Source organism: Mustelus asterias, chromosome 2 (genome assembly GCF_964213995.1).
Source record: "Mustelus asterias chromosome 2, sMusAst1.hap1.1, whole genome shotgun sequence".
Lineage (NCBI taxonomy): Eukaryota > Metazoa > Chordata > Chondrichthyes > Carcharhiniformes > Triakidae > Mustelus > Mustelus asterias.
In genome coordinates, this window is record NC_135802.1 from 79,377,477 (window position 1) to 79,521,655 (window position 144,179).

The window sequence follows — 144,179 nt, forward strand, 5'->3', positions numbered from 1 at the left end:
ACCTGTATGAAAATTATGACAACTTGACAACATTTGTCATTCTGTTTGGGATTTTCCATTACTTCATGGGTTAATGTATTGCTTGTTGTAGTACTGAGTCACACAAACCAGAATAGTTCAATCCCTGGTGCTTGGCTTATTTGAATGGTGTAATTTGTAATACCACATTTAACCTTGGATCCCTGAGCTAATGAGGGAAAAATCGACCCTGATAGAAACTTGAAAAGAAAAAGCTGAAAATACTAAAAACCTTTATTAAAAAATAAAACTAAACACAAAAATGCACACAGACCCATTAGCTCCTGAAGAGAATAGACAGGTTTAACATTTAATTTGTGAAGAGCAGGGAAGAATAGTTGATCTGGAGCAGAGAGCAGAAACGATAGTGAAATATTGTGTATGTGAGTTTACGAAAGTGAGGGATTGTTAAGATTTGTTTTCATTATTGCCAATCGCCTCTGCTTACAAAGGGATTTTTTAATATTGAAGTTGTCCCCAAATGCTGATTAATGGCTGCTGTTTGTTAACTTTGACAACGTGCTGGAAACTAATCTTTGATTTATCAATTATATTTTACAGATATTATTTCGTCTGAATTTCTTGGTGGTGGTGCTGTGCCTCGTGATGGATCGACCATATCAATTCTACTACTTTGTTCCATTAGTAACTTTCTGGTTCATGGTTATCTATGTGACACTAGGCATTTGGCCTCAAACTGGCAAGAAAGATGAAAATGGTATACAAATAGTTTATGTTGAAATAAAAAAATGCAATGCTTTTCTTTCCACACATTGTATGAAAAAAAAACATTGTTGAAACCATTAAGTGGGAAGGGCATAGCAGATACATCACATTGCCTTATTTTTATCGCAGGAAGATTGTGTTATAGAAGCAAGTTCCAAAAATGTATAATGTCAACTAACATAAACACTTCCTGGTTCTCTAGCGATGAAACAGTGATCTAAAGGCCAATTATGCTAACTGGCAGATTTGAATAACTGGGAGGCAAGAATCTAGAATGCTCTACCTCTGAGGGATACATAATGTCCCTGCCAGATGACCAAATAGCCCCCAAATAATAGCTACACATTCTGATTGAAAATGAATGTTCTTGAGTTCTGAAACAGGACAGATCCTTCGGGTTGCTACAATAAAAGTGGTTATGGATTATGCAAGCGATGGTGGGTGGGGGGGTGGGGGGGGGGGGGGGGGGAGAGAGAGATCTATTGAATGGCCTTTATTCTTTCACAAAATAGCTATAGTGTAATGCAAGGTAAATGCTCAGATTTATTTTAAAGTTAGCTAATTGCACCAAATCTTATTAAGAGCACCACATGGAATCTGCATGGAATAATTTTAGCATTCAGCATATGCTTTCACAGTCTTTTATAGTTCTACAATGACCTAATAATCTAAATCTATTAGTGCACTGATCTAATGTAAAATTTCTATTTTTTTATTTCAGTTTCGTGTTCCCCCTATTGGGAGGTAGTTGTCAAACTGCTTGGTTTGTTTTTAAGTATATGCCTACTTGCAACTTCTCAGGTTAGTGCTTATATTTTTAAGCGAAAATTAGGAAAAGGAAGAGCTTGCTGTTTCTCTTTTCTTGTAGAGTAGAAAGAATTAGGTGTATTATTTTTATTATTAGAGGCGTGTTCTTTCTTGATCTATTGCCCATCCACATATACTATTTTGCACTTTCTAGTTTTGAAAAACATTGTTGTCCGTCAAACTTCACAGTGATTCATTCTAAATGGCCAAATTACTTTTTAAAGCTACCAGACAGGCAATCTAACTTTGAGAATATATATTCCATGGTTCTATTGGCCCAGATGCAGGAAGGTGGAATTAGAAAGGGCACCTGGGTGTCCTTGGGCTGCCATGGAAAAGATGGGCCAAATAGTCTCCTTTTTGTGCTGTAACTTTTCTATGGTTTTATGTATTTGAGATTAGCATTCAACTTTTAATAGTGTTCAGGTTGGAAGAATAGCAAATCCTTAAAGAACTAGAGTCATAGAATCCCTACAGTGAGGAAGGAGGCCATTTGGCCCATCGCGTTTGCACCAACTCTCTGATGGAGTATCTAACCCAGGCCTTCTCCCTTGCCCTATCCCTGTAACCCCATATATTTACCCAGCTAATCCTCTTAACCAATCCCCCTACCCTACACAGCTTCTGACACTAAGGGGCAATTTAGTATGGTCGATAAACCTAACCTCCATGTCTTTGGAATGTGGGAGGAAACCGCAGCACCCAGAGGAAATCCACGGAGACATGGGGAGAATGTGCAGGCAGTCACCCAAGGCTGGAATGAACCTGGGTCCCTGGTGCTGTGAGGAAGCAGTGCTAACCACTGTGCCATCGTGCTGACTTTTCTGTCACTGTGCTGCCCTTGGCTTGTCAAATGTAATATTTAAGATTTTTCAGTCGAAGTGGATTCCAATTTTGTGATTTTTTTTTTCACAATGTCAAATTTGATTTAATGTTTGAAGTTGTACTTTACAATCATGCAAAATCTTTCAGTACAAAATATCACATTTAGCCATGTTTGCAAATTATTTTAGATTCTCTGTTAACAGTGGAGATCCTGGTGGTTAAATTGGATAATTCCTGAAAATGGAGGTAGTGATATACAATTAACCCACGCCCATTCGTTGTGTTGCAGGCAACGTGTTAAATTCCTGCTGGCTGCTGCTTTATGAGATTGCTAAGGGCAGCAATGCAACCTGCATGATTCATTGGCTACATGTAACAGTAGGAAGCTCTGTCATGAGTGGCTAGCGCTCGTGAAGGAGCCTGCACCTCTTAAATTGGAGGCACTGTACAGTTGGAGTGTTTGCAAGATGTGGTGAGAGTTATTTTAACACTTGTAACCCTTTGAGGAATGGCTGACCATGTGAGATCCAGCAAGATTTTCTGACAATGCAATGGATGTCTTAGTGTGAGATGTAAGGAGGAGGAGAGACATCCTGTATCTATGGTGGAATGAGGGGCATTGGGGGGATTGATTTTTCAGACATAAGTTTAAAAGGAACTCGCAGTGGAAGTAATGCTAGGAATACAACTCCAAGATAATGAAAGCAGTGGACCAGGTTACAGAAGATGGGTGTTCTCAAACAAATACTTGGTATACTCAAAAACCACGGTGGCACATTTGGTTAGCAATGCTGCCTCACAACGTCTGGGACCCAGGTTCAATTCCCAGCTTGGGTCATATTGGAGAGTCAGCACGTTCTCCCCATGTCTGCGTGGGTTTCCTCCAAGTGCTCGTTTTCCTCCCACAGTCCGAAAAACATGCTGGTTAGGTGCATTGGCCATGCTAAATTCTCCTTCAGTGTATCCGAACAGGTGCCAGAGTGTGGTGACTAGGGGATTTTTGCAGTAAATTTCATTGCTGTGTTAATGTAAGCCTACTTGTGAAACTAATCCATAAACTTTAGACTTTAACTTTAAAAACTTTAAACTTTAACCTACCAGGTAGTTTGTGTACAATGTCAAAGGGGCATGGAGGAGTCCTGTCCCACCCTCAACAGGCAGTCCTTAGGAAATTAAACAGAGCGGTTGTTTGGGGAAAGTGATGTTCCTTAATATGAGTGAAACCATTTCATTCTCTGTAATGCCCAGTTCTGAGTCGTCCAGTAGACCAATTAAGCTTTAGCCAAGTATAAGAAAACTCTGAAAACACATGAAATTACACCAGCAGAAATAATCTAGTTAGTGATTCCTTTAGCACTGGTAAGGAGTCTTTAATTTCATTCAACCTTATGAGGCATCAATTCCAGCTTCGATTGTTTATCAGAGATTGAAAGGACGGCAATTCAACTTGATGTCATCCATTTCTCAGGCACAGAATCATCACTCGTCCTTCAAATTTCAAGTAGTGACTTTCTATGGCCCATCTAACCTGAAAGTAAGCTGGTCGCTATATTGGAGCTGGTGCCTTTATAGATGTTCAGAATGCCTGCTAGAAGCTGATGTCAAGTAATTTACACACCTAAATTGGGGTTCCAGTGCCTGCAAAACACCAATAGTAAATTTAGTTATAGATGAGCAGAGCTGCATCATGTAGGTTTCCACCAAATTTCCACCAAAAGGTGAGAGTAGCTTAACCAGCAATTGTGTAGATTGCTCAAAGTATGGCCATATGGGCTCCTGGCTCCAGAAAAATGTTCTGCAGCTATTGTTCTGGGCTTCCCCCCATTGATCAAATTGTGGCTTTGTAGCTGGAAAGGTTTCATCAGAGTCTGCTTGATGAGATGCATGAGGCTTCCAGACTGGTGGTGGCAACTCATTGGTTTCACTTTGAGGCACAGTTTGGCTTAGACCTCCGATCCAGTTCATCAGGCTCACGCTCCGATTGTGCCAGAAGCTGGTGCAAGTTGATCTTCATCCGAGGAATAAGAGCGCAGGCTGGTTTTCTTTCCTTCCCTTGCCTCTTACTCCAAGAGTATAGAAGTCAATTGTACCATTCTTGTTGTCCAGACTGATGAGAGATTGTATAACTCTGCATAAATCTGGGATCTTTTCTGGTCCATGCAGTCCAACTCCTCACTGCTTTAAATGGCTGAGTCATTCCTCTTTTTTTTTCTCTGAATTTATTTTGCATTTGTAATTAAATTGCAAACATTTCACATTCATTGCTTCAGGACCATTAGTTTAAATGCAAAATTAAGATGTTCCAAAAGCACTGTGTTTGCCATTAGAACATATTACTAGATTTGCTTTACTCCCAAAAAAGCTTAAATTAAGAGAGATGTAAAAAGGGTTTTCTATGTCAATGTCTATTCCTTCATCTGAACACCAGTTTATTACCTTAGTGGCATTAAACCGGAGCCAAATTACTATCTTGTCATAAACATACATGCTGTGAACCACTGTTGCTTTAGACCATGAAGGTAGAATGTTGTGTACTTAAGTGCTAGTTTACTGTCCCAAGTCTTTGAAATCCAATAAAGTTATTCATGTGATCATTATTTTATCGACTACGACGCAAGCTGGAAACCATACTTTCAAACCTTAGTGTGAACTGATCCATGACCCAGAGTTGGTCGAAATGGGGACGGGACGATTAATAATTTCAAAAAGAAATTCGATGGGTGCTTGAGGAAATTAAATTTTCAGGGCTACAGTGATAGAGTATGAGCAAGGGACTGACTGGATTGCTCTACAGAGAGTCAACATGGACTCTGTGGGTCAAATGGCCTCCTTCTGTGCTGTAATGACTCTGACTTTGTTAATTTGCATTAAATTTCAACCAAATTTAGAAACACAGGATTTGTTCAGAGCATGCAGGAATGTTTATATTTATTCCACATGTGATTTCTAAGCTTAATCATTTAATACTGTGCTCAGTCTTTAATTATTGTTTGTTTTGTTTATTTTTAGAGTTCTTTTGAAAATGCGTTTTCAGTGTGGCCAATTTCAAAGCTATTTGAATGGCAGGGATTCCTTCATGAATGGTGGTTTAGATGGAAGTTGGATCGCTTTGTATGTAACCTTATATCAGTTGTCATATAATAAACCTCATGTTATTTACTGCAGTGTTGATATGAAAGTTTATTTCAGCAATAAATTGTTTGCGTCAGATGTTTTTGTTTTCTCAACCAGGGTTATTAATGACTGCTTGTTTTTTTTTTAAAAGTTGGAAAGGTCAAATTCAGTGCCCTAAGTTATGGATCACAGGGTTTTTGTGTCTTATTTTAGTTACATCTATGAATTTAAATTTAGTTATACTGCTAATACAGATTAGTATTGTCCTATCAGTTGGGTTACTATAAAATTAAGACTTTAATTGAAAAGAAAAGGTCTATATCTTCAAAATAAATGGAAAAAAAACTTGCAATGAATATTTCAGCAGTAATTGGTAACATATTTGTACTCTATGGTTACTTTAAATACACAAGAGTTATAAAATGTACTTTATAATGTACATCCTATGGAAAGAAAAAAGATTAGACTGTTGTTAAGATGAATGTGCACTTTGTCCTCTTCTGAAAGGATCAGATATACCTGAGGGGAATTGTCATTTTAAATAAATTTGATGATTAATAAGCATCAGGAGGGTTTATGAATGTGAGATCACTCACTGCAAGAGTTAAGAGCTAGATACAAAGATCAATTTTCATCCAAAATGTGTGTTTAGCCAGATCATTCTAAAATCATTTTTGCTATGCTCCTTATTTCGATTCAAATCATTTGTAATATTGTGAAAATACAACTTCTAAAACTTAAGTTTAGTGTTCTCCTGTTTTCATACAGGCAGTTCTACATGGTATGGTCTTTGCTTTACTTTATGGTGTATTAAAGAAGGGTCATCTACTGTCTGAAGGCAAAGGAGAGACGTTGTTCGCACCTAGATTGTCATCTTTCTTACTTTTTACGTCAGTAGTTGTATTTTTGGTGAGTCTAACAAATTATAATTTGGATAAATTAGTTTGTTTAGAAATGTTTTGCAGATAATTGGACAATATTAAACTGAACTGTGCAGGTTACCATCTTGTGCAGAAGAAACAAAAGGTATTAATGACCATTTTAATTATAATAAATAGAACTTGCATTTATACACTATCTTTAGAGCCAGGACTTATATTCCATTACACAGACACACACTGAAGCAACAGAACAAATTATATTAAAACTTCTCTCATTATACAATTTTTAAAATAGCCTCTTTTCCGTATATCATGAATCATAAGCAACACTCAAATGTTCAGTCCAGGGGTTACCAATAAGACTCTGACTGTACCTCCACTCTCCTACAATCTCCCCCACCCTTCCAATTCTTCTATGTTGTTTTACTTTTTTCATGGGATATGGGTGTTGCTGGCAAGACCATCATTTGTTGCCCATCTCTAATTGCCCTTGAACTGAATGGCTTGCCTAGACCATTTCAGAAGGCAGTCAACCACATTGCTGTGAACCTGGAGTCACATGTAGGCCAGACCAGGAAAGGAGGGTAGATTTCCTTCTCTCCAAGGAGACTAGTGAACCAGATGGATTTGTCCAATAATCAATGATAGTTATCATGGTCACCACTGCTGAGACAACTTTTAGCTCCAGATTTTAACTTTAGAACTGGGGCTTTGACTATCATCTGTAAGCAATCTGGGCAGTTGTTTTGTGCCATTTGTCACCCATAACCATCAAATAACTGTAATTCTCATAAACCTCAGACTTGCCCAGCATTCCGAGATCTGAAAACGGTCTCTGATGCACCACGGCCGGATTCTGCTGAATTTGCACTCATTCTCCTGACTACAAGATGTGCTTATCACTCCCAACTGGATGCCTCCCAAAATTGGAAATTCCAGCCTGTTCATAGCAATAACAGACACAGGGGGACAGGAGCCAGGCTTTGGTGGGGATGGGGGTAACCCACTAAAACTAAAATTGGCTCTTAACACACACAATACTTGTTTGTCATAGGAGCTGGGATGAGGGCTTTTGGCCTATGAATAGCTCCTCTGCCTGCTGTGTTGGTCAGGAAATGTAGACCGCTGAGGAAACATAGTGTGGGTGAGAAGGGGACACGTTAAGATTTGAACCAAATACATAAGTGACTTTTTCTCATTTAGCTGGTGCTGTATTTGTTCTAATAAGTAGCAACTTGTGAACTTATTTTCTGAATGTATTGCCATAGAGTAGCAAATCAATAGCCAAATGCAGACTGATGTACGTCAATTGAGTAGGTTATCAAAATATGTACTTAACAATTTGTCCCTTTTTCAGTGTATGTGTGTGTGCATTGGCAACAAATAACCACCTAATCTTGTTTACACAGACCTATTCAATATGGTGTGCCAGCTGTAAAAACAAAACCGAGTGCAATGAGTTTCATCCTTACTTTTCTGTGTTGCAGGTATTTTCCTTTATCTCTGATTCACGATTAAATTATGCTATAAATGTATATCTGCTATCTTACCAATTGCTTTAAACATTTTTTTTCCCAGATCTTGTCCTTCATTCTTATTAGGAACATTCCTGGTTACGTCCGTTCTGTGTACAGCTCCTTTTTCGCCTGGTTTGGCAAGATTTCCTTGGAAGTAAGTGGTTCATGCAATGTGCAAATTCACATAAAATCACTTAAAAATCAATGAGTTGGGTTTCTGTGAAATTCCCCATTCAATGACGAGTGGAGTTAGGGTAAAAAAAAAAACTTGGATTTATATAGTGCCTTTCACAAACACCGGACATCTCAAAGTGCTTTATAATCAATTAAATATTTTTGAATGTAGTTGCTGCTGTAATGCAGGAAACATCTCCCACAAATAGCAACGTGATCATGAAGAAATAATCTGTTCTAATTGCACTTATCGAGGGATAATGTCCCTACTCTTCAAAATAGTGGCTTCAAAATCATCATGGCTTCAAAATAGTGCCATGGGATAGTTTACATCCACCTAATAAGGCAGAAGCACCCCCCAACAGTGTAGCACTCTCTCAGTTCTGTACTGGGGTTCAACCTTGGTTTTTGTATCTCCTGGAGTGCAGCTTGAACCCAGACTTCTGATTCAGAGGCAGGGGTACTACCAACTATACTATTGCTGATGTAGGTGAACTATAATGGGCAAGGTGAGAGGAGGCAGTGAGAGATGAGTAGAGACACAACTGGGGATATGCAGAGCAGATCCAGTGAACAGAAGAACATGGGGTGAAGCAAAACACATGAGGCAGGAAGATGATGGGGTTGCAGAGGAAGAAAATGAAATGATAAAAGCAAATTACTGCAGATGCTGAAATCTGAAACTAAAAGAGAAAATGCTGGAAAATCTCAGCAGATCTGGCAGCATCTGTAAGGAGAGAAAAGAGCTGACGTTTCGAGTCCAGATGATCTTTTGTCAAAGCTAATAGGTAATAGGTTAGCTTTGACAAAGGGTCATCTGGATTTCAAACGTCAGCTCTTTTCTCTCCTTACAGATGCTGCCAGACCTGCTGAGATTTTCCAGTGCTTTCTCTTTTGGGAAGAAAATGAAATGAGCTGAGGAGTGGAGGAATGGAGAGGTAAGGCATGTGTTGTGGGAAAAGTACCACTAGGTCAGGCTTGAAGGTTTCAAGAATACAGTTTTATTTTAGCGAAGCTTCGTGGAGAAAAGGCACTAACAAGCAGCAAAACCTTCTCTCAATGAGACAATAGGAGCAGTCCATCTTTATACCCTTTACACAATAGATGGACCGGCATCTAGCCATTATCACATCGTTGTAATCAAGTAGGTGATCGATCGTTATAGACAAATACAGACTATAAGCATGTTAACATCGCATTGTTCTATGAATGGATACATTTCCTACGTCAGTGACTATCAATGACTTTAATTTAGGTCTATTCATACAGTAGTACCAAGGAGAGGGGCCATGTTTTTGAGGAAGAGAAGGTGTTACAGGCTAATAGGCTGGAGGAAATAGATGTTCGGAGGGAGGATGTACTGGCAGTTTTGAATAAACTGAAGGTCGATAAGTCCCCTGGACCTGATGAAATATATCCTAGGATTCTTTGGGAGGCAAGGGATGAGATTGCAGAGCCTTTGGCTTTGATCTTTGGGTCCTCACTGTCCACGGGGATGGTGCCAAAGGACTGGAGAGTGGCGAATGTTGTTCCTCGGTTTAAGAAATGGAATAGAAATTACCCCGGTAATTATAGACCGGTTAGTCTTACTTCGGTGGTTGGTAAATTGATGGAAAAGGTCCTTAGGGATGGGATTTATGACGATTTAGAAAGATGCGGATTAATCCAGGATAGTCAGCACGGATTCGTGAAGGGCAAGTCGTGCCTCACAAATTTGATTGAATTTTTTGAGGAGGTAACTAAGTGTGTTGATGAAGGTAGGATAGTTGATGTCATATACATGGATTTTAGTAAGGTGTTTGATAAGGTCCCCCATGGTCGGCTTATGATGAAAGTAAGGAGGTGTGGGATAGAGGGAAAGTTGACAGATTGGATAGGTAACTGGCTATCTGATCGAAGACAGAGGGTGGTGGTGGATGGAAAATTTTCGGACTGGAGGCAGGTTGCTAGCGGAGTGCCAAAGGGATCAGTGCTTGGTCCTCTGCTCTTTGTGATTTTTATTAATGACTTAGAGGAGGGGGCTGAAGGGTGGATCAGTAAATTTGCTGATGACACCAAGATTGGTGGAGTAGTGGATGAGGTGGAGGGCTGTTGTAGGCTGCAAAGAGACATAGATAGGATGCAAAGCTGGGCTGAAAAATGGCAAATGGAGTTTAACCCTGATAAATGTGAGGTGATTCATTTTGGTAGGACTAATTTAAATGTGGATTACAGGGTCAAAGGTCGGGTTCTGAAAACTGTGGAGGAACAGAGAGATCTTGGGGTCCATATCCACAGATCTCTAAAGGTTGCCACTCAAGTGGATAGAGCTGTGAAGAAGGCCTATAGTGTGTTAGCTTTTATTAACGGGGGTTGGAGTTTAAGAGCCGTGGGGTTATGCTGCAACTGTACAGGACCTTGGTGAGACCACATTTGGAATATTGTGTGCAGTTCTGGTCACCTCACTATAAGAATGATGTGGAAGCGCTGGAAAGAGTGCAGAGGAGATTTACCAGGATGCTGCCTGGTTTGGAGGGTAGGTCTTATGAGGAAAGGTTGAGGGAGCTAGGGCTGTTCTCTCTGGAGCAGAGGAGGCTGAGGGGAGACTTAATAGAGGTTTATAAAATGATGAAGGGGATAGATAGAGTGAACGTTCAAAGACTATTTCCTCGGGTGGATGGAGCTATTACAAGGGGGCATAACTATAGGGTTCATGGTGGGAGATATAGGAAGGATATTAGAGGTAGGCTCTTTACGCAGAGAATGGTTGGGGTGTGGAATGGACTGCCTGCAGTGATAGTGGAGTCGGACACTGTAGAACATTTAAGCGGTTATTGGATAGGCACATGGAGCACACCAGGATGATAGGGAGTGGGATAGCTTGATCTTGGTTTCAGATAAAGCTCGGCACAATACCGTGGGCCGAAGGGCCGGTTCTGTGCTGTACTGTTCTATGTTCTATGTTCTAGTTTACAGTAATTGGTTTTCCTGCATTTTCTATTCCCAATCCCACCTGTAGCTTTACCAGACTTTTTTGTCCCTATTTCCACTGGCTTCCTGCAGTATCTAATTCCTGCATATTTTAATTTACAAGTAGTTGTCTGAGTGTCTTTAATCCTAAGTAATTGTCTGGGCTAAGAGTCAGTGCCTGTTTGTGGTCTTAACTCTTTATGTGCCAGGTAGTCATTTTTAAAGTGTACTCTTCTGTATATTTTTCCCACTTCAGCATGTATGGCTAGGAAGGTAAAGAGATGGAATGGAGTAATGAATGGCAGTGGAAGAGATGGGTGAGATACGGATGAATTTACCTGAGTGGGTTGGATACCAGAGAGCTACTTGAGCAAGATGACTGATTTGTGATGTGATCTTCATTTTATTTTGTTCTCTCCCATGCCCAACAGCCCTTATTGTTTTTTTCCTTCAGGTGGCCTGTCATTTGACATTACATCAATTGACAAGCTCACAGCACTGGCTATTGTTGTTGTACTTTGCAAATGTTGAGGCCACTTTACATTTTTATTACAGGTTATTGGTAATTCCATCACATGAAGTTCTTTAAGCACATTCCTTAAGTTTGGAAAAGGAGATTTTCTGTGCAGATACTTGTAGGTGACAAGGGCTGAGGCATTGTTGTAGGGTACGTTTGGAGAGTGGCAATCTTCTCAATTTGAGAAACCAGCAGAAATCACCAAATGAGGCAAGACTGAGGATCACTCTTTTTATTCTGTTGAGAACTGATTGGCCCTTGCTAACCATGGTTCATCGTAATGTGTTTAGCAATCAGAAAGCCAGAAGAATACCTCCCTGTGTCCCTTCTCTTTTTCTACCCTCTTTTCCTCCTCTCTTTGTAGAAATGCAAGTTATCTCATTGTAACAGTCGTGCACAAGTCATTCACATCATTAGCAGAAACTCAGCACCGTTTCCGATCCCAATACTATTGCGTAACTAACCAAGCTGGTGTAGTTTTCCATATGTAGCTAACCATTTAAAGCTCACTGGTAAGAAAACAGATTGAACAAAAACCAGTGCCACTGCATAAATCTAAGCCCCTTTCCTAACTAATTTCAGCATTTATCACAGTAACACAGTCCTATCTTTAAAAAAAAAACCTTGGCAACACTGCTTTAAAGCCAGAGCTGAATACATTATTCAGTTTAGATATTGGGTTTCATAATCACAAATTAAGTTATTTTGATGGCAATATTAAAATATACAGTATTCTGGTAAACTGATTTTTAAATAACAGGATGCACTGTTACACAATTGATTATTTTTGCCACTAAATTGCAAGGACAGAACCACTAGAACAGCGTTAAAATTTTGATCTTTAACACCATTTTTTGGTTGCTATGAGTGCCCTTAGGTGTATGCACGCATACTTCTGGTTCAAATCGATTCGATTGCCATATTAGTGACGACATCAGCAAGCACATGAGTCCATGCCAAAATAATGCAAATTATGCAGATTGTGACATTTGACGCTGATTTGATAAAGTTGATAAAGTTTACAGAGACTGGTGTGGCACATTTCTACAAGAACCAATTGCTTCCAAACATTGGTGCACCATGAATTAGAGAATGGCTAAGAGACATACTGAGCCTGAGATTTGTCTCTGACCAGAAACTGAACTGGACCAGCCATGTAAATGCAGTACGTAATTCGCCTCCCGACTCTCCAAAGTCTGTTCACCATCTGTAAGGCAAAGGTTAGCAGTGTGATGCAATACTCTTCACGTGCTTGTGTGACCTGTTTCTGGTTCTTCTTACCACCTGTCCTTAAGCAGAACGTGTTTTTTAAAAATTACTTTCGAAGTATGTTGTGGCCTGATTTCCCAATCCTTTGGTTTACGTGGTCCAATTTACTCTGACCACAGCAATTTAGCGTTATGATTAACTCAGAAGGTTGGTTTATTTCATATTAAAAAACTCAGGGGAAGATTCTGCACAATTCCTCATTTCAAACACACAGGCATGTGTGTGCATCAAAGTCCAGAGGGTGTTTCCTTTTTGGCAGGGTTCAGTTCTGATAAGTTTCTGGTTTTAGATAACAATACATAGCTCCTCAAAATTAACAATGTTGTAGCACGATGGACTTTTGTGTTTAGACTGTTTGGCAGGCACTGATCAGTAATTTTTAAATGAAGCAGGTTTTGTGGAATTGAGAGGTGGTAACCGACTGCTTACTCAGCCAGGTTGTTGAAGTCCTGTACAGTTTATGTTAAAACAGCAGCCTGTTCTTGGTTCTCAAAGGCATTTAGGGATTTCAAAATTGTCACTCAAGTCATGTGACCACCTTTATCCACAATTACTTAAAAGGGGATATTTATCCAGTGTTTGGAGCTGACTTTGACTTCAGGACTGATGTACCAGACATTAGTTATTGAAAGATTTACCATCCATGTTGAGGGATGGAAAGCCATTGTCCAGGCAGAGCCACTGACTCAGCTAGCAAGGTGAGCTCATCAGATGCAAAATATGTCTCTTTGGTTCCCCTTTGAAATTGGCTTGGCCAGCCCTAGGTGTAATATGAACTTATTAGCAGCTCTGTAGGTTTCATGAGTTCTGATATGTGAATCACCTGGTCTTCTCCAATTACAAGGGGTCTGCACAATGAGGTGTGAGATTCCAGAAGTTGAGAAAATAATTCCATTGTTCCTGCAACTTCTAGGGGTAACTTCGAGATAAAGGGCTAACCCTATGATCATGTGGCTTGTGGCAGACATCTTTTTTGGGTTTAGCAGATTCATTTTTTTTTTAAATAGCAAAAGAATCTGGATTTCCTTTCACATTGAATAGAAACCAAAAGCCCTTTTGCCCTCTGGGGGTGGGGGGGGGCGGGGGGGGGGATCTATTTCATTTTCTTTAAATGGCAAATCATCGAAAGTTGGTCTTGTTAAAATTTTGAACTGACTGTATATTGTACCAGACTGTATTACCTCTCTCAAAACCTGTATTTTTTTTTCAGCTCTTCATATGCCAATACCACATCTGGCTTGCGGCAGATACCAAAGGAATCCTCGTACTCATTCCTGGAAACCCAGTGCTCAACATTATTGTCAGCACTTTTATTTTTGTGCTAGTTGCTCATGAAATCTCACAGATCACAAATGAGCTCGTACAAATAGCCATTCCCAAAGATAACTACATTGCACTGAAAAGACTGCTATGTGTAGCTATTTTTTTAGTGGGGATTCTTGCATTGTCAACTGTTGAACAATTGAACAAGTAACTGAAATAATGACTGAGCAGGTTCAAGTACCTACTTTTTGACCTTCATATTTAATAAAAAAGATAACCTCGAAGAATTGTGTACTGGGGAAAAAAGAAGCATAAATCTGTGGGACACTGATTATTATGATATTATTCATCATAATATCAAATCTGAAAAAAAAGATACTGCTTAAGTAAATAGAAGTGATAAAAGTGTTTGGTCATCTAATTGATTTGAAAGCCACCTTTGTAAGTATTGGCATGATTGATGGAATAACTCCATGGCGTATTTTGAAATGGTATTTCATGTGATTTTCTTTTTGGATGTATAACATTTGGGTGGTTATAGTGATGTTACTTTAGTTCCACTTCACGTTTTCCATATTTCCACTGCCCTTTTTTTAAATTGGCAATTATACCAGTTTTATGAAGGAAACATTTTAGGGTTACCTGCTGAAGTTAAGTTTGGTCCTAAGTACATGCAGATACATATTCATTCTGATTCAGTATAGCCCTATTTATTGAATATTGTATCCCCAATGCTGAGGACTTTGTGTTTCTTTTCCTTTGCTGCGTTGATGTTGGGTGGTGGTGTTGGAAAAGAAGTGGCTCTTTCTTTTCCTCATACTTCATGTATAGCTGCAGTTTAAAGAATGAATATTAGTATGGAGCACTGGCAAAATGACAAGGCTTAGAGTTTGTTCACTGATATATTCCTCACTTGAAAAGGCTTGTTGGTTGTTACTTTTGACTGTGTTGTTGTATTAGTGGCAAAATAGGGCTGTCAAAAAGTTTCAGCCACTGCTCGTACTAGGTTAGTGTCATGTTGTTCTTTTTAAAAAAATGACTATTGTGGAATAAATGGTTAATTGTTGCAAAAGTAAGTTCATCCGTTTAAAACTTCTAATCTGAAATATTGTCAATGGACTGAACACTGGTCTAATTAGGGGCCCTGGCTTTGTGTACAAGTGAAGTGGCCAATGATTTGTAATTAAGCGAGCATGGTTGAATCACCAGCTCCACTATTAATTTGAAACCATTTCAAATTATATGATCAATTCTGTTTTAGGATCATTGACTTATAATGGAACTTACTAACAATGTGCTAAAATTTGTGTATTAGTAAAATTAAAAGATTAGATGAATACATTTGCTGCTACTTTTTAGGTTTTTTTAAAGTTTGATAGCGGGGGTTGGGGGAGCTAATAATTTATATTAAACATTTATGGGTTCACCATAGTTTCTAAATCAAACTTGAACTGCATTTCATAAGTCACCTCTTATCAAAATCTGGATTCTTTTTTGTAAAAAGGCCTTATACATACCTTGTTTATACATTTTTAAACATTGATATGTTGCCGCACTAACCTTAGCAGATTTTAGCCATTCTTAACAAGTGATTTGTATTATTTTAAAAATAATATAATGGAAACCATCAGGTGACTTGTAAATGCCAAATTCTTCATTCACCTGTTTTATTTTTTCAGTAACTTTATAAATCAAATAACTAAATTTTTGAAGTCTTTCTGGTATACACGGTGCCATAAATCATTGTTAACTGCTATCTTTGAAATCATGGTGACATCTTTAAATATGTATCTGTCCTGATTTAAGTCACATTTATAGACCCTGCAGTACATTATTTTTCACTTAATTCTTCTGCACCCAATTCCTTTGAATTTCAGTATATCTGCATTTTTCACAGCAAATAATCTTAAGTTTGGGGAGTCGATTAGCTCAGTTGGCTGGATGGCTGGTTTGTGATGCAGAATGATGCCAGCAGCGCAGGTTCAATTCCTGTACCTGCTGAAGGCCCTCACACATATGTTTCAAACTAGACATGCTGAAAATTGAATGGGTTTTTGCAGTGTGATTGTGAAAAGTTGATTCTCAAGGAATTCAGTGTTTAGGTGTCATTTTTTTGGCCCAAATTTGATACAAGATCAGAATCAGCAGCACTCTGAAGTAGTATCCCAAATTCTAATTTATCAGGATTAAAAATTTGATATGGTCTTGTATTTAAAGAGATTTAATATAAAGTTCCCTCCCTTCATTCCAATGAACAAGTGGGTAGAAGTGCTGTAGCATAGAGAGAGAGCCAGATCTGAAGATCCCAGGTTCGATTTTCTCTATACTTTTTTAGCTGATCTCATTGGGGACACTATACTTGACCTTAGCAGCATTGGGCTAAATGCTAATACGTGTTTCCTGTTAGAAAATGTACATATGTGTGTGCTCTGCTGCAGAGCACTCCACAGTTGAATACTCTTACCAGTGGTCAGTTCAAAAACCATGTGAAGCATGGCCTTCTGGGAAAGGGACAATGCCCAGCATCCTCGGGAAGGCAATTGTATATTCACAGGTATTTAAATTTTCTAGGTTGGGGTGGGGGGAAGGGGGGGAGAAATTCTCACAGTGCAATGCGATTTCTAACACAGTCGTTAAGTTCACACTTGTTTTTGGTTGCCACGATTGCCCAAGTCTGTCTTATTTTCTTAGATTGTTAATTCTGAAAATCTAAAATGTCAATGCTCTGAATAAATTTTTTGCACTAAGAATTTCAATTTATAATTAGTCTCTACTTGCATGTCCTTTTCTTTCCAACCTACTTTGCTTGTGAACGATTTACATAACCTTCTATATCCATAGTCACCAAAAGTGGAGTGATTTCTATGATCTGGCCCTTTTTCTCTTTTTTTAAACCTAGCTTTGAAATGATGGCTTGGCTGGAGAACTTACTGAACTTAATCAGATTTCTGCCTCAAGTAAATCCTGCAATTACAGAAATTAATATATAAGTACAGTATAATGTAATACCAAATGTTAATATCTTTTAATGACAGTTTATATTGCACTTGGGGGCACAAGTTTTTGGTATCGCCGTTTATATTTTGGAGCTCTTGCAGTATTGCAGGTCAAGCATGTTTTGTGTATAAATAAATTTTGTTCTGTTTTTGAGATTTTGCACTTGTGGAGCTATGTGACTGTGGTAAGTTTATAAATGTTCCAACATTTTCCTGAAACAGCTTAGTGCTTTTTTTTTAATTTAATGTTTGCATTTCATTTATAACTTGGTTTTGTGATGATGGATTTCCAGGTAGTATGATTTGTGAAAATTAATGTTGCTGCATTAAAGACAAAATTATATTTTCTTGTACACTTTTTAATCATGTGAATTCTTTAAGGTTGTTTCACAGCTTTCTGGAATCATTTGTGATTTTTAAGTATTTTTTTGCCGTTGTAAAATTAAGAGTTTGTGTTGTAGATTGCAGTGTTGTTCAGTGGTGTTTACATTTGAATTGTATGGAAGGAGAATTTCATCTGGATTAAAGGTTGAAGTCAGTTTTTCTTCTTCATGTTTTTATTTAGCCTGTGGGCCATGTGTAAATTAATTGATCAGTTATGTGAATCATAAATAAATTTATTTCTGACTTAATCAGATTGAGGAATGCATGATGTTTAAACTTTCTTTTCCAAGATGTTTGTAGTTTTCATATTTCAGTTTTTCTTTTATATTTGAATCATTTATTGGATTTAGTGGTTTGCTAGGCCAACACATTTGCTGTAACTGGTATTGAATGCACCAAAGTTAAAATAAACTTGCCAGGTTTTTTAAGGTCAAATATTGGAGAGAGAGTTATTTCTAGCAAGCTGGTATTGGTGAATCAGCAAGTTACCACTAGCTGTATGGAAACCTGCAGGACAATGAAAGTATTAAACTAATATAAACTAGTTTATAACCAGCTGCTGCCCTCTAAACATCATGAAATCGTCTGTTTCTCTATTAAATTTGTCAATCCTTAGTTTATCATTATAAGTTGTCTTTCTGTCTGGGTAGTTTGTCAATTACATAGTGGTTTGCTTAGTTAGAGTTATTGTATAGGTGTGTACAAAAATTAGACTCTTAATTTATGCAGTACATGTCCAATAGGGAATGAAGCCAGAAAACTAGCATTGACTAGTGTAACTTAGCAGAAAATTCCAAATTCCTTTTTTGGGCTTCCTTAGTGACTCCTAATTTAGGGTGATATTTAATATTGGTGGAATAGCAAAGAAATGCTTCCTGTTATTTGCTTGTATTGCAGTGAAACCAGGGCAAATCTTTAGTTCATTAGGTGATCCAGTGTAACATTCTTCTTCAGTCCCATTTAGACTTGTTCCAAGCGCAATCCCAAACACATTCGTTAAATGTCTGCATAACCATACAATGTTCACTATTGCCAGAATGTTGTATTCTACCTTTTGGTTATATTTCTTAAAGATGAGGTTAATAATGTCATTCAGCACCATAAGTGCATTTGCTGTATGCTCTGCTACACAAAATGTCAATAAAACAGTGTTCCATTCCATTCAGAGTATATATTTACCCTTCTATGAATATATAAAGAACCTATGAATATATAAAGAACAGTGATGGTCACTTTTAAAGCTTGCCTACACAGAATAGACAAATTCTATAATTTTATGGTTTAACTGAAATAGTCTAGTGAAATGCATAGATGATTGTGCAGTAAAGCCAAATTAAGTTAAGCAATGGAAGGAATCTGTGGTTAACCTGACAAGTTACTGCATTAGGAGTCAGTAGGAATTGAGAAAAGGCATAGAGCAAAAAGAAAACTTTTTTTGAAGAAATTAAATGTTGTTCCTAGTCATGTATAGCTGATCATTTCAAAACAAGCTCTATGTTCCATTGAGAGGGATATAGCCTGAGTGAATTCATCAAACCAGCAACAGGGAGTTTTTTCATTAATTATATCCTCAGGTCAGAAACCACCTTTTTGCCATCTTATCGGGATACCCAATGTATATTTAAATGGCAGTGTTAATTAAAGCCCAAATGAAAGTAGGAAATATAAGATTTGTTTGTGCATACTACTTTAAAACTTACGAAATGGGTGATATGTTTTAAAATGTTTTCCTATTTTGCATAAATACAGCCATATAGGTATTAAAGCATTTCAGTAGGAATAACTGGCTATACCTTTCTCACTGTATGGATTCCACCAATTATAGCAAGTCATGGGCATTTTCATAATCATTTTTAGTTATTTGAAATTTCACTCTGGAAATGGCAAGGCCAAATAGTATCTTGTAATTTAGATCTGTTGTTGTCTGTTTGAAGTTGCTTTTTTAGCAAATTAAGGGACAAATAGTTTGTCCCCTGTGATGTTTTTTACCTACAAACACTGATCTAAAACCAACACCTGAGACTCTCATAGTTTCTACATAAGTTAAAATACATTGATTTCACCAAATCCTTTGCTGCTTAGAACCTATTTTGATTCTACATTTATTACATTCCATTTGCATTCTTGCTGCATTTGTTACAGTTAGGCTAAAGACAATGTAGAAATTGTAATGAAATAGATTCTCAAGTAAACACATCACTTTATTTTAAGGAAAAGTCTATCAATTAGGGACAGTCTTTGAAATGTAGTTATGAAATATAATTACAAAACCAGTAAATCTGGTGAGGGGGGTGGGGGGATCTTGAAACTAGTCAAGGTTTTTTTTTTGTCCCAGGTTGATTTTTTTGTCATATAAAGACTATTATGAATTAGGGTCAGTAATAAAAAATATTGAACTGGAATTTATTTTGTTCCTTTAAAGGGAACTGTTGGTGCTGCATTGTCTTCGTATGGTATCAGGTTGCATAATATTGGGTGTCATTGAAGTTTCTGATAAGTTTTAAAATGGTAGCTTTGTGAGTTCCCATTCATTTTTAAAACAATGTGGCATTTATAAACAATTTACATAACTGAATAACATTCTTCGCGTGAAAATTTTAGCATCCCTTCTCATGATTGCTATCTTGTTCAACAAAATTTTACCTGAGCCAGGGTATTTATTAAAATAGGTACCATTTTTTTTAAAAAAACAGAATTATGACCAATGCCAGATAGAGTACGAGAGTCTCTGACGTAGGAGCTCCAGTGTGCTGGCAAAATCCCTGGTTGAATGTGTGTAGTAAATGACGATTCCAATAAAATTCTGCATCACTGAATTTGGGCATGAGATTGCTGTGTTGGCTGCACTGTAAAAGGCTTTGTCTTCATAATTGTGTACCTCTTTGTTCCTCTGACAATATGCTAACACTATACTCTGCACTACTGTTCTTTTGTGCTGAAGTTGAGGAATTGTAAAAAGAAATTGTTTCGTGTTGAATCTACTCATTGAACTTCTAGATGTTTACTGTTATTTAATTGTAATAGTGAACAATCATATCAGAAAAATTATTGAATCCACACCTTACACTCAAATGTATATTTCAGCTATAATTATGCCACTGAAGACTTTGGGTTGTCTAGATGTATATACATTTATTAGATTTGTGTACATTGTTTCTTGTCATTTGCTGTTTACTCTTTACCTGAAATGTAAGTTTATTTTTGCTTTATTTTTCAACTGGATAAAAAAAAGTTCAAATCTAACCTGTCTCAATTATGGGTGATCTGTGAAATATTTGCGATTTGACCCGATTCCTTCATAATTTGAACCTGATTTTGCATGCAAAGTAAAAGATGTTCCTAAATATATTGTGCACCCAAAATATTTCATTGCAGTTATTTGCTGTTTTGCACTTCATGTTCTGTAATATAATTTGGGCAAATGCAGTGTAAAATACTTTGTCATTTTTAGTATGTTGTAAAAACTGAAGCATAAAGCTCCTATGTAATTAGTAATTTTAGGACTTGCTTTTTAAAATAAAATTGAATACTTTTACAACATGTGATCTTTATACTTTTACTAATGCTTTTATTTAAATATTTTAGTACAGCTTCTGACGTGTGGGTTTTTAAAATACAGAGGGCATTTCAGTCGTGTCATAGACTACAAGAGCAGGGAGGTTATGTGGAGCTTGGTTTGGACACAGCTGAAGGTACTGTGTGCGGTTCTGGTTGCCTAGAGAGGGTGCAAAAGAGATTCACCAAGGTGTTGTCTGAGATGAAGCATTTGAGCTATGGAGGGAGGCTGGATAGGCTTGTGTTGTTTTCTTAGAACAGGGAAGGCTGAAGGGGGACCTAATTGAGGTGCATGGTCAGGATGGATCGGAAGCAGCAGTTCCCCTTAATTGAAGGGTCAGTAATGGGGACATAATTTTAAGAAGACGGGCGGAGCGGTGGGAATCTGGAATGCACTGCCTGAGCGAGAGGTGAGAAACACTCAACCTTTAAGAAGTATGGGAATGAGCACTTGAAATGCCATAACATTCAAGACTATGGGCCAAGTGCTTTAATGTGGGATTCGTATAGATTTAGTGTAGTTTTGTTGGTGTAGACTCAGTGGGACAAAGGGCCTCTTCTGTACTGTGAATTTCTCATAGTAGACTCTCTAATATGAGAGAGTCCAGTTCTGGCTTAGAATTACAGATAATACTACCACACTGGGAGATCTTGTTCACAGTTCAATAAACCTATTCACCACTGTCCCTATTCCTTCTCAAGTTCTACGAAACCCCAGGTTCTTAGAATCATAGAATCCCTGCAGCACAGAAGGAGGCCATTCAACCCATCAAGTCTATACTGACCACAATCCCACTCAGGCCATGTTCCCGTAACCCAACACATTTGCTAATATCAGCATAGCCAATCAACCTAACCCACACATCTTGGACTGTGGGAGGAAACCAGAGCACCCGGAGGAAACCCATACAGACACGGGGAGAAAATGCAACCTCCACACAGACAGTGACCAAGGCCAGAATCGAACCTGGGTCCTTGGCACTGAGGCTGCAGTGCTGACGACTGTGCCACCATGCTGCCCACAGTTCTTCTGAGGTTCTTCCTCCGAAGTGCTGCTAGAACCCTAGCCTCAAAACCATGCCTCAATACTATGAAAACCAGGATTCTATTCCAATACTTAATATATCTTCCCCTGTCCCACCCTCTCCCCTAGCTGTGCTGCCAACCTCTAGACCACAACTCTCTGCTACAAAATCCCACAATCTCTCTCTGCAATGTCTCGCAAAGCTGAGGCCCTTCATGAGTGCTGCTAATTGCAAGGGTGAATGAGGTGAGTTAGTCCAGTGGAGGGGGGATATTGGTGGTTGGTGATTGCAAAATCAGATTTGCAATATCAATCAGACTGTAAATTTATCTAAAACATGAAACCAGAAAGGTGGGTTGCTTTGGGTAAATATACCCGACTGCTAGGCTCTAAGACCCAGTAACTAATACCAAGTAAAGGAAACTAGATGAGCATTGGTAGCATGTGGCTAGAGGCCAGCAATGCTTTAAACTAGCAGCATGAAAGGCAAATATTGACATATTTAACACTGAGAAATGTTTACAGCTTTGTAAATAGCAATATACACTCAGTTTGATAGGTGGAATACAGATAAGTTAATGGTTTGGTATTGTACTAGCAACTCGAAAGTCAAGAGTTCAAATTGTAACATGGCAAGTAATTGAATTCAATAAATTTGGAAATTTGTGTGGCACTAAAAGGAGGGTGGCTATGGTGCTAAAGTTTGGAACAAACTTGCACATCCCTCAAAAATCTCATCATTTCCCATTTTGAAGTGAGAATGGGGAACCGGTTACGGCTTATACCCTGGCAGCCGTGGGCAGTATTTGTCTTTGACCCACTGTGTGTCCTAGATAGGCCACTTTAGACTTAGCAAATTCACACTTGGCAAGATTGACCAATATCCTCTGGAAAAGGACTTCCAGTTCCTCTGCGTGTTTCCCAGATGTCGCTGTACACTCTGAGGTTACAAAGGACAAGAAAACTACAGCACAGGAACAGGCCCTTCAGCCCTCCAAGCCTGCGCCGATCATGATGCCTGCCTAAACTAAAACCGTATGCACTTGCAGAGTCCATACCCTTCCATTCGCATCCTATTCATGCATTCATCTAGTTGCCCCTTAAATGCCGCTATCGTACCTGTTCCCACCACCTCCCCGGGCAGTGCGTTCCAGACATTCACCACTCTGTGTAAAAAAAAAAAAACTTGCCTCGCACATCTCCTCTAAACCTTTCCCCGCACACTTTAAACCAATATCCCCTAGTTACTTGGCTTTTCTACCCAAGGAAAGAGCATCTGACTATCCACGCCACTCATAATTTTGTAAACCTCTATCAGGTCATCCCTTAACCTTCGTTGTTCCAGTGAGAACAAACCGAGTTTATCCAACCTCTCCTCATAGCTAATACCCTCCAGACCAGGCAATATCCTGGTAAATCTCTTCTAGCTATCACAGTGTGGGCTAAACGTTGCTGGCTTCAATGATGAGTGGGGAGCCGTGATCAATATGATGGTACTCAAGAAGCACTGTGCCACAGCAATGAATTTGAAATGATGGCAAGTTGAGTAATATAACCAAATTTATAGTTAGCCAAGGCATCTCTGATTTATTTATTTCCATTTAAACTGAGACCTACAGCCCATCATAGAATCATAGAAACCCTACAGTACAGAAAGAGGCCATTTGGCCCATCGAGTCTGCACCGACCACAATCCCACCCAGGCCCTATCCCCATATCCCTACATATTTTACCCACTAATCCCTCTAACCTACACATCTCAGGACACTAAGGGGCAATTTTTTAGCATGGCCAATCAACCTAACCCGCACATCTTTGGACATCAACCTAACCCACACATCATTGAATATACAATCATAGAATCTCTCCAGTGCAGAAGGAAGCCATTCAGGTCATCAAGCCTGCACCGACAACAATCTCACCTGGGCCCAAACTCCATAACCCCATGTATTTACCCTGCTGGTCCCCCTGACACTAAGGGGCAATTTAGCATAGCCCAATCCACCTAACCCGCGCATCTTTGGAGTGTGCAATGGGAAGCCAACTGTTTTATTTTTTTTACAATTTTTATAACATTTTGCACAATGTATTTGTACTAACATTTTCTCACGGGATAAATCACGCTGAGGTTTCAGGTTTTACTTGTGCTGGGGCATGTTACAATGTTACAACATGCGGGGATGTGCTGCTTATACTCTCAGCACTGTGATTGGCAGAGATCACTTACTCATGGGCAGTGCATGATCAGAGGTCAGAATCAATTAGTGTCAGCCACCTCTGCAAATGTGTTTAGTTAACCAATGAATGTAAATGGGAATTCTCTAGAGTAAAGTTTAATAGTGATTGTGTAAGAGAGTACAGAAGAAGATTGGTAACATCATGTAAGACAGAAAACTCCTAATAAACTCGTACACTTGTACCAGACCACGAGGTACCGGCGAATTCTTGAACCTAACAATTCGTTAGGTGCAAATATGGCAAAAGAAATTGACTATTTCAGAGCTGCATACAGTTGTCCAGGTACACTACACATTTGGACAAGCCAGAGTCGGACTCCAATGTAACCTGTCTAGAGTTACGAAGGCCAAGATTTCCTTTGTGTGGGCCGTTCTAACTTGCCAGTATCCCTTGAGCAAACCTACCTTTTTGATATTGGCTGCTTTACCTACCCTATCTATACAGTCTTCCAGCCAGGATATCTGGTAGGAGTCAGCTCAGGTCACTGCATTAATTCTTCGATAATCAGTGTAGACTTGTGGTGCCATCAGGCTTGGCCACAAGTATAACTGGAGAGCTTCAGCTACTGTTGCTAGGCTCTATTATTTGGTGCTCCAGCGTGTAGTTAATCTCCTCCCAGAAGTTGGCCAGCTTTTCTGGGCCTAGAGGATAGGGGTATTGCTTTGTGGAAGAGGCATCTCCGACGACATGTACTGCTAGGGTGGTGCAGCCTGACTTGTCTCGACATAAGCCTTTAAATAAAGTGAGCAGCTTCGGCAGGTCTGCTCACTGTTCTGCACCTAGGTGGGAGAACAGGAGTCTAAGTTGGCTAGTATTTCTGTATTAGTTAACCAGGTAGACTCTGGTTCAATATGGGCCTCACCCACATCTCCCTCCAATTCATCCCCCCTGCTACCCTCTTCCTCCCAGTCAGTGTCAATGGGGTAGACCATTACTTGCTTGTCCCCTTCTCGGCTGTGATATTACGTTATCATGTTGACATGACACGGCCTTTCCTTTCTCCCCGCAATCTGGGGTCTCGATTGGATAGTTCACTTCCCAAGTTTCTGTGCTACTCTGTATAGGCCACTGAAGTGGGCTTATCAGGATTCACCTCGTATTTGTAGGAGCATTAACACAGTCTCCTGGCTGAAAGTTTGGGCCTTGGTATATTTGTCTGCCTGCTTTATCAGAGCTGCCTGGGAGATTTAAGTGTTCTCAGGCTCTTGTGAGCCTCTCCCAGAACACAGCTATATAGTTGTAACATGGAGAGTTCCATTTTCTGTTCTAAAACCCTCTCCTTGATTAATTTCAGAGGCCCTCACATGATGCCTGTAAACTAAATTTAATCACAGTAAAACTGGTGGACTCACTGAGCGAGTCCTTGGTTGCAAACTGAAGAAACCTTAGCCCTTTATCCCAGTTCTGGGGGTACCCGTGACAGTATGCCCTGATCATTGTTTTAGATCTTTCTAACACCCCCTAAGGCTGTGGGTGGTGGTATGCTAAAAACTTCAACTGACTAACTTCAGCTGGTTACCCTTGAATATCTTGGAGATGAAATTCAAGCTGTGATCTGACTGGATCTCATTGGGCAAACCCAGGCCTGTTAAAGAATTGGGTCAATTTCCTCACCACTGTTTGGTACCTATGGTTCTGAGGGAAATTGGCTCTGGAAAGTGGGTAGACATGTCCATGATGGTAAGAATATAGCTGCAGATCCCTTTGTTTTGGGTAGGGCCCCTACAAAGACAACCAGCACCTTGCTGAATGATTCCCAAAAGCTAGCATGGGAATCAGAGATGCAGCTCGTATTGCAGACTTTCCCACAACTTGGCAGGTTCAGTAAAACCTTACTACCACCCTGTGGAGATGTGCCCAGTAGAAATGCTGGCTGATGCAGCCTTGGGTTTTGTTTATACTGACATGCCCAGCCCATTGGCATTTTGTGGACTAGCTGTAAGATTTTACACAGTCCTCATCAAAACTAGCTGGTGGATCTTTGGCCACTCATTAGCAGCTCTGTGAGGCAGTCTCCATTTAAGGACTGCTCCTGCCTCAGCTTCAGTGTGAGCAGTTTGAGCTAATGTTTTTAACTGTGGGTCAGCTTGTTGGTCTCGCCAGCAAGGAAGATTTATTTATTATCTCAGGGTCTTCTAGACTCCCTCAAAAGGTTTCAGATAACCAGACCGGAGGGTCTTCTGTCTGCAACACCATTTCAGCTTTCTCTGATGGAAATTGTCTGACCATAGACCGGGTTACCCCACAGTCTGGGAAAATGCCAGGCACCTTCCTTGCAACTTTTCAGTCTCCTTCACCTCAATGATTTGATTTATTATTGTCACATGTATTAGTATACAGTGAAAAGTATTGTTTCTTGCATGCTATACAAAGCATACCATACATGGAGAAGGAAACGAGAGAGTGCAGGACCTTGCTGAATATATAGTGTTTATAGTCATAGCTAGGGTATAAAGCAAGATCAGCTTAATGAAAGGTAGGTCCATTCAAAAGTCTGATGGCAGCAGGGAAGAATCTGTTCTTGAGTTGGTTGGTACGTGACCTCAGACCTTTGCATCTTTTTCCTGATGGAAGAAGGTGTAAGAGAGAATGTCTGGGGTGCATGGGGTCCTTAATTATGCTGGCTGCTTTTCCGAGGCAGCAGGACATGCAGACAGAGTCAATGGATGGGAGGCTTCACTCAATGGGCTTCTTTCAAGTCCATTGTTGGTTCTCTTTCCTTTGATCCTGCCAGGTCATTGCTGAGGACAGGATGACTCTCGTGTCACTGGGGAAATGCGGTCACCCTTCCTTTGGATACAAAATTCCAGCAACTCTCAGATTCATTTTGCCTCTCTGCTCTGAGTGCCGCTATGTTCTTTGCACAGCGTGTTTATGGCCCTGATAAATCCCATTGATTTTTGCCATTGGCTTGGATATATCGACCTTTCGGCAATGAAAACTCTCAGGGTTCTCAGCCTCACTTTTCATTTCAACATCACCCTTTCTGACCAGCGCAGGGCCCCCAGAATTGCCCCCCAGTTTGCTATCACTCTTCCCCCAGCCCATCCTTCCCAGTTGTTTGGGGGGTGACAGGAGGAGGATCTCTCTGGAACAAGGCATTTGTGGATCAGCTCATAATTGTCAGCCAGCGTGGCTGCCTGCCTGGCCCCTGTGACCCTCTGCTCCTGGTGTGTTCTTGTTGGGACAAGTATGGAGTTTTTAAATTCCTTGAGAACTATTTCAGAGCTTTTCATAAGTGCGCTCACACACTTGTCAAAAGCAAGTTACTTCCAAATTGCAGATATGCCTGGTCAGGCCATTTTCTGAGGGTATGGAATTCCTGACAGTTAGTGCCTCTGGCACTAACTGGCACATACACAAAATCACCCTTTTCACTGCCTCATACCAGTGGCACATTCCTCAGGCAGGAAGGAGCAAACCTCGTGAGCTCTCTGAAAGCTTACTCTGCAGTAATAAAAACCACATCTGGACTAGCCGCTACTGTGCTAGCTACTCGATAGACACAAAGGCTTTCACCTCTGCATCAAACTTGGAGACTAAATGAGCAAACTGAGTTGCTTTACTTAACCCTCAAGTCTGAGCCAATGGTGTCTTCCAGGGACACCACAAGATTCCTGCTCCTCAGCTCCAGCTGTTTAATTGAAATTCACCTTCCTTTTCTCGCTCCTGAAATTCTCTCTTCCCTTTGTGCTCTTTCCTCTTCCTCTCTTTGAAATTCCAATTTCCTCTGCTTCAATTTTAATCTCTCCAACACGATGCATTACAGAGATATGAACTGGCTGCCTTTCTTTTTTCAACCCCCTCTGCTGGTTGCAACATGATTAATCTAAAAGGGATCCTTCGCAATCCCTTTTCCAAGTCCCAAGATTTATGTTTTAGAATGAGCCAATTTAACCAGACTTTCTTGAGTTCAAGGTAGAGTGAATTTATAAACTACTGAAGGCAAGAAATGGTAAAACACTTGTACATACATTCAGACAAATTAGGAGTGAGAATTAAGTCCAAAGTAAGGTATACAAAACAGTCCTTGGCTCATGAGGAGTAGATGGATTGAGCTTTCGGGGCTGCTGCCACTGCTGAGGACATCCTGGATGATGATAAGTTGCTATAAACGCACGCACACACACTGGTTCTCTGCTAGTGCTTTGCTGCATCTGCCGCTTGTGGGCAAGATAGGGCAGAATGTAATTGACTGTATATCAATGTGGTTGGGTCTTACGTCTATCATAGATGAATATATGTAGGTTTGAGGAGGTGTGTAAGGTTGTGTGTGCAGCTGACACGGTTGGAAAGTGTGGCTGAGGTATAAGGATGTTAGGGCAAGACCTGACTCTCCAGGTGTATTGAGCAGTGGGCTTATGATGTGCAAATCCATTCATCCATTAAATTTTCCCACTCTTTGTACTGCTTACATTTTCTCTTTGTTGTTTCTATCTTGATTCTATTTCAATCTCCTGTCCTTGTTCTCTTCTGCCTTAGGGTTTAGTTCTAATGAGAGGTTTACACCTGAAACATCAAAGCCAACATCTTGGGAGTTTTGTTTTCATTTCAGATTTTCTTACCGTTTTAGCAGAAACATCTTAAGTTTCAGGATATAGAACAGGGAACAGAAGATTGGACAAAATGATTCAGGATCCTGAGATTGACTTTCTGCTCAGTTTTATCAAACTTTCTAAAGTTGGATGAGTTCTTGGACATGCCTAATATTGCTACATAAAAAGGTATGTGGGTAAATTTAGTGATGTGCCTCCTGGGCACCTACCTTGTGGAACTTGTTTGACTGCTAATCAAACAGGAATTAACCAGAATTCTTTCCATTCCTGAATTGGCCTTGGTCTCTCCTGGGAGATCACATGGCTGCTGATGGGTGAGGAGCTAAGGATGCTTAGTTTGCAAGTCAGATGACCAGCAGGAAGAAGTATTGTTTCATCAATTGCTTGGTGTGGGGGTTGGAGTGGAAATGGGGATTGGAGGAAGGAAAGGAGAGTAGGGAGTGGGACGGTAGTTGATCAGTAGATTTCCTGGACTTTTAAATCTGGAACCGCATTAGTTCTGGCCCCCATGACCACACAGAGTGGCTGTGTTCATACCAAGAGCTATTATACAATAAGTAAAAAGGTGAACAATTTAGTGAAACTGCTGGTAAAATGTCAGGTTTTTATTAATGCACAATATGACCGTTGCTTTGAACAACATTAGGCAAATCATGACAAAATCCCATCTACCTATAATACAAAGTTAAGGACTATCTTTTTCTAGCAAAATTAAAGGCTTATATAATTAAAAATGTGCAAAAAGCAAATATTGCATTTGTTACGCTGGAACAGTGTAAAACACTAATCAAATTCTTGACACGCTCACACTGTAGCTACTTTGTCATGCACATGAGCACACAGTGAAAACAAACCATGCATTTGGTCAGTATACAGAAGAAGAATAACCTTCCGAAGTGGAATCAAATATCAGGTAAAGGCTTCATTCAGTTTTCCTTCCTCAGCTTTGCCATTTACCTAAACATGGATGAATAAATTCATTAATTGAACATAACTGAAATTGTCAAAGATTGCCTTAATAATGTAAACTACCTCGGAACAGGCAATAACTGATCTAACTTATTTCTCGTAATAGCAATACTGTTGCCAAACTCGCCAAAATAAATTTTAATCCCATAAGAGTTCCAATGTAGCGATACTAATATGACCGCTGACAGATCTAGCCTTAATTTTCTCGTGCTAACCAATTATTTTGCTGCTCATAGAAAGAAAGTTTTGTGGCCAAATTACAAGCAAAAGATCCCAAATATGATTTGATTTATTACTGTCACATGTATTGGGATACAGTGAAAAGTATTGTTTCTTGAGCGCTGTACAGACAAAACATACCGTTCATAGAGTACATAGGGAATGTCATATTCCACAACAGTATCAACTAAGGTTATCAACGAACAACCCCTTGCACATTGCTTCTGCAACCTAAAAACAGTGGCTAGGAATTCTTATGGTGATGTCTTACTTGAGATAAATCAGTCATGATTATACCAAATGGTGGCAAAGGCTCAAAGATCCAAATGGCACATCCCTAGCAGTCATGGTCAGAGTTACTGTATCACTGAAGAAATTCTTGGCCACTAATTATTGAGATTTAACATAGTGTGATGAGATTATAAAATAGATATGTCTCGGTACCTGTTGTAAGCTCTCCCAAAAACATAGACATGTAAGAAAACTGGTATCCTCGTGAAGCAGTCACTCCAGACTACACGTTCACATATTTACTAGCTCTGCTGCAGAGATAAGAGTTCCACCACTGAGCCACAGTTAGTAAACTGCTAACCAAAAGTAAATATTTTTTCTTCACGAAGTGGAATATCACTAGCCCAGTTGAAAGCTTATAAAACGATACCCTAAATGCCACTGCGCTTGATTTTCTGCTAATTTAAAATTAATGGAAACTCGAAAACCGTGGCTAGTTAAAACCACAAGATATGGGGAGCAAAAGTAGTCCAGTCTATTGAGTCTGCTCCACCATTCAATGAGGTCATCTATGATAATCCTCAACTCCACTTTCCTGCCTTATCCCCATCTGTCTATCTCAGCCTTGAACATACTTAACAACACAATCTCAACGGCCCTCTCTGGTAAAGAATTCCACAGAATTCTGTGGCATTGAGGGCAAGGGTGGAGTGGTAACATTCTGCTTGGCACAGTTGAGCTGAAATTGTCCTTGTAAATTGATGCTTGAGGGCATTTATTATGTGATTGATCATAGTTTGTTATGGATAAGTTTTTGGATAGAACTGAAGAATCTATCCTCTGAAGAAATTCCTCTTCATCTCTGTCTTAAGTGGGTGATCCCTTACCCTGAGATCATGTCCTCTGGTCCTAGACTCTCCCAAAAGGAGCATGCACCCTGTCAAACCCCCCCCCCCCCCCCCAAGTCTCAATAAGCCTCTCATTCTAAACTCCAATGAATACAGGCCCAACCTACACGACTACTCATAAGAAAATCCCCCCATACCTGGGATGAATCTTGTCACCTTCTTTAGACTCCCCTAATGCCCGCATATCTTTCCTTGAATAAGGGGACCCAAACGGTTTACAATATTTCAGGTGTGATCTAACCAGTGCCCTGTGTAGTTTTAGCAAGACTTCCCTTTTTTGGTATTCCATTCCCTTTGAAATAAAGGCCAATATTCCATTTGTCTCCCCAGTTACCTGCTGAACTTGCATGCTAGCTCGTGATTTATGCACAAGGACCCCCAAATCCCTCTGTGCTGCAGCTTTGATACAAAACCACGTGGAGAAATTAGGACAGGTGAACCAAAAACTGAGTCAAGCATGCAGGTTTTAAGCAATAGCTTAAATGAGGAAAGGGGTGGTGGGGTGGGAGTGGCTTTAGGGAGAGAATACCAGTGCCTGAGGTACAATGTTGAAGTGAAGGAAATCAGGGATGTGCAAGTGGCCAGAATTGGAGACGCATAGAATTGTCAATGTCACTGGTGTGCCATGAAACCCCACTCCAACCCGCAAGTGTGCAGCAAAATAAGATTCAAAATTCATGCATCCATCAGGCCGGATCCTTCTGTCTGCCCTTGTGTTCAGTCTGCAAGAATTTCCATTGCAGCAATCCTTTTATGTAGTTTTCTTTAGGAGGTAGCCTGCCTTAAAGAAAGAATAGGATGCCCATACAACATGATTTTATTCGGCGCACAGCTGATGTTAAATGCTTGGGTATTCCAAATCCAGAGAAGAAAGTTGGAACGCCTGCTCACAATTTGGTATAATGTGAGGAAAGATCCGAAGACCAGTGAAAGATGTCCCAGATGTTTTTGTGATGATTTAAATGTTTATTAAACAGTAAAACGCACAAGAGTCAACTACAAATACATTGAACTACATTAATGGCTCGACACAAGTATCTTAAAATTTACCCAGTTCCAAACCCCTCTATTTCCTAATCTCAGAGCTAACCCTCCCCAAACAACATTCCATAGGTTTTAAAACTGTAAGCAGAATCCAGCAACACCAGGCACCGATGTATATCGGGGTTGTTCCCAATTTAAAATACAAACAACTGGATTCCTCCAGGCACAGCTTGTTGGGAGTGGACACAGCTGGATACAGCTTTCTGCTGTGGGCTGAGGTCTCAAAACAACTCCCTTGCGTAGGGCGAACCTGCCTTTGAGATGCTGTTTTTCTTTTGATCTTCCCTTGTCTGAACTAACCTTCTCAGAAATCACTCTTAAATCACTTTTATTACGAGTTCGCTTGTTAGAATGCAAGTGTGAAATTCATCTCCATCTTCCCTCTTGAACTTTTACCATCTTTAACTTTTGACTCTATTCTCCATTGTTACCACATTGGAACATGTCTTTTTTAAAGTTTTAAAGTTTATTTATTAGTCTCACAAGTGTTGCGAAGTTGGGTAGAGTAATTGTAAATTGGGAGGTAGGAAGTTAGAATTAGGTGTAAGAATGGTAAAATTGTAAAATGCTAGGGGAGAAAGCATTGCATGGTCCCTTTAAAATGTGGTATTTTTTCTATGCTTCGAGAGTTTAAAAAACACAGGTACATAGCGAACCCAAACTGAAACATTTGTATCGGAAGGCCAAGTTGCAGTTTTTACCAAGACAACAGACTTTTGAATTTAGCCAATCAATTTGAATCAGGCATTTAGATATCAAGAATCTATTAAATTTAAATCTGATGGTTTTGACAACCCGGGACATAAGAACTAGGAGCAGGAGTAGGCCATCTGGCCCCTTGAGCCTGCTCCACCATTCAATAAGATCATGGCTGATCTTTTTATGGACTCAGCTCCACTTACCCACCCGCTCACCAGAGCCCTTAATTCCTTTACTGTTCAAAGATTTATTTCTCCTTGCCTTAAAAACATTCAATGAGGTAGTCTCAACTGCTTCACTGGGCAGGGAATGCCACAGATTCACAACTCTTTGTGTGAAGAAGTTCCTCCTCAACTCAGTCCTAAATCTGCTCTCCCTTATTTTGAGGCCATGCCACCTAGTTCCAGTTTCACCTGCCAGTGGAAACAACTTCCCTGCTTCTATCTTATCTATTCCCTTCATAATCTTATAGAAACATATAAGATCTCCCCTCATTCTTCTGAATTCCAATGAGTATAGCCCCAGTCTACTCAGTCTCTCCTCATAAGCCAACCCTCTCAACTCCGGAATCAACCTCGTGAATCTCCTCTGCACCCCCTCCAGTGCCAGTATATCCTTTCTCAAGTAAGGACCAATCCAATTGTGGGATATATTGATATCTCATCACGGGTATAAAAGAAGGGACAGTGGGACAAAAAGCGAGAGCAACTGCCACCTGTCAGAGATTACAGCTCAACCCGAGAGAGAGAGAGAATCGCTGGCTCTCATGGCTTCATCTATGTCTTAAGAGAAAGCACCATCTAGGTAGCAAAGGTATCGAAGAAGAAAGAAATTCCAGACAGAAGAATCAACAGAGAAGGCCCAGAATATTCCGGAAGACACAAAACCTGACTGTGATTTAGAGAGTAACTAAATTCTATTTTTGTTATTGAATGGGAATTGTATTTATTGGAACAGCACACCATTAGAATCTTGTTTTATTCATGAATAATTAATGGAAAGGATTTATTCGGTTTGTTAATAGTTTAGTTAATTTGTTCATTGTTCATTGGATAAATAAATTGTTATGTGTTGATTTTAGAGTGAGTGTCAGGGATTTATTTTGTATTTAACCACTAGAAGTTGCTGAAGAGCAGGTCACACCACTTCTCACACTTTTTACAGATTATAAGGCGAGGTATTCCTCTTTGGGCACTTCGGTGTTAGTTCTTAGATGGGGGATTAACCTTAAGGACAACCATAGGCTTACATTAACACTGCAATGAAGTTACTGTGAAAATCCCCTGGTCGCCACACTCTGGTGCCTGTTCGGGTACACTGAGGGAGAATTTAGTATAGCAAATGCACCTAACCAGCACATCTTTCGGACTGTGGGAGGAAACCCATGAAGAGACGGGGAGAACGTGCAGACTCCGCACAGACACTCACCCAAGTCAGGAATTGAACCCGGGTCCCGGGCGCTGTGAGACAGTGAGTAAAAACACTCCCTGGGCTTCTTGCTGTGTGTAAAGTTTACAGATAGGAGGAGGAGGAGAGAGCAGCACTGCTCATGGAGGAAGAAGCATATAAAATCATTCTGATGAAGTTGAGGTAAATTTAGTCCCCACCTCAATGTGAACCAGTACAGGCACACCGTGAATCACAGCCCCAACATCCAAAAGTCAAGGCACATGAATTTCACATCCATTCTGTTTGTGCCTTACAATAACTAGGAAGAGGAATGGAATTGGTGAATAGAGGTTGTGATTGGGACCAAAGGCAATGGTTTTCTAATATTCAACGGAAGAAAAATTTCACATTGTCCAATACTGGCTGTTTGATAAACAGCATGGCATATCAGAGACAAGGAAAGGACCAAGAGTGATGGTGTTTAGGTAGAGCTGTCGTCATCATACATTTGGAATCTGACGTTGTACTGTTGGATGATGTTGCCAAGGGTTGGCATAGCGAGGAGAAAGAGGAGGAAAGGTTTATTTACAAAGTGAATAAGTAAATGCTATTGTATCTTTCCTGAAACAAAAAAAATCAAAACGCAACAAAACCTAAACCTGCGGCATGTTGGCAATTCAATAGGAGTATATACATGCCATGAAGCTTTTAATCACCTTTGTTCCAATCAACTGTTTACCCCGTGGCTGGTACTTGGCTTTAATGGCGAGCAATTAAAAATAAAAATAACTCAAATGTCTTTCTAAATAAAATCTTTGCAGTGGTTTGTACTTGCCTCAAATTGCAGAAATGTCGTCATATAAAATTCTCCTCCAATCAGGAAAGCAAGAATGAAGAAGTAAAAGATTTGATTATGAATTAAGAATTACCCATGTTAAGCTTTTTTCCTTCTGATAAGACTGGACTCACTTTGACAAGAAAAACATCTGCTGCAAATTAGCGATGGATTTGTTCTGGTTATATTAACATGCACAATAATGGAATGGGCCTTTATGACAGCACTGGATGAAACGTATTTTCCAAGAGTCTTACTCCCCTGTATACTGACATAACAGTACTATCGCTTGTCCAACATGCAATATTTGAGCCAAAGTATTTTGATTGTAATGTAATACCAAGTGTTACACAGACATTTATTAAATAAAAAATACACTTTCAGCAGAAGGCTTTCTTCTACAGTTATCCTTAAATCATGTTGCATGATAGTCAATGTGATAGTGGTTTGAGCAAGGGATGGCTGGCGAGAGAGATGGTGGATACTGACCTGCATCTTGCTGCTGGGGCAGCTGGGTCTGTAATGGGTGATTCCTGCAAAGACAAGACACAACAGTAAGACAAAACTGAATTGGAATCCAATTCTGCATTTGCTCTGAAGGATGACCTTTTTGTCTTTAAGTCAGTTTCTATTCCTCCAATCTTTGTTTTTACTTCTGAATGTATCATTATATTGTTATTAACGGGACAGAGACCATATAAATACAAAGCACTCTCTACTAACAGTCAATTATTTCAGCCAATGTTATTAAAATTACATTGTTCACTTGACTGGATTTCAAAGGTTTTTTCTTTATTAATGATGTAGTTAATGGAAAACTTGAAATAAATCTTAGTTACAGTAATTAAATCATAGTTTGGTCTTTTTTTTTGAGACAATAACAATGTTGGCCAGAATTCTCCAATGCCGTATGAACGTCCCTGCTGCCAGTAAGAACGTTGAATTTAACACTCAGCCAAAACTTCATTCACTGCAGCGGGACCGGAGAATCCTAGCCGTGTGCGAGGTCAAAGAAATCTGACCATAATTTGTTTCCCCTTTCTGTTTGTTTCCCATGAGAATCTACTATATCTGAAAGGGGAAGATGATTGTCACACATCTGCTCCCCACTGTCAACACTGCTCTGGCCTATCTGGGTGGTCAGAGACCGAGTCCTACTGGTGTATTCCCTCCGATTTTGCTTCCTTACCTTAACTTGCTGCAGATAAAAGTAAGAAAAGTCAAAGATCAGAAATGGCCAATTTGATCACTAACACTCTTCCCTCTCATCTCTAATTCTTCCATTACAACATCCAAACACATTTGGAATTATCTTAATGCTTTTGTCACTGCATTCCAGACCAGCAACTCATTTCAAAAGTTCTCTCTCTTTCAATAAAGGAGTTATATACTATAACCATTTAAATTTACTTGGTTTACTTTGAAGAAATATTGTGCATTTACTTTATCTGCACGGTTTAATAGTCCTTGTACATGAATAAGATCCTCTCATTTGTCTTTAGGCAAAGTACAGCTTCAGCTTCTTTAATGTTTCCTCATGATCTAAAATGGGATTGTGCTAGTTTTTCTGTGTCCTTTCCAATTTATATACCTCTTTTTCAGAGTGACATGATCAGACTTAAACAATGCTCCAAACATGTAAATCCATAGCACAACTTCTCTAAGGCCTATATTTTACTGTCCTTGCAATATCCCAGCCTTCATTAATGGCTTCTCCATTTTGCCTAGATACTGAGGGCAAGGAGTTTACAATTACTCCCAGTCCTCTGCATTAGTTCCACTTCAACCATTCTATATATTTTTCTCAAGTCAAATGCAATAGTTGACTTTCCTCAGTTATCTGACCTCAGCTCAACCCATCCCCATATAGTACAAATGGGGATAGTTTGAGCTGTGTTCTGATCTGCGGCTCTGCAAAGTGATGCTTCAACATGCAATGTCATCATGCTGTCAGTACCGTATCTGCGTTCTGTAGTTTTGTGCCATCATAAAACAAAGGTACATAATCTAATAGAAAATTTGAATGTCAGTGTTTAGCTCTAGTATGCCAAAGGTAATCATTTTCAATGCCAAAACATTGAATATATTCAAGAGGTGGCTGGATACAGCACTTGGGACAAATGGGATCAAAGGTTATGGGGAAAAAGCAGGATTAGGCTACTGAGTTGGATGATCAGCTATGATCGTAATGAATGGCGGAGCAGGCTTAAAGGGCCAAATGGCCTCCTCCTGCTCCGATCTTCTATGTTTCTATGTAATGCCACATATTTACACATTGATTGCAAAGAGGGTAAATAAATCAAGAAGTAATAACTAGCTAATTACAAGAGCATGACAGGAGGAGAGGCAGCAATAACCAAGAATCTGCTAAAAACAGTCTGCTACTACCTCAGCAATTCAGAAAATTATTTTCACAGTCCACAAAACCCAGGCACACGTGAATGTGAAACAATGCTCTGCAATGCATCGCCTATCCCTAAACACCAACATGTTATAAGTTTTTAATGTGCAGCCTACTCTCCAGCAGCAAGAAATACAAATTTAATCACTGTTGGTATTAGAGGAAAAAATTACATATTCTAATAATGTATCAAATAAAGGAACACTCACTGTTGCGTCTGCATGAGAGGCATGTTAGAAGTGTCACAGTTATCTGAATGGTGAAGGGGTGGCACAATCTCACCAGTTACTGGGTTAAACACAGGCAGCGTGGAGAGGGGCCAAGCTGCTTCCCGGTTCTTTGACATGTTCCGCAGCTCCTTAGTCGACTTCTGAATGGAGCTGTGATGAACCAACTGGATGCTGAGGAAAAACATGAAATTAGAAATGTAAACTTTGAACGGTGCATCTGGTCACGTTATCTTGCTTTTGTAAACAAAGCTTATATTCTGACTCTGGAAATCAGCTAAGTTCTAAATTTCTGGAGTAATAGTATTCACTCTGCAAGAACGTTTCTGTTTGTGCATGTCGTACTGATAAAGGTAATCATTTTTAAATTATATTTATATAAACTGGAGCTGCATACAGACTGGAAATGACAGTCAACAATAGTAATTCATTGATTTTTAATGTATTTGACATTTTAACAGAGAAATCAAATCAGCCAACTAAAATAAGCAGGTTCTGTTCTGTTTAAAAATGGATAGATATACCATAAGAAAGTTTGTTCTGTTATCATTTCTAGCCTTATACACAAGATCATTAGAGTCAATTAAATACTTATATAATTTGGATTTGAAAGTCACAAAAAAATACAATAAAATTGTAATAGAATGCTAATAAGAATGGACAACTTTCAATTTATCTAATGGTCGGAAATTACTTCTATAAAAACACTGCACAGGGCAATTTCCAAAACATCACTGATTCAAGCAGATCATTTACACTGAATGTCCAGCTTATTTGGAGTTTAGACTAATATCAACTACATACCAATGTATAAAATACCAAGCCACATTAGAAATTTCTGGGGTCAGGTTTTAGAGTCATTTATTTAGCCCATCAGGTTCATGCCAGAGTATTCCACAAAGTCCTATTCCCCCACTCAATCCTTATTTCCCTCAAGTGCCCATCCAATTTCCTTTCGAAAATATTGATTGTTTTTGCTTCCACATAAGCAGCGAGTTCCGGGTCATTTCCACTAAGCGTACAGATGTTCTGCCTCACATTCCTCTTGTATCTGTTGCCAAAATCTGAAATCTGTATCCCCTCATTATCATACCATCAGCTAATGGAAGAGTCATTGTCATTGTCTATGTTATCCTAGTATGTTATAGAAGGTGTCATCATCTTGTACACCTCTATCAGATTTCCCCTCAATCTCCTTTGTTCCAAAAGGAGTGACTCCAGCCTTTCCAACTCATTTTGATTGCGCTTTGAATTGGTTATCATTAACAGAAGCTGAAGGGTATGCAAGTAACATTTTGAACTATTCAATGTACATTTGTTACATTTCACCACAGTCCTTTATGTGGGGCTGTCATCACCCATTTTTCCTATTGGGTATTATATGGCAATGGACTGATCCATTATTAGTGTCAGCAAAAAAAGAGAGTTTTGGGTGAGTTAATTGTGTAGCTTCCAAATTAAAACCAGCAAAATTAATTGTACATCAGTTTGAGACGGTTGTTATGATGGCTGCCACTTGTATTGAGGGGGTAAAATTGTAAATATTGCCGCATACAAGTTATTTCATGTAACTACACTGAACTTGAAGATGAGCATTAGCACCAAGTGTAAGCTGTATCTCCACTGACTGTGGCTGCACATACTTACCAATCACCTGCTCATTGATGCTCATTTCGGGTTCTGTTAGGAACGGGCAGTTTGAGACCTCATTACAGCTTTAGTCCAAGGATAGAGAAAAGAGCTGAATTCCAGAGATGAGGTGAGGTGAGGTGAGGGTAAGTGCGCTTGACATCAAGGCAGAATTTGATAGAGTGTGGCTTCGAGGAGCCCTAGTAAAATTGAAGTCAGTGGGAGTCGAGGAGAAAACCCTCCAGTGGTTGAAGTCATATTTAGGAAGATGGTTGTTGGAGGCCAATCATCTCAATCCCAAGACATCACTGCCAGGCTTTCCTCAAGTTAGTGTCCCAGGCCCAACCATTTTTAGTCAGTTCACCAATGACTATTATGAGGTCAAAAACGGGGATGCTCACTGACAATTCCACAGTATTGAGTCCCATTTTCAACTCTTCAGACAATTTAAGGTCAGAGTATGGACAGACCTTGGATTTGAGCCGGGAAGCGGGGCGGGGCTGGGAAGTGGAGTAGGAAAAAACGAGAGGATAACAGGGAAAGAGTCACAAATCACATGGTCATTTTTAAATTTCCTTTTCAATGATGTAATGCACTACCTGATTCAATCTGTCCACATGAAGATCTTTTAAAAGTGAATATCAATCCCTTCACTCATTGATGCTATCAAAGAAGCAAAACATATTCTACTGCTGGTAGCACACTTGAAATAGTAACTTCTACAGTAAGTAACAGCCATTCACTACCAAGCAGAGAATGAGAGAGTTCTGTGCGGGGTTTTAAACAACTCCAGGTAGTCCAGATTATAACTTACACTTGAGCTGTTTGTGTTGAAAAGTCCCAAATCTCTGCAAGAGCAGCACCTGCTGATGAGACAGTGGTTCAAAATAGACCAGTGGTATTGCCTTATATAAACTAAAGGCCTGATTAGCATTCAAACCGCAGCAAGCATTCAGACACTCAGCCAGCTGTCACTGCTGCAACAGCTGGGTGCTAAAATGAAAGCGGCACACACACTGGTAAAAATTTGATTCAGGAAGCAGATAAGGAATGCACGAAAAAGAGGTGCTGCAGGATGAGAAATTTTGGCTCGCAGCCCTGTGCAGGCAGGCCAGTTTCCTGTATTAGTTAAAACTTGCAACAGCATAGCTCCAGGCAAGGAAAGCTGAAGTGCAGTCCAGTAGCACAACTTGTTTTCAAATAGAAATAGAACTGCACCTCTAGAGCAAAGGAGGTTGAGTTCAAGTCAAAGATTTTTTGTCAGTTTTTTCAGATCTCCAGTATTTTACGTCGTACATTATTCCAGTAGGTTTAGCTCAGTTGGCTGGACAAGCTGGTTAGTGATGCAGCGTGAAGCCAGCAGTATGGGTTCAATTCCTGACCAGCTGAGGTTATTCATGAGGTCTTCTCAACCTTATCCCTCGCCTGAGGTGTAGTGATCCTCAGGTTAAATCACCACCGGTCAGCTCTCCTCTTCAAATGGAAGAGCAGCCTGTGGTCATCTGGGACTATGTCGACTTTACCTTGTTGCCTGGTAAGTTTCAGTAGTTCTCAGTGTACAAGTGAAAAAAACCAATTCACTCTCTGTAACAGTGGCTTGGATAAAAGGTCATTGACCTGAAACATTTTCCTTCTCCAAAGATGCTGCCTGACCTGCCAAGTGTTTTCCAACATTTTCTCTTTTTACAAGAGTTGCCTGGGTGTGACAGTGTGTATTACAAGTGCTGCCTGCTGCAGACCGGTGGACATGCCCAGCAGAAACTCTCATTTGCTCAGATAGACTATGGAGAAAGATCCAGTTTTTTTTATACCACGTCTTCCATTGGCAGCCATCGGCACTTGTACAGCACAAGCTGTGGAAATGGAAATGATTGTCACAACCTGTTCCTTCCACTCTTGGAGTCACACCTATTGTCAGCTGTTCCCGGAGTTACAACAAGGACATGGCTCAGTTGGCCATAGTATTCCAGTTAAAGGACCCACCTGAGCAAAAATGAGAAGTTGAAATATATTCTAATTGTAATGTTACTTTGTTCTATTCAGTAAGGAATATAGTTTTAAAAGAAAGCAGTAATCATAGAATCTCTACTGTGCAGAAGGAGGCCATTCAGCCCATTGAACCTGCATTGACAACAATCCTACCAGGCCCTATCCCTGTAACCCCAAGTATTTACCTTGCTAGTCCCTCTGACACTAAGGTGCAACTCAGTGTGGCCAATTAACCTAACCTGCACATCTTTGGAGTGTGGGAGGAAACCGGAGCACCCAGAGGAAATCCAAGCAGACACTGGAAGAACATGCAAACTCCACACAGACAGTGACCCAATGCCGAATTTGAACCCGGGTCCCTGGCGCTGTGAGGCAGCAGTGCTAACCATGTGCCACCGTGCCACCCCTATTGCAGAATACAATCCTACTGCAGCAGTCAAAGGGAGGTGGATATTTCTTTACAATTCCTCAAGAGAAATACACACTTTTCACTGAAAATAAATGAGTGTTGAGGTATCTAAGCTAGTCGTTAAGGCAAAGAGTGCTCGCTCTATTTTTGCAAATGACTGCGCTTTCCTGCATGAAAAAGAAGCCACTACATACGACTTTAGGAGTAACTGAACACTCAAGAGCTCACTTGCTAAGCTATCAAGAGATCTAACTGCAACAACTCCTCAGTATGGGTCAACAGTATGAAATGAACCATGAGACGTACAACTTAAATGGACACATAAGCATGGAACAGACTCTGAAGCCTACAGTGGCAGATTATGATCTGATAAAACAAAAAATAAAATTAACAGAAAATGTTCAATTTAAAACATAACAGGAAAGAAGACACTTACTCTGGTGTTTGCATGTCTCTCTTTTGCCTAGGAACAAAACAAAATTAATGAATTAAATAATAGGCATTGATACTTGAAACATCAAAAGATATTTGCTTATGGTGGACCCACTTTTGGCAGATGTTGAGAAGATGATTATTGAATGCACTTGTCAGTATCTGCCTACAAGTATAGGGCCAGAGTGACTGCACACACAAACACATGACAACCAAACGGAATGAACACACAGAATGAAAGAGACTGATGAAAAGGCTTGAGGGAAAATAAATTCACATGGATGGAGCTGAAATATGAATTCATGCAATGGTATGGACAGAGTCTGTGCTCTCTACCTGCTTTACTAACCTGAAATATTACTGTCAGTAGGAACTGCAACAGAATAAACAGAAACCTTTCCCCAGTATTATTTTAAGATACGATCACAAAATAGAAGTGTCTAGGTATTCTTTTTCTTTAAAAAGATGTGCTGATGTTTTGAGTCCCTGTGTATATAAACATTTGGCAGCAGTGTGATTCACTTACACTCCCTCACGACGGCAAAACATGACGTAACCAAGGATAACAAACAGCACCAAGGCAACGGCTATTGGTATCGCCAGCGTAATCACAAAGTCTGTGTAATAGTCCTTGCTTTTCAGATTAGTAGAGGGTGGTTTGTACTCTCCATCGTCCGGCAGAACACCATCTCCCCGAATCACATCACTGTTGATGGAAGGCATTTTCGATTTGTCGACCTGTGCCAAATTGTAAGAAGAAAAATGGTTACATATCTTTGTTTTAAACATGTTCGATGTACCGCATCTCAGTACTCATACAACTGGGAGTGACAAATTGTTCCTTCCACAGCTTTAACATCCCTCATTTTGGTCAGTACAATGGGTTCAGGACTATGACTACCTTCTTCATATAAATACCTGAATGTATTAGCGCCACTGTTCATTTTACAATGTATAAAATACAGAATTAATCCATCCCCTGTACAACCATCAAAATTGTTTTATTTTTTGGGGGGGAAAGATCAGCCTTGGCTCTCAGTTCTGGCAGCTGCAAAAAAAATTTATTACAGGTAATTGAAAAAACACCTATTTCCATTTAAAAGCTCCCCAAAAACCTTGGGTTATTTTCCAAATGTTCCTCTGCTCCATTGCCAGATCCAGTTTCTTACTAGTAGCAAAAATATCCGCTTATATATGTCTACATATGTCATCAATGACAGCCTCACAACGTTGCTAATTGCATAGATCAAGGTTTAATTCTGGTCTTTATAGCTCAGAACCATCCCAAACACTGCATTTAGCCACAGTGAAAGGTATGGTTTCAGTTTAACAGATTTCAATGGAATGGCAATGCAGTTCTTATAATGAGCGTCAGTGTCCTTATGCAAAGGGGGAAAATTAATAGCATTCTCAATCCAGACTGAGGACACCATGTATTTAGATGAATATGTTACCCCACTAGCACTTAGAGTATCAGTTTTGTTTCCATGGTAGCATCTCATCCATGAGTAGTAAGATTGTGGGTTCAAATCCCATCTCTCCAGCATAACTGACATTCCAATGCAGCAACAGAGGGAGTGTCAGACGCACCATCTTTAGGCTGAGGCATTAAACCAAGGCTTTGTCTGCCTTCTTCGATGAACATAAATAATTCCAGGAGACAAACTGAAGAACAGCAGGAGAGCTCTCCCAGTGACGTGGTCAATCTTTCTGTCTCATTCAAAATCACTAAAACATTATCTGGTCATTCATCTCATTGCTGTTAGTGGGGGCCTGTAATGAGCAAAGTGATTCATTCTTGGTCTAGATTATGGCACAGTGGTTAGCACTGCTGCCTCACAGCGCCAAGGACCCAGGTTCAGTTCCGCCCTCGGGTCACCGTCTGAGTGGAGTTTTCACATTCTCCCCGTGTCTGATTGTGTTTCCTCCGGGTGCTCCGGTTTCCTCCCACACTCCAAAGACATGTGGGTTAGGTTGACTGGTCGTGTCACTGTTGTCAGGGGGACTAGCAGGGTAAATATATGGGGTTACAGGGATAGTGCCTGGGTGGGATTGTTGTCAGTGTAGGCTCAATAGGCTGAATGGATTCTACGATTATGTGTTCTGCTGTCTGCAGTGAGACCAGAATCCATGGCCTCCTGCCTCAGAGGCAAAAGCAGTATTAACGAGTTAAGACAACACACCCATTTGAACAACTAGCCCAATGGGCTAAGTGGATTCTTTCGGTACCTCAGGAATTTGATGATTCTATGGATTAGAGGTTTAATCTTTTCCCGAATCTAGTTAATTTTTGAACAATATTGAAATTGTACAAGGAAAACAACCATAAAAGTTTGTTTTTCCAGTCTTTCACTTGACAGCTTAAACCATACACTTGACTATGTAGACGAAGTGAGGCTAAAGGATCTATTTTCATTCAGTGAAAGACTAATAACTTAATTTTGTTTTATAAAAGTAAAATATTGCAGATGCTGGACTCTGAAACAAAAACAGAAAATGCTGGAAAATCTCAGCAGGTCTGACAGCATCTGTGGAGAGAGAATAGAGCCAACGTTTTGAAAGTTACAATAATGATTAATTGCTGTTTTGGTTTTGCTAGCGTCTGCGGTCATGTTAACTTCCAAGTGTTAAAATGGGGTCATATTGGAAAATAGTTCAGGAGGCATTTGCTTTAGCATGTCCTCTTGCCAATTGGAGGCAAAGGTGCAATTGATCTACAATCAAACTTTGGACAATTAGTTAATGGAAACAAATATTGACAATCTAAATCTACCTCAACATGCTCATTAATAACTGCATTTCCTCTTGGAAATTGTCTTCTCATCCAAGTTTGATATTTTTGTTAAAGCGGACTGTTCTTATGGATTGGAGTGAGCAAATCTCAAACACGTACTGTTGAAATTATGATCCCTGACAAACATTACGCAATAGGTGGGAAACAGCTGACAAATTATAGGAAATAGTGTTTGACAAGGAATAGTGCTGGACCCACTTTTGTTCATCACCTATATATACAATTTAGACTTGGGAATTGGAAGTACATTTGCAAAATATTCCAATGACATCAAACTCGATCATATTGTTAATAGACAGAAGAGCTGTGACAAAACACAGGAATATAACAATAGTTTTGCCAAATGGGCGCACAAATGTCATCTAGTAACTGTGTGGCATTGCATTTTAGTAGGAAGAAAATGGAGGCTGTATACTCCTTGTAAGATAGGTATTAAAAAACAAGATCGATAAACAGAGCGATCTGGGATAACAGATACACAAATTATTATAAGTAGTGACACAGGTAATAAGGCCATAAAAATAAGCAAACAGAGTTCCGGGGTTTCTTTCAAGAGGAATAGAATGGAAAATAAGAAAATGTTTATTAAACTTGGACAGAACCTTGGTTTGAACACATCTGGTGAACTGTAAACAGTTCTGCTCTCCATTGGAGAAAACAAATATAAAGGCACTGGAAAAGTGCAAAAAGATTTATTTTGGATTAGATAAGAAACAAGTAGTAATACCTCAGGAAAGATTGGATAAAAATGACTTGGGGTTTCTGACAGATAAATAGGTATTTTTCGATGTAGCAGGCACTGACTAGTAGGGTCCCACAGGGATCAGTGCTTGGCCGAGCTACTCAAAATATACGTCATTGATTTGGATGAGGGGGGGAAGAAAAGGTAATATTTCCAATCTTCCAAGACAACACCAAACTTGGTGGGAATGTAGTGGTAAGGAGGATGTTAAGAGGCTTCAAAATGACTTAGTCAAATTGAGTCAGTGAGCAAATATGTGGCAGATACAGTATAACATGAATAAATCTGAAGTTATCCACTTTGGATGAAGAAACAGAATAGCAGACTATTATTTAAATGGGAATGTTGACCTACAAAGGGACTTGGGTGTCCACGTACACCAGTCACTGAATGCAAGCATGTGAGTACAGTAAGCAGTCAGGAAGGCAAATGGTATGTTGGAATTAATTATAAGAGGACTTGAGTACAGGTGCACAAGTGTCTTACTGCAGCTGTACAGGACTTGGTGCGACCACACCTGGAGTAGTGTGCAGTTTTGGTCCGTTATCTGAGAAAGGATATACTTGTCTTAGAGGGAGTGCAGCAAATGTTCACCAGACTGATTTGTGGGATGACAGTATTGTCACATGAGGAGAGATTGGGTCAACTGAGCCTGTATTCACTGGAAGTTAGAAGAATGAGAGGGAATCTAACTGAAACACAAGATTCTGAGAGGGCTGGACAGATGCAGGGATGTTGTTTCCTCTGGCAGGGGGTGTCTCAGGATACAGACCATATAGAACTGAAATTTGGAGAAGCTTCTTCACTTAGAGGGTGGTGAACCCGTGGGATTCTCTATCGCAGAAGGCTGTGGAGGCCAAGTCACTGAATATACTTAAGGTGGAAACAGATATATTTTTAGACTCTAAAGGTGTCAAGGGGTATGGGGAGAATGCAGGAGTATGGTGTTGAGGGGATCAGCCATGATCATACTGAATGGTGGAGCAGGTTCTAAGGGCTAAATGGCTTACTCCTGCTCCAATTTTCTATGTTTCTATGTCTTCAAGATTATGAAAGGGTTTTATAGGGTAGACACGGAGAAAACATTTACACTCATAATACAGACCAAAACTATAGGGCCCCTAAATATAAGGTATCGAATTTATAATGAATAGGGAATTCAGGAGAAATGTCTTTACTGAACTCTCTAACGCAAGGAGCAGTTGCAGTGGATAGCATAGATACATTTAAGGGGAAGCTAGAGAAACACATGAAAGAATAAGGAAGAAAGGATATGTTGATGGGGTTAGATGAAGAAGGGTGGCAGAGGCTCGTGTGGAACATAAGCATTGGCACGGATCGGTTGATCCGAACGGCTTGTTTATATGAATCATAGAATCCCTACAGTGCAGAAGGAGGCTATTCAGCCCATCAAGTCTGCACCACCCACAATCCCCCACCCAGGTCCTATTATCTAACCCCATATATTTACCCTGCTAAACCCCTGACACTAAGGTCAATTTAGCATGGCCAATCAACCTAACCTGCACGTCTTTGGACTGTGGGAGGAAACCGGAGCACCCCAAGGAAACTTCCGCAGACACGGGGAGAACGTGCAGACTCCACACAGATAGTGACCCGAGGCCGGAATTGAACCCGGGTCCCTGGCACTGTGAGGCAGCAGTGCTGGCCACTGTGCCACCCCAAAAGTTTATTTATTAGTGTCACAAGTCGGCTTACATTAATGCTGCAATGAAGTTACTGTGAAAATCCCCGAGTTGCCACACTCCGGCGCCTGTTCGGGTACACTGAGGGAGAATTTAGCATGGCCAATGCACCTAACCAGCACATCTTTCGGACTGTGGGAAGAAACCGGAGCACCTGGAGGAAACCCACGCAGACATGGGGACAAACTCCGCACAGAGTGACCCAAGCCGGGAATCAAACCACTGTGCTGGAAATATTATGTAATAATCCAAACATATAGCGTGAATGGCTAGAACATCAAAATATATGTGATCCATTCCAAAAGAGAAATGCAGAAAGGCTTATAAACCACAAGTGGATAGTGTCTGACTTACCAAAGACAGTTTACACCAGTCAATATCAAACTGGGCCCTGAATTTCTTGTCACAGCTTATGCTTGGTTCCATCTCCTGACTGCACTTCAACTGATTCTGTGGAGTTTCCACCTCTCTGAGGCATGATGAGAAAGTCACATCCGTACCCACCATAACATAAACTCTGCAGAGGAAGAATTCCAACAGAATGTAATGTTTTCCAACAACCTGAAAATCCACGTGCTGAACCATCATGCAGGGATAGGTATCACCAAGTGCATTTACACCTTGGATTTCCGATTTCATTTCAATTTCAGATAACATTTGGATTTTATGAAAATAACAAACAGGAAAAGATTTACTAGTTCAGCCAGAGATGTGATGCCTTATGCATAACAACATATGCCCTCCCCACTCGTCTGACATATTTTGGACAAGAAATTGGGATTGTTTGTGTCCTTTTCTAGGGAGCTACAAGGGCCTACAGGCCTCTAAAATGGTACAGTAAATGCACTGATTTGTAGCGAATTGTGATGTGATGCCTTGCTGATGCGGGCTTTAGTGGAAAAATATTGAATAGTTAGCGGAAGTATGGAATACAACAGGACAGAGAACGAATAGAGGACTATAGGTCAGGACCTGCTGCTGAAAGAGCGAGGAAGTGAAAGAGGGGTGCGGGGGGAAGAGGGTCTGAAAGCAGGAAGCCATATCTGCCACAGAGTTCAGTGGTAATTTTCCAAACTGAAGCTCAGCGAGAAACCATGCAAGATCCCGGAGCTTCATTGAAGGACGTCCTCACTGAAATCTGCATCCAGCAGCTCTAACTGCAACATCAGAGCTGGAAAGGATGACTTGCAAACATTGGCCGTGATTTAACAGCCCTGTTAATTGCAGGTGCAAATCCCGTAATGGCCTCTAAATCTCACAAGCAGCCAAAAACAGGATTTGTGCAGGCGAGATCTCAGTTTGAGATTCCCCCCCCCACTCCATGATTAGATTTACAGCGAGAAAGGGCATGAACCTGATTTCAATAACTTACACCTACTTATCGGCCTTGATGGTGTAACATCCACCAACACCTTATCCCTCAGTCGGTGTGACGTCACGCTGGCGCAAATCACTACTAGCTTCCAAAATCAAAAACCAGTCGTGGCATGGAGTTAACAATAGACCCCCGGTGGTGAGGGACATGGCCGGGCTGTGCCAGGGTGGCAGTGCCAGCAGTGGGCACTCTCACAAGACCCACTGGAGAGCCCCGAGGGGGTGGAAGGAAGATGGGAGAGCCCCGATGCCTGCAAAGGGATGGTGAGATGATTCAATGTTGGCATCATTGTGGGGGGCTGCCTCGATAGGGAAGGGGGGTTTTCATTTAAGTTGGCGATCGAGGCGCTCTTTAAAAACAGCTCACAGTTTGTCTCTCACTGTTGTGTAAGATTCTATGAGGTTCTCTAGTCAAGAGCAGAGTTAACTACATTTCATTGTTGCTTATCTGAGAGAAACAGGTAGTGCAAGCATGTGGATTTCCGGTTTCCCATGGTGCAGACACACAGCTTTGCGGGGACCACATGTCAACTCCGTTTGTTAGCGTCTATCCTGTGAGGACAAGTGCAAGAGGTGCAACATCACAAAAACAAGGAAGAGGGAGAGGTGTGACAATCTAGATAGCCCTGTCAATGAAGAACTCATCCAAATGTGATGCCAGTAACCAAAAGCCAATTTCTCATTCACCAATTGTTCCACACTTACTTTCCCTCTGTCACCAACCACCAGAGTCCACTTAATCTCAATGCAAAAATAAAAGTCAAATCAAAATAAATGATCAAAGCAAATTTATAAATAAAATCATGCCATACTGCATAAAAATTCAACTAATCACTTGACTATACCACTGCAGCATGGGTGACCGACACAGACTGACTGGCTGACCAGCCAAAACAACAAGGGTAAGTGGCTGAGTGGAAGGGGTTGAAGGACACATACTTTCTTCCTGAGGCAGGACAATACATTGTGCAGGAATCAGTGTAAAAGAAACCCGGCCATAATGAGGGGCTATAAGGTTTTTAAAAAAAGTTATGAAAGTTTTTTAAAAACTCCAAAGAGTCATTTATTTTTAAAGTTTAAATCCAGATCATACTGCCTGAACACAGGTGTCCACATGAAAAGACTTGCTTCTCTTTGCAGCAATAAGCGAGATCCACACCCAGGGGTGTCCCTTTCCTTTGTGAACAGACAGATCAGCCTTTCGATTCATTTAGCATCTTTAAAATTTGTCTTTCACAATCTAAAGTTGAGAGGAATCATCTGAGAGGTACAACTGATCTGGGATTGCATCAAAAAGGAGTTAGGATTCTAATCCCCATAATATGGAGCCATTGCCACTCCCCTGGGATGGCATCCCAACGAGTCTAATGGAGGACAGATTGCTGGGTTGTCGTCACATCCAGGAAGGCGTTTTGCGCACAGTAATCCACAGCCACAGTGGCAGCAGTCTGAGATTCCTCTGCAGCACTCACATCGTGGATGGCTGCTGCTTGTTCAGCAATGAAAGATGTGACATTGCCCATCAGCCACTGCATCGTGATTGAGATCACAAATGTGCAAATAGTGTTGACCACTCCTTCCATACCAGAAAGGACAGACTCCAAGCATTTCACAAATGCCTGTGCCAGACTTTTCCATGCACCTTGACAATGACCACCTGCTTTCTGGCAGGTGTGCCAATGCACCTAAGCATTATCTCACTGTGCACATCAATCAGTGTTCTTCTGAAAGCTGCCCCACCAAAGTCTTCATCAAAATTAGTGCGCAACCTCATTCTCTGGTGAGTTTGGTGCCTGCGTTATCCTTTCCCCCAACCTATCCTGGCAGTAGCCCACTTGTGCTCAGTGCAGACCCCGTCTCTAAGCTCTCATCTAAATCATACGCGGTGTATCTTAGCTGGTGGCTGCAAAAGTTAAATTGATTGAAATTGAGTATCTTCATTGTCACGATCTTCGTGCTGTTTCTTCACTGCCTGACATTTCGTTATCTGAAAGTCGAGAGGAAACAAGGATAAGGTCGTGATGTAGGAACAATGGGTGAGGGGTGGGGAAGAAAGAGGTGCACACTTACACCGAATCAGAAGAGAATGAGAGGGATATAGGGTTGTGAGAAGATGATTTAGGTGTACTGTTATCTTTGATGGTTTCAGCTTCGCTGGCCAACACTGCAGCAATGGCCCTTCCTAGTAATGGCCATCAGGGTCTCCTCCAAAAGGGTTTTGGGCATGCAGGCATGCCTGTCTCGCCAGTTAGCTCTTGCTCTCACCGATCTTGCGCCACCTTTTCTGCAACAGAGAGGGAATTGTATTTGTCAATGTAGTGAAGTCTGTTTGGTGATGTGGTATTATGATGGAACAGCCTTTGCAAGGTGGGTGTGAGGTGTGCAGCAATGCCAAGTGTGTGAGGATACAGTGGAATGAGTACAAATGTCAAATATGAGTCCTCATGAACGTGATTGCTCCCAGATGAATGATTGGGTTGCGGTGAATTAAGCAGTGCTGCAGCTGGTCGGATATAGTATTGGAAGATGCATTCATGACCACTTCTGAGATGTCACTAACCTTCTTGCAGCACTGCATCCGGATCCTTGGGCTCAACTTTTGACTCTGGTTCAACTTCTGGCTCTGATCTCCAAGGTTACCGGTGCCCACTGCCTTCTGAGCAGGAGCCTGGAGGGTCTTCCGGTTCTCTGCGGATACTGGACATCGCTCTGTCTTTCCACCTCCTCCATCAACACCTCCAGAGCAGAGTCTAAAATCCTTTGGTGCCTGTGTTCTCCCATCCTGTGCCATTCTTCAATGTTTCACAGATCAGAGTCACTTCCTACACAACTGCCAACACCACTCCTGTTCAACCACAAACCCTCCCTTTAAGTAACTAGCAGGCTAGCTTTCAGTAGCACGTAATAACATCAAATCCGAGGAGCTAATCCTGATATTTAGCCCCTACTACTGCATCCATCCAATTAAAGGCACTAACATTGGCTGGATGATGAAATAAGTGAAATGAACAATCAGCATGAAACCACATGCTACCTGTATCACAAGCAATGGGTGAGGATTGACTGTGCATCATGATTCCCCCATCAATTTTCAAGTGCGATTTAATCCATTGTCTCATGACAGGAGAAAATCTTGGTTGAGGTGGGGATGGTTTGATTTGATTTATTATTGTCACATCTATTGGCATACAGTGAAAAGTATTGTTTCTTGCACACTATACAGACAGAACATACTGTTCGTAGAGAAGGAAACAAGAGAGTGCAGAATGTAGTGTTACAGTCATAGCTAGGGTGCAGAGAAAGATCAACTTAATGCAAGGTAAGTCCATTCAAATGTCTGACAGCAGCAGGGAAGAAGCTGTTCTTGAATCGGTTGGTACGTGAACTCAGACTTTTGTATCTTTTTCCCCGACGGAAGAAGGTGGGAGAGAGAATGTCCAGTGTGCGTGGGGTCCTTAATTATGCTGGCTGCTTTGCCGAGGCAGCGGAAAGTGTAGACAGAGTCAATGGATGGGAGGCTGGTTTGCGTGATGGATTGGGCTACATTCATGACCTTTTATAATTTCTTGCGGTCTTGGGCCAGGAGCCATACCAAGCGGTGATACAACCAGAAAGAATGCTTTCTATGGTGCATCTGTATAAGTTGGTGAGAGTCGTAGCTGACATGCCAAATGTCTTTAGTCTTCTGTAAAAGTAGAGGTGTTGGTGGACTTTCATAACTATAGTGTCGGGGTGGGGAAGAGAGAGAGAGAGAGAGAGAGAGAGAGAGAGAGAAGAAGAAGAAGAAGAAGAAGAAGAAGGGAGGGAAGACCAGGACAGGATGTTGAAGCTCTCGACCCTTTCTACTTCGTCCCCGTTGATGTAGACAAGGGCATGTTCTCCTCTATGCTTCCTGAAGTCGATGACAATCTCCTTCGTTTTGTTGACATTGAGGGAGAGATTATTGTAGCTGCACCAGTTCACCAGATTCTCTATCTCATTCCTGTACTCTGTTTCATCATTGTTCAAGATCTACCCTACTACGGTGATGTCGTCAGCAAACCTGAAAATCGAATTGGAGGGGAATTTGGCCATACAGTCATAGGTGTATAAGGAGTACAGTAGGGGGCTGAGAACACAGTCTTGAGGGGCACCAGTGTTGAGGATGATCGTGGAGGTGATGTTGTTACCTATCCTTACTGATTGTGGTCTGTGGGTTAGGAAGTTCAGGATCCAGTTGCAGAGGGATGAGACAAGGCCCAGGCCACTGAGCTTGGAGATGAGTTTCGTAGGAATAATGGTGTATGGAATATGGGCAGCACGCTGACATAGTGGTTAGCACTGCTACCTCACAGCGCCAGGGGTCTGGGTTCAATTCCCGGCTTGGGTCACTGTCTGTGTGAAGTTTGTATGTTCTCCCCATGTTTGCGTGGGTTTCCTCCGGGTGCTCTGGTTTCCTCCTACAGTCTGAAAGACGTGCTGGTTAGGTGCTTTGACGCGAACAGGTGCCGGAGTGTGGCGACTAGGGGAATTTCACAGTAACTTCATTGCAGTGTTAATGTAAACCTTACTTGTCTCTAATTAATAAACTTTAGCTTTACTTTTGTTGAAGGCTGAGCTGTAGTCAATAAATAGGAGTCTAAGGGAAGGGAGTAAATGGAAACATCACCTCCATTTCTCTTACACAATCTAAACTGATCCTGATCACATTGCGTTTGATTTGCGTTGTAGGTATCACTTCATTCCAAGTGATTTTTCCATAATTTCCTGATAAAAATACCACAAATCCACAGCCCTTGGGGTTTGGCAGGCATGTGGTGGAAGAGACGAGAATTAAGCTGGACACGTGACACCGCAGACACCAGACATATTCTCAGAGACTTTGCTTGGGGTGGAGCCTTCACCCATCCCAAAACTGAACTCTGCATCTGAGGAGATGTGACTGGGGCAGAAAACACCCAAAGAGTTTCCTCATCCCATGCCTGGAAAAGAATAGCCAAGTGTACTGTTCAACCAGGACCTCGAGAAAAGGATGCAAACACAAATCCACTCATGCCATTTTTGTTCCTGTCAAACCTGGCAGTAATTGAGCTCTTTAGGAGGAAAGCTACCTGCAGCCTTTAGGTGCAGAGATCTGGACAGGTGAAAGAAACAACTTAAACAGAAAGAATCTGGTGCAAATCTAAAATAATTGCTTTTTGTTTCTGAAAAATTAAACTCACCCTTCTTTCATATTATTGATGGGAAGAGGCACTCTCCCACCCCGGTCAAGTGCTGAGGTGATGTTGATGGCATTGAGACGATCAGGCTGCCAAACATTCTTCACTGCTCCCAGGAAATCACCAATAACCTCACTTGCCAACATCTCTTCCACATTCATGTTCTTCACAAAGAACTCCGCTTGGTAGGGCAAAGGGTAATCTTTGTACAACGAGAATGCAAAGGTTGAAAATAGTGGGTGCATAGATTACAATACTATGAACCATAAAAATATTTGGCACATGGTGTTGCAGTTGTAGTCACCTTTATAAAGTTCCCTTATCTTATGACATTTTGAAGGTTCATTCACTTTATCCCTGGAACCAAACAAAAGGTCCGAACTTCACTGATTTCTCCTGTAATATTTAGCTATTTGTCAAGGTACAAGATTTTATGGGGGTCCTTCCTTAGCTTTTGGCTAAGTGACCTTCGATTTCTTTATTGACCTCATGACTCTGGATTCCCCAACTGTGCAGTGGCTTTAAACATCAGAAAACATCCCTGGTTTCCAACAGCCCACTGCTATGGTTTCAAACTGCAACCAAGCCAATTCCTTCCAGAATTCCAAATGCAAGGTTAACAGCCTTATTATTGAGGATTACTGTAGATTGTTTCCTTTAGCTTCTAGCTAAGTGAATCATCCAGTCCTTTTTCCCCTTTCCAATTCTATCTTATACTGAATACCAGTTCCTAATGGTAGGCTGCATCATGCAAAATTAGCTACCTTTTAATTCCAAAGCTTTCATTAATTCTGGACAACCACAAATTTATCCTTCACTGGAATCATTGCAAACATCACGGCCAGGATTTTGCGCTTCCTTTCATATTGGGGATGAATGGCAAATAAAGCGCAAAATCTCACAAGAGGCCCAAATCATGTTAAATGTCAGCGAGATGTCCTGTCGCAATCGTCCGTCCGTCCCCCCCCCCCCCCCCCCGTGTCCCCCCCCCCCCCCCCCCCGTGTCCCCCCCCCCCCCCCCCCCGTGTCCCCCCCGTGTCCCCCCCCGTGTCCCCCCCCCGTGTCCCCCCCCCCCCCCCCCCCCCCCCCGTCCCCCCCCCCCCAATTAACCTCATTACATTATCCATTCACATTGCGTGCCCAATTACAAGTGGCCTCCCACAGCGTGTACCTGGTGGGCAGGCCTGGTGGAGGAGCTCAGGTGAGTACATTGCGCAGAGGGGAAGAGAGTCATGCCTGGACAGTACACTGGCACTACCCGAGTACTGCCCCGGCACTCTGTGGGTGGGGGAGGGGTTGTTCTAGTTTTACATTTTGTATCAGGGCAGCCTTTAAAAAATGCACACCTATCTTTAAAAAACAAAGTTGTTCGTGGGGTGGGCTCTGACTTCCAGCATGAGGTCATGGGTCATGCCCCTTCCATTTTTTTCCCCCGGTTGCAAGCATTACATTGCAGAGAAATCCATCTGTGGAACCAGTGGCTTCAACATCAATTTTCCCTCCTGCTGCGACACTCTGTAGATAAATGGAAAAGTTCCATCCCATGTCACCAGTTCTTTAGCTAAGCAAGCCCACCTTCTGCCTGCTAACCTCTTAAGTCAACATGGCCCCAATTTAAAATGCAATAAACTCTAATCTTGCATTTACTTCAGGATTGTTTATCAGTTTCTTAAACAAATGTCCCCATTTTCTACAGTTAAAGCTTTAATTTCTAAAACTAAAAGTTTTATTCTAAAACATATGAAATATGAACCAGATTTTTGCTGATCCTGATTTCCATCCCCAAACTAAGCTAGATTAATCTCTCCCAAGAGGCACCATCGAACGCTCCCCAAGATCATTGGTCCCAACTCTGTTTTGTTTGCATTTTATTATTCATAAACTTCAAAGAGAGAAATATTTGATTTTTGTTACACGTTACACACTGAGTAAATATGCCACAAAATACTTGTTATTGGTCTATATTTGCCCTTTGTTTCTCTCTGTTCCTCTCAATTTCTTGAGTTCCTGATGCAACTAATTTTTCACTTTCTCAGACAAAGATGCAAGTTCATTTTTTAAGCCGATTTCCTTCAATAAGGATGTTTTGAAAATGGCCTTGTGAGCAGTCGGCCATTTTGAAAGATTTATCTGTAATGACTCCACAATGAAATTTGGCCGGAAACAACTTTCAGAACAGATATACTCAAAGCTGGTTCTTACAGTTGCTGTGAACGCACATGGAGAAAACTGTATGAAATTTCTACACCCAAAACTTTAACTTGTCTCTTTTTAAAAACGCTGATGTTTACCGAGTACTTGCACCATTTTTGTTTCTATTCCAAAGACACATCCACACTATGTAAAACAGCAAACAGGTAAAAAAAAGATACAGCTCCTCACCATCTGAAGCCATAATGTTGACAACCAACGTATGCCTTGCAGTTTCATATGTTCGTCTATTATACGCAGTGATCTGACAAAGGAGAAAAGAAACAGCAAATCAACAATTCAAAAATATATCTGTCAATGAAAAGTTAATATACCTATGGCAATATGTAAAATGCTACACTATTACTGTGTAAATTCTATAATTATCTGCTATACTGCCTACAGTAAATGGAAATTTTTTAAAATGCAGTTATTGAATCATCAAATCAGACAGTGCAGAAGAGCTCCTTCGGCCTATCGCATCTGAACTGACACGTGAGAAATATCTGAACTCCCACCTAATCCCATTTACCAGCACTTGGCCCATAGCTTTGAATGTTATGATGTGCCAAGTGCTCATCCAGGTACATTTTGAAGGATGTGAGGCAACTCGCCTCTACCACCCTCCCAGGCAGTGCATTCCAGACCACCCGCTGGGTAAAACAGTTATTCCTCACATCCTCCCTAAACCTCCTGCCCCTCATCTTGATCCTATGTCCTCTCATGACTGACCCTTCAACTAAGGGGAACAGCTGTACCTTATCAACTCTGTCAATGTTCTTCATTATCTTGTACACCTCGATCAGGTCGCCCCTCAGTCTTCTTTGCTCCAACAAAAACAACCCAAGCTTATCCAACCTCTTCATAACTTAAATGTTCCATCCCAGGCAGCATCCTAGTGAATCTCCTCTGCACCCCCATCCAGTGCAATCACATCCTTCCTATACTGCAATCACATCTTTCCTCGAACAGAAATGCAAAATGTAATTCAAGAAAATATAATGAGCACCTAAACATACATTTCCTTCTGTAATCAAAGCTACAGATAAGAATGGATGAAGTCACGTTCAAATATCATGCAGTAATTTCACCACCAGTAAAATTATTATTTTACTTGGAACAGCTTCCCCTTGCAGTGGGCATATGTAATACTAGTCATGGGCAAGAAACATTTCCAAAGAAGTGTTATCTTCAATAGAAAACTTGGTGCTTTGCTTTCTTTGCTGTACGATAAGCTCACTAATACAGTTTAGTCTTCGTAATTTAAGGTGTACATGTATCTTTTCCAACAAGGGAGATGATTTCTGTGGGGGAATTTTATTACTTTAAATAGGTTGATATTTAACAGGCTTGGCACACTTATAGTCTATAACTGTGATGCAACTATAGAAACATAGAAACTAGAAGCAGGAGTAGGCCTGCTCCACCATTCATTTTGATTATCGAATTCAATATTCTTATCCCCCTTCCCCCCCCGATATCCCTTGATCACTTTAGCCCCAAGACCTATATCTAATTTCTTCTTAAAATCAGACAATGTTTTGGCCTCAACTACATTTGGTGGTAGTGCATTCCACAGATTCACCACTCTCTGGGTGAAGAAGTTTCTCCTCACCTCAGTTCTAAAAGGTTTACCCTTTATCCTCAAACTATGACCCCTAGTTCTAGACTCCCCACCATTGGGAACATTCTTTCTGAATCTACCTGTCTAACCCTGTTAGAATTTTTATAAGTTTCTATGAACCTGCTCATAAACCTGCACATAGCCCATAGCTTTGAATGCTCATCCAGGTACATTTTGAAGGATGTGAGGCAACTCACCTCTACCACCCTCCCAGGCAGCGCATTCCAGACCACCCGCTGGGTGAATAAAATCTTAACTGACTTAGTCTCTCCTCATATGACAGACCTGCCATCCCAGGAATCAGCCTGGTAAATCTTCGCTGTACTCCCGCTATAGCAAGCACATCCTTCCTCAGATAAGGGCACCAAAACTGCACACAATACTCCAGGTGTGGCCTTACCAACGCCCTAAACAATTGCAGCAAAATATCTCTATCCCTATACTCAAATCCTCTCGCTATGAAGGCTGACATACTATTTGCCTTTACTGTCTGCCGTACCTGCATGCTTACTTTCAGTGACTGATGCATGAGGACTCCAAGGTCTCGTTGAGTATCCACCTCTCTCAATTTCCACCCATTCATGTAATAATCTGTCTTCCGATTATTGCTACCAAAGTGGATAATCTCACATTTATCCACATTATACTGCACCTGCCAAGCACCTGCCCACACACTCAGCCTGTCCAAATCATGCTGGAGTATCTCTGCATCCTCCTCACAGCTCACCCTCCCACCCAACTTTGTATCATCTGCGAATTTGGAGATAATACATTCAGTTCCCTCTTCCAAATCATTAATATATAATGTGAACAGTTGGGGCCCTAGCACAGATCCTTACGGAACCCCACTAGTCACTGACTGCCAATCAGAAAAAGACCCATTTATGCCAACTCTTTGCTTCCTATCTGCCAACCAGCTTTCTATCCGTCTCAAGATATTACCTGCAATCTCTTGTGCTTTAATTTTATGTAGTAGTCTGTTAAGTGCGACCTTGTCGAATGCCTTCTGAAAGTCTAAATAAGCCAGATCCACTGGTTCTCCTTGGTCAACTCTACTAGTTACATCCTCAAAGAATTCCAATAGATTCATCAAGCATGATTTCCCTTCTGTAAATCTATGCCGACTTCGTCTCATTATACCACTGCCTTTCAAATGCTGAGTTATGAAAACCTTGATAATGGACTCTAGCAACTTCCCCTGTACCGACGTTAGGCTCACTGTTCTATAGTTCCCTGTTTTCTGCCGATCTCCCTTTTTGAGCGGCTTACATTAGCTACCCTCCAATGTGTAAGAACTATTCCAGAGTCCAAAGAATTTTGGAAAATAACCACCAATGGGTCTACTATTTCCAGGGCCACTTCATTAAGTACTCTGGGATGAAGATTATCAGGACCTGGGGATTTATCCACCTTCAATCCCATCAATTTCCCAAAACCATTTCTCTACTAATGCTGATTTCCTTCAGCTCCTCACTAAAACATGTTTCTCCCAGCACTTCTGGTACACTATTCATGTCTTCCTTTGTGAAGACTGAAGCAAAGTACAAATTTAATTCCTCAGCCATTTCTTTATTCCCAGTTATGAATTCTCCCGTTTCTGACTATAAGGGGCCTACATTCGTTTTGTCAATCTTTTTCTCTTTACATATCTATAGAAACTTTTACAGTCAGTTTTTATGTTCCCTGCTAGCTTACTTTCACACTCCATTTTTCCCTTCTTAATCAATCCCTTGGTCCTCTTTTGCTGAATTTTAAACTGCTCCCAATCCTCAGGCCTATTGCTTTTTCTTGCCAATTGGTTTGCTTCTTCCTTCAATCTGATACTATCTCTAATTTCCCTTGTAAGCCATGGTTTGGCCACAATTCCCTTACCACTCTTGCGCCAAACAGGAACAAACAACTTCTGGAGTTCACCTATTTGTTCTTTAAATGGCTGCCATTGCCTGTCCATTGTCTTTCCTTTCAATAATGTTTCCCAGTCCATCATGGCCAATTCCTGCCTCATACCATCATAGTTACCTTTATTGAGATTCAGGACCTGGGTCTCAAAATCAACCACATCACTATCCACCTTGACAAAGAATTCTACCATATTATGGTCACTAGTCCCCATGGGTCCTCTCTCAACTAAATTGCCAACTAATCCTTCCTCATTGCACAACACCCAGTCTAAGATGACCTGCTCCCTTGTTGATTTCTCAATGTATTGCTCCAGAAAACCATCCCATGTGCACTCCAGAAATTCCTCCTCTATTGTACTGTTACTAATTTGACTCGCCCAATTTATATGCAGATTAAAATCACTCAGTCACAGATTTTCCTTTAACACATGCATCTCTGATTTCCTGTCTAATGCTTTTCCCAATATTATTACTAGTTTGGTGGTCTGTATATTACCCCCATCAATGTTTTTTGCCCCTTGTTGTTTCTTAACTCCACCCATACAGATTCCACTATGCTAATATCGTTCCTCAATATCATATTATCATCTTTAATCAACAATGCAACTCCACCACCTTTCCTTTCTGTCTGTCCTTCCTGAACACTGAATAGCCCTCAATGTTTAATTCCCATCCTTGCTCACCTTGGAGCTATGTTTCCGTAATGTCAACTATATCATACCCTTTATATCTATCTGTGCAACTAATTCATCCATTTTGTTTCGAATGCTCCAAGATTTATGGTACAAAACCTTAAGGTGATCACTTTTAACATTTCTTTTCCCTTTCCTACTGTTTTTTACTCGGTCCTTATCTGACTCTGGCCCTTGGTTCCTCTGCCTATCACCTTCCTGACTGTCTTTTCCGCTTATTCTTAGTTCTCCCTGCTTTGAATCCTTGCAAAGGTTCCCATCCCCGTCATAGAAATCATAGAAACCCTACAGTGCAGAAGGAGGCCATTCGGCCCATCGAGTCTGCACCGACCACAATCCCACCCAGGCCCTACCCCCACATATTTTACCCGCTAATCCCTCTAACCTACGCATCTCAGGACTCGAAGGGGCAATTTTTAACCTGGCCAATCAACCTAACCCGCACATCTTTGGACTGTGGGAGGAAACCGGAGCACCCGGAGGAAACCCACGCAGACACGAGGAGAATGTGCAAACTCCACACAGACAGTGACCCGAGCTGGGAATCGAACCCGGGACCCTGGAGCTGTGAAGCAGCAGTGCTAACCACTGTGCTACCGTGCCGCCCTGGAATGTTAATTTAAACCCTCCCAACCACTATAGCAAGTACCCCCCCCCCCCCCCCCCCCAAGGACATCTGTCCTGATCCTGCCCAGGTGTAGCCCATACAGTTTGGACAGATCCCACCTCCCCCAGAACCGATCCCAATGCCTTTGGAATCTGAAACTCTCCCCCTCACACCATCTTTTCAGCCACGTATTCATCTTACGTATTCTGCTGTTTCTACTCTGACTAGCACATGGCACAGATAGTAATCCTGAGATCACTACCTTTGAGGTCCTACTTTTCAGCTTACTTCCTAACTCCCTATATTCTGCTTTTAGGACCTTATCCTCTTTTTACCTATGTTGTTTGTACCAACGTGGACTACGACCACTGGCTGTTTGCCCTCTCCCTTCAGAATGTCCTGCAGCCGCTCCGAGACATCCTTGACCCTAGGTCCAGGGAGCCAACATACCATCCTGGAGTCACAGAATCAGAGAATCCCTACAGTGCAGAAGGAGGCCTATCGGTCCATCGAGCCTGCACCAACAATAATCCCACCCAGGCCCTATCCTCATCACCACACGTATTTACCCCGCTAATCCCCCTGACACTAAGGGACAATTTTATCATGGCCAAGTCACCTAACCCGCACATCTTTGGAATGTGGGAGGAAACCGGAGTACCCGGAGGAAACCCATGCAAACACAGGGAGAACGTGCAAACTCCACACAGTCACCCACGGTGGAAATTAAATCCATGTCCCTGGCACTGTGAAGCAGCAGTGCTAACCACTGTGCCACCATGCGGCCACAGAAACACTTATCTAATCCCCTTACAATTGAACCCCCTATAACTATTGCATTCCCACACTTTTTACTCCTCCCCTCTGCAGCAGAACCAACCATGGTGCAACGGATTTGGCTGTTGCTGTTTTCCCCTGAAAGGTCATTCCCCTCAACAGTATCCAAAATGGTATATCTGTTTTGCAGGGGAATGGCCACAGGAGATTCCTGCACTACCTGCCTATCTCTCTTGCTCTGTCTGGTGGTCACCCATTCCCTTCCTGCCTGTGGAGTCTGAGCCTGTGGTGTGACCACCTCTCTATACTTGCTTTCCACAATACTCTCTGACTCGCAGATGCTCCACAGTGTCTCCAGCCGCCGCTCCAGCTCTGAAACTCGAGCTTCCAGGAGCTGTAGCTGGAACTATGCCATTATGATGAAGTTTAAGCAATATTTTGAAATTTCCTTCCCCAAATATCTGAGAAAGATAATGTTATACAATGTATTTCAATTATCTGCACAGTTACTACAAATAAATCCAATTGGTTAAATTACAGAATTCTAGCCAGGGAAGAGTTAGAGATGGATGACGTAAATGTAAATAAGGGATGATAATCTGAAGCAAACATAAATAACATTCTCAGAATCAGGGAAAAGGGAAGTAGCACAATCAACAATGTTGTGGGATAAGAATTCATGGAGATGGTCTGAGCAGGATAAGATCAATTATTTCAGCCTGCCTTACTGAATTAACTCCCCTTATCTCAACTACAGCTTCCTTCCTTGAATTCACCCATTTACATTTCAATATTTTTGATATCGTCTGACAGTTGAACAGATTCCTTTCTTTTTAGCGCCAACTCACTTTCATTCGACATGTCCCTAGATTCTCCATTCCTCAACCAGGACAGTCCCAAATGCTACACTTCTGCAAACAGTGGTCCAACTGGTCCTCAGTCATCTCCACCCAGATCAGTGTGTTCACATATTGAACAACCTTTCTTTTAAATCCACACAGTCCCTCAAAACAAAAGGTGTCGCTATAGCAACCTACGCTGGTTAAGCAGTGCCTCTATTTTTGTAGGATACGTTGAACATTCTTTGCTCCAGTGGTGGTTAGGCCCTCTCCTTTACCAGTTTTGCTGTTACATTAATGATGGAGTCAGTTTCAGCTCTTTATCATCCACTAGCCTACCCACCCTTCTATCAAGGCCCTTAACTTCCCAATTAAATGACAATCAAGGGTCCAAATCCACCTCCACTGCCATAAACGCAGGGCAGTGGCAGGCAAGTCAGAGCACAAAGGTAGTTTACAAAACTGTTTTTTTTTAAAAGGCAGGAAAGGAAGAGGGAGGCACATCAATAGGGGGATCCGCTGTGCATAATGGGGCAAGCCCCAAGATGTCACCCACCACTTTGCTCCCTCCCACCTGGCCTCCAAAACTGTCCACCCCACTGTCTCTGTCTCTCTTTCTCTAGGGTACCCGATCCCTTCCTGCCCTGAAAGCCTGCGACTTGCTTCACTCCAGGCACTACGGACGATCTCTGTGGGCCTGTTTGTGGTCCCAGCAGCACCCACTACTGCTCTGGTGCTGCTGGGACTGCTAGAGTTGTTGGGGTAGAAGTCTGACCCCAGCAAATTATCGCAGCGGGGCACGCTTATTAAATTTTTTTTTTTCTTCTTGTCGGGAGGTGGGGTGGAATGGGGGGCAGGTGAGCAGAACCCAACCCCACCCCATAATGGCCAGTCCCACAGCACAACATCAAGCACTCCTTCAAGTGAGCCAGCAATTTACATGCATTTTTCCTCCAATGTTGGATACGACATCTATTGCATACTGTTCAATCTCCTCTCCACCAATAATCTTTTTATAGTTTTTTAATGATCTATGATATTAGATGCCTTTTTAGGCCAAGGCCAAATTATAAACCACGACAGTTAATCTCGTCTGTAAAATGCCAAGATATTTGGGGTGGCACAGTGGTTAGCAATGCTGCCTCACAGCACCTGGGACCTGGGTTCGATTCTCGGCTTGGGTCACTGTCTGTGTGGAGTTTACACATTCTCCCCATGTGCCTGCGTGGGTTTCCTCCCACACTCCAAAGATGTCGATTTAGGTGGATTGGCCATGCTAAATTGCCCCTTACCGTCAGGGGGACTAGATAGGGCAAATACATGGGGATAGGGCCTAGGTGGGATTGTGGTCGGTGCAGACTCGATGGGCCAAATGACCTCCTTCTGCACTGTAGATTCTATTTTAAAAATCTATAAATGATTGCTAAATAATGTAGTTAAGCAAGCTGTGGTAAGGCCAAAAGCATTTGAAAATTCAAATATGGTCTGTCTGACACCTTATACTGAAATAGCAATTAGAGTGTTGAAGTTTAAAGAACAAGTCATTATGTTGAAAAGCAAATTAATGGCCTAACTATCAATGCCTTGGAAAAGTGAATGTGGTTACATATCTTGTAAAATGTTTATGATTTGTTGCACTAGGAATGCTTTGAAATGCTATGCAGAATTGTGACCTTTGGAATCTTTTGCAAGGATTGTTAAGAAGAACAGGGAAACCCTGTGAGCACCTATGGACTGAAATGTAAAGAGATTATGACATCAGACTAAGCCAATGCAGGGGAGATGGGATATCCCAAAAGGATAAACTACCAGTTAAGAGGATAAAAGATGAAGTGCTTCGAGATGTCGGTGCCTACGGACAGAAGAAGAATCAAAGATCATCAGTCAACAAAATACAGAGACAGTGTCACTGCAATTCAGGAGGCAAAGACCGGAGTCGCGTAAGACTCTGCTGCCTACATTAAGTAGCCATAATGTGGAGATGCCGGCGTTAGACTGGGGTAAGCACGATAGAAGTGTTTAACAAAGTCATTACCTTTCCTGCATTTGATCGTCCAATTAGATTCTCCTTTGTGATTGATTAAGGCCATACAGGTAGAGTGTGATTGAGTGCAATAGATTTATTAATCAACACAAGTTAAACTATGTGCTACTAAGTGTAATAAGAAGTCTCACAACACCAGGTTAAAGTCCAACAGGTTTATTTGGTAGCACAAGCCACAAGCTTTCGGACCACTGACCCCCCTTCATCAGGTGAGTGGGAGTTGTGTTCACAAACAGGGCATATATAGACACTCAATTTACAAGATAATGGTTGGAATGCGAGTCTTTACAGGTAATCAAGTCTTAAAGGTACAGACAGAGAGGGTTAAGCACAGATTAAAGAGATGTGTATTATCTCCAGCCAGCTGGTGCTCAGAATGGGGACACTGTGGGGTGGTCTACATCTATGATAACCATCTCCTTTACCCTTCTACCAAATTCCTGAACCCTCTGTGCTTTTCCATTTTGTGGAGATGCCAGCGTTGGACTGGGGTAAACACAGTAAGAGTTTTAACAACACCAGGTGGTCCAACAGGTTTATTTGGTAGCAAATGCCATTAGCTTTCGGAGCGCTGTTCCTTTGTCAGATGGAGTGGATATCTGCTCTCAAACAGGGCATACAGAGACAGATGTCTCTACAAGTTGCTGACAATGGAGTATAGCGTGTCAAAAGTTAAAATAAAGGTGGTAAAAGTTCAAAAGATGCAGGTGAATTTCAGACTTGCATTCTAAAAGATGAACTTGTGTAGTAATAAGAGTAATTAAGAGCAATTTCTGTGAGGGCTTTTTTAGATAAGGGAAGATCAAAAGGAAAAACAGTGCATCAGAGGGAAGTTCACCCTGTGCAAGGAAGCTGTTTTAAGACCGCAGCCCACAGCAGAAAATTATGTCAACTCCCAACAAGCTGTGCCTGGAGAAAGACTGTTTGAGAAGCCAGTCGTCTCTATCCTAAGCCAGGTGCAGCCCCAAAAGATATAGGTGCCTGGGTGTGGTAACTATTTCTGGATCTTACTTCTAGTTTTAAAACCTATTGGATGTTGTTTGGGGAGGTTCAGCTCGAAGGTTAGGAAAATAGAAAGATTTGGAAACGGGTAAATTCAAAGACACCAGCTGGAATTTTCTAGCTGTTCTTGCTGACCAACCTTCCATCCCACCGACGGCGCATCCCCACTGCAGGTTGCCCGGTGACAGGGAGTGCATAGAACAGGAACCCCATTGACAACGGCAAAATGAGAAGATCCCGCCACCGGAAGGCTATCTCTTCAAAACATGCTGCAGGGGGGCTGGAAGATTCTGCCCACACTGTATAACCATTAATGCAGTTAAATGTATTTGCAGTTGACTGACTTGGTGTGTTTTACTGTTTAATAAACATTTATTTTGTTTCAAATCATTACAAAAACGTCTGGGACATCCTTCACTGGTCTTCACATCTTTCATCACATTATACCAAATTGCAAAATGTAGTTAAGAGCCTCTGGGATTTGGAATACTCCAGCATTTAACAGCAGATATGCACTTAACGTGGTGTTAGAACATCAACATTTCTGTTAAAGGTGTTTGAAGATTTTGACTTAATTCTCCTATTAAACCATCCCTTTTTTCCACGTCAATATTTCACAGACCATCCTACATTTTACCCGTGTGTGGACTCGCAGTGTAATCACACCAAGAAACTCTACAAAGTGATGCTGCTGATGCTCCAAAATGTAACTGCACCCTCCAGCATCAACACCCCCGACCCCCCACATCCTACCACCATATCGAGAAAAGTACAACAGCAGGAGCTACATTGAGAAAAATGTGAAAAAGTTGCAATTATTAAGCAATGGAGCCCATTTACTGTATAATTCAGGCTTTGTAACTTGAAAAGAGAACAAGTGGATAGTAAAAACAAAAGAATATTAAATAATGGAAGTGACAGTATGTAATGTGTTCCTGATGATGATCAGCTAGTGATAGTTGAGGAGAAATAGGCATAGCTTCCTCTCTTAACTGTGACCCGACTCTCAGAAGACAGGATAGCAATTTTAATCAAATGATATTATTTGGTTACAGCATCCTCACCTTCAATCAAAAGGTTGAGATCAATTGTACTCTCTAATTAACAACAATAAGCTAAGTTGTCACTGTAGTTTAGCACTGACCGTAAACTGCATTCATGCAGAAGTCACCCTTTGGATGTGAAATGATGTAAAACATGCCAGGCTGTATTTAAAGAGGAGCAGAAAGTTTTCTGTCTGTTCTTATTAATACTTATCCTTTAGCTAATATCAACAAAATGAACTCAACATTGCTATTTCACAATCTTACTATCCACAAAATGGCTGCCAACTTTACCTCCATAAAGGGCAGAATTTTTCCATCTAGGACTAAGGCCGGAATTCTCCGGCCATTCATGCCCCAATGCCGTTGCCAGCAGGAACAGAGAATTTGGTGCTCAGCCAAATCTCGGTTCACTGCAGCGGGACCAGAGAATCCCAGCTGCAAGCAAGGTCAGAGAATCCGGCCTCAATTCCTATCCCAGGGACAGGAATGTGGAGTGTTCCTTATTGCGGAGGCCGGCGGGAAACCAAGCCATATCTTCCAGCTCTGGTCTCATTAGTTATGCAACTGGGTGTTTTGGGCCATCAGGGCAGGTCGGGCCACACGTCATCCATCATCATATCTGGGAGCCATATTGAAAAGGCTCCCACATCTCTGACCCACTTTTGTAGAAAGATGATGGATTTCCTGAAAATGAAAATGGAATTCCAGGAGGATTCTGAAGCTGGAGGGTGGACTTCCTCGATGACACTGAATCTGGAAAATCCACCTGTAGCTGCTCCCCCCATCCACTGCTGTGGTGTTCCTGGGACCAGAGTTGTTGGCAGCCTCCACTCCAAACTCTGGAGGTAGCCCCAGGCATTTTTCAGGCGAGTGCCGATATCTGCATGCCATGTTGTTCTAAACATGTTCTGCACCGGTGAGTTTTCCCGCTGGTGTCACAGAGAATTAAGCGTAGGTACAAAATTCTGGTCGAGCTATCAACTGCATCCCATTAGCGGGAGGCGAATCAGTTTCATGACGACTTCCAGTGGGTTTCCCCATCCAACATGGCGGGCATCAATGGAAGGTACCGTGGGAAATTCACACCGACATGATACCAATTTTTGCATTGCCACCAAATTCTGCCCTACTGCCCGCCACTGAACTTGTCTGCAGGTTTCCTGGCAGCCAAGGGGTACATAGAACAGGAAACCCCATTGACAGTGGCAGAATCTGAAGATCCCACCGCAGGCAGAGATACAAGGGCCTGCAATAAAAATAGAACATTTTATCCCCACTTTCCATTCTAAATTTAATGCAAGGGTCATGAATTTCCAGCTTCTGCTGCCAAACTTTGCTGGAAGGGGAAATGCATTTATGCAGGAAGTCAAATCAATGGAGTGAAGAAATTCCCGGTCACAGAAAAGATTTCAGTACAGTTTTAGTTTTTCCTTAAACCTGAACACAGGCCTACTGCAACTACTAGTTTTCAAAAGAAGTCCAGAAATATTTCTAGATAACCAGATTGCCTCGAATTATAAAGTGGAACATATTGAGTGAGAATAAACACATAATTATTCTTTATTTTGGCCACAATCTAGAAGATTTAGCATAATAATGCATCCCTAATCAGATTTCTTGGTACCTCAATGATTGTTGTTTTTTCAGCATTCTCAACGGTAGGTGATCCGTAAAGTACTCCGTCACTGTATGGAGTTCTTTGAATATATCGCAGCCAGCCAGGTCTGTCTGGGTATCCTTTTAGATTTGTCTTGAATGTAATGGGATCATTTCGAGCATCAGCTGAACCAAAATTAAAGACACTTTAGAAAAATATTTATAAGCAAATGCAGATTTATTTTGATAGTTCTGAATTTGTGCATTTTTAACCCTCAGAGTCACAGAATCAGAATTTTACTGCACAGAAAGAGGTCCTTCGGCCCATTGTGTCTACGCCGGCCAGCAAGCACCTATCTACTTTAATCCCATTTTCCAGCACTTGGTCCATAGCTTGTATGCTATAGTGTTTCAAGTATTCATCTAAATGCTTCTTAAATGTTGTGAGTGTTCCTGCCTCTACCATCCTTTCAGACAGCGGGTTCCAGAATCCCACCACCCTCTGGGTGAAAAAATACTTCCCCAAATCCCCTCTAAATCTCCTGCCCCTGACCTTATTTCCATGTCCCTGGTTATTGACCACTTTACTAAGGGGAACGTTATTTTCCTATCTATCCTATCTATGTCCCTCATCATTTTGTACACCTCTCGATCAGGTCCCCCCTCAGCCTTCACTGCACGAAGGAAAACAACCCCAGCCTAGCCAGCCTCTCTTCATAACTGAAATTAAAGACTTCAAAAGAGACTAGGAACTATTGAACATAAACAGGAATCAGCAAAAAGAATTAAAGCTCCAGAGAAGTCCTTAAAACAACAATATGAATTGACTGACAGCAAACTTGGAGAATAAAACGTTGCAAAAAATTGACAAAATTAAGTTAAGGAGAACTCAATGAGACAATGAAGCATTAGAAGAAAAACCAGCTAGAAAATAAGCACAAGTCCAGTGAAAAATTGAATCAGTAGAAAAAGAGCTTGAAGGAGGAAATCTTGACAATGAGAAATCAACTGAAGAAAACATTGAAGTTGGCAGCAGCATCAGCAATTCAGGCAGAGGAAGAAACTGAGATTACAAGCCAGAACAAAATTGCTGAATTGGTCACACAAATGAAAAAGCAGCAAGCCTCTATGAAAGAGTCCTGTGCATATTTGGAACTGTACATAGTTCCAATAAAAGTGTTAATGTTTGGACACACCTTGGCAAGATCTCATCAGTATTTCCATCAAGAAATGCTTTTGAACCTGTAAACACCAAAGTACCTGGGTACCCGATTGATCTGTTATAGACATAACTGATGTCTCAGTGTAAGCAAGTAGTAATGAACTGCCTGTGCCATGAGACGTAACCATTATTTGTAGTTCCTGTTAATGTCAATCCTGTGGAAGCGTAAATAAATAATATCCTTTTGCTCCTTCATAAGCTCAAAATGAACATGGTTACAGCTCATCACCCACTGGACAGGGGTAAATAAAGTGAAGTTTTAAATCTTGATGATTTTGAAACGTGCAATAGCGACCAGCAGTTGCAATAGTAGCATGGACATTTTAAAAAAACATTTAGATAGATGTAACATTAACCCAAAATGCAAAATCTCAACATTCAAATAATTATAAAAGAAAACAAGAATGGAAAATATCTCGAATATGCAGTAAGGAAACAGAGAGAGGCTGGCTTAAGCACCTGTATTGAAAACAGCAGCAGCAGCACCACCAAACAATGGCTGGAATAAGTATGGATAAGCAGGCATTATCTGTTACATCACAGTATCATCATTAAGCAGTAAATAGTCTAATTAGTGCTTAAGTGTGCTTTAGGCTTTACAAAATCATGACATGGCAGCATTGTGACAACAGTGCCAAGAACATTAATCGATCATATAGATTTTCCTAAATACAGGAACATAGGCCTTAGGATCAGAAGTAGGCCATTCAGCCCTTCGAGCCTGCTCTGCCATTCAATAAGATCATGGTTGATCTGATTAATGTCTCAACTCCACTTTCCTGTCTGCCCCCGTCTATTAAAAATCTATCAAGCTCAGCCTTGAATAACCTCCTTTAATTGTACACTTGTAGAATAATTACTCAAGCTAAGAAAGAGCATGATTTTAATTGTCCTCAAACTGATTGAAAACAAGAAAAGACAAGACTAAACATAATTTGTATACAAATATACAATGCAAACAAAATTTAACAGTCACAAAAAATGAAGCTGCCTGTCCCAAGGTTAGCATCTGCAAAACCTTGATACTCTGCACAACTAAAACCAGTTCCACAACCCCCCGGAAATATTCTCCAGCAAAGAACTTGCAAAACTAACTTGCAACACTGGCAGAAATGTATGCATCAACAATGTGCAAAGCAAACGACACCCATATTAAAAAAAGGTTTAAGTAAGCCTGCTGTGAGCACAGGGTAACTGAGATGGGTCAACAGAGTGTCACTTACCAAGTTTCACCGAGTAGGGAGGAAATTCCCCTTTAAAGTACTCTCTCTCCAAAACATGGACAAAAAGGACTCCAGAAGATGGATAAACATTCCGATCCGAATGGACTCGTGAAAAAATAGAATACACTGAAGAAAAAATGAGGTGGGAGGGGAGCAGACAATAAATTAAAATCAAAGATCCACCTTATATAAACGTAGAAGATTTTACATTCATTTAGAACAGACTGAGCTGATCAACAAGCTGCATTACATAATGAATATAGAGAGGTTTCACATATTTGCCTGTATCCTGTGTTAAGTACTTGATCACCAAAGGAACTCAACTGAAATAATTAAAGTGACATATTAAAACAGTATTTTAAGTTTGAAAAAACAAGTTTATTTATTAGTGTCACAAGTAGGCTTACATTAACACTGTAATGAAGTGACTGTGAAAATCCCCTAGTCGCCACATTCTAGCACCTGTTCAGGTACACTAAGGGAGAATTTAGCATGGCCCATCTACCTAACCAGCGCGTCTTTCGGACTGTGGGAGGAAACAGGAGCACCCGGAGGAAACCCACGCAGACACGGGGAGAACGTGCAAACTCCACAAACTGTGACTCAAGTCAGGAATCGAACCCGGGTCTCTGGCGCTGTGAGGCAGCAGTGCTAACCACTGTGCCACCGTGCTGCCCAATATTATTAATTAAATAGATATCAATTTTAAACTTATGATTTACTTACAATAAATAAAGTCAAAATACTATTAAATATTATTCCATCAATAAATGCCTAGTTTACATCAATATTTTTGTCAACGCAGCTTTAAGTGGAGCAAATCTTTTGTAATTTTATGGGTCATTTTTTACTATTCTTAGGAATCGTTTTCTACAAAACTAGAAAGGATTTTTTTTCTCTGCAGTGTCAGGATGACATATTGGATAGACCTTATTCTTTCCAACTCTAGGATTTGAACAGGCTTGCCGAGAAAGACAGGATTGATAACCAGCGGGTTGGGTCCTAAGTGAACTAAATATATATATAGTATTTAAGACCCAGCTAAAGCATGTTTAAAATTTAGCATAACCCATAACATGTCCACTCAGGTCACTTCTAATACTGCATTAGAGTTCGACACAATATTGGGGAGTCAAAAGAGATTTCTGAAGTTGGATGTTTCCAGATAATAGATGATACCTTACAACCCAAGGTTCAGGATTATAGGGTAAGGATAATGTCAAGGGAGTTCTAAATTTGGGGATTACATTATAGGGTAATGCAGAGGAAGCCCTTACTTGAGGTTGATGTTTCGGCAATTTGTCAAGCAATCTGGAGTTAACCATGGTTAAGAGTAAAGTGGTGGATGTTCAGTAATTGCTAAAGTATGCCAGTCAACAAGAATGATATGTGTAAAACAGTAGGTTGTCATTTTGAACAAGAAAAGCTCAAATAGAAATGAGCAAAATTTAGTGCACTGGCTTTTCAATGGTGGATATATTTTATAATTAATCGATTATGGTTTCAATGAATATAGTGAAACAAATTAGCTCCCGCAGCCTGGTGATTTCCCTGGAAGGGTTTCCCCTCCAGCAACGGGCTTCAAATGTTTTAACATTTTCTTCCTTCACCTGTTGAATGAAGCAGGTCTCCAGCCTTCCTCCGCAATGGCCACCATTCCTGGTGGCATTTCTAAGGTTCCTGAGCTGCCAGATCTCTGGCTGGGTTAGCAACTCTTGGGGCAAGTGGCCATCCCGAGTAGGACAGCAACACCGATGGCAACCACTTGGGGGGTGGGAGTGGGAGGGGTGCAGTCCTGTTGGCTACCTGACCATGCTGGTGACCCACGTTTGCAGCCGTTATCAAGCCGTCCACTCGATCAGCAAAATTCACCCCAACAGAGAAGTAGACATACTTCAATTCCTGTAAAATACCATTCCCACTATGACAGTCATTTAATTTTACCACTCCTGGTTTTAAAAGATAACATTATAGGAGTGGGCTGTTTTAGAAAGCAAAAAGTAGACATTGGAATGTTGCTCAGAGACAAGAACCTTAATCTTTGCTGATTACTGTAGCCCAGATATAGAGATGAACAGGTGGCATTTTCAGTTTAAATTTGCATTCACAAATCCCATGAGTTTTAACTTGAAAGTCTAGTTTGACAAGTGTCATTTGTCACTCACTGTATTTTAAAAATAAATCTTTATGACATGTTCATTCTGCAGGGATGGTCTTTCAAATAAAGATTCTGCCAACTCTGCCAGTTACACATTTATAACTTTTATTCTTCAGAACTACAAATTCATGAATTATCTCAATATTTGGTAGAGTAGATAAGCTTTTATATTAAAGGAGGCCACTTGACCCAGGATTTCAGTAAACTAATTGCAAACGTAACTCCTTTTAATTTAACATATTTATAACTACAAGGACTGAGAAATATTTTAACTCTCAGAAAACATTGAACTGATGCAACAAAATCTAACTGAATTGAATCAAATTCACATGGAACAATTATCTCGTGTTAGGTCAGAATTAAAAATAAATTAAAAACGCAACACAGAGGACACTACTTTGTTGATTAATTGTCGGTTAATACTCAGATGAATTTGATGCTCACAAACAGCTGCAACTGCAAAATGTTACAATTAGAGGGATGCATTTATACAGTTGGTTAAACTCTAGGAGCTGGGTGTGAATCATAGCCTGGCTAATGTGATAAAGATCTCCTCTGGCTCTTCATGCTGAAGGTCCCATGTTAGTTGGTCTCGGGCAGTATCAACCCAGTCCCTATTGGACCAGAGCACAAAACTGCCTCTAATTTGGCAATCTCAATCAGAGGTTGCTGCTTTGGAAATGAAAAATGTCACTGGTAAAGGAAAGCTCCTTTAAACTTAGAACAGCATTAGAACAGAGCAAATGGAGTTTTACTCTGTCTCTCACACATTGGGTGGAATTCGCCCAAAAAAATTCTAAGTGCCGAATTCACGTAAAACTGGAGTAAATCTGTTTTTTTTCAGCGGGATTTTCAAAATGAATCTTCCACACTCAGCGCATCACAGAGAGCCCTAACATAAATCATGATAAAAATTAGTGGGTATTCCCGCTGGAGAGGCCAGCAGCATAGTGCCGAGCGGGGCCGCTGTGCATCGCCGATCTGTCAGTGCGGAGATCGGCGCATATGCAGTAGCCCGTAGTGCTGGTCTCATGATCGCTGGCCAGCACAGCAACCTCCTATCACTGCCTCTCCGAACCCTCCCCCCCCCCCACGCCACAATCACTGGCCAGCTCCGACCCTCCACCCCCACCCCTGACCCACCCAGTAGGCTGACCACCCCACCCCACCCCGATGACCAGCCCTGATCAGCTTTCCCCCCCGTCACTAATCCCAAATGCACAATGGCAGTGGGACTCCTGACCGAGACCCACCCCATCATTAGGTCTCACCCACTCTGCTCTGCCCCCCCCCCCCCCCCCCCCCACTCCCCCCCCCTCCCGGCATTGCCTGTTAATGGGGAGCTGTTGTAAACCCTGTTGGAATGAAACACTCCTGGCAGTGTGGAGGGGGGGGAAAGAGGCTAGCGGGCCCAGAGACTTCAGTCCCAGGCCCGCTAATCACATTGAAATTTGAATTTAAATATTTAAAGCAGCTCTGCACCGATTTCTGGCACGGAACTGACGATGGCTGAAATCTGGTGGCCGGAGACATGTAGAGGCTGTGGTGCCCAGCGGGAAGCCCGATACATGACCTCCGTTTATGTCTCCTGGCCCGGTGCACTGCTAGAGCAACAAAGCAGGCTGGGAAAATTGTCCCCATTATGTCTGACCTGGAAATAGTTGAGGCTGACACTGAGTGTGCATATCCAGTCACATCAAGATCCTCAACTTGATGAGCACAAAAATCCAAAAGGTATTTTTACATTTATCGAAACCTATCTGGCTGTTTCTCTTTTATCCATAGCAAATATAAACAGAAATATTACAGAAGGAAAAACTTTGGAGATTCACAAAGTCTTAAATGTTTCTAAGCTGCCGACTGCAGTCAAATGTTACAAGAATAGACTACTGCTGGTAGAGTGCATGAACATCAGAATAGCTCGAGACAAAAAAAGGCCAAGGTCCAAACTAGTTCATCTTTTCCCATTCTGGAAGTTGCATGATAATATAATAATGGAGTTACTGACAAACTGTGAGAATCACTTGCCATTAATTAATCTGCATAAGACCCAGACATAAGGTGAGAAAATTGCCAACAGCAGAGAACTTTGGGACATATTGGTTCAAATTCACCTGTTCTGCCCAAGCATCTTACTCTCTCACATCTTGTCTCAAATTACTCATATACTGGATTCAAAAATATTACAGTCCAAAACAAACCTAACTTGCATTTGAATAAAATAACATTGATCATTTTCTAGATAGTCTGCTCCAGATTTACTACTTGATTGTGATGTTTCCAGAGTTTTGAATATACCCTCTTTCACATTCAGGCTCTGTCATTGGGATCTACTACCCTGAACAAAGTGAATCAGCTCATCATGGCCTGCATTATCCTGTCCCCTTTTAATATTCAAAAAGGTAGCAGCCATATCACCTCTTTTCCAGCGAGAAAATGTCCAATTTAAAGCTTAAAGTTTTTTAAAGTTCAAAGTTAAAGTTTATTTTTTAGTGTCACAAGTAGGCTTACATTAAAACTGCAATGAAGTTACTATAAAAATCCCCTTGTTGTCACACTCCAGTGCCTGTTCGGGTACACCGAGAGAGAATTTAGCATGGCCAATGCACCTAACCAGCACGCCTATCCGGCTGTGGGAGGAAACCGGAGCACCCGGAGCAAACCCATGCAGACACGGCGAGAACGTGCAGAATCTGCACAGACAGTGACCCAGGACAGGAATCGAACCCCAATCCTTGGCACTGTGAGGCAGCAGTGCTAACCATTGTGCTGCCTTCATAATTTACTCCTCATAATCCAATCCTTCCATCCCCTCAATCATTCTGGTTGCTCTCTTTGTCCTTTCAATAGCTGCAATATCTATTTTGCAATATCTATGGCAGGTGGAAGTGTATACAGAATTCTCTATACAGTCACACCAATAATTTATTAAGTGGCAAAATTACTTCACTATTTCAACTCAATATTGAACCGTTAATATATCCCAACACATAGTTTGCTTTACTCATTGCCACCTAGCATTGTTTTGATGGCTTCAATTTGTTGTCAATCTTCCATTTTATATATTCAATATTTCCTTTCCAGTTAAGAAATAGACCCTTCCTGGACGTCTGTCCTCAGGTGAAGCACTGGACGTTTCTCTGAAATGCCATCTTGCTTGCACCTGTCAGCCCAATTCACACATATATTCAAATCCTCCTGCAACTTGTTCAGCGCAGCTTTGGAATCTACTATCTTCATTAGTTTTGTATCATCTGTACGTCTTAGCTGTAATGCTTGTGACTCCTTTGAATTATTTGCGAATATAAACATAAAAGATTGCTAAACAGACCCCTGTGGGAGTCCAATGGCAACATCTTCTCAGGCGAAGGACAATTCCTGAACCACAACCCTCTTGGTTCTAGTGGCCAACCTATTGTAAAATATTTACACAATTCCAGTGCCAATCTTTCTAGAGAGACTGCATCAAAGGCCTTACTGAAATCCAAGGATACCACAGGAAAGTAGAGCTGAGCTTTTTATCAGATCAGCCACGAGCTTGTTGAATGGTGAAGCAGACTTGATGGGCCTACTCCTGCTCCTACATTTTATGGTCTGTTACAGTCTGTCCACGTTACCCTAGTCAAACCAGTCAAATTAGGATGACCACCCACCACATCCCCCCCACACCTTCATGAACTCAAATTAGTTTTCTTTAATTATTTCTATCCATATTTTCCATGATCTTGTCTTTAATAAGCGTTTCCACAAATTTACCTACAATGGTCAAACTTACTGATAAGCAATTTCCTCACTTCTGCTACCTTTTTTTAAGAAAGAGAAAGAACATCTCCAGTCCCCAGATATCTCTCCAATATTCAGTGATATCCAAATGATTTGTGCCAGACTTTCTGTAATTCATAAGAGACATAGAATCCTACAGTGCAGAAAGAGGCCATTCGGCCCAACGAGTCTGCACCAACCACAATCCCACCCAGGCCCTATCCACATATCCCTACACATTTATCCACTAACCCCTCTAACCTATGCATCCCAGGACACTAAGGGGCAATTTAGAATGGCAAATCAACCTAGCCCGCACATCTTTGGACTATGGGAGGAAACCGGAGTACCCGGAGGAAACCCACGCGACACAGGGAGAATATGCAAACTCCACACGGACAGAGACCCGAGCCAGGATTCAAACCCAGGTCCCTGGAGCTGTGAAGCAGCAGTGCTAACCACTGTGCTACCATGCCGCCCTTTTCTTTATTTCTTGAAGATCCTCGATTCATCTTAGCTGTCCCAAGATTTATTTAGCTCAAGGTTGCATGGCCTTGTGAGTAATAAAAAGAAGCATTACAACTTACTTCCATAACACCCTCTAGCTCCATTCCAAATCAAAAATTTACCCGTCTCTTCCTCGGCAATGAAAATAGTATGCTTGTAACCTGTGTAACAAAACAACTTGTGTTGTTATGTAATTAAGTTTGAATTTTCAAAGCAGCAAACACGACTGTGCAGTTCAACAAGCAATCACTCATGTTTACATCAGAGAAGGAAGACATATGACTTTGGACAAGTTCTCCGCATCAAATCCAAATAAAGTCTTGCAGAATACCATTAAAGTCTACCCCCTTAATTTATTGTTCTAAAATATATATTTGTGATGGCAATTCAAATATTTCTACAGTTATATGGGCAATCAGAAAGAGTTATGGCAATGTCAGAATCAACTATAGCAATATGTTTGACTCCTAAGAGCTCTCTGAAATGGCCCAGTGAGCCATTTGTACCAAAACTTCTGCAGTCTACAAAAAGGAATGTAACAGAACACACCACCCTTGGCATGCCCTGTCCCACTGACAAGACACATACACCAGAAGTGTTGCACAGTGGTATACAGTCAGGAGGGAGTTGTCCTGAGAGCTCTCTACATTAACTCTGGGCTCCATGAAGTCTCATGGCATCAGGTCAAATATGGGCAAGGAAACCAACCCTCACCCTCCCCACTATCGCCCTCCCCTAATCAATCAGTATTCTTCCATTAACATTTGAAGAGAAATTAACAGAAGGCAATGCAAACATAGTTGTTTAATCTATTCGTGTGTTGTTGGATCAGCAAGGTCAAAACAGCATCATCCACTGATTTATGAGTTTGATAGGCGAACTAGGATCTAAAAGATGTTTTGACACAGTGCGCTCAAAACAATTCATGTCTATCAATGTAAAAGCAACCAGTCAGTAATCATTCAGCTCAGCAGGTAACAATTGATTTCCACCAGCAAGGAACAGTAAAAATTCAGAGAAAAGGAATGCCAATTGAGGAGCAGATTCCTAATTAATTTTTCCACTGATCCAGGCTGCATCATTTCCGTGGATTCACTCACTTGAAATGGTTCTCTACTTGCCAACTGTTGACAGTAATATGAAAAACTTCTCATTCACAAGTGACCTACGGAAGAATCACAAGTTCCTTAAATTCATCATTTTCAAGCCAGCTAAAAAGATCCATTCAATTCATTTCAAAACAAAGAAGAGAATTTTAAAATCATGGTGTTGCCAGAGCTGGAGTTAATGTAGGTCACTGAGCACAGGCTGATGGGTGACCATGATTTTTTGTAAACTCATTCATCGGCTGTGGGTATCACTGGTTAGGCCAGCATTGCCCATTCCTAATTGCCCTTCAGAAGGTGGTAGTGAGCTGCCTTTTTGAACCGCGACAGTCCACGTGGTGTAGGTACAGCCACAGTACTGTTAGAGAGAGTGTGCCTAGATTTTGACCCAGCGACAGTGAAGCAATGATGATATATTTCCAACTCAGGATGAGTGGCTTAGAGGGGAACTTCCATGTAGTGGTGTTCCCAGGCATCATCCTTGTCCTTCAAAGTGGAATTTGCAAAGAAATGTAATGTATTTTGTCATAGAAAGGTACAAAATATTTTCATGTTTCTCAACGTGCTTCACAGCATCTCACACATAAAAATTACTTTTAAGTGCAGAGACTACAGAACATTACGCTCCAAATAATTCCAAGATAAAGAATATTAATACAAGAAAACACAACCCACTCATTCACGACAATGGAGTGGAACCTCCTGAAAGTTGTTGACTGTGATATTATTCCATGGATTTCATGTCACGGTGTGAGAACCCCTAACTAACATTAGGGTATTGGGACAAACAGATGAACCCTCTGGGTTGGCAATGTGGCACCTAATAAAATTTACACGTTTCATTAAGCCAGGGCCACAAGTTATCCAAGCAAGTTTTCACACCAATAATGGGTAATGAAGCTGCGAACAAATTCAACCCTCTTTGGCTCGACCATTGCAATAATAATAACCACCCTCACCATTTCCTAGAAGCCTCTCAATACTATGAGTTATTAAATATGTTGCTACATCCGAGGCATAGGAAGCTCAATTGTTTAATTAATTGTAATTTATCTCCATGTATAATTTTGAGTCACATTTTATGCATCATACTCCTAAGAGTCACCTTTTGCTGCAACTGCAAAACAATCCTGAAAAAATACATGTAAAGTGAACCAGTCAGTTCCCGCTGTTACCATTATGTAGGGACTCCCATCTTTATAAATAATGCATCTGCTAATTTACCATGAACCGCAGCAAGGGAGAAGCAGTATTACTGCGGTAAAAGGATACAGGAATAGGATAATAACATCCCAACTGTCATTCAGATCTTGTTTCGTGATCTGATTTGACGAAGCTTCACCTTTTCCCTCACCAAAAATCCACGCTTTGTTGCATCCAAATCAATGCAATTAAAAACAATAGCCTCAATTTTGCCAGATTAGTTCACAGCACAATGAGCTGTAAGTGCCCAATCGTGCAGGAACGATTAGCAAATATACAACTTTGGCACCGCATTGCTTGTTTTTTTCTAACTTGGAGCATAAACACTAGCCTGTGCGTAAGGGGTTCATTGGTGCATTTCCATGTGATACCATTTATATCTTTCTGTGTACTTAAAAGACCATTTTAAATAGGAGAGCAGTGCTGCTGGCATGGAAATGGCATGAAAACAGGAAGATGAAATGAGGGGCCGATGTAAGTTAAAGGAGCTTTAACAGCAGCACAAGCGCTGTTGAAAGTGTGAAGACAACATGAATTTTGCAGCCCACACTCCCAGCCAGTGAGGCTCCACACTGCTAATGAAGCATCACAAAATCAGCCCTCATATACAAAATTTCTCTTGATTTTCACAGATGTTATGAATGATACAGCACAGGAGATGACAATTTGGTCCATCATTTCTGTGCCAACTCTTCAAAGAAGCTATGTAATTACTCTCTCTCTCTCCTGCTCTTTCTCCAATAGCTCCACATACAATTAATTGCTGAAGGTTGCCCCCTGGAGTTTCATAATGCTGATTGCTCCAAAAGCGTTTGGGTATTATTTAAATCCAGTGAATCATCGTGTGAAAAATACAGCAACTCTTTTTTCTATTTTTTGAATCTTTGTGAAATCTAATCATTAAAATCCATTTGAGGTAAGAACGTCATTTGAAAAAAAAAAGCTCTCTCACTGTTGAAAACAACCTTCAAAATCTGATTTAAGCCACAATTTGTATGCGGTGCCTCAATGTTTTTTAAGGTTGCTTTTACATCACGCCTTTCACATCCTCGGAACGTTCCGAAGCACTTTACAGACAACTAATTACTTGTGAATTACAATCACTGTTTCAATTTAGGGAAACATGGTATAATTTCCACATTGCAAGGACTCACAAGCAACAGAGGCACTGTGCAGTTAATCTGGTTTTGCAGCTGCTGGTTGAGAAAGAACTCCCCTGCGCATTTTCCAAATAGAGCCATAGGATCTTTAATATCCACCTAAGTAAGCACATTGTTCCTCAGTTAAAGGGGCCAAATGGTCTCCTTTTGTGCCATTATGACTCTATGATCTCATCCTAAGGCAGCATTTCTGACCATGCACCATTCACTCAGTATTGCACTTGAGTGTCAGCCAAGATTGGTGTACACAATCTTAGAGTATGGCTTGAACCACAGCCTTGTCCCTCAGAGGTCAGAGTGCTACCACTGTGCCAAGCTGGTATGGCATTATATCAATGACAGTTCAAATTAAAGAAACTGTAATATTTGCACTCTTACCCATTTTAAACTCTATTCCTATGTAACAATTCCCCATTGGAAGGAAGATTATTTTAATCGGAAGTGCTCATGTTCGAGATGTACATGGATAATATATTGGAATGCAGTACCTATCCAATTTTCGGCAGATGTGCACATCATTAAGTGTATTTTTTAAAGATATTACATGATAAAAAAAATGCTCGGCTGGTTCAAGCTGCAATTAGAATTCAATTGGGTTAAGCTGATAAGCATGCTGAGAGGAATCCATGTTATCAAAATGTCAGTATTTTTTAACACTTCACTTCCAAAAATAGTTACTGAGAAACAGGGGAGACGACTTCACAAATATTACAACAAAACTGAAGTGTAAAAATGTTAAAGACGAAATACGTTAGACTGACTCGACAAACCTCCTACCAAGTATATTTTGAGCTTATTACCAAACTCACCCTCCATCACCTCAGCAGTCCTACTCCAGCTAACACGATAACTGGTGATTCCATTATTCTCCCATTTTTTGAATTCAATGCCATCTGCACAGTTTACTAAATAGGCTTTTCAAAACAAAATAAAATTAAAATGCTGTGTCGAGTACTTTTTGCTACAGTTTCAATGAATGGCTATATACATAATAAGAAATTCCGTGCATGAATTAGATATTTTTCCCCATGAATAGGCATCATTTCAGGCCCACATGTTCATGATGAATCTCCCCTGGTGGATCACATTAATTTTATAAGAGTTTCAGGCTTAGGAATTTGCTGTTAGCTGGCAATAAGCCTGAGGCACCCTGAAAAAAATTCTGTTAAATGCATGCCTGGTACAAATTGTAACACCTTTGACTCTAATTTTATTTCAAAATTACACACATTGTTCATAAATTATATTTCATATACAGCTGGAAACCACCTATTTGCCACTGAATCTAGGACATGTGGTCCCAGAAACCAATATTACACTCTGCTGCTATAACTATGTCAGAACAGGAGCGACATCCCATCAGTAACAACCTTAACTTTAAAGTATTTGTACAATGCCAGTAGCATCTGTGCCAGTGTCAGCCACTAGGATGAGGGAGCAGCGTACCAAGGGAAGTATGGCATTGGATAATTTTTATTTTCTCATGGAATGTGAGCATAGTTGGCACTTTCCATCTGCAATTTCCTCATCAAGATCAATAATATCACATCTGATTATTCCAGGCCATGAACATTCAGACCATCAAAGTCTGAAGCATGCTCATGGGCCTCGTGTCACTATACTGTACACCCGAATGTTGCAAGCATACTGTAATCTAGGAGTCCGGGAGCTGAGACCAGTGGAAGTCTGGTCAAAGATACTGTATGTCCTGCAATTTATCCATCACGCTGCAAAGGGAGGGGCAATAGGAGATGGACACAACTATTGCCCCTCCTGCCCCACTACTAGAACCCCACAGAAGTTTATTTGAGGTAGAAACCAATCGTTACAAATTCCCATCCCCTCCCATCTTCTGACTACCTCTTATGTTGGCTGTCGACTGTTCACCCCAGTCCCTCAAGAAATTGGGAGCCAATTCTAAATTACAAGAAACAAAAAGCTCAAGCTATTTACCAGCCAACAAATAAAATCAGTGTGCCACCCCAACATTATTCATGTTATTTTTCTCTGCTTTCCTGTTATGTTTGATTTCATGCATCCTGCAGGTGCATCCTGTTCCATTGACTAGCTCCTCCCAAACTAGAAGCATATATCGGTCAATCATTTTTATTGTTTTGCTAGAAATTTAAATATGCTTTCAAACTTTCTGCTTAACAAATACTGAATGGCTGTGAACATGTTTTTCCATAACTGATAAGTCAAATATTTACTGAACCAGCTGCATATCTACTTTCACATGCCAGACATTTTCTTCCATGCCTGTTGAACACAGTAAGTTCATTGCAGTTAGCACTGTCCTTTTTTACAGAACTATTTGCTAAAGCAGGTTAATGATGCCATAGCAGTCTTTTAGTTTGCTAATTCTTCAAGTAAAAATGTATCAATTACTTGTTAACTGAGAGGGCATAGTTTGATATTGTAAAAAGTATATGAATATTAGCTACTAAGCAATAAGGAAGCTGCAACAAAAATCAACTCCCTGTCCGTTTCATGAACACATTGATATCATATTCACGTCTCTAGATATGACACAAGACATTAAGAATTCATAACTGTTAATTCCAGTTATGCTAAATTATCCATAGTTGTTCTGCCATAAGTGAAAGATCACTTGATCAAGACTATTCCTTAAGTACTGTAAATACAATTAATTTATTACATAAAAAACTCACAAGATACCACTGTACACAACTGTAAATTTACTGAGTAATTTAGGAATTAAACCTTAGTCTTTGATACAAATACTGCGCTCAGCAACAGCAATTTGTACCCTATAATCACACTTTTAACCTTCTGAAACATCCCACGACATTTCACAGGAATATTTTCAAACACAATTTGACATTAAGGTACGTAAGGAGATATTAGGGCTGATGACCAAAAGTTTGGTCAAAGAGGTAGGTTTTAAGGAGTGTTTTAGAGGGGAGAGAGCTAGGGAGGTTGACAGAAATAATTCCAGCATTCAGGGTCTTGGCAGCTGACAGCATGGTCGTCAGTGACAGTGATTAAAAATCAGAGATCCAAATTGGAGGAGTTTATCTAAGAGGGTTGTAGAACTGGGAGAGATTACAGAGATGGCGAGAGGCGAGGCATGGAGGGACTTGAAAACAAGGGTGAGAATTGTGAAAAAAAATTGAGGCGCTGCTTAATGACAGTCAGTGTAGGACAGCGAGCACAAGGATGATGGGTGAACTAACTTGGTGCAAGTTAGGACAAGGGCAACAGAGCTTTGTACGACCTCAAATCTAGAGTTTGTGGTAAACCAGCCAAGAGTGTACTGAAATAATCAAGTCTACAGGTAACAAAAACACAAATGAGGGTTTTAGTAGATGATCTGAAGCAAAGGCAAAGTCTGGTGATTTGACAAAGGGTCATCAGGACGCAAAACATCAGCTCTTTTCTCTCCTTATAGATGCTGCCAGACCTGAGGAGATTTTCCAGCATTTTCTCTTTTGGTTTCAAATTCCAGCATCCGCAGCAATTTGCTTTTATCCAAAGTCTGGTGATGTTACATAGGTGGAAACAGGTAAGGCTAGTGGTGGCATGAATATGTGATCCACAAACCACATTTCTATTTACACTGTTTATATTTATTTTAAAATCAGGTAATGAATTGGGACGGATGATGCTCGGGTTATACAGAGGGGCGAAAAGCTTGCACTGGCATAGTCACTGCCTACCAGAACAAATGCGCAATTTTAGGGTGTAAAATGGTTTATTTTTTTAAAAACCAAGCAGGTTTGAAACAGGATCAGCGGGAAACTAGCGGTTTCCATGCGGTTGCTATGGGGCTTTAGTCAGTGTGATGGGAGGAGAGAGGGTGTAACGGTGACTGAGGAAGCGGGCCCTACATCCACCACACCCATAGCAACAATTCCCAGATGTAGTGGGAGAGCAAGCTGTGCTCCGAAACAAGGCGCTGCCTCTCTCTACACACACACACACAGTTCGCGGGATGGCTGCTGCAGACTCACCGCAGAGCAGAGAGATGCAGGTGGCAAAGCTCCCCATGCTGTCCCGCTCCCGCTCGCGGCTCCGGCGATGGAACGATCCCGGGAATGGAATGTGGCCCGGAGCATCTCCCGCTCGGCATTATGGGAACAGGATAGCCATTGGTCTCCGGGAGGTGGGCGGTGAGGGCTGCAGAGGCAGACAGACAGCAGAGCATTCAACCCAGAGAGAGAGAGAGATGGTGCACTCACACAAAGCGCTGCTGCTGAGAAAGGGAAGAGAGTTTGCAGGGAATGTGGAGAGAGACGGTGTGCACCGAATGCGACTTTAGCATAGCGGGCTGGCTGCTGCAGGAAACGTGTGGAGAAGGAGCTCTGCTTGTGAATCTGAACAGTTCAATGGATGTCAGTAGACGAGTATAGGAGACCAGCTTGACTTAGTCCTCAGAAGCAGTTTTAACCCTCCGGCGTGAGAGAAATTTGAGCTAACTTCAGTATGTCACGACTTCTCTACTATTTATCTATTTAATTAGTGTCACAAGTGGGCTTATGTTAACACAGCAATGAAGTTACTGTGAAAATCCCCTCGTCGCACTCCAGCGCCTGTTCGGAGTTCCACTGAGGGAGAATTTAGCATGGTCAATGCACCTAACCAGCACGTCTTTCGGACTGTGGAGGAATCCGGAGCACCCGGAGGAAACCCACACAGACGTGGGGAGAACATGTAGACTCCGCACGGTGACCCAAGCCGGGAATTGAACCCGGGTAACCCACTTGTGACACTAATTAAATAGTAGAGAAGTCGTGGCGCACTAAAGTTAGCTCAAATTTCTCACGCCGGAGGGTTAAAACTGCTTCTGATGACTAAGTCAAGCTGGTCTCCTATACTTGTGAGACAGCAATGCTAACCACTGTGTGACCATTCTGCCCCACTACTAGGGATCATGAGTTTTGGCTTAACATCTTGACTTTAATGTTATTACGAATAGCTTAATGCGGATTTACTTATTTTTAATAAAAACACATAGAGCGTCTGTTGCCTGTGAATTTAAATGCAGTCATAGTGTAGAATTGGTTTAATTAAAAAGCTGTATTTTGTTTTCCCAAACCAACTTATCTCAGCACATTTTGTTGGATATAGGCTGAAGAGAGGAATAATCGAAAGTTCAACAATGTTGTGAGATTTGATCGAGGCCCCATCTGCCTGCTTGCATGGATGTAAAAGGCCTCATTGGCACTATTGTAGACAAGAACAGGGGAGTTATTTGCAATGGGATCTGAAAGGAATCATGGCAAGTGATCAAATGCTGCCTAAAATTCTATCTCAACCAGTAACCAAGTTGACAATCATCTGCTGTAGGTAGTCCATTCACCCTTTGAGTGAAGAAATTTCTTCGCATCTCAGTCCTAAATGATGGGTCCCTTATCCAAAACTGTTTTAGGTTCCCCAGTCAGGAAAAATGTTTCAATATCCACCCTATTAAGCCCCTTTGTAATCTTGAATGTTTCAATGTGATCAGCTCTCACTCTTCTAAACTCCAGAGAATTTAGATCCAATTTACTCAGCAGTTAATCAGAGACCAACCCACTCATCCCTCTAATGAACCTTCACTGTACTACCTCCAATGGAAGTATATATTTTCTTAAATATGGAGAGAAAATTGCACACACTATTCCAGGTGTGGTCTCACCAAAGCCCTGTACATTTGTAACATGACTACTTTATTCTTGTACTAAATAAAGCCCAGCATATCATTTACCTTCCCAACTGCTTGCTGTATCCCCATGCTAACTTTTTGTGTTCATTGTACAAGTATACCAAAATCTTTCTGAACATCAACATTTACAATTTCACACGCCTTTTAAAACATATTCTGCTCTTCTTAGAATTATAACCTCACACTTCCCCAGTGGATATTTTGCTATGACATTACTAATTAACTCTGCCACATTACACAATATGAGGGAGGGAATTCTCCAATTTGAGATGAAGTGCAGTGCCGGATGGGATTCTGCTCCAGAATCTGCACTTGGAACCTTAGTTACGCACTTAAGTTGATCTTTCTCTACACCTTAGCTATGACTGTAACACTACATTCTGTACCATCTCATTTCCTTCTCTATGAATGGTATGCTTTGTCTGTATAGCACGCAAGAAACAATACTTTTCACTGAATACCAATACGTGTGACAATAATAAAGCAAAATATCAGATGCGTTCCCATCTGAATCTCCTAGTAGACCGGCAGCTAATTCGTCCACCTGCCATCAGCTGGCAGGTTTGAAGGTCCCGGTGCCATTTTTAAAAACTAGTCCAGCACATTCTTATGACTCTCCAACCCAGCTGTCTCCAGCAGACCGTGCAGGATGTCAGCAACTTGGAAGTAAAAGGCTAACAATCTCAATAGGAAGGCTGTACCTGCTTTCAGTACCAAGGCCCTCAAAGCCCTCATTCAGGGAGTTCGAGCCCATTGGCATGTGCTCTACCCCAGGGATGGCTCAGAGAAGCAAATGAACCTCACCTCACCAGCCGGGGAGGCTCTTACCAAGGAGGGCAGCATGGCTGCCACCCGCCACGAAGCGCCATCCAGTGCGGGAAGCGGATGAATGATCACATCCGCTCTACCAGGGTAAGTCCTGCCTCAGCTCCCGCCACTATCAAACTCTAAGTTTGGCATCATTAACTCAAACGGCCGCTCTCTTCATGGATCTCACCATTCAGTCGTGGGGGACACATATCAACACTCATTCAACAAAATCTTCACAACACCACCATCCCAAAAGTCTTGTTGCTCACACTCCATTCTCTGTCCCTTCTGGATAGGGAGCATCACAAACAGGGGACATGCATTTCACCCAAACCTCTGCTCCCTCCCCTTTGAGCAAATCTCATTCTTTTTTCTCCATACAGGCCAGACTTGTATACAACAAGCGAAAGTGAGCCCAGACCAGGGGAGGGACGACAGAGATATTTGTCCTCCGCCAGCTTAATGAGGCTGCAGCAGAGTCCACTGGTGAGGACAGGAATCACTCCAGTGACAATGCAGAGCTTGGCCTCTTGCAATAACCTAATCCAGATCTCAGCCCCATCACTTCACCCAATCCTACAATTCATACTGAATGTAATGTACTCTGATTTAGTTTCAGCTCATCCACTGAAACTCTCCATATGTATTTTTCAGGTACCAGCAGACCACAGCCAACCCTGCAGCTCCCCAAGCCCACTCAGCATGTCTGAGGATGAGGGGGCTCAGGAAGACACATCACAGCACTCACCCACACTCTGCACCAATGCAGAGACACACACCTCAGTGGGGTGTAATTCAAGGTCAGACACGGGGTCACTTTCGAGGGAATACTTCATCTACACATCCCCACAGCAATCAGCAGCAGGGACAGCCCAGGTCTCCAGCACTTGGAGGGCTGCTGGAGACCAGCCACCTGTGAGGCCAGATCATGAGCCTGAGGAAGCGGCTGTCAGCTCACTGTTGGAGATGCAAAGGGAGGCTTCGGAGTATCAGGCAGAACTTCGAGAATTTCTCAGCAGTCTAGAGTGCACGATGAAGGAGTCTATCTGCATTCTATCTGATGTTGTGGCTCCGACGTACGAGTGCCTTGCAACCACCATGGAGACCTTAGTCCAGCAGGTCCTGCTGGATTTACGCTCAGGCCACACACTCTGATAGGCACCATCAGGATGTGTAGGCCACATGACGACGAGGCACTTTGACCTTCCTCCAGGTGCCCCATCTCCTGCAGGAGACATGCTGGAGCCCTCTGATATCCACAAAGAGGATGTGCTTCTGCTGGACACCCCAGGGTCCTACACACAGGGCACCTCAAAGGTGTCCCCTCTGCCTGTGCCCACTGCAACTCGCGCCAGCCACCAACAGTGCTTCTGTCCCTGAGCAGGAGATCCTTATGAGACCAAACCTCCTCCAGGCCTTGGGCTATCAGTGGGTGTCCTCCAAGATCATCACAGGCATCTGGATGTAGCAGTAGGCAGGCTACCTCCACCCCTGCTGTGGATGTCGGGGCTGCACCAAGATGCAGTGGTAAGGTTAGGAAAGTTAAAAAAGGTTTGATGTCACCTCAGGGTCACGGGTGTTCTTTCACTGTGAATGAATTGCATTTTTTGAAAACCATTCCATGGGTATGTGAACATTATGGTCAGATAAAATAATTTTGGTTTGGATCTTTGCAATCCTCTTATTCTGAGGTTCAGCCTTCATCACACTGAGTGTCCCCTTTTAAGATCAACAGTCACGTGATATCAACCTCACTGCAACTTGACACTGGACCTTTGTGTGTTCACAGTAAGAACCTTCGTGTGTTGTCAGGGAGATGTGTGTAATTCTTTATTCAGAGTGTATGATGGCTGAGTTTTCAACCCATAGTCCTCATGGGATAGGAATGGCTGAGGAGGGCTCATCAGCATACGACTCTGCGCATCTGGGTTTCCTAACTGATAGTGTCTCAAAACAAGATGTGCACTTTAGGGTGAGAGCCCTACACTGGCCCATATTTCCTTTGTGTCAGTGTTTGTATGCTTAAATGGTGTAGGAAGCACCTGGCCTTGACTCACATCACTGTACTTCCTTGCTGGACTTTAAGTTGACAGAGCGAGCACACTATCAGGACACTGACGATCTAGCTATGATTTAATCCTTGTGAGTCATGAGCTCTTAAAACCCAAATGTGAATGTAGAACCCGTTCTCTCAGTGATGGTTTGGCTATTCCCTCAGAAGTGACAAAAACACTTGGAGGGCGAGAGGAGATGTCTCTTGACGATCGGACTTAGTTATACTCCTCATGAAACTTTTCAGCCTATAGGATATCACGGTCACGCCTCCCACATCTCCCCTCCTCCATGGCATCAATGCGCTCATGTTGTCCCTCACCTTCCCCCTGGGCTTCCTGCGCCTCCTCATCTTCATCTTTCAAGGTGGCCTCCTTCTGGCAAGGCCTAATATCTCTGCAGATTGTGAAGGGCACAGCAAACTGCGAACATGCAGCAAACCCTCTCTGGTCCATTTGGGGAGAGCCACCTGAGAGGTCTAAGGCATCTGAATCACATCTTCAGACGTCCTATGGTCTGCTCTATGAGGGAGCGTGTGGTGGTGTGAGCAGCGTCCTCAAGAGAATCTGAAATCAGTTAAATCATGATTAGTAGTTCATCCCATTTAGTTATTCTCCATAATGCATTCAATATTTGGGACAAAACACTCTTTTTAATGAGAACTGGGAGAAAGGACCTTTTTCTGTAATTAGTGAGCCATTAATAATTTACAGTAATTCATGACCTCTAGTTTAAACTCTCCTGGGTGGAACTAGCAAACCTCCCTGCAAGAATATTGGTTCCTCTCCAGTTTTGGTGCAACCTGTCCCTCTTGTACAGGTCACCCCCTGCCCCAGAAGAGGTCCCAATGATCCAAGAACCTGAAACCTTGCCCCCTGCACCAGCTCCTTAGCCACATATTCATCTGTCCTATCTTACTACTCCTTGCACCCAAGTCATGAGCCAGTCTTTAAATTGGTAGCCCTGATCCCCCCGCAACCATTCCTGCAGCTTGGGAAGCCAGCAAAGTAAAAACAGTAGTTAGAAGTACATTAGTTGGTGAAATACTGGCCCTTGTGGAGGCAGTGGATATGGGATTCTATTTACCAAACATTATAATGGAGATTCTTTAAATTGGGCAAATTGAAGACAGTATACCCATTGAATATTATGTAGAAAATTGTTCCTTGTGGAATAGTGTATACTCTGCAAAAGGTAGAGTGTACATTACACTTGTTGAATTAAGAGATATCTGCTGTAAATCAGTAATTCAATTATGTGACTGTTACTAATTCGCTTGTTTGTTTTCTGATAAAGAAATTTACTTAATAGTTCCAAATATAATAATTAAGATATGATATTTGATTCAGTTATCAAATACATAAGTCTTATTCAGACATGAGATAAGATCAGTGGGTAAAATTGATTAAGAATTACAGTTTCCTGTTCTGTTATCCACTGACAAAGAGTCATATAGACTCGAAATCTTAGCTCTATTCTCTTCCCACAGATGTCGTCAGACCTGCTGAGATTTTCCAGCATTTTCTGTTTTTGTTCCTGTTTTGTTATCCTGGGCAATATTCTCACACCTTCCCTAAAGTTCAACCGTAAGAGGACCCACAATGAACGTGATCTAAAGCAGGAGAACTGAAATAATCTAAAGTAGGAAGGTGAAAAAGATCAAAAACCAAAATAATATTTTCTCCATAATTAATAAAATTCAGAAAATGAAGATTAAGGTCATGAATTACTATAAATTATTAATGGCTCACTAATTACAGAAAAAGGTCCTTTCTCCCAGTTCTCATTAAAAAGAGTGTTTTGCCCCAAATATTGAATGCATTATGGAGAATAACTAAATGGGATGGACTACGAATCATGATTTAACTGATTTCAGCCATGGCAAGTGGCCTAACAGTGCATCGCAACCTATTCAATGATCCCTGCTGGAAAGGGAGCATGTCAACTGAAGGCAAAATCTAGCACAGCGTAACTGCACAGTTGAACAGTCACAGCTCTATAATTTTTGGAACACCTGTAACCATGGTGATGCAGCTTGTGTTTTGAAATGCTGCTGGCTTAAGACAATGCTTTATTCAACGGTGCAATGTATTCTTTCTAACTGGTGAATTGATGTTAACAGAACAAAGAACAATGAAGCACAGGAACAGGCCTTTCGGCCCACAAAGTTGTGCCCAACAGGACTCCAAATTAAACTAATCCCGTCTGCTTGCTCTTGATCCATATACCTCTAATCCTTGCATACTCGTGTGCTTATCTAAAAACCCCTTAAACGACTCTATCATGTCTGCTTGCACTACCACCCCTGGCAGCGCGTTGCAGACACACACCACTTTCTGCGTAAAAAAAACTTGCCCCTCACAGCTCCTTTGAACTTTCCCCCTCTCACCTTAAGTGCATGCCACCTAGTATTAGACATTTTAACTCTGGGAAAAAGATTCTGACTGTCAACCCTATCTATGCCTCTCATAATTTTATAGACTTCTATCAGGTCTCCTCTCAGCCTCCGCTGCTCCAGAGAAAACAACCCGACTTTGTCCAGCTTCTCCTTATAGCTCATACTCTCTAATCCAAGCAGCATCCTGGTAAAATTCTTCTACATCCTCTCCAAAGCCTCCACATCTTTCCTGTAATGTGGCAACCAGAATTGAACACAATACTCGAAGTGTGGCCTTTGTTGCATAAAGTTTTATGCAACATGACATCCTGACTCTTGTACTCAATAAAGGCAAGCAGCCATATGCCTTCTTTACCACCCTATCTATTTGTGTGGCCACTTTCGGGGAGCTATGGAATTGAACCCCAAGATGCCTCTGTACATCAGTGCTGTTCAGGGTCCTGCCATTAATTGTATACTTACCTTTAACATTTGATCTCCCAAACTGCAGCACCTCACACTTGCTTGGATTAAACTCTATCTGCCATTTCTCCACCCATATTCATATCCCACTGTATCCTTTGACAACCTTCTACACTATACAGAACTCTACCTATCTTTGTGTCATCTGCAAACTTACTAACTCACCCATCTACATTTTTATCCAAGTCATTTATATATATCAGAAACAGCAGAGGTCCCAGTATGGATCCCACGGAACACCACTGGTCATGGACCTCCAGCCAGAAAAATACCCTTCCACCACTACTCTCTGAATTATATGGGCAGGCCAATTCTGAATCCAGGCGGCCAAGTCACCTTGGATCCCATGCATCTTAATCTTCTGATGAGTTTACAACGAGGGACCTTATCGAAAGCCTTACTAAAATCCATGTAGACAACATCCACTGCTCTACCCTCATCGATCATCTTGATTGAAAAAAAAATCAATCAAATTAGTAAAATATGACCTGCCCCACACAAACCCACGTTGACTTTCCCTAATTAGGCCATACTTTTCCAAAACCGCGTAAATCCTATCCCTAGGTATGTCCTCTCTGAGTGCAGATGTGACATTCTCCCTGACTAGTAATGCAACTCCTCCACCTCTTTTACCTTCCTGTCTATCTCGTCTAAAACATCAAAACCCTGGAACATTGAACAGCCAGTCCTGTCCCTCTCTCAACCAAGTCTCTGTAATGACCACAACATCATAGTCCCATGTACTGACCCAGGCTCTAAGCCTATCTGCCTTACCCGTAATACTCCTTGTGTTGAAATAAACACACTCCATCCTAAGAATCCTCTCCATTAGCTTCCCAATCACCAATGTGAGACTCACCAGTCTATAATTTCCTGGATTATCCCTTTTTCCTTTCTTGAACAGAGAAACAACATTCGCTACTCACCAGTCCTCCAGGACCTCTCCAGTAGCTAGCGAGGATACAAAGATCTTTATCAGGGCCCCAGCAATCTCCTCTCTTGCCTCTCTCAATAACCTGGGGTAGATCCCATCGGGCCCTGGGGATTTATCCACCTTAATGCTCTTCAAGAGACCCAAAACCACTTCTTTTTTATCTCAAAATGCTCTAGCATATTAGCATGTTCCACACTAATCTCACTATCCTCCATGTGCTTCTCCTTAGTGAATACCAATGCAAAGTACTCTTTTAGGATCTCGCCCACATCCTCTGCTTCCAAGCACAAGTTCCCACCTTTACCCTTAAGTGGTCTTATCCTCTCCCTAGTTATCCTCTTGTTTTTAATGTATGTATAAAATGCCTTGGGATTCTCTTTAACCCTACTTGACAAGGTCATTTCATGGCCCCTCCTTGTTCTCCTAATTCCCTGCTTTCTTTATTGTCCTGATGGGCCCTGTCCAATTTTAGCTTCCTAAGCCTTACATATGCTTCTGTTTTCCTTTAACTCAATTCACAACCTCCCTCATTATCCAAGGTTCCTCTACCTTACCATCTTTGTGCTTCTTTCTTTCTGGAACATACTGATCCTGAACTCTGATCAGTAGGTCTTTAAACAACTCCCACATGTCAAATGTGGACCTGCCTGATATCAGCTGCTTCCAATTAATTTTCCCTGGCTCCTGCCTAATTCTGAAATTTTCCCTCCACCAATTTAATACCTTCCCACAAGATCCTCACCTATCCTTATTCATAGCGACCTTAAAACTGTTTCCAAAGTGCTCTCCCACTGAAAGGTCAATCTCCTGGACATGCCAATACAAGGTCCAGTATGGCCCCTCCTCTTTTGGACTATCCACGGATTTGTTCAAGAAACCCTCTTGTACGCAGCTAATAAATTCTGTCCCGTCTAAGCCTCTTCCTCAGTTAGTCCCAGTCAATATTGGGGAAGTTAAAGTCATCCACTGTAACAACCCTGTTGTTATTGCATCTTTCCATAATCTGCCTACATATTTGTCGTCAATGTTCCAGTGACTGTTGGGGGGCTTATAGGATAATCCCATTATAGGATTGCACCCTTCTTTGTTTTGAGCTCTACCTATATTGCCTCAGTGGATGAGCCTTCCAGTATGTCCTCTCTGACAGATGTGACATTCTCCCTAATGAGTAATGCAACTCCTCCATCTCTTTCACCTTCCTCTCTATCTCGTCTAAAACATCAAAACCCTGGAACATTGAGCAACCAGTCCTGTTCCTCTCTCAACCAAATCTCTGTAATGACCACAACATCATAGTCCCATGTACTGATCCAGGCTCTAAGCTTATCTGCCTTACCCATAATACTCTTTGCATTGAAATAAATACACTCCAGCCCATCAGTCCCATTGTGTTTATAAACCTGTCCCTACCTGTCCTTTCTTTCAGACTTACTGTCCTAACATCTACCTTCCCCTCAATCATCCATTTTCTTACCTGCTGCTCTGGTTCCCAGCCCCTGCGACTCTAGTTTAAACTCTCCTGAGTAGAACTAGCGAACCTCCCTGCAAGGATATTGGTTCCTCTCCAGTTTTGGTGCAACCTGTCCCTCTTGTACAGGTCACCCCCTGCCCCAGAAGAGGTCGCAATGATCCAAGAACCTGAAACCTGGCCCCCTGCACCAGCTCCTTAGCCACATATTCATCTGTCCTATCTTACTATTCCTTGCCTCACTAGCACTTGGCACTGTTTGTAATCCTGAGATCACTACCCTCGAGGTCCTGCTTTTCAGCCCCTTCCCTAACTCCCTATATTCACTTTGCAGGACCTCATCCCTCTATCTATGTCATTGGTACCAACGTGCACAACGACCTCTGGCTGCTCACCCTCCCCCTTAAGAATTTCATACAACCGCTCAGAGACATCTGAACAATATGAACACAATCTAATCTAACCATTTGAATGTGTGCTTTACAACCTTTGCACTAGAGGATGCGAACGTTGTGGGTGTGGGAGGTGGTGATGGAGTTGAATGTGGAAGGGAAGGATGGGCATAACAGAAATTATTATCACTGACTGCTTTGGAAGGATAGTTTTCAGATTCTTGACAAGAAATAGAAAGGTATGATTTTTCATCTTGTATTAATAAAACAATAGCCTCAAGGCTGTTTTATGTGCTCTACAGAAAGGTAAAGGTATTGTCGCTATGGGCCATCCACTGTCCACTTGGAGGTGACACACTGCACTACAGGGAGCAAGGGAGAGACAGCAGCTAAACTTGCACTAATAATTGGCTCTGTTCCCTGCTTAGAATAGCAATTTTCTCCCAATTTTTCATCAGAAGTAGAATTTTCCTCAAATGTTGAATGCATTATTGAGAAGAACTATTGAGAATTTTTGAAAATAATTCATGATAAAGGATGAGGTTGGAGAAATACGATGCTGTGTGGACATGTCGCTAAATGTGACAAAGCGGAGGGAATTCTGCACACCATGTAGTCACAGTTTATAAACAAATTATATGGTATCACAATGTTTGTGAGAATCAAACAGGCCTCATCTTAGCCATATTCCTTGCCTGATTGTTGCATGTTGGATATTCTCTGCACATTGTACGCAATTTTTTCTCTGGAACTGCAAGTTTTGGGTTGGCCAGCAGGGGGCAGAAGCGAGCTATGAGACAGATATAGATTGGGGTGAATTTCTCTGAAGCGATTTGTGCCACTGTTGCACATTTAAAACCATTTTTTGCGCACGTCTGTGGCCTGTCGGAGGAGTCATATGCACAAGCAATGAGTCTGCATTTTTGCACACCCATTGGTTTAATCACTTGGCATAAATTTCTATAAAATGGGTGTAAGCTGCTAAACTGTCACAAACTACTATTCAGCCTTTTTAAAAAAGATTTTGACCTGCGTTCTTCCGTAGCAGACTGTAGGACAAACAGGTAAAAGAGGAACAATACGTGTTTGTAACATTTCACTCTCAAATAACTTTACTGCATAGTTTATCAATAACATTATTTGTACAGAATTCTGTACAAAGACACAGCCTGGTACTGAGAGAAGAAGTAGGAGTTTTAAAGGTGCAAATCTCCCAAGTCTTTCTTGAGGAAAGTTGGATGTGATTGTCGCAAAGCTTACCAAAGAGCCAACTTGTATTGTTGTGGCTCAGTGGATGGCATTCTTGCCTCTCAGTTACCAGGATGGGTAGCACAGTGGTTAGCACTGCTGCTTCACAGCGCCAGGGACCCGGGTTCGATTCCTGGCTTGGGTCACTGTCTGTGTGGAGTTTGTACGTTCTCCCAGTGTTTGCATGGGTTTCCTCCGGGTGCTCTGGTTTCCTCCCACATTCTGAAAGACGTGCATTGACTCGAACAGGTGCCGGACTGTGGTGACTAGGGAAATTTCACAGTAACTTCATTGCAGTGTTAATGTAAGCCTTACTTGTGACTAATAAATAATTGTTCAACTCCCATTCTAGTGACCACAACATAAAACTATAGGCAGACACTCCAGTACTATGCCGAGGCAGTGCTGCATTTTGTAGGTGCTATTACTTGGATGAGATGTTACATCTGCTCTCTCAGATGTTGAAGATCCCACGGTGTTACTTTGAAGCAGGACAGAGAGTTATCCCTGTTAACCTGGCCAATATTTATCCCTAAAGCAACCTAATTAGAACATAGAACATAGAAAAAATACAGCACAAACAGGCCCTTCGGCCCACAAGTTGCGCCGGCCATGTCCCTACCTACCTCGGCTTATATATAGGCTTACATATAGCCCTCAATCCTATTAAGTCCCATGTACTCATAGAACATAGAACATAGAAAAACTACAGCACAAACAGGCCCTTTGGCCCACAAGTTGTGCCGAACACATCCCTACCTTCTAGACCTACCTATAACCCTCCATCCTATTACGCTCCATGTACTCATCCAGGACTCTCTTAAAAGACCCTATTGAGTTCGCCTCCACCACCACTGATGGCAGCCGATTCCACTCGCCCACCACCCTCTGTGTGAAAAACTTACCCTCAACATCTCCCCTGTACCTACCCCCCAGCCCCCTAAACCTGTGTCCTCTCATAGCAGACATTTCCACCCTGGGAAAAAGCCTCTGAGAGTCCACCCGATCTATGCCTCTCAACATCTTATACACCTCTATTAGGTCTCCTCTCATCCTTCGTCTCTCCAAGGAGAAAAGACCGAGCTCCCTCAGCCTATCCTCATAAGGCATGCCACTCAATCCAGGCAACATCCTTGTAAATCTCCTCTGCATCCTTTCAATCTTTTCCACATCCTTCCTATAGTGAGGCGACCAGAACTGAGCACAATACTCCAAGTGGGGTCTGACGAGGGTCTAATATAGCTGCATCATTAACCCCGGACTCCTAAACTCAATCCCTCGATTGATAAAGGCCAGCACACCATATGCCTTCTTAACCACCTCCTCCACCTGCGGGGCCGATTTCAGAGTCCTATGGACCCGGACCCCAAGGTCCTTCTGATCCTCTACAGTACTAAGAGTCTTTCCCTTAATATTGTACTCCTTCATCCCATTTGACCTACCAAAATGGACCACGACGCATTTATCTGGGTTGAAGTCTATCTGCCACTTGTCCGCCCAGTCTTGCATCCTATCTATGTCCCTCTGTAACTTCTGACATCCCTCCAGACTATCCACAACCCCACCAACCTTCCTGTCATCGGCAAACTTACCAACCCATCCCTCCGCTTCCTCATCCAGGTCATTTATGAAAATGACAAACAGCAAGGGTCCCAGAACAGATCCCTGGGGCACACCACTGGTGACCGACTTCCATTTAGAAAACGACCCATCTATACACACTCTCTGCCTCCTTTGGGCAAGCCAGTTCTAGATCCACCGGGCAGCAGCCCCTTGGATCCCATGCCCTCTCACTTTTTCTAGAAGCCTTGCATAGGGGTCCTTATCGAACGCCTTGCTAAAATCCATATAAACCACATCTACCGCCTTCCCGTCGTCAATGTGTTTAGTCACATTTTCGAAGAACTCCACCAGGCTCGTAAGGCACGATCTGCCCTTGACAAAGCCATGCTGAGTATTCTTGAGCATACTAAACCTCTCTAAATGCTCATATATCCTGTCCCTCAGGATCTTCTCCATCAGTTTACCAACCACTGAGTTTAGACTCACCGGTCAGTAATTACCTGGGCTATCCCTATTCCCCTTCTTGAAAATAGGAACCACATCCGCAATCCTCCAATCCTCCGGCACCTCTCCCGTCTCCATCGACGACGCAAAGATCATCGCCAGAGGCTCTGCAATCTCTTCCCTCGCCTCCCACAGTAAGCTGGGGTACATCCCATCGGGACCTGGCGACTTATCTATCTTGATGCCATTCAAAGATTCCAGCACAAACTCTTTCTTAAAGTCCACATACTCAATCCTTTCAGTCCACCGCACGCCCGCAGTACATCCACCCAGGTCCTTCTCCTCTGTGAAAACCGAGGCAAAATACTCATTGAGCACCTCTGCCATTTCTACTGGTTCCGTACAGACTTTCCTGCCTTCACCTTTTATAGGCCCTATTCCGTCACGTCTCATCCTTTTACTCTTCACATATTTATAGAACGCCTTAGGGATCTCCTTAATCCTACCTGCCAGGGCCTTCTCGTGACCTCTTCTGGCTCTCCTAATTTCCTTCTTTAGTCCCTTCCTACAAGCCGTATACTCTTCTAAATCTCTATCTTCGCCAAGCTCTCTGAGCCTTTTGTACGCTTTCCTTTTCTTCTCGACTAAGTCCCGTATAGCTTTCGTGCACCACGGTTCCTTTAACCGACCAACACCTCCCTGTCTGCTCGGAACGTTGTCCTGTAGAACTCTAGACAGACATTCCTTGAAAAACTGCCACCTCTCTTCAGTACATTTCCCCAAGAATACCTCCTTCCAATTTACTCCTCTAATTTGCTGTCTAATGTCTTCATATTTCCCCTTACTCCATATAAACACTTTCCTAGCTTGCCTGATCCTTTCTTTTTCCAATGCAAGCCTAAAGGAGATAGAGTTATGATCGCTATCCCCAAGATGCTCTCCCACTGAGAGATCTGACACCTTTCCAGGTTCATTGGTCAGTATCAGATCAAGCACAGCCTCTCCTCTTGTAGGCTTGTCCACATGCTGTGTCAGGAAACCCTCCTGAACACACCTAATGAACTCTTCCCCATCCAATCCCCTTACCCTCGGAATATTCCAATCTATGTTTGGGAAATTAAAGTCTCCCATTACAACAACTCTGCTATTACTGCATCTCTCCAGGATCTGTTTCCCTATCTGCTCCTCCACCTCCCTGTTACTATTGAGCGGCCTATAGAAAACTCCCAGCAAAGTAACCGGCCCCTTCCCACTCTGAACTTCCACCCACAGAGACTCGGTGGACAATCCCTCCACAGCATACGCCTTTTCTACAGCTGTGACACTATTCCTGATCAGCAGTGCCACTCCACCCCCTCTCTTGCCTCCCTCCCTGTCCTTCCTGAAACATCTGAATCCCGGCACCTGGAGTATCCAGTCCTGTCCCTGAGACATCCAAGTCTCCGTAATGGCCACCACATCACACTTCCAGGCATCGATCCACACTCTGAGCTCATCCCCTTTATTCACTATACTCCTGGCATTAAAGTAGACACATCTCAATCCTTTGGTCTGAGCTCTCCCCTTCTCTATTCCCTGTCCATCCGCCCTCTTGCACTGCCTATAACCCTTCTCTGTTTGCGAGCTACCTTCCTCACTCTCAGTCACCTCATTTTGATCCCCTCCCCCCAACCTATCTAGTTTAAACTCTCCCCAATAGCCTTAGCCAACCTTCCCGCCAGGATATTGGTCCCCCTGGGATTCAAGTGCCACGCGTTTTGTGTGTACAGGTCACACCTGCCCCTAAAGAGGTCCCAGATTATCTGGTCATCATCACATTGTCGATTGTGGGACCTTGGCTTCCATCTTTTCTACATTGACCACACGTCAAAATTACTTCATTGGCTGTAAAGTGCTTTGGAATGTCCTGAGTTTATGAAAGGTGATATAAAGATGTAAGTTCATTCTTTCCTTGTAGATGTATGTGACATTGGCACTGAGTGTCAACTCCTTCACCCCAGCACTGCAGAGCACACCTACAAAATGTTCAACAACCTCACCAGAGCTGGCAAGGTAACATGGAGCAATCCCTCCTTTGTTTACTTGCCCACCTTGGACACCAACATTTCCTGCATCCTCCTGCAGCAGCACCTTCACAGTGCCCTCGGCTAGCGGGCAAGGGAGGAGGGCTTTCAATTCCTCTCATGTTATTGACACACATTTCTCAACTGCTAGATTATATCTTTATCATTCTCAGTTTGCGGAATTGATGGCTTCACTCGTACTTAAAGAAACTTCAGGCTTTCTCACGAATTTATGGCCTGATAAAGCTCATGTTATTAAAGGCGTGCTGACCCTTTCTCCTTTATGGAGATTCATTGCCAGAGTTAGAGCATAGGAGCTCACAGTCATTCTGTTTCAGTAGTTGAGTCTGCAATAGACTTGGGGTCACTGCAGTGTGAATATGACCCGTATCAGGTAGCTTTTTACGGGCATGAGCAAGTTCAGCATTTGCCTGCACCTACTTCATGGATTCATAAAAAAGCATCTTTCTTCTGACGATTCTCCTCATTTGTTAATGTATCGGCAAAAGCCAGAGCAGAGTCCAGAAGTCTGTGTTCCTCCTGAGTTAGGAGATGAAATTTTATTTCTGTTTCATTCACAATCAGCAGATGGTCATTGTTCTGTTGAGACTACCTTAAGAGAAAGTTGCAGCTGCTGTGTGATGGCCTAAGATAAAGGAGGATGTAAACCTCTATGTTGCTCAGTGTTTTGCTGTGTTTGCAGGGAAACCTTCATCGTGTAGTAAATAGGGCTTTCCCTGGAAATCAGGCAGCACCAGAGGGTGGACTCGCCTCCAGATTGATTTTATTGGCCCGTTGCCGCCACCACAGTGAGGTTTAGGTACACACAGGTTATTGACCAGTCTAGTAAGTGCATAGAGGCATTTCCTTGTCAGTCAAACAGTGTACTCACTGCTGTGACCAACCCCACTCAATGAGTAGACATATTATCATTTTGTTTGATGGTGATCAGGTCTCGCCTCATAGAACTACACAGGATATCACTTTATCAGGCTGTGACTGGAAGGTAGAAAATTAGGAGTGCATCACTGAGCACTTTGCACTTGCTAAGGATAGCATTCCTCACAAGAGTTTTTCTTGGGGACATTTTTTGGAAGTGGAATTTAGGAGTTAATAATAGAGCAGTTGCTTGGAAGTTAGCACCTGCGAGGGACACTGCCAGTCAAGAGGTAATTGTAATGGATTGGGCGTTGCCGAAAGAAGTGACCAAAATCATTTTCACAGTTTGAGAATTGCCTTAAGGATTTTTTAACATTAGAGCTAAAGGTAATTTGCCTTAAGAGAAAGTGAATAGTTTTTGTTGAGGAAACAGCTCTCAGCTTGAGAGAGGAAGGGAGTCTGCATTAGCTGTTTGTAGTTTGAAAGAGAGAAACATTCAGCAAGCAGATGTGTTAAGGTGGGCTGGAAGCTACCGCTGTTAAGGTAGACTGGTAAACTAGAGTTGAAGTCTTAAAGCTGCAAAGGGGTTTGCATGTATGTTAATGTTAAATTGACTCAGTTAAAATCTCATAGGATGTTGTGAGCCAAGAGACCAGGTTCAAGGAACCAAGAAGAAGAGAAGACCACAGAAATCCCGGGATCCACAGAAAGACAAACTTACATACTTTGAACTTGTGGATCATTCCATTCCCCAACTAGTGGAATGTTGAGTATTAATCTTTGTTCAATAAATCTTATTAGTTAGCATTCTAAATTGGTGATTGTGCATTTTGCCAGTAAGCGTATTTCTCAACAAGAATTTTATCACCTCTGAGGTTTAAAAAGTCCAAATCCCTACAAAGAAGATGCCTCAGAGGATGCAGTGTCACTCCCTTGCTCTGCCCCCAGCACAGATACACCCACCTCAGTGTGGTATGTGCAGCTTGGTTATAATGGCTAGACACACAGGAAAGAAAACATCACAGCCACACAAATAGTTGTTGGAAACTAAGATAGAGCAGGCCTCTGGCAGTGGTGGTGGTGCCGGATGCCGAGCTCCAGGCTGATGAAGAGCCTCTGGAGTTTTCTGTCAGGTGGCAGATGCTGGATATCCAATGTGAGGTACATGGACATGTGGCAGAGATGCCAGAGGGATTGCATATTTGGCACCAACATTGGAGGAGTCCACCAATGCCTAGATCACTGTGTGAAGACACACTCAACAGAATGCATGGCTTCCTCCACTGACAAACTGGCAACTATCACCAGCAGCTCACAGATATGATACTGGGTATGTGTTCCAACCTGCACTCCATCACCTTATCTCTGACTGATTGAGAGAGAGAGAGAGACAAGGAGCCTGGAGTCAAGTCCAGTTCCTGGTCCCTCAGGAAATCTGGGAGGACCAAGTGGAACTCTTGGCAGAAAAGCCGCTGCTCACACCAGTAGAGCGTAACTCTCAAGGTGCTTCTGATGGCCACTGCCTCTCGCTCGTCCCTCTGCCATCAGTACAGACACCTCAGAGTTTCGCAGTAACTGCTGAGCCAGCTGCCACTGCACTGGAGCTCCCACCACAGCAGCACCTCTCTTATTTGTGAGATTTGAACTTTGATATAAGTTATTGTGGACATAAAGAATTGATATTTTCCAGCTGCATTTATTCATTATGTCTCAGTGAAAGTATGCACGTGGATTTATTTGATGAGTTCAGTTTTGTTGACACCATATAGGTCCAAACAGATGGTGTTGCCATGGGATCCCTTCTGGGCCCAGCTCTCATAAATGTCTTTGTTAAATTCCATGAGAAACGTGCCTTTGATGGAATGACACCTAAACCTCCGAGCCCTTGCATATTTCCAATATGCGAATGATACATTTGCTATATTTAAATCTGCAGCTGTACGTAATAATTTCCTTCCATGTCTTAATGGGCTCTATCCTGTGCTTAAAATCACCTTTTGGAATGAATCAGTAAATGACTGAACTTCCCTTCCTTGATATAATAGGAAATCCACCAGGGGGTTCATTACCGTAGTTTAACTGAACTAGTCCCATTTGCCTGTGTTTAGCCCCAGTCCCTCTAAATCTTTCCTATCCTGCTGCATGGTATGTCAGACATCCTGGTTAATTTGGGGAAATGGTGCCGGAGAAGGAGTTTCCGTGTGACCCTTCTCCCAAAGGGAGCTGAGGATAATTTCCTGGCTGAATTTGAGATCTGGCTGCCGTGTTTTCGTAATCTCAATTTGAAGGCTGGACGTTTCAAGTTCAAAGATTAATTTGATTTGATTTCATTTGATTTATTATTGTCACATGCATTAGTATACAGTGAAAAGTATTGTTTCTTGCACGCTATGCAGACAAAGCATACCGTTCATAGAAAAGGACAGGAGAGAGTGCAGAATGTAGTGTTAGTCATAGATAGGGTGTAGAGAAAGGTCAACTTAATGCAAGGTAGGTCCATTCAAAAGTCTGGTGGCAGCAGGGAAGAATCTGTTCTTGAGTCAGTTGGTACGTGACCTCAGACTTTGTATCTTTTTCCTGATGGAAGAAGGTGAAAGAGAGAATGTCCGGGGTGCGTGGGGGTCTTTGATTATGCTGGCTGCTTTCCCGAGGCAGCAGGAAGTGTAGACAGAGTCAATGGATGGGAGGCTGGTTTGCGTGATGGACTGGCTTCGTTCACAACCCTTTGCAGTTTCTTGCGGTCTTGGACAGAACAGGAGCCATACCAAGAATGCTTTCTATGGTGCATCTGTAAAAGTTGGTGAGAGTCATAGTGGACATGCCAAATTTCCTTAGCCGCGTGAGAAACCCAAAGCGTTGAGTGGGCTTTCTTAACTATAGCATCGACGTGGAGGGACCAGGACAGGTTGGTGGTGATCTGGACACCTAGAAACTTGAAGCTCTCAATCATTTCCACTTCGTCCCCATTGAAGTAGACAGGGGCATGTTCTCCACTGTGCTTGCTGAAAATGATGACTATTTCCTTCATTTTGTTAACATTGAGGGAGAAATTACTGTTGTTGCACCAGTTCACCAGATTCTCTATCTCTTTCCTGTACTCCATCTCATCATTGTTTGAGAACAGACCCACAACAGTGGTGTCATCAGCAAACTTGAAAATTGAGTTGGAGGGGAATTTGGCCATACAGTCATAGGCGTATAAGGAGTATAGTATGGGGCTAAGGACACAGCCTTGTGGGGCACCAGTGTTGAGGATGATCGTGGAGGAGGTGTTGTTGCCTATCCTTACTGATTGCGGTCTGTGGGTTAGGAAGTCTAAGTTCCAGTCACAGAGGGAGAAGCCAAGCCCCAGGCCATGGAGGTATACTGTATCCACTCTTTGAGACCTGGGGTTGGTTATATATCCGATAGCTGGTCTTACATTATCTTGACCTCAATGTTTACCGAGGGAGGCTGGTGGCGACTGGACAAGATGAGACTTTGTCACCCTCCAGGGCCTAGGTCTCTATCTATCAGGGCTTCTGGACAACAACACAGCAGAGGTGCAGAGACCCCGATGAAGCTATTGATGGATCCTTGATGTTGCTCAACGATCCTGTCAAAGTTTTGGCCTTTTCAAGGTCCATGGATGGCTATATTATCCTGCAGTCCATCATTAATCCTGAACTAGTCCTTTTGTGGTTATAATTCTGATTTTTGATGTCCTTTATCCTGACAAGGGTGTTTGATTTGTGAGCATTGAGGCACATGATGCCTGTTATCCTGTGATTCTTTGAAAACCAGGGATATCCATTTATTTATAAATCTACCAATATGCTCTGGCGGTGGAATGAGGGAGACTTTTGTTTAAGATGTGTTACCATTTACATTCAATCTTGGTCTTTCCATGTGGTACCAAGAGAGCGGTGTGGGTAAGGGGGTCTGCCCACCCTGTTTTTGGCCCTATGTCAAATTCAAATCCCTAGGATCGAGTGTTTGTGATACGGAGATATTTCCTTTGCTTGTGGACTGATAATGGGTCTCCATCCTTCTACTGGGAAGTGCGCTGTGATGGTTGTAGGGCATCAGGGTTTATTCTTTTTCTGTATTGCAATCCTGGCATTTTAAGGATAGTATCCTTTATTTTAATTATAGATAACAGGAGTATTGCCATAGCAGAGTGGTGGGTAGGTGGTTTGGCACAGAGCTGGTGGTTATGGCATTATAGGTCCTCATAGTGGGTGAAGGAAAACCCCCTTTAGAACTAATGATGTCACACTTTTCTTTGGTATTTTTGTTGTTAGTTTGGGGTTAAAGAATCCTTGTTGGTACAGACAGATCAGGTATCCTGGAAAAGATTGGATTATTTTGTCATTGATGTTGGAGTTGGGGAAATATGTGGTGGTGCGCATCCGAGCGAAATGTCCAGCATTTCTTGGGTTGGTTTCTTATATTTTCCATGGCTGCACAGGTTGTGAAAGTGGCTACTTGGTAATTTGGCTCCTGGAAAGTACGGTGAACACAGCATCCTGTTGGGAGGAAGAGGTTCTTGTCCTCCCCCAAGTTATCCCGACTATAGATGACTGGATGATTCCGCCTCCTGTTGCTATGATTTCCTTAATGGGGGTTGAATTGGTGGAATCCTGTAGACAACAGGGCCTGAGTTTTATTTTTAATTCATTTATGGGGCGTGAGCATCATTGGCTGGTCCAGCATTTGTTGTCCATCCCTAACTACCCTCCATTTCAGAGGTCATTTAAGAGTCATAAGAACATAAGAAATAGGAGCAGGAGTAGGCCATCGAGCCCCTCGAGCCTGCCCCGCCATTCAATAAGATCATGGCTGACCTGAAGTGGATCAGTTCCACTTACCTGCCTGATCCCTATAACCCCTAATTCCCTTACCGATCAGGAATCCATCTATCCGTGATTTAAACATATTCAACGAGGTAGCCTCCACCACTTCAGTGGGCAGAGAATTCCAGAGATTCACCACCTTCTGAGAGAAGAAGTTCCTCCTCAACTCTGTCCTAAACCGACCCCCCTTTATTTTGAGGCTGTGCCCTCTAGTTCTAATTTTCTTTCTAAGTGGAAAGAATCTCTCCATCTCTACCCTATCCAGCCCCTTCATTATCTTATAGGTCTCTATAAGATCCCCCCTCAGCCTTCTAAATTCCAACGAATACAAACCCAATCTGCTCAGTCTCTCCTCATAATCAACACCCCTCATCTCTGGGAGTCAACCACATTGCTGTGGGTCTAGAGTCATGTATAGGCCAGACTGGGTCAGGACGACAGATTTCCTTCCCTAAAGGACATCAATGAAACATATGGGTTTTTATGACAATCAACAGTGGTTTCATAGTCATCATTGGACTTAATTCCAGGTTTTTTATTGAACTCAAATTTCACCATCTGCTGTGGGGGAATTTGAACCCGGGTCCCCAGATCTTGCCCTGGGACTCTGGGTTACTAGTCCAGTGACAATACCACTATGCCACTGACTCCTCTTAGGTTTGACTAGAGCTGGAGAAGTTTGATGTTTGAAGCCCAGGGATGACGTGAGTATTTAATTGTTTTGTTGTTCTATGCTTATCTGTGACTAGGTTAGAGATCCTATGGAGAATATTTTAGACAAGGGTGTAGGCAGTCCTCCCTCAGGATGTCCCCTTTTGTGGACTTCTGGACAGCACTCCTTCTCGAGGTTTAGATTCTCCTGGGGAGGTAGTATCCTGTTGTCTGCAGGGCCTGAGTGTGAGCCCAGATACTTGGGCTCCGCATCATCTGAGTTTCTCCAATGAAACTATGAAGCTCTGTTCCTGATATCCTGCATGTGAGAGTGTACACTATCAAACCATGTCTTATGTCTATGGTCTTATCCTGGTGTTATTCCGTCTTCGAAGTTTATTTTTGTTATCTGGGTAAGTGGGGTGCTGATATAGGTTCCAACATGTTGGCCAGATTCTCCCAAATAAATTCTAAGTTCCCAATGTGTGGGAAAATGGGAATAAATCCCACCGGTTTTTTTGGCGTGATGGCTGACCAGTCCCTCCACCCCCCCATCGCTGGCCTTTTGACCTCTCCACCCTCTGATCTGCCCGGGCCAGCTCCTATGTCCCCAAAGCCACCCTCCCAACCATGGCAGCCACGACCCTCCTCCCTCTGATAGCCAGCACCAATCGCCCTCATTCCCTCCCTCCCCCACCAATCCTCTGGCAGAGTGGCAGTGGATCTCCCCCCTACTGGCCCTCATGGAAAAAAGATCATGGCCGAGCGCCGGTCATGAGCCCCTTTGGCCCTGACCCCTTGGCACTGCCCAATGTCCAGTTGGTGAGATCTCCTTGCTGGAAAAATGAGTTAAATTTTCCGGCTGATGGTGGGGCTTGAGCGACACCTCCAGTGTGGCTGGAGATAAGTGAAGCCTGTTTTGTTGTGAGCCCAAGCGCGGCGTGAGAATCCTTGCCTTATTGGCTCTTCTTTTATCTGTCTCAATATATCTTACTTTTCAGGGCTCTGTAGGCAAAAGTAGCAACTATTTTGAAAATCTGTATCTGGAAGGTGGGAATTTATATGTTATTGAAAGGGGAGTATTCTGTCCTCCCCCAAGATGCCACCGCATTGTGGGGGACTTCTGGAACAGCTCCACTTGTTAAGCTCTAGGTTTCCCGAGTGGAAGGTATCCTGTTATCTGTGGGTGAGTTTAGTTATTGGGCTCTGTTTTCTCCACACTCTTCCCATGAGACTGTGTAGTTCTTCTCCTATAATCCAGTATGTGAGAGTGCATGCTGTTACATCACGTCTTGGGTTTGGGGTTATATCCTGATATTTCCTTCTTTCTGGGGTATCCTGTCATTGTTCAGAGGTTTTGGGGAGCTATTTTAGGCTGTGGTTTTTATTTGATCCCACAGGGGTTCCCTTGTGCTGTGAAGTTCCGTCTTTATTATCCTGCATTCGTCTGTGGGACTGCTTTGGACATTTAAAATTCAACCCATAAAGTTCCACTGCCTGCTAATCTCTAGTCATATCCACTGTGTCACGTGCTCCTGGCTTTTTCCTGTTATCCTGATATCCCGCACTCTTTGTAATATCCTTTCATTATCCGTGTGAAGGAAGGCACCAATTTACAATGAATTGTAATTGATAAACTGAATCGATTGTAATGATTTTTGCCGGATTTTTCTGCTGGCATATGTGGAATGATGATCGTTCTGTGCTGTACTGGATTTTGCCATGGCTGCAAAGCCTCTGGCTCTGTCTATTTGACTTGTTGCCGGTTGTGAAAGGGATATATTGATATGCATGCCTAAACATGGCATCAGTTTATGTTTCTGATGTGCTGGGTGATCCCACTGAGGTCTCCACAGGCCCGGGCCAGTCCCTATGTCACCCCCCTCCCCCCGATCTCCCTGAATCCTCTGGACAGTCCCAAACACCCCTCCCCAATCCCAATGACCATCCCCGACACCCCCCACGACAGCCCCAACCCCCCCTCCCTCTGATGGCCAGCCCCAGTCGTCCTCACTCCCTCCCTCCCCCGACCGATCCTCTGGCAGAGTGGCAGCGGGTCTCCCCCCTACCGATCACCCCCAATAGGCCCTGCCCCCTTCGCACTGCCCGATGCCCGGTGGGCAGTGCCAAGGTGCCCGGTAGGCAGTGCCAGTTTGCCTCTTGGGCAGTTCCAAGGAGCAAGCTCAAAGTGACTATCACTTTACACCACAAGCATCGGGGTGTGACAGTTTCCTGTGAAAGGCCAAGTTTTCTGAGACACTGTCATCTTTAGTTAGGGCATTCGAACCCTGGAAACTTGATTGGCAGAATATGGCCTTCACCTATGTCTGCTTGCATGCTGGTGCCTCCCTTCCGCAAAGCCTCAATCCTCAGCAGCTTGTCCACCTTCCTGTCACTCCTGTCCCTTACCAGCCGACCTCCTCTTTCTCCATCTTCTCCTCTTCCTCACTGGAGGAGGTGCCACCCCCACAATGTACACCGCCCATAGGGAACACCATTTCACACAATAAATGGTGCAGCGCTCAAACAACTCAGCAACAATGTTTTAGAGTCTCCCCTGACAAATAGTCCTGAAGCTGATCAGAGGTGTATGTACAGCAGAATTTTCCCAAATAACTAATTCTCAGCAGCCTCCTCTGTTAAAATCAGACATAGACCCATATCCAGCCTTTCATCAGTTCCTGGGTACCTGTTGTGTAGAACATAGAACAGTACAGCACAGAACAGGCCCTTCGGCCCACGATGTTGTGCCGAGCTTTATCTGAAACCAAGATCAAGCTATCCCACTCCCTATCATCCTGGTGTGCTCCATGTCCCTATCCAATAACCGCTTAAATGTTCCTAAAGTGTCTGACTCCACTATCACTGCAGGCAGTCCATTCCACACCCCAACCACTCTCTGAGTAAAGAACCTACCTCTGATATCCTTCCTATATCTCCCACCAGGAACCCTATAGTTATGCCTCCTTGTAATAGCTCCATCCACCCGAGGAAATAGTCTTTGAACGTTCACTCTATCTATCCCCTTCATCATTTTATAAACCTCTATTAAGTCTCCCCTCAACCTCCTCCGCTCCAGAGAGAACAGCCCAAGCTCCCTCAACCTTTCCTCATAAGACCTACCCTCCAAACCAGGCAGCATCCTGGTAAATCTCCTCTGCACTCTTTCCAGCGCTTCCACATCCTTCTTATAGTGAGGTGACCAGAACTGCACACAATACTCCAAATGTGGTCTCACCAAGGTCCTGTACAGTTGCAGCATAACCCCACGGCTCTTAAACTCCAACCCCCTGTTAATAAAAGCTAACACGCTATAGGCCTTCTTCACAGCTCTATCCACTTGAGTGGCAACCTTCAGAGATCTGTGGATATGGACCCCAAGATCTCTCTGTTCCTCCACAGTCTTCAGAACCCGACCTTTGACCCTGTAATCCACATTTAAATTAGTCCCACCAAAATGAATCACCTCACATTTATCAGGGTTAAACTCCATCTGCCATTTTACAGCCCAGCTTTGCATCCTATCTATGTCTCTTTGCAGCCTACAACAGCCCTCCACCTCATCCACTACTCCATCAATCTTGGTGTCATCAGCAAATTTACTGATCCACCCTTCAGCCCCCTCCTCTAAGTCATTAATAAAAATCACCAATAGCAGAGGACCAAACACTGATCCCTGTGGCACTCCGCTAGCAACCTGCCTCCAGTCCGAAAATTTTCCATCCACCACCACCCTCTGTCTTCGATCAGGTAGCCAGTTACCTATCCAATCGGCCAACTTTCCCTCGATCCCACATCTCCTTACTTTCATCATAAGCCGACCATGGGGGACCTTATCAAACACCTTACTAAAATCCATGTATATGACATCAATTGCCCTACCTTCATCAACACACTTAGCTACCTCCTCAAAAAATTCTATCAAACTTGTGAGGCACGACTTGCCCTTCACGAATCCGTGCCGACTATCCCGGATTAATCTGCATCTTTCTAAATGGTCGTAAATCCCATCCCTAAGGACCTTTTCCATCAACTTACCAACCACCGAAGTAAGACTAACTGGCCTATAATTACCAGGGTCATTTCTATTCCCTTTCTTAAACAGAGGAACAACATTCGCCACTCTCCAGTCCTTTGGCACCATCCCCGTGGACAGTGAGGACCCAAAGATCGAAGCCAAAGGCTCTGCAATCTCATCCCTTGTTTCCCAAAGAATCCTAGGATATATTTCATCAGGCCCAGGGGACTTATCGACCTTCAGTTTATTCAAAACTGCTTGTGTTTTCTAAACACGCTTATTATAGAGTGGGCAATGTTTTATGGCAGTTAAATACCTCAATCAGCGTTTAAGTACTCATTTCAAAATGGCAGGCTGTTTCTGTGCTGAATTTGGAATTCACCAGCCTATTATTATTATATTATTACAGGCTAGCATAATGATGTTTGGTTCGTGGCCCAAAGCAAAATCTCCTGCTTACTCTTTCCTATGTTGTTGGTCTGAATATGGATCACAATGATTGGATCTTCCTCCTCACTCTCCAACTGATAGGTAGATAACTGCAACTGACTGAAAATTTCTGATAGTTTAGGTAGCTTAACTAGCTTGTTAGTATTTTTTGACTGGTTTTGAAACTCAAAGTCAAATTCTAAATGTTTGACTAAATTTTAGTTTGAGAATCATTTCACAGAGAATTCCCACTTGCATGATATTTCTAACTTTGGCATTCTGTTAATTCTGCACTATTTTCATGAAGAACTGGTGTTACCATGTAGAAGATTTGTGTAGAAGGCATATCTCACCCTGGATATGTCCTTGATGACTGTGTTTAGGAGGATCACAGAAATCGGAGTAAAACTGTCAGAATCATTGAATAGATAACGGAAGAAATAAAATATTGGCTGTAAAATATGTAGACTTAAACCTGGGTATGATTAAAAATAAATTTCAAATGGAAAAAAAGAAAATGGCTGCGTGGTTGTTAATGAGGAAGAAGGCTTTAGATCATCTAAACGTATCAATGGACTGGTCAGTTGGGCAGAGAAATGATAAATGGAATTCAATGTGTAGAAGTGTGAAGCAATGCTTTTGAGGAGGGCAACAAAGGCAGGAAAATAGACAATAAATGATAAAATACTGAGGAGTGTAGAAGAACACAGGGACCTGAAACTACATGCCTACAGATCCCTGAAGATAACAAGACAGGTCAGTAAGGTGATTAAGAAGGCAAATAAAATACTTTCCTTTGTTGATCAAGATAAAAGAACATGAAGGTTATGCTCGAACTATATAAAACACTAGACTGGCTATAGCTAGAGTGCTGTGTACAGCTCTGGTCACTATATCACAAGGAGAATGTCATTGCACTAGATACTGCATGTTATATATTTAATATCTCCTATCAATGCAGGATGATATGTGTGATGCGCGATTAATTCACTCGAGATGCTCGATCGTACTCGGGAAATAAAGGCTTTTATTAGCAACAAGAATAGAGCATACTGCTTAACAATACAATCCTAGACTAAAGGGTCACTAGGAAGTGCAGTGACCTTTATACCCCGATAGGAAGGCGGAGCCAACCGGAGTGTACCACAGAACAATACCAACAGGTAGAACACCCCAACCCTAACCCCAACAGCAAGCAGAGTAACATATGTACAAGTACCCATAGTGATAACCATCTATGGTTCAGTACCCATAGTGGTAACCATCTATGGTTCACCACATTCACCCCTCCTTTAAAAACAAAGGCCGGTGGGGCAAAAAAACAGTACGAACTGTCCATATATTCACAAGTTCAGTCGTATCGGAGGTCCGCACTGTCTCTGCGACCTCCGCAGCACTGGCGGTAGCGCCGGTTCTGGTGACCGTGGTGACCCTCTCTCCAAGGTGGTGTCCAGTGACTCCTCCAGTTCCTCACGGACGGGTGGACCTCGAGGTGGCGACAATCTCCTGGTCTCAGGCAAGCTGTACATGGGAGTAAGAGGATTAAGTGGCGGTCCCGATACTGCCCGCGCCGTGTCAGGAGGGGAGAAAATGGGCAAAGGAACCCTAACCAGGGGTGCAGGAGCAACTGGGGTTTCCAAGTCCCCTGCAGGCGCCAGATCTCTAATAGAGACCATGTCCTCTCGCCCGTCAGGATACGCCACATAGGCATACTGAGGGTTGGCGTGGAGGAGATGGACCTGTTCAACCAAAGGGTCGGACTTGCGGGTCCTAACATGCCGCCGCAGGAGGACAGGTCCTGAGTACGTCAACCAAGACGGCAGTGAGGTCCCAGAGGAAGACTTCCTAGGGAAGGTAAACATCCGCTCATGTGGGGTAGCGTTGGTTGCCGTACACAGGTGGGACCGGATTGAATGGAGCGCATCAGAAAGTACCACTTGCCAATGGGAGACTGGAAGACCCCGAGACCTTAACGCCAGTAAGACAGCCTTCCAGACTGTAGCGTTTTCTCTTTCGACCTGCCCGTTACCCCTGGGGTTGTAACTCGTAGTCCTACTTGAGGCAATTCCTTTAGAGAGCAGGTATTGCCTCAAGTCGTCGCTCATAAACGACGAACCCCTATCACTGTGGATATAACTGGGGTAACCGAACAGGGTAAAAAGATCCCGCAGGGCTTTGATGACCGTGGCAGCTGACATGTCAGAACAGGGAATGGCAAAAGGGAATCGGGAGTACTCGTCAACCACGTTGAGGAAGTACACATTCCGATCTGTCGAAGGAAGGGGGCCCTTGAAATCCATACTCAGTCGTTCAAAAGGGCGAGTGGCCTTAATGAGGTGTGCCCTGTCAGGTCGGTAGAAGTGCGGCTTGCATTCAGCACATACCTGGCAGCTTCGAGTTATCGACCTGACATCCTCAATGGAGTAGGGCAGATTCCGGGCCTTTACAAAATGGAAGAGCCGAGTGATCCCCGGATGGCAGAGATCATTGTGGAGGGCCTGTAGCCGGTCCTCCTGCACACTGGCACATGTTCCACGCGACAGGGCATCTGAGGGCTCATTGAGCTTCCCCGGACGATACATGATATCATAGTTGTAGGTGGAGAGTTCGATTCTCCACCTCAAGATTTTATCGTTCTTGATTTTTCCCCTCAACGTGTTATTGAACATGAATGCCACTGACCTCTGGTCCGTGAGTAGGGTAAACCGTTTTCCCGCCAAATAATGGCGCCAATGCCATATGGCCTCCACAATGGCCTGAGCCTCTTTTTCCACAGAGGAGTGCCGAATTTCAGGGCCTTGGAGGGTGCGAGAGAAAAAGGCGACGGGCCTGCCCGCCTGGTTAAGTGTGGTGGCCAGGGCGAAATCAGATGCATCACTCTCCACCTGGAAGGGGATGGACTCATCGACAGCGTGCATCGTGGCTTTCACGATGTCAGCTTTTATCCCTTCAAAGGCTAAGCGAGCCTCTGCTGCCAGGGGAAAAGAGGTAGATTTTATGAGCGGACGGGCTTTGTCCGCATAATTGGGAACCCACTGTGCGTAATACGAGAAGAAGCCTAAGCATCTCCTCAGTGCTTTGACGCTAGTGGGTAGGGGAAGTTCAAGGAGGGGACGCATACGGTCTGGATCGGGGCCGATGACCCCGTTTTCCACCATGTATCCGAGGATTGCTAGGCGGCGCTTGCTGAACACACACTTCTCCCTGTTATAGGTCAGATTCAGGCGAGACGCAGTGCGTAAAAACTTCAGGAGGTTGGCGTCGTGATCCTGCTGGTCATGGCCGCAGATAGTGACGTTGTCCAGGTACGGGAAGGTAGCCCGTAGCCCGTTTTGGTCCACCATTCGGTCCATCTCACGCTGGAAGACCGAGACCCCATTAGTGACGCCAAAAGGGACCCTTAAGAAGTGGTAAAGACGGCCATCCGCCTCAAAGGCCGTGTATTTCCGGTCCTCTGGGCGAATGGGGAGCTGGTGGTAGGCTGACTTCAAGTCGATGGTGGAGAACACCCGGTACTGCGCAATCTGGTTGACCATGTCAGATATGCGCGGGAGAGGGTACACGTCCAGCTGCGTGTACCTATTAATGGTCTGACTATAGTCTATGACCATCCGGGGCTTGTCTCCAGTCTTGACCACCACAACTTGTGCTCTCCATGGGCTAGTGCTAGGTTGGATGATCCCTTCCCTGAGGAGCTGCTGAACCTCAGATCGAATAAAGATCCGATCCTCAGCGCTGTAACGCCTGCTCTTAGTTGCGATGGGCTTGCAGCCTGGCACGAGATTTTCAAATAAAGAAGGTGGGGTAATTTTGAGGGTCGAGAGACTGCATGAGGAGCGCGCTGGGCAATTTGGAGGCTGCTGTTCTCCCACTGAAAGTGGAGGGAGTGGCCCATCGTCCTGCAGGATCACACTCTTCAGGTGGACCATAAAGTCGAGCCCCAGGAGTACCGGAGCGCAAAGGTGCGGTAACACGAGGAGCCTGAAGTTCTCATAAACTGTGCCCCGCACCGTTAGAGTTACCACGCAGCTCCCAAGAACGGTAACAGATCGGGACCTCGACGCCATAGAGATTGTCTGCCTGACAGTTTGCACGCAAAGAGTGCACCGTTTCACGGTATCGGGATGAATGAAACTCTCCGTGCTCCCGCTGTCAAACAGACAATGTGTCAGGCGTCCGTTTACCTCTATGTCCATCATGGACCTGTCGAGTCTGTGAGGCTTGGCCTGGTCCAGGATGATTGACGCCACTGTTGGATCCCGAGTGCAACTGCAGGCAGCTGAGGTGATCGATGATGAGGACCCCTGCTGGTCGTCTGCGGCCGGTGCCGACCAAAATGGCTGCGCCCATGGATTGCACGTGGTCGATGGCGTTGAAAGTGGCGGCACTCGCAGGTCGCACGTGTCTTGCGTCGTCGTCCTCAGGAATGGCGGCGCCCGTGAATCGCACGTGTTTGAAGACATCAACGAAGCTGGAGACGAGGAGCCGGATCCTGGGGAGTCACACGCAGCACTGCTTGTCTTCGAAGGTGGTTTCGCTTGGCACACTTTAGCATAGTGCCCTTTCTTTCCACAAGCAGAGCAAAATACCATCCTGGCCGGACATCACTGACGAGGGTGCTTCGCCAATCCACAGAAATAGCACCGTGGGCCTCCTGGAGCTGCCGCCGCCGTCAGGTCCGAGGTTGAAAGCACGATCGCGCAGTTCCTAGGAGCCGCTGGGTAGAGTTGAGTCGGTGGCTGTGCTTGCCACGATGTTCCCACATGGTCGGTGGGGTAAGTTTCAAGACTTCTGGAGGCTGTTTCCATCGTATCAGCCAATTCCACCGTCTTAGCTCGGTCCAAATTACCTTGCTCTAGCAGCCGCAGGCGAATATAGGATGAACCGATTCCCGCCACAAACGCATCTCGGATCAGATCATTATTGTACTGGGTGGCCGACACTGGCTTGCAATTACAGGCTCTGGCTAGCTGCTGAAGTTCGCGCAGGTACTGTCCCGTCGTTTCGCCGGGCTGCCGCCGTCGAGTGGCTAGTAGGTGACGAGCATGAATCTCGTTTGGCGGTTTATGGTACAGCTTCTTGAGTAATTCGATGGCCTCCTTGTAGTCTTGAGAATCACGGATTGTAGCATACACCGTGTCGCTCACCCTTGCATGGAGGACCCGCAATCTGTCGGCGTTGGTTTGGACTGCTATTGAGGCGTCGATATAATCCTGAAAACACTTCAACCAATGGTCGAAAGTGTTCGACGCTCCAGCGGCACGCGGATCTAAGATAAGTCGATCTGGTTTTAACATTTGCTCCATGGTGTTTTTTTTTAAAACAAAAATTGTTGCTAATAAAATTGATGCGCGATTAATTCACTCGAGATGCTCGATCGTACTCGAGAAATAAAGGCTTTTATTAGCAACAAGAATAGAGCATACTGCTTAACAATACAATCCTAGACTAAAGGGTCACTTGGAAGTGCAGTGACCTTTATACCCCGATAGGAAGGCGGAGCCAACCGGAGTGTACCACAGAACAATACCAACAGGTAGAACACCCCAACCCTAACCCCAACAGCAAGCAGAGTAACATATGTACAAGTACCCATAGTGATAACCATCTATGGTTCAGTACCCATAGTGGTAACCATCTATGGTTCACCACAATGTGCTTCTATGTATGTAACAGCTTTAAGTCACAGTGCTTTAAATGTCTATTCCAATTTCTCTAGCCCTTTCTTTCAGCTCTTTCTACAGCTTTGTTTACATTTCTCTGATTCTGCACTCAGGCTCAACCAATCAAGCACAGTGAGCATCAATAGTAAACAGACTCACATACTCCAATACAGAACAAACAAGCACTTCAGAGCATAGAGGAGATTTTGTGAGGACTTTGCCAGGAATGGAGAATTTTGGATACGGAGATAGGTTTTCTTTGGAACACTGGAGGCTGATAGGGAGATTTAATTGAGATGTTTAAAATTAAGATGCGTCTAGTAGAGTGAGTAGTGAAGCCATATTTTCCTTAGTGAGTTCAATAACAAGGGGACAGAGAGAAATGAGAGTGGGAATCATTCTGAGGCGTGAATCAATCTGAGGCACTCTGCATTGCAGAGTGTCGGAGATTCGTTCAGGTAAGTAAGCCCAAAAAATGGATGGGAAATGCTCCTGTTTTCCCACCCATTGGGCACTTGGTTTTGTTTTGGGAGAATCCCGGGGGCCCATGAGTCAGCAAATTGCAGTGTGCACTGTTTTTGATAACCAAAATTCATGATATTTCGATTTATAAAAACAAATCACAAGCCCTCTTAACATTCGGGAAAAATGCTACCTGTATAAAATTATGAAACTGATCCTCTTGCTTTTCTACAAATCACTTTGAAAAACTTTCCAGCGGAAACTGCTAGAAGCTGAAAAAAAATGTTGCATTGGTATGGCTGACTGAACTGTACAGGATGCATCTTAAGAAATTAAGTAGCTGCACATTGAACTCCAGGTTTAGCTCAGTGAGGGAACTTCTCACAGTCGACTGGACTGGGTATCTGTTTATCTCATTTCTTGATTCCATGCCTAAATTGCAGATGAGTGGTCTATTCAGTTTGATCCTGTCAACCACGTTGGCATGGGACTGAAGTCATTTATGGAACAGCCTGCGAAAGACAGCAGATTTCCTTCTTTGTTGAACAGTAGTTAACCAGTTGGTGAACAGACAACAGCTCCGTGGCCACATTTACTGGTACCAGCTTTTTATTTCAAGTTTTTTTTTGTAAATTTAATTCAAATTCTCATACTTCCATGATGGGATATAAATTTATGTTCTTTGATTTACTAGTCCTGTAACATAACCATTATATTTGGTTGGAAGTGATGAGATGGAGTCAGCTAATAGCAGAAGGGAAAGGGAGAATATAAAGTACTGTTGCCAACTAAATCATGACACTAGGACAGTGATGGACAACCAAGGCTAGTGAGTTGACCACATGAGTGGCCCTCCTTCATCTCAGTAGGCTGCAAGATTAAAATCAGTCTTGTTCACTAACTATGACCCTTGAAAAAGGTTGAATACATTTAATACATGCCAAATATGTCATAACAAGTTATGAAAAACGCTTAATCATTCATATATTAATAGAACTGTCATTAACTTTAAGTGCTAAAAACAAAGAAATACTTACGCTTTGGGCGTACTGTTCTCACAGTGAATGTTGTATGAAATCAACATGCACCTCACCTCACATGCCCTTGCTATACATGTGTATCACTTCAGTCATACCAGTAAGGAAAAAAGCTCCACGGATGGAAACAAGCAGAATGTTGCAACTGTGTGCACGAGCAACGGTAAACAAAATGTCTCGTGGGCCACACTCAGACCCAGATGGGCTGCATGTGGCTCCCGGCCACACGTAAAGTCATGAAGGTGAAAATTCTAAAATTGGACGCTGTAATGGGGAAACTTTCAGATCTTTCAGGATGGGTGAGCTGAGAGGTTGAATGAATTTTGTAATTTACATAATCTGGTGTGATCTTCTGACGAAAGACATTGCATGAGTGTAAACTGTAGCTGTAGAGAGAGATGAGTCAGAAGGCCAACGTATTTACAGCATTGGCATCATTATTATATGTATCTATAAACAAACAGGAAAAGGTTTGTCAAAACTTTTTTCACAATGGCAAGTGACTTTAAAATAATCTTAAAATAAAGTTTATACTTAAATCATAAAAAGATGATTTACAAAAATAATTAACTACCTAAACATGATTCAAACACTTTGAATGGAGTGGAGATGAATTAATGTAGTGCTGTTCTATACATACTCAAAGCTAATAGATTTTAAAGACTAGTTTTCCATATGTTACCAAGTCTATTTTCAGTGATAGTGTTTGAAGTAGGTGCTGTTGACAAAATTTCTTTACAACGTTAACCCAAACTTGTTAAATGTTTGGTGATAATGTATCATCAGATAATTGACAGGACAATTTTAGCAAAGTGATAATATCTCGGAGCTACAGTAGTTTTATCTTAAACACTAAACATCCTGTCATTTCTTTCAGTGAGGCAGGAAGTACTTAGCATAAACTATAATTTAAACATCAAATGTCTTTATCCAGATTCTGGCATTGTGCTACATGAAATGATTTGAAGAGAGATCATTGCAATAACCTATTCCCTCTCACCCCTACTATTTTTGATGAGTTGATAAGTATGCTAAACCAAAAACAATGATTCAGATTTCTTTGGCGTTTTTCAGAATATGTTTTACATTTTTTGCAGTCCATACTCTAATTTATGGAAGAAACATAGATCAGAGAGGGATGTATCTTTTACCTCTGTATGATCTCATTACGGTGCTCTACGTTGAAGCAAAAGCTTTCCAGGTAGGATATCTCCGTTTGAGTTCTGACAAAAGGTCATTGACCGTTAACTCTGTTCCTCTCTGCACAAATGCTGCCAGACTTGCTGAGTATTTCCAGCATTCTCTGTTTGCATTTCAGTTGTCAGATCCTCCAGTCTCCAGATTATCAGAGATCAGGGAGGCGATTCTCCCAAAAATATTCTAAGTGCCGAATTTGCATGAAAACTGGGGTAAATCCTGCTGGTTTTTTCAGCGGGAGTTTCAAAATGAATCTCCCACACTCTGTGCACTGCAGAGTGCACTAGCGTGATTCACGCCAGAGATCAGTGGGTGGGGCCCCTTCCTGCTGGAGAGGCCGGCAGCAGAGCGCTGAGCGGGTCACTGTGCATACACCGATCTGTCAGCGCCGAGATCGGCACATGAGCACTGGCCCCACACTGCCAGACATCCAATTGCTGGCCAGCTCGATCGCTGGCTAGCCCCGCGACCCCCGCCTCACCCGCCCACACCCCCATGGCCCGATTGCTGGTTTCCAGGGGATGTGTGAGCCAATCTCGACCCTCCCTCCACCCCTCCCAGCCCTCCTTGATCTTGCCCCCCCTCCCTCACAATTCGGCCGTTGGAAACCTCCACCCCCACAGTGCCACCGCCCCCCTGCAGCTGCGATCCCCCCAGCAGGTGCAGTGGCCCACTCAGTGCTCTGCTGCCAGCCTCCTGGGCAGGAATAGAAGCCCACTGCTTTCTGGAGTGAATCACGATAGTGCACCTTGCAGCGCACAGAGTGTGGGAGATTCATTTTGAAACTCCCACTGAAAAAAACAGCGTGATTTATTCCCGTTTTTACGCGAATTCAACACTTTCGCACATTCGCCCCATCGCTGGCCTCCCTTCATCCTCCAGAGTGGCAGCGGGACTCCCCACCCCCACCAATCCTCACCCAGAGGCCCCACCCCACCATTAGGCCCTGCCCCCATGCCCGGTGGCCAGTGCCAAGGTGCCAATGCCCAGGGGCACTCCCCAGGCGCCCGACCCTCGGGGGGGGGGTCTTGATTGCCCCCCTTAACTTCAGCGGGGTCGAGCCACCAGCTCCCTGTTGGTGGGGACTACAGTAAACCCCACTAGAGTGAAACACTCCTGGTGGAGGGGGAAGGCTAGTGGGCCCGGAGACTTCAGTCCTGGGCCCGCGAATGATATTTAAATTACACTTAAATCAGTGGGTGAATATATAATGCACGAAGCTGATGGCGCCATAAATCTGGCACTGGGACACGCACTCAAGCCCGGACGCCCAGCGCGAATTGCACAAATTGGCCGACGCTCGAGTCTCCCGGCATGTTGCACTAAAAGAAATCAATGCTGCGGGATAGGAGAATCACCCCCCAGATGTAAGATGCATATTGGGATCCCAGGGAAGTCCTGACTTGTAGGAATTGCCAAGAAGTTTCAGCTTCAAATGGGCTCCCCAGGATCTTCTGTGAATGTCTCTGACTCTGAGCAACAGTCGAAGACAGTTCTGCTGTACTTACCTGAATATATATCCAGAAAATGTTAAGCAGATTAAAACTTGGTCCAACTCCTGTCTAACTCCAGAACTGACACCTCCAATCACCCTCACCGACACTCCCACACCCTATGACCTCCTGACCCCCCGACTACCCTCTCAACCCAACCTGACCACCCTCCAATCTGATCCTACTACCCCCTGACCTGACTACCCAGTTACCCAACTCTTCCGCCTACCCCCTTCATCCCTTCACCTCCTTACATTCGCTCACTCCCTCACTTGCATTCATTCATTTCCCCACATTCACTCCCTCGCTCACATTCATTCACTTCCCTACATTCACTCACTTTCAGACTTAATTTTAAATTTACCATATGGCGGCCAGTAAAAAGGGAACAGGGGCTTGTCTTCCCCCAACTTGACTACATTCCGATGGAGGTCTCCAAGAAAGCTGCACTCCGCATTTCTGGAACAGCCACGTTCGGAACCCCGCAATGTCTGATTGGGCAAATTTCCAGAGCCAGATTCTCAGCATCTGCAGTATATTGCTCCAGAGAAAGCCTTTGTAAATGTTTAACTGTTGATTGATGGACTTATAACTGTTTGGATAGTGGGGCTTTTGATGTTCTGATTATCTCTCTTATATTCATCATTGTTTAAGGAAAAGATGATGAGGTCCTTTCCTGTAATCAGCAAAAATGTTCATTATGCCATCTATGCATGACAAGTTTATTAACTTCTCAGATAAACAACAGAGAGATAATCATACAGTGCAGCAAAGGCCCTTCAGCCCATCGAGTCTCCACCAACAATAATACCACTAATGTTGCACTAGTCCCATTTTCCAGCACTTGTCCCATATCCTTGAATGTTATGATATTTCAAGTGCTCATCTAAATACTTTTTAAATGTTGTAAGGTTTCCAGCCTCCATAACCTTTCCAGGCACTGCATTCCAGATTCTCCCCACCCTCTGAGTGATTTGTTTTCTCAAATCCTCTCTGAATCTCCTGCCCCTTACCCTAAGACTATACAGCCTTTGGCTGCCTGAGGAAGAGAGCGTTTGAAGACCAGGACCTAAGATGTGGCACCAAGCTCATGGTCTACGGAACAGTAGTGATACCCCCCCCCCCCCCCCTATATGGTTCAGAGGTATGGATTATGTACAGCAGGGACCTCAAAACCCTGGATAACTACCGCCAGCACTGCATCCACAAGATCCAGCAAATCCGCTGGCAGGATAGGCACACCAATGTCAGTATTCTCGCTCAAGCCGGCAACACCAGCATTGAAGCATTGACCACACTCCATCAGCTCCGTTGGGTGGGTTGCATGATCCGTACGCCTGGCACATGAACACTGAAACAAGCACTCTACTCGGAGCTTTGACATGGCAAGCAAGTCCCACGATGGCACAGGAAATGCTTCAAGGAAACCCATAAGCCTCCTTAAAAAAGTGCAACATCTCCACCAACAGCTGGGAAACCTTGGCCCAAGACAACCTGAAGTGGAGGAAGACCATCTGGGAAGGAGCCAAATACCTCGGCCTTCATTACTGAGAGCAAGCTGAAGTCAAGCGACGACAGTGAAGAGACCACCTGATATCCTGGGTACTGCTCCCACCCATTCCTCCAACCACCATCTGCCCCGCCTGTGACAGAGACTGTAGGTCAGACGCTGGACTCGTAAATCACCCGAGAACTCATTTTAGTGTGAAAGCAAATGATCCTCGATGCTGAGGGTTTGCCTAAGAAGAAGATGGAGAAGAAAGATCTGGATGATGGCGCACATGAAAGGCTTTTCTCACAACTCTGATTTGTTGGTCTTCAAGTCTCTCTGTCCTTCTCTCACTCCTGTCTATTGTCTTGTTTTATTCTTGTTTCATGATGGTCTTTCCACCACATGCAAAACATGTGATGATATATTTTAGTCTGGCTGTTATCCAATTAGCCCCTCCCTCAACCTTCCTTGACCAATCAGGAATAGTTTATGTGACTGCTGCTCATCTTACATAGAATCCCTGCAGCACAGAAAAGGCCATTCAGCCCATCGAGTCTGCACCAACTCTCTGTCAGAGCATTTACCCAGGCCCTCTCCCCTGCCCTATACCTGTAACCTCACGCATTTATCATAGCCAATCCACATAACCTTCACAACTTTGGACTGTGGGAGGAAACTGGAGCACCCAGACAAAACCCATGCAGACACAGGGAGAATGTGCAAACTCCACACAATCACCCAAGGCCAGAATTGAACCCAAGTCCCTGGAGCTGTGAGGCAGCAGTGCTAACCACTGTGCCACCGTGCCGTCATGTTTATCTAAGTTATGTTCTTTGTATGCATTACCGTATCTCATTGATTTTACATGCCGAAGTTCCTTATCTGGTGGAGAGAGAGATATCTGTGTTCCATCCTCTCTCAATTTCTCACAAAAAAACTTCAAGGCCTTGTCCTTTTGCTCTGAATTAGTTCTTTTATAACTTGACATAACTTTGCCAGAATCCCTCTATCTTGGCATCGTTTCTGTACTGGTGTCCGACTTTTAAGTCTTTGCACTTTACTGTTATACAAAGAAAAGTATCTAATAAAGTCAAATGTCCGTAAATTATAAGGTAAGATGTTAAATAATAGTTTTTTTTATTCATCCGTGGGACATGGGTGTTGCTGGCTAGCCAGCAATTATTGCCCATCCCTAGTTGCCTGAAGGCAGTTGAGAGTCAGCCACTTGCTGTGGCTCTGGAGTCACATGTAGGCCAGACCAGGAAAGGACGGCAGATTTCCTTCCCCAAAGGACACTAGTGAACCAGATGGGTTTTTTCCAACAATCGAAAATGGTGTCATGGTCACCAGTAGATTCTAAATTCCAGATATTTTTTATTGAATTCAAACCCAGGTCCCCAGAACATTAGCTGAATTTATAGTCTGGCGATAATGCCACTAGGCCATTGCCTCCCCTATATATTTTATCAGTTTATTAGCACCCTAATGATCTTACTAGAATTAGGGAGCTTCCTCTGAAAGCCAGTTCAATGTTGAAGCAGATGCCATGTCCTTAATTTATAGACATTTTTATTTTAAGATTTGGAAGGAGGCGTAATTTTCCATCTGTCCTCCTACCTTAAATTCCAGGTAAGATATCTCAGCTGAATTACATTAACACTCGTTCTTATTTCATATAATGAGTGTAAAATTACGATGAAACTTTAACACAAAGAGAGCATGAGCTTCAATGATCCAATTCTTTTTCTTCCTTTTAATTTTACTTACTTTCACATTTCATCAGACTTAGACTGTTGAGTGGCAAAAAACAGGAATGATGTGGAGATGCCGGCGTTGGACTGGGGTAAACACAGTAAGAAGTTTAACAACACCAGGTTAAAGTCCAACAGGTTTATTTGGTAGCAAAAGCCACACAAGCTTTCGGAGCTCTAAGCCCCTTCTTCAGGTGAGTGGGAATTCTGTTCACAAACAGAGCTTATAAAGACACAGACTCAATTTACATGAATAATGGTTGGAATGCAAATACTTACAACTAATCAAGTCTTTAAGAAACGAAACAATGTGAGTGGAGAGAGCATCAAGACAGGCTAAAAAGATGTGTATTGTCTCCAGACAAGACAGCCAGTGAAACTTTGCAGGTCCACGCAACTGTGGGAGTTACAAATAGTGTGACATGAACCCGATATCCCGGTTGAGGCCGTCCTCGTGTGTGCGGAACTTGGCTATCAGTTTCTGCTCAGCGACTCTGCGCTGTCGTGTGTCGCGAAGGCCGCTTACTCGAATATCAGAGGCCCATGACCGCTGAAGTGCTCTCCAACAGGAAGAGAACAGTCTTGCCTGGTGATTGTCGAGCGGTGTTCATTCATCCGTTGTCGCAGCGTCTGCATAGTTTCCCCAATGTACCATGCCTCGGGACATCCTTTCTTGCAGCGTATCAGGTAGACAACGTTGACCGAATTGCAAGAGTATGTACCGTGTACCTGGTGGATGGTGTTCTCACGTGAGATGATGGCATCTGTGTCGATGATCCGGCACGCTGGATGATAGACGCTGAAAGATGCCCTCATAAGAACAGGATATGGCGCTAGACTCATTGATCAACAGTTCCAACGCGCCACAGCGAAAAACCGCACCGACCTCCTCAGAAGACAAACACGGGACACAGTGGACAGAGTATCCTTCGTTGTCCAGTACTTCCCCGGAGCGGAGAAGCTACGGCATCTCCTCCGGAGCCTTCAACATGTCATTGATGAAGACGAACATCTCGCCAAGGCCATCCCCACACCCCCACTTCTTGCCTTCAAACAACCGCACAACCTCAAACAGACCATTGTCCGCAGCAAACTACCCAGCCTTCAGGAGAACAGTGACCATGACACCACACAACCCTGCCACAGCAACCTCTGCAAGACGTGCTGGATCATCGACACAGATGCCATCATCTGGTGAGAACACCATCCACCAGGTACACGGTACATACTCTTGCAATTCGGCCAACGTTGTCTACCTGATACGCTGCAAGAAAGGATGTCCCGAGGCATGGTACATTGGGGAAACTATGCAGACGCTGCGACAACGGATGAATGAACACCGCTCGACAATCACCAGGCAAGACTGTTCTCTTCCTGTTGGGGAGCACTTCAGCGGTCACGGGCATTCGGCCTCTGATATTCGGGTAAGCGTTCTCCAAGGCGGCCTTCGCGACACACGACAGCGCAGAGTCGCTGAGCAGAAACTGATAGCCAAATTCCGCACACACGAGGACGGCCTCAACCGGGATATTGGGTTCATGTCACACTATTTGTAACTCCCACAGTTGCGTGGACCTGCAGAGTTTCACTGGCTGTCTTGTCTGGAGACAATACACATCTTTTTAGCCTGTCTTGATGCTCTCTCCACTCACATTGTTTTGTTTCTTAAAGACTTGATTAGTTGTAAGTATTCGCATTCCAACCATTATTCATGTAAATTGAGTCTGTGTCTTTATAAGCTCTGTTTGTGAACAGAATTCCCACTCACCTGAAGAAGGGGCTTAGAGCTCCGAAAGCTTGTGTGGCTTTTGCTACCAAATAAACCTGTTGGACTTTAACCTGGTGTTGTTAAACTTCTTACTGAAAAAACAGGAAGCCAAGAATGAAACTGGGAAGGAGAGAGCACAGAGAACTGGGAATTAAACTGAGAATGAGCTTTTTATAAATTTACTCATGGAATGCTGCTTTCCCTAATTGCCCTTGTGAAAGTATGGTGAGCTGCCTTCTCCAACTGCTGCAGTTGGCATGGTGATGGTACTCCCACAATAGCTTTAATTAGGAAGTTCTCAGATTTCTGACCCAGGAATGATGAGTTAACGGTGATATTTCAATGTGAAATTTCGAGGAGAAAACCTTGCAGGTGCCTATATTCCTGCTGCTCTCGTTTTTCCAGGCAGTGGAGACCATGGGGTTTGTGGGCTGCTCGTGAGGAAACCTTGGCAAATTGCTGCAATGCATATTGTAGATGTTACAGACTGCAGCCACAGTGCACTGGTGGTGGAGCAGGTGAATGCTTAAACTGGGATGCCAGTCAAGTAGACTGTGATCTCCTAGATTGTGTTGAGCACTTGACTGTTGTTAAAGATGCATTCTTTCAGGCAAGTAGAGAGTATTCCATAATATTCTTGACTTGTGCGTTTGTGGAGCTGGTGAATCTGGCGTTGACTGTGAGCTGTAGAGAAGAACATTGATGGATTAGGCTGGATTTGAGACAATCGGGGAAAGTGACACTCATCCCATGTCAAACTTAAATGAAAGGCTGCATATTGGAATCAAAACTATTTGCATTTTTTCATATTCCATTTTCAGCTATTGTACAATGGGAATTATTTTATCTTTTGAACACAAATGATCCATTTGTTTTGAAGGAACTGTCAATTTCATAGCTAAGTAAACTTTCAGTTAATTTTCAAATTTTACTCAGTTTCTTTTCCAGCTCAATTTCCTGTCATCCTTTCCTGGAGGAGCTGATTTATGTTGGGTTACAGTTGTACGATCAGCAAGTGCCATCAACACCATTCACAGGTGGCCATCTGTCTGTGAGACTGCGAAATGTCTGGGTAATTGCACTGCACCAGATAATGTTAGCTCTTCTCTAGACTGTAGAAAGTCAGATAAGGCTTCATCAAGCATACTCACCACAATACAGTCTTAGATGGGTTCATCCTTTAGGGCCCCATTCCCACAACTATCAGCTAATGATACAGGTCATTCATGAAAAAATCAATACTTTGTCTAGACTCTCAACTGAGACTGTTAAGCCTTACCTGATTTCTAATAGCATCCTTTTGAAGACTGAAATACAAATCAAAGGCCTCAACAGGCACCTCAGAGCTTGCTGTGACCTTAGTAACACCCTGACTTTCTTAAATGTAATCTGTGCTGCTGCCAATGGAATAGAGGGTTGTGTTGACCTGTGCTTTATCAGGTTTCCATGCTAATCTTGATGCGATCCAATACCTGCTGAATCTGCAATCTCAGTTTTGCATGTTTGGGGCCTTCCATGGGATCAAAGGAGTCAGGTAGAGGTAGGACAGATGGTGAAATTTGAATTCAATGAAAATCTGGAATTAGAAGTCTAATGATGACCATAAAACCATTGTTGATTATTGTAAAAACCCATCTGGTTCTCAAATGTCCTTTAGGGAAGGAAGTCTGTCATCCTTGCCTGTTCTGGCCTATATGTGACTTCAGAGCCACAGCAATGTGGTTGACTCTTAAATGCTCTCATGGATGGGCAATAAATGTTGGCCCAGCCAGCGATGCCCCCCATCCCATGAAAAAAAAATTATAAAAATTGTCGAACACTCACGACCAGACTTCCCTCTTTCTTCCAAGACAAGATGGTGGATTACAGGAGGCGACTGGAGCAGAACATTCATATCTGACTACCCTGGAGGAGATTTTGTTGACCATAATTGAAATGTCCATTGCTGACAGAGACTCTGAAACCATCAAAAATTATGGTAACCTTGTACTTAATTCTCCTACTCACATCCTATTCCCTTCACTCTACAATCTTTTTCTGATCTAGAAGCTGCAAACGGTACAGGCATGCATTTTAATTCTCTAATTCCTCAAGGTCATTGTCCCTTTAAGCCTACCCTGGCCCACCACCCCTCTCACATCCCCCCGCTGAGACCAGACTTACATGAACTCCACGGTGTGGTGGAGCGGCACGTAGTTCCAGCAGTGACCACAGCTCTGAGCTGACCATGCTGGGATTACAGAGCTGCTGGCCATCCAATTGACAGAACCTCGGAGCGAGATTGAAGCAGAAGTCTCATCTAAAAGGAAAAAAGTCTCGGCATTAAATTGCTGCAGGCAGCCATCAGGATCATGGGCAGGCACCTCCCCCCCCCCCAAACATTTTAGCCAGAGGAGAGTGGGCACAGTGGCACCCCATCAAATCCAGCCCTTTGAAGAAACCAAATGAGATCCTGGACTATACAGCCAGATGAAGAGAGTACAAATCTCAGCAATTGAATTTGAGAATGCCAATTTAATATTTGGGGGCTGTGCTTTTGGCTGCCGGGGTCTGAAGTTCTGAGATCCCTTCCCTAAACATCCCCATCTCTTTTCTCCTTTAAGACACCCCTTAAAACCTCGCTGTTTGCCCAAGTTTTTGATCATTTGTCCTGATATCACCTTGATGTTTGCTTTATAATGCTCCTGTGAAGCACTTGGGACATTCTATTTTGTTAAAGGCATTCTGTAAATGCAGGCTGTTTCAGGCCAGTGTCCCCAGAATACTGTATAGTTTCTGGTCAGTGTCACGAGAAGGGCATCCAGGTGTTGGTGTGGTGTGAGTATTTGAAATTAGGCGCCTGAGGAATGAAGATAGACTGCAGAAGTTATAAATGTCACATTGGTGAAGAGGCAGCTCATGGTTGACTGTGAGGTCATGCACTTTGGTAGGAGGAATCAAAATGCAAAGTATTATTAAATGGAAAGAGACTACTGGTGAGTGAAGTGCAGAGGGATCTGGGTGTTCCAGTGCATGAATCACAAAAAACTAGCAAACAGGTCCAACAGGTAGTTAAGAAGGCAAAAGGCATTTTGGCCTTTTATTGCAAAGGGATTGGAGTTTAAAAATAGGGAGGTTTTGTTACAATTGTACAGGGTGTTGGTGAGGCCTCACCTGGAATACTGCGCACAGTTTTGGTCCCATTACCTAAAAAAGGATAAAGTAATATTGGAGGCAGTCCAAAGCAGATCCACCAGACTAATTCCTGGGATGAGAGGGTTGTCCTATCAAGATTACTAAGTAATCTGGGTCTGTATTCCTTGGAGTTTAGAAGAGTGAGGGGTGATCTTATTCAAATATATAAGATCCTGAAGGGGCTTGACAGGGTAGACGGTGAGATGTTTTCATTAGTGGGAGAGTCTCAAACAAGGGCACATAGCTACAAGGTAAAGAGCCAGTTATTTAAAACAAGTGTGTAAAAATTTCTTCTCTGAATGTGGTGAATCTCTGGAATTCTCTGCCCCAAAGAGTAGTGGAAGCTGGATCTTTAGAAGCATTAAAAGTGGAGGTGGATAAATATTTGATAGATCAAGGATTAGAGGGATATGGGGAATTGGCACAAAAAAGGAGTTGAGGCCGGCATAGATCAGCCATGATCATATTGAATGGCGGAGCAGGCTTTAAGGGCCTGGTGGTCTACTCCTGCTTCTATTTCTTGTGTTCTTGTGTTTACAGCAATATACAAGATTCTAAAGGACGTAGGCAAGAAAAATGTTTATGTTCAACATAGTGCTATATTCTTCAAGAGTACCTAATCTGAAATCTGGAAGAGGAAAGGTAAAATACTGTTTGAATGTAATTCCTTTACACAGAGAGTGCTGAATGGACTGCCAAGGGGATCAATGAGGATTGATTGTTGCAACAACTTTGATTGAAAATTGTACATGTACCTGGAGAAAAATGCATTGAAGAGTTATGAGATGCAATAGAGGATATATCTCCTGGACACTGAGACCACAACAGTCTTTTCTGATTGCATATGTCTGTCCTAATTTTCTCCGATCAGCGTGAGACCACATATCTAAGATGCCTTACACTACTTTGGCTCTGCATTGGCTGCACCGAGCTTGCCTTCCCACACTACACAGTGATATACAGCTAGAAGTATACATATGACGCATACATCTCAGACCCAAATTATTTCCAGAAACACAAATCTTTTAATGTGTGCTCACAAACAATTCATTGTGCATTTTTAAAAATGTTCAAAAGATTTCATTAACGCATACTGCCAGATGTACTGCAGGTCAATTATACATCATACAGGGTATCCCATTCTCACTGCAATCACCAGCCCTAAGGTCAGTGGTAAGATAATAGCAGCTTTCATGCTGGATATTGTCTGTGAATATATTACAGGAATCCAACTAAATGTGAGAACGTGTTGTTAACTTCACCTTATTTGCCGGTTGGTTACCACAGTGGGTTTGTAGGAGGTCACTGTATGTTAGATCAAAGCACGTAGTTAGATCAAAGCAATGAGATCCCTGTGGGAGTCAGCGCATCATTTATTTGACAGCAGCACAATACTCACAAATTGATGAGCTGAGATCTTTTTTACCAATGTAACCACAAGAAGCATAGCATTTTGTAGCCATTATGTTATAAATGGGTCAGGAAAGGTTATGTTTAGCAGCAATAGCACAGCACAGAATTCATTCCAGTTCTTTTCAAAAGGCCTGCTCCTTCAGTTTTCTGAAATTGATCAATAGCTGTTGTGTTTGAATGTTGCTTCAAAGTTGCAGCTATTCAAAAACACATTCTTTAGAAATGTTTTCAGCACAACCTTCATGCTGTGGGTTTTAACTTCCTGCAAGAAACCACAATGATTACTTAATTCCAGGTATTTTGAAAGTTATTACATTGCAAATGGGATTGCCAAATCTGGTTGGAGGGCTGGCAGTCCTGAAGGTTTCTTCACATTATACCTGGTCATCTGGCATCTGTAAATGTTATTGTATTTACTCGATAAAATTTGGCTCCTTCGAGGTAAGTATCTTTACTGGTGAATCTGTGTTACAAATTGTTATTGAATCATAGAATATAAATTAGGCTCAGTAGTAGGTCACTCAGCCCTTCAAGCCTGCTCCGCCATTCAGGTAGATCATGGCTGAACTGATTGTAACCTCAACAAATGATAGGATGATACCATACAGAAGGAGGCCATTTGTTTCATCATCTCTATGCCAGCCCTTCTTGTAGAACTATCCCACTCGCCTGCTCTTTCCTCATAGCCCTTCAAGCAGTTATCAAATCTTCAAGTATTTTCAAATTCCCTTTTGAATCTTACGATTGAATCTGGTTCCAGCAATCTTTCAAGCAACAGTATACAACACTGTGTAAAATAAATATTTCCTCATGTCGCACATAGTTCTTTGACTTCAAATCTGAGTCCTCTTGTTACTGATGCTTCTGCCATTGGAAACAGTTTCATAGAATCCCTACAGTGCAGAAGGAGGCCATTCGGCCCATCAAGTCTGCACCGATCACAATCCCATTCAGGCCCTATTCCTGTAACCCCACATATTTACCCTGCTAATCCCCCTGACACTTTGGTCAATTTAGCATGGCCAATCAACCTAACCCACACGTCTTTGGACTGTTTCCTTTGATTTACTTTACCAAAACCATTCATGATTTTGAAAATCTTGATTAAATCTGCTCTTAACCTTCTCTGCTTTAATGCATACAAGTCTAGCTTTTCCAGTCTCCCTAGCTAACTGAAGATGCTCATCCCCTACACTATGCAAAAAAACTCTTCTGCACCATCTTCAATGCCTTACCATCCTTCCTCACGTTATATGATTCCCAAGAGACAAAGGTCATGGGAATTAGGAAATCAGACACATTTTGAAAGATTGATATCCACTGACTATTATTTTCTAATTTATCTAATCTTTCCTTACCACTGTTAACAAGCTTTGTGGCACAGCACTTAACTTTTTCAATAATGGAAATCTGCCAGCTAATTCTCACTGTTACAATTCCTATTGTCTCTTGCATTCCCTCATGCTCTCTGTCTTTTTCACGCTCTCAATTAGTCCTCATGGCTCCCATCATTTTGTTCCATACACTTTATGGACTGACGTCTTCTACCATTGCCCCTGGGGAATGCCAATTTCCTGGGAGCAGATGTCAAAAAAATACCATTCCACTGGGTCAGCACCTTTTTTTTACATTATTCCAAGATGTTTTTCCACCATTTTACAGACTTTTCCTTTTGTTCTCTCCCATTCCCTCCCTCTGTACTTGCTTAAAACCTGAAACACCTCAAATTCTTTCCAGTTTTGAAAATAGATCATTGACCTGAAACAATAGGCAATGTTTTAATTGCCAAGGTGGTGGGGGTTTGTGTGTCGATAGGAGGTTAAGTCCTTGAAAAATACCAGCATGTCAGAAACTCCAAATGCGTCTGCCCACATCTGCATTTTATTGGGATGTATTCCGAGGCAAGCACGCATGTGGATATACTGGGTCAGTCATTTAAGTATTTGAATAATCAATTAATTGAATTTATAACCCTGAATCCTAGCTTTAACAGGCATTGAATGGTTTCCCAAGCTTGTGGAGCTTGTCAGGGTCTAAAATGTGAGACAATGCTTGTGAACAGTCTGGTTCATCCAGAAAAATTAATCAAAGAGGGGATTGCCAGCAAAACTGACAGGCTGGAAAGTCTTTACAATTAATTACACCATACCTAGGCACAGGGCCCAGAGCGATGGGGTCAGGTCGAAACTGCAGGCTAGTCCTGGAACACTTCTGGCCATGAGTAATATTTAAAAATTGCATTAGAATTGCTCATTCAATCACGTACTTATTGACCTTTCAGCAGAAAATACAAGGAGGAATCCATCTCTGATTGGCTGAGAAGCAAAGAGTGGAAGAGAAGGAAAGTTACGGTTACCAAGAAGGAAAATTCAAACAGCTGGACCCCAGCAGTAAGAGGCTCCGAGGGCAAGGCTGCGAACAACATGTATGTGTGAGAGAGACAGTGAGCTCCTGACCACCAAGGCAGTGGACAACTGCAGACAAGGCAGCAGAGTGGACAGTGGAGCCCAGATGTGGAAATGAAATGGATGGAGGATCCCAGACAAGGCAGCAGGCAGATTGAGGACCCCAGGGGAGGCAGCAGGCAGATTGAGGACCTGAGGGGAGGCAGCAGGCAGATTGAGGACCCCAGGTGAGGCAGCAGGCAGATTGAGGACCTGAGGGGAGGCAGCAGGCAGATTGAGGACCCCAGGTGAGGCAGCAGGCAGATTGAGGACCCCAGGTGAGGCAGCAGGCAGATTGAGGACCCCAAGGGAGGCAGCAGGCAGATTGAGGACCCCAGGTGAGGCAGCAGGCAGATTGAGGACCCCAGGTGAGGCAGCAGGCAGATTGAGGACCCCAAAGGAGGCAGCAGGCAGATTGAGGACCCCAGGTGAGGTGGCAGGCCGATTGAGGACCCCAGGTGAGGCAGCAGGCAGATTGAGGACCCCAGGAGAGGCAGCAGGCAGATTGAGGACCTCAGGGAAGGCAGCAGGCGGATTGAGGACCCCAGGTGAGGCAGCAGGCAGATTGAGGACCCCAGGTGAGGCAGCAGGCAGATTGAGGACCCGAGGGGAGGCAGCAGACAGATTGAGGACCCCAAGGGAGGCAGCAGGCAGATTGAGGACCCCAGGGGAGGTGAGAGAGGGGGAGTGTGAGGGGGTGGGAGGAATGAGACTTCTCCTTCAGAAGAAAAAGTGAGGATAGATAAAGTGAGAAGGTATGACTAGAATCTCCCTAAACCCCTATAGGAACATGGGTATCCAGGAAGGTATGGATGCCAGGAAATGTGCAGGATCTGACAGCCACCAAACTGGTGATAGGAAAATTATACACAAACAGCTTAGCTCGCAATAACCCAGATTTTCCATTATGTGTGTGGGTGAAACCTGAATGATTAAAAATAGTTTTGCATTGACACAGGTGCTATTTGTACTCAAGTTTAAAGATCAGATCACCTTAAGTTTTGTACAGCTCCTGATGCTAATTTGGACATGTTGACATCAGCTCAAATTTAAAGGGAAGGGAAAATAAAACTGGCGATAAAATTTCTAAAAGTCCTTGAAATACTCAAAAGACATCTTAGCACATGAACAGACTTTCCCATTGCTAAAATTGTAAATCATAAGAAGTAACAGACATGGATAAAGAAAAGAAAACCCACAATGAAGGTACGAGTCTAAAGGCAAATGATACAGCAGCTGAACATCTCACCAACTATGACTGATGGCTGCTGAAATTGAGTGATGTGAAATGAAGTAGTTACAAGGAACATTACCCTGTCTGTTACAACAAAACACCATCCCCGCTGTGAGGGTCTTCAGGCCTCATGAGGCTGGAAAACGCGCTTTCTCAGACAGCCTGACCTCTCATGGGACCCCCCCAGAAATACCTTATAGTCACCTCCAGTGCTGAACATATGGATTTTTCTGCTCCCAGTCACTTTTCAGTTGCCACTCTGGAAGGGCAATCCCTCAGTGATATGAACACACGCCCAGCGGGGAGGAAACAAGTAGCGCTGCCTGCATACCAGCCACTAGATTACTTTTAACCTAGAGGCTCACAGACATGAAAGGCCAAAAAAGCCTACGAGCAACCCTCCCCTGAAAGGAAATACTGGAATCTCTCCCAGCACCACGTTGAATTTATCTTGGTCCCCCCGCATCCTCTCTGCTACCCCCTCAGCGACTGACACCCTGGATGATAATGGTGACCTGAATGCTCACCTCTGATATCCCCTTCAGAGGTGAGGCTGTCAGGTTCTTGTTTTTATACAGCTGTTGTAAATCACGCTGGCATGACATAACGCCGGCGACCGATAAATATTCAGTGAGGAGGGAAGTCCCAGAGGGAGGGCTCAGTAATATTATAATGTATTAAAATGAGGTTCCCAGCCTTCCGTGGTGGATTTCGCAATACACCGGTGGCGAGAGGCCTGGAAAATCGGAAATATCGATCCTGCTGGTAAGAATCTCACTGAATTCTCCTGCCTGAGTTGTCATTCTTGCTGACGGGTAGCATAGGCTCAAAATTGCTCCCAGAGTAACAGCAAAGATGCTAGCTGCAGTTTTTCAATAATCTTCTATTTCTCTTTCCCTTTGAGTTAAAGGTCCACCCTAACCTGTCATCAAAATGAGCCATAAAACCTCTTATTACTCCAACTATTGGTTTAAAAGCCTGGAACTCCCTTCCTCACAGAATGGACTGCTGTGGCTCAAGGAGGTAGCTCACTACTGCCTTCTCAAGGGCAATTCGGGGATAGGCAACAAATGCTGGCCTTGCCAGCAAAGCACATATGAATTTTCCTCCTCAGCAATGCATTACAATTTTGCTTCTTCAACTCTAGATAGCAAGAAGTGTATTTTCTACTTACCACTGTATGTACCAAACAGCGGAACTTTCATGTACCATTTTGTTGAAGTTTTAAAAATACATTTGATAGCCTAATCTACCATCTGCATCTGATTAACTGGTACCAAATAGCAGAAGATAAATTCTCTCTGCTGAGCAATTTGCAAAGGCGAAACCTGATGCCAGTCAAATGTATGTGGCTTAATACATGCTTCAAATTCAATGCATCAGCTTGGAACCTCAGTATTATGTATATCACATTACTGCATAAAACTAACTTTAAAAGTATACTTCAGAAAGTGGACTCTAGTTTTTCATCATATTTTTTGAAATTCCTATTTATGTACTACCTGTATCTATATGGAGCTAAAATGTTTCTGTGTATGTAAATGGAAAAAAAGTTAGCAAAAAATCCTTTGTTGATTAAAACAATTTGACGACATGTTGAATTCCTCCGAATATTTTTCTCCTGCACTATTTGCAGTTGCTTGGAGACGCCATATAAACCTTGAAGTAAAATCAATGCCATGGCAACAGCAGTGCACATATTCATGGCAATTGTATCGATAGACAAATAAGGTGCTTTACATCTAGTGATTTAGCAAAGCCCTTTGCACTGTTTAAAGATAGCCTTTTAATCTACTTTTGCTTTTTAGATTGTGCTTGGAGAAAAGCCAAATTTTCCCACTGTAATTATAAACAATTAGCTTCTACAGCAGTGGATTACTGGTATATCTTCAAGGAAAAACAAATAGCAGTTAACAGATACTGAATTATTTATAAAGGTTTAAAGGTGGAAATTATGGTATGTTTACATCTGCTCGGTGTGCATTTTCTCATATTATAAACTTAGCATGAATTGTTTTGGCCGGTACAGTATCACAAACATGCTATTATTCATAGAAACTAGAAGCAGGAGGAGGCCATTCAGCTCTTCGATCCTGCTCCGCCATTCATTTTGATCATGGCTGATCATCGAATTGAATATCCTGACCTCCCTTCCCCCCCATATCCTTTGATCCCTTTAGCCCCAAGAGTTATATCTAGTTTCCTCTTGAAATCACACAATGTTTTGGCTTCAATTACTTTCTGTGGTAGTGAATTCCACTCTCTGGGTGAAGAAATTTCTCCTCCTCTCAGTCCTAAAAAGGTTTACCCCTTATCCTCAAACTATGACCCCTGGTTCTGGACTCCCCCACCATTGGGAACATTGGAACCATTGGGCCCGATTCTCCCATCCCAACCCACAACTTTTCTGGTGGGTCCAGTCGGAGGATTTGTGTCGCCGGCCTTTTTCCAGGATTTGCGCATGCGCCAGGAATGCATGCGCGTCTTCCAGAGCCGGAGAACAGTCGCAGTCCAGACCATGCTGGAAACCAGCGGGAAGAGAGGTAAGTGATTTGAATCTTTTTTTAATATAGTTTAAATATATTTTGCATGTGATCATCGGGCCCGGCACAGGCCCGATAGCATCTCCCACCCTGCCAGGAGTACTTCATTCCGGCGGGGTTTAGAGTAGCTCCCCACGTTTGGAGAACTAGTGGGAGACCCCGCTGGAGTGAAGGGGGGGCAATCGGGGGGTCGGGCAGCAGGGGGCTGGTGCTCCATGGGCATGGGCAGCCTGGCAGTGCTAGCTTGTGCCTCCTGGCACTGTCCAAGGGGCAAAGTGCCCATGCCCAGGGGGCATCTTGGCACTGCCCACCTGGCAACAGGCAAAGCTTTGACAAAGGATCATCTGGACTCGAAATGTCAGCTCTTTTCTCTCCTTACAGATGCTGTCAGACCTGTTGAGATTTTCCAGCATTTTCTCTTTTGGTTTCAGATTCCAGCATCTGCAATATTTTTCTTCTACCTTGCATTAAGTTGATCTTTCTCTGCACCCTAGCTATAACTGTAACAGTATATTCTGCATTCTCTTGCTTCCTTCTCTATGAATGGCATGCTTTGTCTGTGTAGTGTGCAAGAAACAATACTTTTCACTGTATACATGTGACAATAATAAATTAAATCAAATCCTTCCTCAGATAAGAACACCAAAACTGCAGGTTTTCTGTGGCCTCACCAACGCCCTGTACAATTGCAGCAAAACTTCCCTATCCCTACACTCAAATCCACTTGATATGAAGGCCAAATATCATCTGCCATCTTCACTGCCTGCTGTACCTGCACGCTTACCTTCAGTAACTGATGCACGAGGACTCCAAGGTCTCACTGAGTATCCACCTCTTTCAATTTACACCCATTCAAACAATAATCTGTTCCCATAGCAAGGCTTTTCCTGGAACAAGTCAGCTAGCCTGCACCAGAGGCTCATATCTTGAGGGGCACGACTCCACATCAAGCATGGCTGACCAGGAATCTCTCCCACTCTTACCACCTGCCATTGGTGTGTTGGAAAGATTTTGAAGATTGATAAATCAACCTGTTGTCCACATGATGAATTCACCTTCCTTGGGCATCAAGTCCTGGGGTAGGATGTGAGCCCAGAGCTCTGGCTCAGAGGCAGTCTGTGCCACAAGACCTCCTGTTCTCATGTGCCTCGTCTTAATTCATAAACCCACAGTGTGTTCACAAAATCCCTCATGAATGATTGGTGCCTTGTGTCTTATACAGTAAATAATAATAATCGAGGATTATAATGCAACATGGTGATCAGCAGTGGTGAGACAGGTGGCAGTAAGATTAAGTACAAATATAACATTGTAAACAGCCTTAGATTGTTCTACATGGCATGAGCAAACCCTTGACATTTTGGTCAGACCGTATTGAGGTTGCAGTGTCAGAGAGCGTTGGAAACGCAGCTTGGTCACTGTGAAGAAAGGCTTTGGAGACACAGCACCAAGCTAGTGCTCAAGTAAAGAGCTGGTAAACCCACCAATCCCTCTTGGTGAGATTGCAGCCTGTCAGTTACATGAGTGGGACAGCACCAGGTTAGCTCAGTTGGGAAAGGTGAGTGACCAGGGTGTGGGCCGGATTGATAAACTAAACAAAGAAACCGCCAGAAGAATCGGGCCAGGGAAGGTTGTGATTATAACAGGTTTCTTTGGGAGTTGCTGAACGATAACTTGAATAAAAAGCGACATTTTTACTCCATGATGTGTTTCCACCGCAAATTGTCTTCATGGGCAGAGCTTCGGAAAAGTGCACAAAAAGGACTACAACGGCACTCAGCCAAGATATTAGAGAAGAATAAATGTCAAAGGGATAGTGTCAGAATATCCATAAAATTCCCCAATTTGAATTGGGATGCAGCTGTCCTGCTGTGTGACTTCAATATGTTTCAACAGTGTACAGAGTTTTGGTTTCTTGATTCTGGTGTGTCTGAAGCAGACAAGCAAGAATGAAGGACTGCATGGGCTGAACATGTCAGGATTAACAGAAGTACTAAAGGATCCCCAAAAGATACTGGGGGGCGGGGGAAACAATTCTCTGGCCCCGTTAGCCCCAGGTGCAAATCCTCCCCCAAGCTGATGAATTTGGCAAGAGGCCTGTAATGGAACTTGTGGCGGTTTCTGAATCCACTGGCCTGTTCCACCTGGCCAGGTCATGATCTCAGCCAGAAAGGGCAAGAACTTGATCCAAACTCACTTACATTTATTTTAATTTCATTGGTGAGATCAAAGTTAATTGCAGCTTTATGGTTCCCCCCCCCCCCCCCCCCCCCCCCACCCCCGCCCCACAATGTGAAGTCACCCAGGTGCCAATTACTACAGATCCCTAAAACTGAGGACCCGGCGCCATGGACTTCAAGATGGAGCAAGGAGGTGAGTTTCGCTTTCCACTTACCTCCAAGGTACCCAGGAGAAAAGCATCCACTACCAGGGTGCAGAGACAGGGTGCCTTGACTGGCTGCTGCTGGATCCTTCAAAGGAGGGATTACGATTGTTTATTTATACAGCACTTCACCGTCCATTAACACTGAAGTGCTTCCTCAAAAATGCAGCTTCTCAGTCTGAGCTCATTTTTAAAGGTTTTTTTTCTACTCGGAAGTGCTTCCTAGAAAGTGTAGGTGTATAGTCTGAGTTCATTTTTTAAAAGGGATTTTTTTTTCTACCTCTTATACCTGAACCTCTTATGCCTTTACTGGTGGCTGGTTTTAACCAATACAAGCAACTGGCACCATTCAGATGTTAAAGTGCAAGAACAAGAATAAGAAAATGCTGGAAAATCTCAGCAGGTCTGACAGCATCCATGGAGAGAGAGTAGGAATAGAGCCAACATTTCGAGTCTGGATGGGTCATCTGAAAGGGACATCCAAACATGAACCATTAGCTCTGTTCTCTCTCCACAGATGCTGTCAGACCTGCAGAGATTTTCTAGCATTTTCTGCTTTTGTTTCAGATTCCAGCATCTGCAGTATTTTGCTTTTATATTAAAATGCACGGATCCCTCAATGAAGATCTTCTCACAGCCGCTGTTGAATTCTCCTGATAGATGTGATGACCACATTGGGGTCTTGGAGACCATTATAGCTCTCGTGTTGTCAGAGACATGGATGGACAGTGCTCTGGCACTGCCCCCTGGCACTGGCAACCATGCAGTATCAAGGGGGAGGGATAGGCCTGAAGTGGGTGGTGCCTTTAGTGACCCCATAGCAGGTGTTGCTCACTTGGTGGGGAGTGGGGGTTGGTATTGATGATTGGAGGGACTGATGCCAGCAATTGGGGGAGGAGTCTTTGACAGTGAGAAGGGGGGGCTGTGTAGCATTATTCTGAAATCAGGGCGCCTTTTAAAAATGGTGGCCTGACCGCTGAGGAACTGTCCTTGCCGGCATCCTTAGCTCCCACACTTCGTATTTTGGACACAAATCACCCCAAGCTCCAAATAAATGTCTTATCAACATGCTCACATGTGTATGGGCATATGGAATTCCCACAACTTTCCTTTCGGACTCGTACTAAATTATTTTCTTTTATCTACAAAAATGAACTGCTCCTTCCTGATCTACAGTCATTTGAGCTGCAAGTCTGTACATAGATCACAAAGTAGCCCCACCGAGACTCCTTAAAGCCCATCTATCATCTACAAGGCACATTAAAAAAGGGAGATAGAATATTCCATTTTCCTGGATGAGTGCAGCTCCGAAAGTACTCAAGCTGGAAAGCATCCAAAACAAAGCAGTTTGCTTGATTGGCACCCCATTCACCACCTTAAATAGTCACTCCATCTCCCACCCGCACACAGTAGCAACTTTGTGTACCATCTAGAACTTGTACCCCGGCAACTCACTACAACTCTTTCGATAGCACCATGTTGAAGAACAAGGATAGCAGGTGCATGGCTACAACACCACCAACAAGTTTCTTTCCACACCATTCTGACTTGGAACTTTATTGTCATTCCTTCATTGTTGCTAGATCAAAATCACTGCATTCCTTCCCTCGTAACACCGTGGTGTACCTTCACCAGATGAATCTTAACACCTCCATCTCTTAGAGATGGACATTATAAATTGGCCCTGCCAGTGACACTCACATCCCAAGAACAATTTTTTAAGAATCTCACCTCTCAGCTGCTTGCTTTATCCTTACATTCACCAAAATCGTAACTTCAGCAAACATGGTTATGTAATGAAAAGAGGTCTGAAAGACTGAAATAGGTGGTCTTGGCCAGTAACTGGAGCCTTTTCCCAGAGTAGAAAACTATCTCACATTTGCGGCAGTGCATGATTACAGTTTCTAAGATCATTCCAAAGCTGCATCTGTGGTTATGGTTCTGTGAATGAGCTGTTTATGGGTGAGAGAAAAAACACCAAAAAAACCCAACAAAGAGCTCGTGACAGAAAGGAGGGTCATGAGAACTATTGTCAAAACAAAATGAGCTGATAAGAGTTAAGAAGAAGTATGAAAAGACGAGACGTAAATGCAAAGTGAAATAGGAAAAGGTGTTCGTATGCACATTAGGAAAAAAAGCGAATCATTAAACCATTGATGGGTCCAATCAAAATAAGCATGGGAAGATTATTATGGTGGCTAAGGAAATGGCAATGTTGATTACTAAATACTTTGCTTTGGTGTTTGGACGGAATTGAGGAAGGTTATCAAACTAAACAGATGAGAAAGTGAAAGGGTAGGTAACAGAAATCTGCTTTATTAAAGAAATGGTTCTAATGGGATTTTAGAAATTGATGGACTTCTAGGACTAGATGGTATACATACCCGAAAATTTAGAGATTGATGAGAAAGTAACAGAAGTCTAACTATGTTTCATTTCTCCAAATTCATTAGAGACTGAGCTATCTTTAAAAGACTGGAGGGTTTAAGATGCTGCGACATTGTGCAAATAAAGGGGAATGAGATAAACCAGACAACTGATGTGAAGTATTTAGCTTCACATCAGTAATATGAAAATTGCCAGATCCATAAATAGGCATAAATAAACAGGGATGAATGATTTAAAAGGACATGTTATTTATTTGTCACAAGTAGGCTTATACTGCTATGAAGTTACTGTGAAAATCCTGTAGTCGTCACAATCCGGCACCTGTTCGGGTACACTGAGGAAGAATTTAGCATGGCTAATGCACTTAACCAGCATGCCTTTCAGACTGTGGGAGGAAACCGGAGTACCCAGAGGAAACCCAAGCAGACACGGGGAGAAGGTGTAGACTCTGCACAGACAGTGACCCAAGCTGGGAATCAAACCTGGGTCCCTGGCACTGTGAGGCAGCAGTGCTAACCACTGTGCCACCGTGTTGCCCCATGTCCGCTGCATGGACTGATCAGAGGTAACATGGATTTTGAAGGGCATTTCAGGCTATGCATTTCTGATAGAATTTGAAGCATAAAATGAGGAGAAAAGATTGGGGGCTGCAGGACAAGGAAGAAGAAAAAATAATGCAGTGGATGTAGTTTGTACACCTTCCGGGTAAACATTTGATAAAATGCCACGAATGAAAGTAATTGTGAGAATCAGGAGCTGTGATTTAAACTGGAAGATTGCAGCATGGATAGAGATGTGCTGAAAGACAAATAATGGATTTATTTCTGGCTGCCGGGTAGTATTTAGTGGAATGCAACTGGGATTTGTGTTAGGCCTAATATAGACATTAACACATATACAGCTATCATAACCTAGATAGAAAGAATTCTATCAAGCTTTGAGGAATAGGAAGCTTCAAGAAAAATGCAAATGACTACAGCACAGCGTGACTGGACTTGATATCATATCAGGGCCTTTTTAAAGAAAACGTGTGGCAATATACTTTAATCAAAAAGATAAAGAGAAATATATCTTACACGGTAAACTTTCCAATACAGTGCAGCAGCTAAAATAAACAAAAGGTGTATAGGTGAAAAAAGATTAAGTCAAATAGGGTTTTCCTTATGACAAGAGGAATTGAAGGAGGTGTCAGCAGGAACAAACAATGGACGCCCCCATGGAGGGCGGGATGGGAAAATTCCCCCCTAAATGTGGTGGTGGGCAGGTTTTGCGGCACATTTTCTGCTGGGTGGTAGGGTGGGAACTTGGGCCCGATTTCCCGCTTGAAAGTTTATTAAATATGCATCAGTGAGTAGTTCTCGAATTGCATGGCCGGGCGGGCTTGATTCGACTGCCCTGCCGTCACCTCATGGGGTCAAATGTTTGGGTGCAATACTTAAACAGCACCCAAGCAGACATATTCACTCTCTCCAGCCCAACTGTGCTCAGGTGTCATTTCCTGATGGCTGCGTCCAAGGTTCCGCAGTGACTCCCTTGGGGCCCTCATCCGCCAGCACCAGGACGTCCTCTACCCCAGCGATGATTCCAGGAGGCTCACCATCCTAACCTTGCCACCCTGGGAGGCAATTGCAAGGGAGGTCAACTCCTCAGACATCTGCCCAGGAAAGACCATAGAGCGTAGGAAGAAGATAAATGATCTCATCTACTTTGCCAGGGTAAGTCAACGTCAATTTATTCCAATTTCACACTCTCAATGGTATCATGCACCTACAGGGTTACATTGTGCAGGGATCTTATACAATATCAGCAGAGGACACATCAGCACTTTGACATCACTAACATCTCATCTATCATGCTACATAAACTCCATCCTCAGCCTTTACTGGGTGGGCTCTGCACACGCAGCAGGCATGCATGCTTCCCAACTTTTCCTCCATCTCTTCTCATCACAGCCCATCCATTTGTCTTCATGTAGGCCAGGCTTGCCACAACAATAGAGAAAGATCCCATACTGGAGGAGGGAGGGCCGATACCCCAGAGCTGATCAAATTCAAGGAGGATGCCACTGAGTTGGCGAGCAAGGCCAGAGATCGCTCCTGTGGGGAAGGAGAGATTGGTCCCTCTCAACAAGCCAGTACAGGTGAGCCCTCCATGAATATCCTGATAATCACAGTGAGTGATATGCAAAGTTGTATTCTGCCTGCTTATGAACTAAATCTATCTTTTCTCTCTTACATGTACCAGCCGGCCTAGATAGCCTTCCACAGCATCCAGCTGTGCAGGCCGAGGAGTGTCTGCTGCCCCACAGAAAGAGTTCCAAACCAGGACGGAGCCCTCTAGCTTTCAGCCCTCCAGAGAACAACTGCCAAAGTCATCAAAGACAACAGGGTGTAGCAGATCAGTGGGCTGCCTCCACCTCTGCTATGGATGATGGGGATGCATCTAGGTGCAGTGGTAGGGTTAGAAAATTTAAGAAGCTTTGAAATCAATTCTGGGTCATGAGTGTTCTATCACTTTAAATATTATGCACCTTTGTAAATATATTTGCTGTTCATTAGAATGGTCTTGTTATTTGAAAGTGTTGTGCATATGCATCAATGCACCATCTGAAGGGTCTAAGTATATTGTTATAATTCAGGTCAGAAACTCCAAAATGTTTTATGAAGTCTGCCTGGATTATAAGTTTTGCACTTTGAATTTGGCTAAGGTGAGCATGAGATTTTTCACTTCAGGTATGATTCAACTGACCCACTAGG

At 42.8% G+C, this 144,179-nt stretch overlaps 2 protein-coding genes across 3 annotated transcripts in view; one reads left to right on the forward strand and one right to left on the reverse strand.

Annotated features, from left to right (window-relative positions):
- casd1 (CAS1 domain sialic acid O acetyltransferase 1) overlaps nt 1-17,872 on the forward strand; it is a 64,311-nt gene extending 46,439 nt beyond the window's left edge. The window contains exons 12-18 of the mRNA XM_078237892.1: nt 580-736; nt 1,466-1,545; nt 5,386-5,487; nt 6,259-6,399; nt 7,781-7,858; nt 7,950-8,042; nt 14,008-17,872. Coding sequence (XP_078094018.1) covers nt 580-736; nt 1,466-1,545; nt 5,386-5,487; nt 6,259-6,399; nt 7,781-7,858; nt 7,950-8,042; nt 14,008-14,271 — 915 coding nt within the window. The 3' untranslated portion in view covers nt 14,272-17,872. The remainder of the gene's footprint in view (nt 1-579; nt 737-1,465; nt 1,546-5,385; nt 5,488-6,258; nt 6,400-7,780; nt 7,859-7,949; nt 8,043-14,007) is intronic.
- Nucleotides 17,873-29,403: 11,531 nt separating this feature from the next.
- sgce (sarcoglycan, epsilon) lies at nt 29,404-84,768 on the reverse strand. 2 transcript variants are annotated; one of them, XM_078237675.1, is made up of 12 exons: nt 84,642-84,768; nt 81,477-81,581; nt 70,772-70,897; nt 68,355-68,512; nt 56,391-56,463; nt 54,012-54,210; nt 47,791-47,953; nt 42,721-42,932; nt 42,199-42,225; nt 37,718-37,909; nt 35,597-35,640; nt 29,404-29,770 (listed from the first exon to the last, which is right to left on the reverse strand). In XM_078237675.1, the coding sequence occupies exons 1-12, from the start codon at nt 84,676-84,678 to the stop codon at nt 29,754-29,756; spliced, it is 1,353 nt and encodes a 450-aa protein (XP_078093801.1). In that variant the 5' UTR covers nt 84,679-84,768; the 3' UTR covers nt 29,404-29,753. The 2 variants fall into 2 exon arrangements, with proteins under 2 accessions (XP_078093801.1, XP_078093810.1); XM_078237684.1 differs by lacking the exon at nt 81,477-81,581 and having other exon boundaries at nt 84,642-84,766.
- Between the last annotated feature and the right edge of the window lie 59,411 nt (nt 84,769-144,179).

Excerpts from the sequence above, each read along its gene's own strand:
- sgce (XM_078237675.1), bottom strand. The coding sequence starts at position 84,678 with ATGGGGAGCTTTGCCACCTGCATCTCTCTGCTCTGCG. Across the intron at positions 68,513-70,771 it reads TCCCTACTCGGTGAAACTTG|CTGATGCTCGAAATGATCCC; the intron begins GTAAGTGACACT and ends ATTTTGGTTCAG. Across the intron at positions 54,211-56,390 it reads CAACATTATGGCTTCAGATG|ATTACCCTTTGCCCTACCAA; the intron begins GTGAGGAGCTGT and ends CGTTGTACAAAG.